Source organism: Harpegnathos saltator, unplaced genomic scaffold, assembly GCF_003227715.2.
Source record: "Harpegnathos saltator strain DR-91 unplaced genomic scaffold, Hsal_v8.6 scaffold358, whole genome shotgun sequence".
In the NCBI taxonomy this organism is placed as follows: Eukaryota; Metazoa; Arthropoda; class Insecta; order Hymenoptera; family Formicidae; genus Harpegnathos; species Harpegnathos saltator.
Window position 1 is genome coordinate 16,857 of NW_020230159.1, and position 139,163 is coordinate 156,019.

The 139,163-nt window shown below is 35.7% G+C and overlaps 4 protein-coding genes and 2 pseudogenes across 11 annotated transcripts; 3 read left to right on the forward strand and 3 right to left on the reverse strand.

Moving 5' to 3' along the window:
* Positions 1–26,700: 26,700 nt before the first annotated feature.
* On the forward strand, positions 26,701–72,342 carry apolpp (retinoid- and fatty-acid binding glycoprotein apolipophorin). The gene is made up of 26 exons (XM_011146204.3): positions 26,701–26,882; positions 34,733–34,759; positions 35,363–35,547; positions 36,860–37,042; positions 38,043–42,584; positions 43,854–44,360; positions 45,020–45,206; positions 46,507–46,723; positions 48,866–49,158; positions 51,944–52,138; positions 52,633–52,859; positions 53,450–53,942; positions 55,205–55,389; positions 55,474–55,694; positions 56,827–57,400; positions 57,499–57,740; positions 62,474–62,717; positions 63,319–63,558; positions 65,495–65,634; positions 65,817–65,971; positions 67,806–67,989; positions 68,335–68,470; positions 68,592–68,780; positions 69,983–70,228; positions 71,329–71,535; positions 71,966–72,342. Exons 1-26 carry the CDS (start codon positions 26,813–26,815, stop codon positions 71,993–71,995), a joined length of 10,119 nt encoding a protein of 3,372 aa, XP_011144506.2. The 5' UTR covers positions 26,701–26,812; the 3' UTR covers positions 71,996–72,342.
* Positions 72,343–73,978: 1,636 nt separating this feature from the next.
* LOC105186172 (BTB/POZ domain-containing protein 7) lies at positions 73,979–107,904 on the reverse strand. Of its 5 annotated transcripts, none has more exons than XM_011146212.3 (11): positions 107,303–107,903; positions 106,266–106,523; positions 105,387–105,769; positions 104,633–105,183; positions 104,382–104,545; positions 103,811–104,195; positions 103,589–103,741; positions 103,361–103,517; positions 101,683–101,861; positions 77,124–77,339; positions 73,979–76,465 (listed from the first exon to the last, which is right to left on the reverse strand). In XM_011146212.3, exons 2-11 carry the CDS (start codon positions 106,502–106,504, stop codon positions 76,178–76,180), a joined length of 2,715 nt encoding a protein of 904 aa, XP_011144514.1. In that variant the 5' UTR covers positions 106,505–106,523; positions 107,303–107,903; the 3' UTR covers positions 73,979–76,177. The 5 variants fall into 5 exon arrangements, with proteins under 5 accessions (XP_011144514.1, XP_025156122.1, XP_019698367.1 ...); XM_019842808.2 differs by having other exon boundaries at positions 76,178–76,465; positions 105,387–105,751; XM_025300336.1 differs by lacking the exon at positions 107,303–107,903 and adding an exon at positions 107,115–107,287 and having other exon boundaries at positions 76,178–76,465.
* LOC105186171 (uncharacterized) lies at positions 82,239–101,376 on the forward strand. 4 transcript variants are annotated; one of them, XM_025300338.1, is made up of 4 exons: positions 82,241–82,538; positions 95,074–95,165; positions 99,071–99,192; positions 99,350–101,375. In XM_025300338.1, coding segments are annotated over exons 3-4 (1,257 nt in total). In that variant the 5' UTR covers positions 82,241–82,538; positions 95,074–95,165; positions 99,071–99,190; the 3' UTR covers positions 100,605–101,375. The 4 variants fall into 4 exon arrangements, with proteins under 4 accessions (XP_025156124.1, XP_025156123.1, XP_011144508.1 ...); XM_011146206.3 differs by lacking the exon at positions 95,074–95,165; XM_019842810.2 differs by lacking the exon at positions 82,241–82,538 and having other exon boundaries at positions 95,073–95,165.
* Positions 107,905–108,877: 973 nt separating the features above from the next.
* LOC105186173 (dehydrogenase/reductase SDR family member 4) lies at positions 108,878–110,741 on the reverse strand. The gene is made up of 5 exons (XM_011146216.3): positions 110,396–110,741; positions 109,981–110,158; positions 109,555–109,779; positions 109,294–109,428; positions 108,878–109,148 (listed from the first exon to the last, which is right to left on the reverse strand). Exons 1-5 carry the CDS (start codon positions 110,506–110,508, stop codon positions 108,978–108,980), a joined length of 822 nt encoding a protein of 273 aa, XP_011144518.1. The 5' UTR covers positions 110,509–110,741; the 3' UTR covers positions 108,878–108,977.
* Positions 110,742–111,386: 645 nt separating this feature from the next.
* On the forward strand, positions 111,387–113,269 carry LOC112588956 (putative nuclease HARBI1; annotated as a pseudogene).
* Positions 113,270–135,366: 22,097 nt separating this feature from the next.
* LOC112588955 (peptidyl-prolyl cis-trans isomerase-like) lies at positions 135,367–138,985 on the reverse strand (annotated as a pseudogene).
* Positions 138,986–139,163: the final 178 nt, after the last annotated feature.

The following is a 139,163-nucleotide window of genomic DNA, read 5'->3' on the forward strand; positions in this document are numbered from 1 at the left end:
TATTCCATTTACGTATAGAGTGAAGCAATATGTTTTTTTATTCTAAAAAATACTACTGATAATTATGTTTATCATAGAGCATGTGTGTATTCAGGAGACACTTTGCGAAATACATTTTTACACGTAGAATATTGGGAGACTCATCCATTGAAATATTAGAATAGTAGATATTTGGAATAAATGCAACAGTTTTTATGCGCTTAAGCGAAACTTTAACGAAGCTATATAAGATTAAATTTTTTTATTGTGTCATTAAATAACTGCATGAGCACAAGGTACTTAATTAGATACTAACAAAAAGTTTATGCCTTTATTCAATAATTGTAATTCTGTTTTAAAAACTCTTGTTTAAAATTTTTTCCAGACTTACCATTTTTAGAGTCTTTATGAAAGTATAACTTTACCATACGCAGTATGTTTTTTATACATCAGCAACATATATAATTTTACCTGTAACGGAAACATAATCTAAAAAAGTTTGCATTAATGGCATACTAGAAGGAGCATATTCTAGGGCCACTGTACTTACGGCGTTCCAAAATTGACAAGCAAATGACTGCCCACGGAAAAGAGGACTGATGAATGATACTGAATGTCCACCGCCTTTAGGTTAAGTAGTCGCCTCGGTCTGAGCTTCATAATTAAAACAACTCGCAACAAGAGATATTAGTCTTCATATAAGTTTAATGTATAACAACGTGGCCTAGATACAGATTATTTGACTCTTTATGTATGAGAGAGATTGCAAAGAAACAACTGAGTGAAAATGTCGAAAAAAAAAGAGACAGAATGTGAAGGAGTGATTTAAGTACAAGAAATATCGAATGTCAGAACAAATGGCTATCTGAAATGAAAAGATCAAGCCTCAGAGCTTCAAGGTGTCTTCTCGCAGCAAAAGCTGAGAGAGTACCGTGTTAGATAGACCGAGAAATATTAAACGATTGGGCGTCAAAGAATTGTCAGGGAGGAATGTAAAGCTATTCAATAGATACCTTCCAAAGTGGTTCGTTTTAGAATTTCAAATCGTCCCTTTTATTATTGTTATGCCAAATAACGGAGAACATATTTGGAACATCTGTTACATAAATGTAAATGACCGCAGTAACTAATATTGCCTTACTATTTCCTTAAGTATTTTCCACATACCAACATTGCACTCATATAAAAAAATGTTATCCTAACAAAAGTTGCTGGTTGTTTTAACAATAGAATAATACTACGTAATATATAGGTTCCACTTAAAAAAAAAACAATAACCATCGAATGATTAGAAAAACGCCATTCCAAATAACAAAATTGATAACCTATTCTCTTTTCCTTTCCGACAATTATGGCATGTGTTTAGCCTTTTTAATATCTTTTCATAGTTTCACTTCGCCCGCAGATATTTTAGCTGCAAAGTTTCAAATCAACACCCTGTAATAATAGGAGTTACACATTCTTTAAAAACAATGTCCCACCCAAAATCTTCAGTATATGAAAAGTTTCAAGGAAAATGATCCCTTGACATAAAAAGTTGTGGATATTTAAGGTGAGCTATCTATGCATGATGCCATTAGCTTATGATCTTGACCTTGACCTCTCATTTTCCAAGGTCAATAATAAGGTCAACTTGCATCTTTTTTTTCTTCTCTGTTTTTATAAAGAAATTTGCTGTAGAAGCGTCAAACCAAAGCTATCTTCCTCGATCTTTATGCTTAAAAGAAGGTTTAGGAAGAATACAAAAAGGTAGGCCGTCTTGATTCTTTATGTGCTGAGCTCCCAAAAACAAAATGAGACGCCTGTGATACGGCAAAGCCTTGCGTGTCGCGATTTAAACAACAGGACTTTTCCTTTTCTAAGAATTGTAAACTGGGGATGAAAAGTGGATAATTGTAACTTTCAAAAGACGTAATCTCAGTTGTTACATATATCTGGTTGTCTCTCCTATGTCGATAAGCCCTACTAGCAAATACTGCTAAAAGCTTGAACATTTCAACGTACAAAAAATATTGCATGGATAATTTTGGTGAGAGATTTAAAATAGGTTGTTTCTCTATAAAATGAATTGCTCAAATATACCCTACGCGTGATTAACGTATTTTACTTGTTCTCTGAAAGCTCGTTATACCCAGCAACAGATTGATTAAGTTATTCTTATAGTGACATGAAACAATTGAACGCAAAGATTTTTTAACCGTTGTCAGGATGAGAGAACCCTCAGGGCAGTGTGAATGATATACATTTCTTGTTTCGGCACGAATATACAACACGTAAACCACTTTACACTGGATAGAAAGCTCCCAGTTTGGGACTTTAATCAATTTCTTGGTCTATTGGGAAATTGTGCCTCTGGCCTATACAGATCAGAGGCTTAATATACTCAGACAGACCTGCGCTTACTCCTTGAAGTAATCATCTTCTCTTGATTGAGCTCGTCTTTTTAATTGCATTTAGTATTTCCTTAACTAAAATACAGAGTTATATCACATTTTCGTAATATTCTCACCAAGTAGAGGGCGTCCCACAAGAGAAATTCATATTTGAGTTTTAATTTATTTATATATTAATACCGAACATCTGTTTTACTACTTGAACATCGTGGAAATAATCTGCCACGATCAATAAACTCAGCAGCGGAAAAGATTAAGGGTAAAAGGTTGAATGGGGGCGGACAAAATTGAATTGGAAACCTATTAATCGAGAATAGTATTATTTTTATTCGTATACAAGATATCGATAGACATAAAATTAGAAAATTGAAAGAAAAGGAACCATAAGAGTACACACTTATTCTTTATTCATTCCACGAGATACAAAATAATTAGCAGATAATCAAGATAGTCATACAGAATTTTTCATGAGCTTATATTTTTATTAATTAAAGAAAAAATAATTAATGTATTCTTAGTAACTATATTGGCCTTATTGTTTTCAATATACATAAAAAAATGAATAACAATGCACTCTAATCACACAAAAGGATAGAAATAAATTTTTAATACAAATGATTACTCTAGAAATATAAAACACAGTATTATATATAAAGAGTATTTCAAGAGTATCTAAAATTATTAGCTTATTAATACTTCCCACATATATATTAAACATATATCTTTTATATTATTTACGTATTAAATGTTATGAACAAATTTCTTAATAAACAAAATTATACAATACACAACGTATAATCTCTATTAGATGACCGTAATGCATATCTCCATAGGGTTTAAAACACATAAATAATAAGTCCAAGTTAGTCTCTGCCCAAAAACGAGGTAAATAGATTCGAAAAATACATTCGGAGAGTAATAACTGATCGTGCTATTAAGAGTTAAAGAAATTAACTATGACCCTGTCGTATTTAGGAGGCAAATAGAGAAGTCAGGTCAAGCGCACACACATTAAATGCTTAATCTCTTATCATTGGTCGAGTATATCATATTATCTAAAATAATTAACATGGTAGATTGTTTACAAACAGGTAGAGGACTTTTTTATTCAATAGAATAATTTGAGCTCACTAAACAAATATTTTAGCTCATACCTACAACTTCTGAAAAATGTGATCGAAAATAAATTATTTGTCATTGAAACGTCAGTATCTCCAGATTATAACTATCTAATTCCTGTTATAGTACCTTTCAAGCGTATACCTTTAGTACCTTTTAGATAGCTTATTGCATCATCGATTTGATCATTGCAGTAACTGGAGTAGATTGGTATGTTTCATAAGTAGCGAGGTGGGACTACAAGGTTAGTCATTATGTTTTAGGTACTTTGAAACTATAATATATTTTAAAAAAAACTAATGAAGGCTATCTACGATAACTTATGAGCTTATCAAAATTGGACTAGACGCGATGAATTGAATTTGATATCGATAATATGAGTAATTAAAACTTTTTGACTAGCTCGTAGTATTAAATCTTTTATTCTCGATATACTCAATGATACATGATATAATTACAAAAAGACTCTCTAATAAAATATCATTTATTTAGGTATGCGGTCACACTCCATTGATAGGGGAGAGTATTGAGAAAGTATATTAGCCCTTTATATTCAAATTTCTACATTACTATTTGAGTGTAATAACGATAGTGCAGTTTTCTAGACTTAATTCGATGGATTTTTGGTGTAAATTTTTTAAGTGGAAACCCAAATGAGCATAAATGTTTATACACTAAACTGTTTATAGTATTTATTAATCGTGATTAAAAAACAACAACAACTTTTGAGTAGGTCATAAAACACTTTTTATTTTTATATGAGCATTCAAAGTATATGAGGAATAAAACACCTCATATTAAGGAAATTGTAAAATTAAAAATGTAAAAATAAATATTAATATATTTTATTGGTTATGATAATTCGCCCGAATTTAATGAAGTATATATAAATAAATATAATTGATAAATATAGTATTTATTAGCGAAATATTTATACACCCAACCTTATAATATATATGTCTTGATCTTAGAATATATTAGTCGACAGTATTTATTAATCTTCATAGATGTGTCTCGCTGTTTATTATGTTATCTTAACATAAGTAAGATTTAAACGCACTGTTATATTATTATACTATATGTATTCTATGTATTTTCATGTTTGCTGGATTGCGTACAGAAATTTCCGTTTAATTAGACACTATAAACTTTTTATACTAATAATATTCTTCATAAATATGAGATAATGTTCAAATGTTATTACTTAATTCTAATGTTTACTACCATAACTATATAGAATCATAATCGACAGTCCAATTACTGAACGCCAATGTTAGAATTTGTAATATCATAAAGATTATAGAAATCTTCAAAAGTATTATGTCTTAATCATTGAACAGTATAAGTATAAAAATTATTCAAATTTATTCATAAATCAAAAAGGTTTTCCTTATGTTCTTACTATAATTTTTGGCAATGTATTGAATCTAGTCCCATAGAAATATTTGTTTTGCTAGATGGAATAATTTTTTTCATTGAAGGCAAGAATGCATTTTTGAAACTTATATAAAAAGTTATAGACAACTTTTCAGTCCACGATCGTACATAAAAGAAGATTAAATAAATAAAAACGTATGGGATAATATTTGTAATTTTAAAAAAAATAAATATAATAAAACTATTTTCCCAATTAGAATAGTAATTTCATTATTCAGACTCAGCGGTTGTTGATATATGTGTAGAAGTCTGTGATTGCATATAGTCATAATTACTTTTTGCTATTGATATCAAGTCTTTTTAACATCAGAAAGAGGATTTTGTGTCTTAGCCTTTCCATTTTATGTTTTTCCATTTTATATTTTTTATTGTATTTAAGCATCTTTATAAGAGATATTTTAATGAAAATTTTGTTGATATTAATTTTGAATAAACATTTAAACACTCTAACAATATTTTTCTATTCGATTAATATATTTTTTTGCTCGTTTTTTCATTGTCTGAAATTAAAAATTGGTCTACGAAAAATACTATAGATATAAATTCTAAATTATATATTATGTTACGTCCACGTAACTTTAAACAATATTTAAATTCAATCATAAAATCAATTCGACAATAACGTTTAGACCGGATATTTTGGCCAATTGATCCTCAGTCTAGACGTAATAAATACAACACCGAATGCTTCTTCATCGGAGAAGATATAAAAGAACAATGGGTAGATAACAAATATCATAACCATGATTATTGATTATCACTCTTATATCATGGAAAACATCCTTCCCCTACTACTAAAAAGGTGGTAAGAACTCGCGCGGGGGTATCTCACCACCTGCCTATAAAAAGCGACGCGCAGACCAGTGGGCATGGATTGATTCATTGATTCGGTTGTCGTTCATTCATTCAGAAAGATTCATTCCATACCATTCATTCACTTACACATTCTTGTATTTCATGACTATAACACACATAAAAAACATTCTTAAAACGCTGATCTATTGACTCTCAATTGTAAAAGGTAACAATTAAAGATTTGATACTTAAATATTTGTCTCCTCAGATTAAATCCTAAAGATCCTTCTTCGTTCCGAGTTAAAACATAATTCACACAAACCAGTCCGTCCCGGGGTAAATTAGTTAAATCTATTGACCTCAAAAAGGACTAACTTACATACATTCACGTTTCACGTCGTGACACATATATTGGTGACAGCGGTGGGATAGTCAAAGGATTGTGTGAAAAGAAAGTGAGTGATAGTGACTAAGAACAATAAATGCCAAACCTGACACGAAGTCCTCCACCAGAACCTAGTAGTGGAGCAGGAGACCAAGGCAACATGCAAGCTAACATGGATGTCAACGAATTAATGAGAACCTTAACTGAACAACAAAGAGCGATCGAGCGTTTGCAACAACAGCAAATTGGAAATCAGGGAATGGGACTCTTGGCGGAAGGTAATCTGATTCATTTCTCAATAAGAGACGCGCTCGAAGCTGTGCCTACCTATGATGGAGGAAATATACCGTTCGTATATTTTGTCGAGGGATGCGAAGAAGCTTTAAGTATGATTGCACCAACTCAAGAAAATATTTTAATACGAGCAGTAAGAAATAAATTAAAAGGAGATGCACATCGATCAATACTCGGCCGAACGTTTAACAATATGCGCGAATTAATAGAATTTTTAAGAGCTAAATATGGTCCCAGAGAAACAGTTTATGAAGCCCAGGGACGTTTAGCTTATGTATATCAGAAAAAAGATGAACAAGTAACTACGTATGCAAACCGTGTTCGGGAATTAGGAAAAAGAATATTAGATGCACAAAAGAGAGAAATTGGAAATATCAGTGCTGAATTTCAAAATTCAATTGAAGCACATTTGAAAACAAGCTTTTTAAGAGGACTAAATAAAGAGTTAACCATATCTGGAGAAGGAACATTTGACGAAATAGAAAGCCGAGCAATAGACGCGGAAAAAGAACTTGAAACCATAAACATGATTCGTCGAGTGTGTTAGCTGAGAATAACACACAGAGGCATGCTTCGTCGCGATATATAGGCGCAACAGAGATATGTCAATACTGTCGAAAACGGGGTCATACAGCTGATCGATGTAGAGAAATACAAAGAAATCAAGAAAGGCTTTCTGGAAACAATAATCGAAATTATACAAATGTCGGACAAGAATCACGAAACTCTCAACCCAACTCAAGATATTCAAATTTTCCTCAAAACTCACAACCAAGATATCCAAATTTCCTTCAAAACCTTCAACCAAGACATACAAATTTTTCCCAAAACCCTCAACCAAGACATCCAAATCCTCTTCAAAACACTGGTTCTTATCAAAGAAACAATTATTTTAATCAGCCTTCAACTTCCGCTGCACAATTAAATCAATCAAATTCAATTATATGTAATTATTGCAAAAAATTTGGTCATAAAATTGAAGAATGTCGGAAAAAAGAATATAATAATAGAATTAATCAAAATCAAAATCAATTTTATCAATTTAATCAGGGAAACCAATATCCTCCCGAAAGGACTGGGGCAATTTCGGGAAGAACGAATACGCGCCCCTCACGAGTAATTACCGCAGAGGAAACTACGCAAAATTTAGAACAGTAAATTTGGCAAAGGTAGAAGAAGTACCAACAGTAAAACTAGCAGGCACACACTTAAAGGGGGACTTAAAGTTTCTTGTAGACAGTGGATCAGGGCCGAACTTAATTAAACAAAGTTGCTTAGAATCAGACATCTGGGTAAATAGGAATAAAATTCTAAAACTGAGTGGAATTACGACACATCACGTGACCACCTTAGGGCTGGCACTGATAGATATCTTAGGATGTCCAGTCTCTTTTCATTTAGTGGAAGATAACTTTCCTATACCGCAGGATGGGATCTTAGGATCAGACTTTTTTAAGCAATTCCAAGTTAATGTCAATTATCAAGAAAATCGTCTAGAATGGGACAACATTGTTATACCATTTGAGCCCAAAGAAGATCTAGAAGAAACTTTAACAATTCCTGCAAGATCAATTTCTCAAATTCATATAAACATTGCTAATCCTGATTTAAAAGAAGGATATGTACCACAACTAACTGTAAGCAAAGGAATTTATTTAGGTAATGCCCTAGTTACAGTTCAAAACGGGAAAGCATATCTGAAAGCCATAAATACTACAGAAGAAGATCACAAAATATATGTACCAACAATAAAAGTGTGTGAATTCGAAACAAAAAATAATCAAACTCAAGAATCAGAATTACACTCAATCTTAGAGACAAAAAGAAATTCAATTCCTAACTCAGATGAAAATATAAACTCTTGCTACTATATACAACATGACACTAGAAAAGGCAAAATAATTGAATTACTAAATCTAAAACATCTAAATAACGAAGAGCGAGAACACATTGAAAATTTAATTGAAAAGGGTGCCGATTGTTTTCATCTACCCGGAGAAAAGCTAGAACATACAAATGCATTACAACATTGAATAGTAACCACAGACGAAGCACCAATAAATACAAGACAATATCGATTTCCAGTAATCCAAAAGGAAGAAATAAATAAACAAGTTGATGAACTTTTAAGTCAAGAAATAATTAAACCATCTAATTCACCATATAATACGCCAGTGTGGATAGTACCTAAAAGGGCAGGCGCGGACGGTCATAAACGCTGGAGAATGGTGTTAGATTTCCGTAAACTAAACGACAAGACGATAGGCGACGCATATCCTCTTCCAAACATAACAGAGATACTTGACCAATTAGGAGGAGCAAAATATTTTTCGGTATTTGACCTTGCTTCAGGCTTTCACCAAATACGAATGCATCCAAATGATAGTCATAAAACTGCTTTTTCGACCCCACATGGTCATTACGAGTTTGATAGAATGCCTTTTGAACTTAAAAATGCACCTGCAACTTTTCAACGACTAATGGATATAATACTTAGCGGAATGCAGGGAAATGAAATTTTTGTATATTTAGATGACATAGTATTATATTCAAGCTCATTAACAGAATATGCAATAAAATTTAAAAAATTAATCGACCAACTACGAAAGGCAAATTTGAAATTACAACCAGACAAATGTGAATTTCTACGAAAAGAAGTAACTTATTTAGGACATATAATTGGAGAAGAAGGGGTTCGCCCAGACCCAACAAAAGTGGAAGCCGTTAAAAACTTTCCAGTTCCACAAAATGTCAAAAATATTAAACAATTTCTTAGTCTAGCTGGGTATTATCGAAGATTTATAGAAGGATTTTCAAAAATCGCTAAACCATTAACCAATTTGTTAGAAAAAGAAGTTGAATACAAATAGAAAGAAAAGGAACAAAATTCATTTGAATTATTAAAAAACGCTCTTTGTCAAGAACCAGTATTGCAATATCCTAATTTTACCAAACCCTTCCTTTTAACAACAGATGCGTCAGGAACAGCAATAGGTGCGGTCTTAAGTCAGGGACAAATAGGAAAAGATCGACCAATAAGCTATGCCTCACGAGTATTAAATGACGCAGAGAAAAATTATTCAACAATAGAAAAAGAACTATTAGCAATTATATATGCTGTGCAACATTTTCGACCTTATCTTTACGGAAAAAATTCATTTTGGTAACTGATCATAAACCATTGACTTGGTTAAATAAAGTAAAAGACCCAAGTTCACGTTTAATAAGATGGAGAATTAAATTAGCTGAATATAATTATGAAATAATATATAAACCAGGAAAAGTCAATTTAAATGCTGACGCTCTATCCCGGAATCCTCCCAGACCTGTTTATCCTATGAATCCTATGTACGATGAAATACAAGAATGTTCATCTGACGAAGAATCAAGGCAAAGAAATGCAAATCCAAGACCACTGAAAAATTCACCACGGACAGGCTCAATGATTGAGGAACCAGAACCTGAGATGAAACATATGACAACACGTAACTCAGAAAAATCAGAAGGAGAAAGCTTTCCATTTACAAAAAGGGAATTAAACGAACCACCATTCACAAGACATATAGTTTAGGCAGAAATACATAATAATGAAACAGACAATCAGGAACAATTAAATAATCAAATAGAGCCTTTAATTTCAGAAGAATATTTTAATCAGAATACAGAATACAGAAACTTCAGAAATAAACGAGGAACCAGCAGAACAAAATAATGACTTAAATAATCCAAATTTTTCCCATTTGACAACAGACATACCACAAAATCTTTTATAAATACTTGACAATTTAATAAGATATCAAGATGATCAATTTAAGTCAGATAAACCAGATTCAACAATTGAGAAAGAAACAATTAATCAAGACCAGTTTGAGGAATATAATAGTAAAAAAGAAGAAGATGATGAAGACGAAGAAGAAAGCAACGATGATGAACAAGAAAATAATGAACAAGACATCGATAAAACGTTTAATGAATTAGGCTGCGAAACAGATGAATTAATTAATAACCAAATATTTACACGGACTCAAAAACAAAATATCATTAATAGTCGTGATCAAATATTTATGAGAAAAGATAATTATTTATATTTCTTAACGGTAGACGGAGAACCTTGTGATCAAGGAGCTAAAGAACTCCGATCTCAAAATTTAATTCTATAAATAAGGAAAACAAAACCCGGAGATTTAATTATAAATAAAAGGGGAAATAAAATACATTTAATATTCATATATAAAAATAATGTTCAGGAAAAAATAACTGATGAAATATTACAAAATTTATCAATTAAATTACGAGAAGCTATAACGAAAAATTCTATAAAAATAATAAATATTATCAAAAACATCACAATTGAATAACTATAAATGGGAACAAATTTTTAATGAAATTCGAAAAGCAATAATTGGATTTTCAATTAAACTAATTATTTGTCATGGACTAGTCAAAATTCCTGAAATGAAAAGGAAAAAGATATAATTGAAGAAGCTCATTCATCAACAATAGGAGGACATAAAGGAGTAACAAAGACTTATAACAGAATTAGACAAAATTTTTATTGGGAAAATCTCAAATTGGAAATTCAAAATTACATCAAAGAATGTTTACAATGTCAAATCAAAAAGTTAGTCCGAGTAAAAACAAAACAACCAATGACAATAACAGACACACCATATTCATCATTTGAAAAAATATCAATGGATATAGTTGGACCGTTACCTGAAACCACCCAAGGAAATCTTTATATCCTAACAGTCCAAGATCATTTAACAAAATTTTCCCTTGCTATTCCTTTAAAATCTATGTCTGCAACGAATGTGGTGAATGCATTATTAAAAAATTTCATTTGTATCTTTGGTGCTCCTAAAGCTGTATTAACGGATCAAGGAAGTAATTTCATGAGTAATTTAATGAAGAGATTTGCAAAAAAATTTAGAATTAAACAATACAGAACTACAGCATTTTATCCACAAGCAAATGGAGCTTTAGAAAGATCACATTTAGTATTAATTGAATATTTGAGACAATATGTAGATAAATTCACAGAATGGGACGAATTATTAGAATACGGTATATTTTCATATAACACAAGTAAACATGAATCAACTGGATATACTCCATATGAGTTGGTGTTTGGAAAAATTGCCAGACAACCATCCAGTGAAGTCAATAATGATCAAGAAGAAGAAAAAACATATGATGATTATTTAAGCAAATTAATAACAAATATTCATGATCTTCAAGAATTGGCAAGAGAATGTTTAATAGCTTCAAAATTTAAATCAAAAAGATATTACGATCAAAAATTAAATCCACAAGAATTTCAAATTAATGACCAAGTTTTTCTCTTATGTGAACCAAAACGAGGAAAACTTGGAGATCAATATTCCGGACCCCACATGATAATAGATATTTTACCCAACGGTAATATTAAACTTCTATTTAAAGGAAAATCAAGAATTGTCCATCCAAACAAAATCAGGAAGTCTAGAATTATGACTAAGTAGCAATAGGGAGGTTGGACTTGTACCGCGCAACATCTGCAACCTCCCAGCTCGAAAGTAAATAAATATAATATTAACATAGAAGTAACATAAGAAAATAAGTATATATAATATATATAATATAATAAATATATATAATAGATATATAAGAATTAATAAAATTGTATTTTGTAGATGAAAATCGTAATTTTCTTGACAGTGATTATCTGCGTACAAGAAATGGATACTTTAACTGGATACGACTGCGGATCACCCAATTTAAATGTCACTGCGTTATCACTAATAGACATAGAAGAATGTAATATTCCATTAACTGAACCACAGATAGATAACACATACATACAATTACTTCAACTTTCAAGATTTGATACTATAAAAGTGATACAATGTAAAATATTAATATCAGGAACTATATATTATTGCGGAATGCATTCCCATATCTCTACAGTAACAAATTCACAAGCAACATGTATAACGGAAACATCTTTTGACCAATGTAAAAATATGCATGAGACTGGAACATTAATTTGGGACTCTAACCATATTATAAATGGATTAAAACAAAATCATACTATTTCACGTTCGATAACTTTTGCTGGATCAGTAACTACAGATGGACAATGTTTTGGTGCACAATATTCAGATAATTATGGAACTTGGCAAAACGTGATAGTACAAGGAACAATAATAATAACTTTACAATCATATAATGCACCAATAAATCTTGAAACCAACCAAATCCATTTAAATTCTGGAACAAAATGTCAATATTCGGACAAAAGATGTTCAGATATTGAAGGAAAAAGTAATTTTTGGGAAAGCATACCACATGATTTCTGTAAATTTAATCATTATGATTTATTATATGAAGGCAAGGCGGAAAAAATTATGGATCCTGTAAATGAAAAATTAACAATTGTATATTCGTTATCTACAGAAGATGTGACATTTGCCTTGACAAAAACGGGTGAAGAGGTTCTTTGCGGATATAACTTAATTAAAACGGAACATCCAAAATTATTAATTCTTGAAACTAAAAAGGGAGATTCATTTGCTCAAAAAAGACGAAAAATCATCGAAAACGTTGACATGTTTGCTTATATAAATTCAAAATTTGTTTATGTGGAAAAACATATACGCACACAAATTAAATACTTATACAGAGACATACTCCAACAACGTTGCAATCTGGAACAACAAATAATCAAGAACGCACTCAGCATAGCGATACATTCACCTGACGAATTCGCTTACCAATTCATGAAAGGGCCTGGTTATATGGCAACAATATCAGGAGAAGCAGTATACATAATTAAATGCACCCCAGTGGAAGTAACCATCCGACATACCGATAAATGTTATCGGTATTTTATTATCAGTTACCAGTATTTAAAGGAAACGAAATATATTTTATGGCTCCAAGAACACATATCCTACTACAAACAGGAACACAAATCACGTGCAATAAAATAATACCACCATTATACTTTTTAACTGACGCATGGTACCGAATTTCACCAACTCCAGAACTGGCAGTACCACCAACCAAAATTAAACCTATGACACAACCAACGTGGCAATATAAAAATCCTGGATCTTTGGCGATAAGCGGAATTTATAGTAGTAAAGATTTAGAAAACTTAAGGGATTATATCATGTTCCCAGCTGAAAAAGGAGGAATTTTAAACACAATGGCACGAGGAGTTCAAGGCAAACAAACCGAACAACAAGGCATCTCTCTATCACACCTGTTGGACGAAGCAACAATAAGAAAAATTGTTAGCAGTACTTGGGAAAAAATCTGGGGAGCATTTATCATTTTTGGAAACGCCAGCGCAGGAATAATCGGACTCTACTTCTGCCTACGAGCAATCAAATTAATAATTGACACAGTTATTCATGGATATGCTATTCACTCAATCTATGGATGGTCAATATATTTAATTGGAGCAATTTGGGACTCAGTAACAAATCTACTACTGCATCTTGGTAAGCGAATTGTACCACGAGAAGAAAATAGACCATCATTAGAAAAACAAAATGAGGAAAATTCTGGATCAAATGAAATTCCTTCAGAACAATCAAACAAGAGACATTTAACAGTGGCACAAACACAAACACCTAGTACAAATACTAGCATCAATATACAACCTATAAACACAGAAAATACAAATGATAATTTACAAAATGTTAGCATGCAAGAAACAATCCGCAACGAACCCTCTTGCTCTAATATATCCTAGGCTATAAAAAAAAATAGAGAGAGAGAGAAATCTTAAATTAACTTAAATAAAGTTTAGAATTCAAAGGATAAAACGAAAGCATGTTATCACGTGTAAGGGTACTTTTCATTCTGGTATCACATAGCCAAAACATAAACCCTCCAGTCACAGTCAATCGGTTCCTCTCAGTCAACACTCGACAGCCCAAGCAGTCGCTAGCAGCAAAAAGACAGCACTAACAGTTAAAACAGTTAAAACAGTTAAAACAGTTAAAAAAGTTAAAACAGTTAAAACTATTTCGTGTAAAGGAAACAGAAACTTTAATCCAAGTAAGTAAAACATTTTAAACATACTCACATTATAGTATGCACGCGTTCCTTTTTTTTTTCTTCCAAAATTAGTTAAATTAAATTTACAATTTCACAAACATTAGATTATGAAGATCCCATCTGGACAAGAAAATAAGGATTTCAATGAATATTATGGGCCTATTGATAGGATCCTACCAATCGAACATATTGACACATATGCTCTATTAATAGCTAGCATATGTATTAAACAACTCAATAATGAAGCAAAAGTATACATATACAAGGAACACCCGAAAACAAAACTGTGTGAGGAATGCTATAATCAACTAGGACAACCAGAACATTACAAATTACTAGAAACGAAACATACCCTACACGTTGTGGCATTATTAGACAGAACAATAGCTTATAAATGCCATAAGTGCAAAAAAACAATTATGAGACAAAACAGTGCCGCCAGACACGCGAATGTATTGAAGAATTTGTATTAGATCCCGATATATTAGCATTAGAAGGCGAGATACAAGTATATAAAAGATATTAAAAAAAAAAAAAAAAAATAAGTGAATGGATCAAATAAATTTAATTTTCAAATGCATCAAATAATTTTAATTTTCACCAAATAATTTTAATTTTCAATCATTTTCATTCATTGCGCTCATACGAGGTTTCATTGTTATCGATCATTTTCATTCATTGCGCTCATACGTGATTTCATTGTTAACTCACCACGCATGACTTAAGGGGGAAGGTGTTACGTCCACGTAACTTTAAACAATATTTAACTTTAAACAATATAAATTCAATCATAAAATCAATTCGACAATAACGTTTAGACCGGATATTTTGGCCAATTGATCCTCAGTCTAGACGTAATAAATACAACACCGAATGCTTCTTCATCGGAGAAGATATAAAGAACAATGGGTAGATAACAAATATCATAACCATGATTATTGATTATCACTCTTATATCATGGAAAACATCCTTCCCCTACTACTAAAAAGGTGGTAAGAACTCGCGCGGGGGTATCTCACCACCTGCCTATAAAAAGCGACGCGCAGACCAGTGGGCATGGATTGATTCATTGATTCGGTTGTCGTTCATTCATTCAGAAAGATTCATTCCATACCATTCATTCACTTACACATTCTTGTATTTCATGACTATAACACACATAAAAAACATTCTTAAAACGCTGATCTATTGACTCTCAATTGTAAAAGGTAACAATTAAAGATTTGATACTTAAATATTTGTCTTCTCAGATTAAATCCTAAAGATCCTTCTTCGTTCCGAGTTAAAACATAATTCACACAAACCAGTCCGTCCCGGGGTAAATTAGTTAAATCTATTGACCTCTATTGAAAAAGGACTAACTTACATACATTCACGTTTCACGTCGTGACAATTAATTAAAAAATTATAAACATAAATATAAGAAAATAGAAATGAGGTTACAAAAAGTAAAGTTAAAGTTTATAGACAGATATGAATGAGATATTAATAATTTTATTTATTTTCAGGTATCAAATATTTTCGCTAATAAATATATATTTTTTCAATGATATTTTTATAATTACTTCATTAATGGCAATTTATGCATACAATAAATATATTAATATTTATTTTATCATTTTAATTACAACAATGTGTAATTCTTTTGATATAGTTTTGATATAGTAATATATCATGTATATATATTAGATGCTTGGAAAACTTCATATTATTATTTAAGATACTGAAGCCATTTTTATTTGTTAATAATAATAAAATGACATAATATTTTAATAAAAAGAAAATATTAGCCGTTGCTATCGACAATTTTATGCCATTTTTCAAGCAATAGATTGACTCTCGTACCAATAAAAATGACGCATCTTTTCAATCAAGTACTGCGTTAATCTGAATTAATGAAAATGAGATAGAGCGATGTCTAGAAAATATGCTAGTTGTGACAAGATTTCTCAATCTAACTCGTTTCTTTATCGTCGCAATAGCAACATGTAACCTAACGTTATCATGAGGAAGGATGACTTTTTGTCTACTCGCAATTATTTAATGGAGTTTTCCTCTCATGGTTTGGTTCAAACATCTCATGACTAGCGTTGTTGACTAGAGATCTTCTATGACTGTCTGTTTTGATGATGATGACTCATAGCAAAGCACTACTTCTTAGTTCCATCAAATATAAAAGAATCTTATAACCGTAAATACAGAGTTTTGCTCTGGATGTCCATAGTTCGAAATCAATCCATGACTTTTTGTGTCTAGGATTGTCAAAATAGATCTACTTTTCATTATCTGTAATTATTTGTCACAAAGAAACTTTTTTTTTCTGAAAAACAATAAAAGACAGATGTTTCGCGATTGCGTTTATTCTGCAGACTGTCCTGCAAGTTCTTTTAATATTTGGACTCTTTTAATATTAGGTGTACAAATTAGTTCGGTCCGTTTTCAAAAGACGGTTCCGGCTGTTATGAATGGTTCATAGTGACTGCCGATTTTGGCGATTTCAAAGAGGTTAGACATCTGCCAATAATATTCAGTTTATATCGCTTTGAGTTTCATACAAAAACCTTGCTTTTTACAGTGTTGAAAATGTCGAATTTTGTATTAACCAAGCAACATTTGCGGCAGGTTTTAATTTTCTGCTTTAATTGGAAGAAAAGTGCAGCTGAAGCCCATCGAATGCTTGTTAAAGTTTATGGTGACGCTGCTCCAACTGATAAATCATGTAGGGAGTGGTTTCGACGTTTCAAGGATGGAGATTTCAGCATCGAAGACAAGCCTCGCTCTGGACAGCTAAAAACGTTCGAGGACAAAGAATTAGAGGCATTACTCGAAGAAGATCAGAGTCAAACGCAAGAGGAGCTTGCAGACTCATTGGGAGTGACTCAACAAGCCGTTTCCGTACGATTGAGAGACATAGGAATTATTCAATAACAAGGAAATTGGCTGCCTTATGAACTGAAACCGAGAGACGTTGAAAGGCATTCTTCATGACAACGCTCGGTCTCATGTCGCAAAAGTCGTAAAAAAATATTTAGAAACGCTCAAATGGGATGTTTTACCGCACCCGCATTATTCTCCGGACATTGCTCCTACTGATTAATGGTTGTTCCGAAGGATGCAGCACGATTTGGCAGGTCACCGGTTCACTTCTTTCGCAGATATCGAAAATTGGCTCTAAACTTGGATCACCTCAAAAGACGAGTCATTTTTTCGAGATGGAATTCGAAAATTGCCTGAGAAATGAGAGAAAGTAGTAGCCAGCGATGGAAAATATTTTAGTTGATCTGTTCATTCATTTTGTTTTGAAATAAATACATCTTTTAACACAAAAAAACGGACCGAACTAATTTGTACTCCCAATATTTTAATATTTGGATTTTTCGTTGAGCAATACTTATAATTCTTTCTTCATCTCATTTAGACGACTAGAATGTGACTTATTTATATCATAATTACTAGTTTCAAATCTTTTAAACTTCATACAGACAGTAGCGGACGTAATATTCTCTCCATAAGTCTCATAAATCAATTTTTTAGTTATTGCAGCAACTTCATCTCGATTAAAGTACTAAAGTATGCAGTGATCAAGGTGAACTTTATTTGCTTCCATCCAATCGTGTTAAAGATAATGTTTTCGTTCGAAGTTATGAATTCAACTGTTAATTCTGATCAAGTACAGCCAACATTTAAAAACTAAAAAATAAGTAAGAAAAAATTAGTTTAAAAACTAAAAAATAAGTCAAAGAAAAACAATTACTAAGGTGCTACTACAGCCATCTATTTATAACCTTATAAACTTTTGCAAGCATCTGATAGTTAGATAGCAATCTCACAGATATTCTCATTTATGTTATTAAGTTAAAAGGAAAGTAATATCGTATTTTTAACTCAAAAGCTTTAGCTTATTGATATTTAAAAACAACTTCAATCAATAATGTAACGGCCGTTATTTTCTATATATATTTTATAATATATTATATTTTATATATTTTATAATTCTTTACCCTTTTTCTTTTTCAGGCAGCTGCATAATTCTTCGCACATAGAACTCGAGCATTTTCTCAGCGAGAAACTGCTGAGAGTGATTTTTGCAGTCCTCCAAAGAAGTAAACGCCTTACCATTAAGGAAGTTCTTCAAGGACTAGAACAAGTAGTAATCAGAAGGAGCAATATCTGGTGATGTCAGATATGCGATAAAACATCCCAGCCGAGTTGCAATATTTTGCTCCGAGTGATAATAAATGAGACCTGGCGTAGTCCTGATAGAATAAAATATCCTTTCTACTAATCAGTTCTGGACACTTCTTTGCAATGGTTCCTTCCATTGTTCAATTCTTCAATTGAGCATAGTTTTCCCGAATTAAGCCGAACGTTTTTTGAAAAAAAACTTATAATAAACACGACACCTTTTTCGATTCCGACAAATACACAGCATGACCTTCGCTGGATAAAGTTTAGACTTTAGAGTCTAAGATCAATAGCTTTTCTAAGCGCTTTCCCCGAGATTATTTGCGCATCTCGTTGTTATAGATAATCCATCGCCTGTTATTATTTATTTAAGAAATAAATCATTTTTATGGCGTTTAAACAACGAGTCGCAGATGGAAATACGTTCAAATAAATTTTTTTTTAAACAAATCATACATCATCAAGACATCAAGACTACTTATACCCAAGTAGCCAAACCTGCGCGAGCAAATTTTGAGCACAGTTTGCTATTAATTTTTGATGGCAGATAGGTAACAAATTTTATGTAGGATCTGTGTTATCAAATTCTATTGCCAAACTGCCCCCAAATATTCAACAGAGCTTGCTGCCCGGCTACTTGCAGCAAATTTGCAGCAAGTTACCCAGCAGCAGGTTTTGACGCCAAAACACGAGTTAAATGCGAACACAGATGGCTATGGTTTTGGTATAGATTTTTAATCGAATTTGCTGCAAATTTGCGCGCAAGTTGCGGTCAATTTGCTTACTGAGTATATCTCAGCTTATGCAAATACTCAATGACGTTTATATGTGATAAATAAAGTATCTCTGCAACCTCTCGTGTGTACCGCTGATTATTTTCGATTGAACTCTTGATTTTGTTGTTGTCATGAGCGACTGCCGATTAACCAAAATGTTTATCTTTAAGTGTCGTATCACCAGCACGAAACTTCGCAAACTAACTAGCATATGCGTTCGATTATGGCATCCTCTCCACATACAGCACATATATTTTTGTTTGCGCCGCGTTTTTCTCTTTTCAGAAGTAAAACAACATCAAACAACGAAAATATAACTTGTTTTGTTTCATTTTTCTCTCAATCTCAGATAAACACAAATGCTTCTATATATTTCTACAACTAAATAACGCTTAGAGATATCAGCTGTTACACAATAGCATTTATGCATCTAGATTGTGTGAATAATTTCTTTATATATATATATACATATACTTTATATATATATACATATACATATATATATATATGTATATGTATATATGTACGAATATATATATACATGTGTGTGTGTGTTAAAATATGAGAGAATTTCATTTTCTGATATTGGATTGGAAGGATGAGAAATCCTTTCAATCTAATACTAGAAAACGGAATTCTCTCATATTTTAACATTATCTATCATCTAACGTTGATATTTCTATAATTTAAAAAACATAATATAATTATTTATAAATAACGATATGCAATAAAGAGAAGGAAAAGCAAAAAATATATTTGTAATTTGTGTATAGTACTATTTTGTAATAATATTTACTTATGAAATCCAGTCTGCAAATAATAAGTTAAAGAGAGAATGAAAGAGTTAAATTGCTTGCCATTACTATTACACTCGCTTAGCATACAGCAGTGAAATTAAAAGTACACCACTGTAGTGGTTCTGTGTGCTCTTATTTACTACCACCTTATTAACAGCGAAAAAATTTATCTGCACACGGTTACATTTTTAAACACTCGCATTGGTATTCAACTCGCGTTGGTGCACGCGCGGAACATATGCGTCTATTTAACAAGTGCTAACAGAGTCTATTTGAGAAACCTTTCTCGTAGACCATATCGTACTTTTCCTATTTTTTTCTTACATAAATATGTTAAACTTACAAAGAGATTGTTATGACTGTTTACCGCCGATTTGATTCCCTTAAAATATGTTAACAGAAATTTAAGCGATATATTATTTTATACAAACTCGCATATAACATTTTAAGGAAAATAAAATAACTTCTCAAACTTATCAAAGGTCTATTTAAAATCTAACATATATAATTCCGAGTACATATTCTTAAAACTATTATATAAGATAATATAAGACAATATAAGATAAAAACTTTTTATTATAAAACTTTTTATAATAAGCAGTGCACTTTTTACAATTGTACATTCAAATTTTACAATAATTTAGGTTCTTTTCAAAATATTCTTTTCTTATTGCAAAATTTTCTTATTCCTATTATTTCTGCACAAAAAATGGGTGTCAATAAGACCGTTTTTGGACCCTCTTCGATTGGCTTGATACTGTAAAAAATTATTATTGTTGACGTATCTCATAACTCTTTGAAACCCTTTTTTCGATCGGTCGATTAGAATCAAAGATAGAATAGTTTGAAGATTCTCGATTTGCCACACTTTAATTCAGAATTCGTCATATTTCTCTAAGTTATTAATTAATTTCGGCCATCAAACTTTTTCAAAAACTATGCATACGTATGATGTTGAATATATGTAAAAATCATTGACCTAGCCCATTAAACTGACTTTGAAAATGTTTTCGTTCGAATAAGACCAGTAACATGGTTTTCGCGTACTTATTTTATGTTTCTGGGAATCGAAAACAGCTTTTCTATTCCGAAATCTTTATAGGCGTGATATATAATATACAAAAAGGCATTTCTGCATCATCAATTCATACGCAATGGACATGATATCTCAAGATGTGATTTTCACAAAAGATAAACAGAATTAACACTTCAGAATGATAGATAGAGCAGTAGCAACAGGATACAAATCAGTTTTATTAATCGTAGCATATTCTTTTTTTGATGTTTGTAAAACTACATATAGTCATGTATATATAATAGTAGAGTAAGTGGGGTGTAGTGTAGATTGCCTCCTCGTGATACATCCTGGGTAATGTTAAGTAACCGATAGATGTATATATATAGAGCGATATATAACACTCCCTATATTCATATTCACATAATTCTTCCTCATACATGTTCGCAAAATACCATTCTGAAGTATTAATTCCATTTATCTTTTGTGAAAATCACATCTTGAAATATCATGTCTATGAATGTCTAGCGTATGAATTGATAATGCAGAAATGCTCTTCTATATATTAAATATCACGTCTATAAGGATTGCGGAATAGAAAAGCTACTTGTAATTCAGAAACATAATGAAAGTATGCAAAAACCATGTTATTGGTTTTATTTAAACGAGGACATTTTCAAGGTCAGTCTAATGAGTTAGGTCAATGACTTTTACATATATTTAACATCATACATATGCATAGTTTTTGAAAAAGTTTGATGACCGAAATTGATTAATATCTTAAAAAAATATGACGAGTTCTGAATTAAACTGTAGCAAATCGAGAATCTTCAAATTGCTCTATCTTCGATTCTAATTGACCGATCGAAAAACGGGTTTCAGGTTTCAGAGGGTTGTGAGATACGTCAACAGTAATAATTTCTTACAGTATCAAGCCAATCGAAGAAGACCCAAAAACGGCCTTATTGACACCCATCCTTTTTGAATGTCTCCAAATTTTATATTATATAATATTCTTTATTGTGAATAAATATAGTCAAGTTATATATTGTTAATTAAGACTGGTTTATATCGAAAATATAGCAGCAATAATGTAAAAAGAAGCTAATAATGGAAATATTTTTAACATCACATATTCTCCTCAAAAATCAATTTACCAAATATTTCTAACAAAATATATTTTTAATAACGTGAATGTTTTAACACAAATGTTAACGACAAATAAAAAAACCATAAAAATCTGTTTACATCAGTGATAAAACTAATAACATATATTTTTAGCAGTGTTATACAAAATAATAAAATTTAAACTGCTAATATCAATGTTATTAACAGAAATATTCTCAAATGTTGATAATAAGTTTAACGTTTAATAATATTGTTGTTAACAAAAAGAATGCTATAGGTAAGTTTTACAATTTTCAAAAATGGCACTAGAAACATATATGCTGTCCTACATGTGTGCTTGACCATGAAGACCCTCTGTTACCGGGCAAATAATAAACGATCAATTTATCCAGCAAGTAACGCCACTGCTATTAACATTGCTGCCAACGCGTATTTAGTTCAATGTTCTGCTAATAATATTTACTTTCAATATCCTTTGACCTAAATTGCTAAATGATGGGTTACAAAAATAATATTATTCAGACAGTGTTGGAGTGACGAAGTTATTTTTTAATATGTCACCAAAATTATTATCTTTTATCAATAACAATATTCTATAAAAAACTAGAAACAAATGCTATTACAGATTTCTTCTAAAATAAACAGGTTGATAACGAAATGTTAACTTATTTTAATAATTCGTCGGAAGCAATTATTTTTAACAATTTTAAGTAGTTTAATCAATTGTAAATAACATTGTTACAAACACACCGGTATAAACTAACCTCTCCTTAGAATAAAATTTTCTACAACTATATGATACATTATTTTGGATAACATAAACAATTTGTTTTTCATAAAATAAGTGAAATTAATGAATATAGATAGACAAGATGTGGCTGACTTTTAATTAAGGTTGGATCAGCGCCAGGCCCAGCGCACAATTTTAATAACGTGTATTAGTTTCAGTACGAGCTGCTATACGGAAAGTCATATATATCTGAAGAAACTACAACGGGAAACTGCTCGAAATGTCATAATATCCCTCTTACCACTAATTAGATTTGCTGCTCGTACGCTCCGCCCAAATATTTATATATCGATATATGTCAACTCGATGCCCCTCAAATATGCTACTGAATGACAACAGACTTGGAAATAGAACCTGTATGTAATAAATAACTTGATGTGCAAATTACTTTATATGTTAACGTTATCGTGTTGTTTTATGAACATATAGTTTCACTTGTGAAGAATAACAGTGACGTTATAAATAACTCTATGACATAATTCCAATTTATTTAACTTTACCCTAAACATGAAGTGCAATTTACGCTAATATAAATAAGAAACATAAATCACTACACTTTGACTGTCGAAAACATATTGCCTTTATACATTTCTCTAAACAACAGTAAAACAGCAACAAGAAAAACCTTATTTGTTACAACATAGTTCCAAACGATCAATCTTTCAAGTTGCAGATCGTATGAATGTTACACATTTTTATTTTGCTATGTAACTGAATTTGGTATCGTAGGTACTCGATAGTGCAAACTACCTACATTGTTACATGTTCGTATTTCGATTATTACAGAACAATATATACGGTTTATAAGATCATTGCGAGCATAAACACAGAGAAAAAATTGTCTGTATCATATATAGTCAATCACAACAATTAATTGTCCGAGAAGTCGTAATTTCGAAATGATGAAAAATGAAATATTTAAGTTCTAACTTTTCCTACCGTAAAACTATTGAAAACATCTTTTTTGTATATTTCATTGTCCGAGAAGTCGTAATTTCGAAATGATGAAAAATGAAATATTTAAGTTCCAACTTTTCCTACCGTAAAACTATTGAAAACATCTTTTTTGTATATTTCATTGTCCGAGAAGTCGTAATTTCGAAATGATGAAAAATGAAATATTTAAGTTCCAACTTTTCCTACCGTAAAACTATTGAAAACATCTTTTTTGTATATTTCATAATTTCGACGATATTCGCTTAGAATTATATACGCTGGATATTCTTTGAAGGTTTATATTTCACGTTTTAAAGGCTTTTATATTTTTATTAGACATGTATAAAGAAATATTTGTTTCTTAAATTGTTCTATTTAATAACATATTGTATTTGAAGGAATAAAAAGTCGGACAGTTGTGGCAGTTTCCTTGTTAATCTAATAACGCTTAAAAGAAATTTTCCGCACGTATAAGATACCAATGAAAAATTGTCGTAAGAAATTGTTTCGCCACACATGTGCGGTGCTGATAACAAACTTCATGCTAAGAGAGAATAAAAAATATTTCACGTTAGTGTGTTCAAGACTTGCTAAAAAATGTTTAAGTTTTGGATCATAATTAGTAAAACATCTGAGAGCCATGAATCCAAGGGGTCAAACTAATTTTGAAAGAATTGTTGAAAGAAAACTACGTCTGCACTTTGCGATAACTCTAGTCTCCCTTATCGTTATACTTGTTGCTTCTTCCTTATCTTTTCTCGCGATAACGCAGTCACACTACTTCGACAATTCTGTATCATGAAATGTACAGGATGTTGCACTTCTTGCTGATATAATCTCTTGCAACTGTAGTTTTAAATATTTTTACAGATAATTATATATGTATTAATATTAAACGATAATTATAGAACGAAATGGCAGAATTTTCGTGGTCGCCACGAGCGGATAATCGATATCTATTATTTTTAACGACGGACATATATGAGGAATGTCGGCGACTCTCTTACGTATTCAGAACTCTCGAAAAGTATCTCTATAATTAAATATAATCGTCGGAGCAGTTTCAAAGCATCCTTTCGGATCGACACGCCTCGTGGAAAAATTGAAGATTTTGTGCGTATATACGCACATATACATCCTTTATATAAAATTTAAAGCGATAATGGTATAAAATTTATGTAAACTTTAAAGCAATAATATAAAAAACTAATATTGATTTCAGTTGCCAATTATTCAAGACATTTACGTTTAGAATGATATAAAGGTGGACTTATTTTTACTCAATTTTATTATAGTTGCTCTTGTCTTCTCTCTTTCTCTTTTTCTCACTCTTTTTTTTCTTTCTCTTTTCTCTTTTCTCTCTCCCTTTCTCTCTCTCTCTCTCTCTCTCTCTCTCTCTCTCCTTTCTTTCTTCTTTTCTCTATCTGCCTCTCTCTTCCTTTCGCAACATGTACAACTTTTAAAAGATTAGACTATCGTAACTCTAACGTTATAAAATGATATTCGTAAAAGCTGTTTGTCATATATACATATCTTAAATGTGCTGATCAAGTCGAATCAATCGCCAAAAGTTCATGTGTGTAAGTGTAGATAGATAGGAAAATCAGTAAAAATTGGATTTAGATGTAAACTAGTGCAAGAAGTTGTTTCTTTTTGATAACGTCCCAAGATGGATTTATTTATCTCATCCTTCGAATGACGGATGAACTGACGATCATCAAAGAATATATTATATAATATTTGCGAGATATGTTAAAAGAAAGAATTCTTTAGCTGAATTCTAATATATGGACCGAGTAAAATTCACTTTAAGCAGCGACCACAAAAGTGACTATTTGATTGTTGCTGTGTCGGGAAAGACTAAAACAAGAATTAGATATGAAATATGCTTGTAATATCGATTGACAAAAAAAAAAAGAAAAAAACTTCTATTGAAGTACGAAGAAAGAAGCGCATAGCATCCGCCTTGTTATTTGTCTCCTGTGCAACGACAAACACCTCCGTTTTATTTTCCTTTTTCTCCCGTACTACGCAATGCGTAAAACCCGCAAAAATTGGATTACCCCATCCTCAATGGATGTGGTAAAATGCAAGTGGTGGCGATAACCGTTAATCAATAACTGATTAATTATCGGTGATTCAATTAAGGCGTATAAGCAAGATAATGATATATACGCCGTTGACGGCGCGCCGGCAGGAAACAGGTCGTGCTGGATTCGGCGATAAATATCCCACCCTTCGCGGAGGAAGCTGAGCTGGTAGCGATTGGGGGTCGTGTGGTGGTCCATCCTACGTCCGCCCGGGGGATTGAAGACGGCGCACGGCTGACGGACATTTTTGTCGTGTTTGCTGAAACCTAGTAGCCGATAAGAAGGAAAGAAAATTTGTTGATAACGACACTTTGACCGGTCCCTATGTTTCTCTTTCTTTCTTTTTTTTTTCCTCGGACGAGAAATCACGGAACGTCCGTGCGCGCTTTCGAACTTTATCTCCTTCGGTCTCTGACGATGACGGGGCTGCGGACCTCTATCGATATACGTTGCATGAGTGCGGCTGATACGCACAGGAAAGATCCGTAGCGCGTAGTGGGGAGCGATGAGAGCATAAAAGCACGCACGAAGAAAAGCTCGGACGCTCTTGTGTTCGCCCGTGGCCGTCGATCGTGTCACATCGTGTCACACTGCGCTTGATTGTGCGAGAGTGCTAAGTAGTTCGGGGAGAGAAGACGCCATGGGGCTCGCGAGTGCGGCCGTCACCGCCGCCTGTCTCCTCCTGTTCCTGGCGACCGACGCCTCAGGGAGTAAGTAGAGCGAAGTGTGCGACCTTCGTTTCCTCTTCGCGACTCTTTCCCTCAAAGATATTTCGCGTTTCGTCCTTCGATCTTGTCCCCCATCCCCCTGCCGCTCCACCCCGAGAGAGTAGAACTATCGCCGCACACTTCGACTTCCTCGCTGATCAAGCTTGCTTGCGTGAAAGCCATTCGCATTGAAACGGTTTTACCTCGACACGTCTCTCTTCGTTCTCCAGGATTATGCTCCGGAGATGCGAAAAGCGTGTCGAAGCGGTCTTTCCTATTCGAGCGGTTCCAGTGATCCTATTGATATATTCCGTCAATGAAAAATATCAAGTCTTTATCTTTAATATTGCATTTTCCGCATCTGCGTGCGTCAGCGCGGAGAAGGAACTAGATCGAAAAATATTCCAAGATTCGGAAATGGAAGGAAGAGAAGACGTGTTCTTTTTAATTCAAATTTATTCAACAGCGACATTGGCTATTACGAATCCCGCGGAAGTATTGCTTTTAAATAAAAATATTCGAGTTGCTTCGATAGAAATGGAATGAAAAAGATCATACTGATATTTGTGGATGCAGTACGACGAATTCCTTCGTCAATAATTTGTATAAACAATCTTAATCAACATTAGTTTATTCTCGTTTGGATATTATGCATATTATTTCATAATTATGATTCCCATTAAAGCTCAATATTGTGCCGAGAAGGGGCAAAAGTTTCTTGGTTATTACATATCTTTGATCTTTTTGTCGATAAAAATTTAGTTAAAAGAGTATTTTATTTGACATCACTTTGAACATTTTCTCTCTCTCTCTCTCTCTCTCTCTCTTTCTCTCTTCCTCTCTCTCTCTCTTTCATTCTCTCTCTTGCCGAAAGATATGTTGATGCGCGTGGGTGATTTTCGTAAATTTTGCTCCCACGCAACACTATGGCAATGTCGACTAAAGTCCCGCAGTTTCCGAAAAACTACGATCTACATTCTTGAAAATAGACTAAGCGTGCGTCTTCTCTCCGTCGGACGTTAAATTCTTGATGCCGTAGAAAGAGCTGATAAAATTACATCTGATCGCGTCTCGGCTCCCAAGAGCGAATCGCGTTCCCCTGGTCTCCTCGAGAAGACCGGATGACTTCGATAAGTCTCAATTTTTGTATCGCATTGAAGATTAATAAACAGCAAGCTGATAGAAAAGGTCAACGCGCTTCGGGCGCGGTCAGGTTCGAATATCATAAGGTTACTCGTGTCAAGGATAGAGATTACCGAATCGCGCGTGTGTCGAAATTAGCGACACTTTCGCACAGCCGACAGATCCGCAGTATTCTATCGGCCGTCGTCACGTCGGTCACATCGAATGCGAATAAAAGAGAAAAAGAAGAGACCGAAAAACCGTCTCTTTTTCTCTCGGTGCTACAATTATGTCGCGACTTATGAAAGCACGTCTCCGATACCGTCAGGCTTCATTCGATCTCGCCCGCGATAGTCGCGGAAAACATGTTGATTTTCTACACGAGCACTTTGCTCTCTTTGCCGCCTTTTGCTCCCGCGGCGACGGCGACTCGCTCGTTGATACGGTCTCGTCCGTATTTGTAACCTGTTATTTTCCATTCTATGTTACATTAGAGGTTTTACTCTATCGTCCGTGCGCACGCGATTAATTCGTCCGCTTCGACCGCGATTGGCATGCGTCTATTTCTCGATTTTACGTCGGACGGATTTGACGTGCGTGAAACCTTTCAGCGACCGTCAAACGCGTCTGTCTTTCTCTTTTTTTAAGAAATTAAACTTTCTTCTTCTTTAAAAGAAATTAAAAAAAAAAGGAAAAAGAGTTTGATATACTGACTCACAACGTGCAGGCGCAATTACGGTTACGATATTTTCTTAAAAAACGAGTAACATGCAGGAATGATATAAAATATCTCAAAAATGAATTTTGAGCCTAAATCAGTACATTGGTAAATACTAAATAATTTTCTTTTATAAAGATATTTATAAAGAAATTTATTTTTATAAAGAAGTTTTTTATAAGGAAAATTAAGTTGAGAAGTAACGTGCTGTTCGCAACACTGTTTGTTACAAGTTGCGTTATGTAACGACATTATTTCGTTTTTCTGTTTACGATGAAAATAATGCGGACCCAGTTTTTTTCTTTACACCGGATTAGTTATCCAGACGAGTATAACGGCATTGTGATAAGAAATTACGGATTTTTCGTCGTGTAAACTGACAACTTATTCTTAAAAAAGACTTGCCCAGTCTTCGAGATAAAGTTGATAGCTCACATTACTCGCTTCATCCGACATACCTCGACCTCGTGTCGCTGGATGTGTGCTGCGATGTCGACATCTACATCGATTATCGGCAATCGACATGCATTGAGTCGCGGACGTTATTGTGTACCAAATATAATTACATAGCTCGTTCCGAATGTTGTGCCGCGATTACGATTATTCTTCCACACGTCTGTGGCTCGTGATAAAAAAATTGCATATTTTTCTTAGTGATATTAGCGATATATATTGTATCTTATTAATTATAATTATAATTACGGATCTCCTGCTCCCAAGCGATACGGCAAAAATCCTCGTAGCGCAATATTGCCGATAGCGCATTATCGCGCGCGTGCTTCCATATTTTTCCTTTCGTCCGGCGTTTCGTATACACTATTGCATTTAATCGTGAATATTTTAACGGATTAACGCACCAATATGCGGTAACGACTATGCGATAATTCCGCGATATATTTTCAGAATTCTCGTAGGAAACCACGAAGCACACAAAACAGCCAACTAAAATAATAACTCCGCTCATGAATGCGGAAATAAATTTCGAAATCTTTTATTAAATAGGATTATAAAAATTCGAACAAGAAAAGCGCCTCCAAAAATATGTCCTCTCTTCCGCCCTCCGTTTTCTCCTTTTCCCTCCCTCCCTCTCATTGGTATTTTTTCTTCGCTGTCGAGTGAATTATCGATGAAAAGAAATATCAAATAAATAGAAAACTATCTCGATATAAGCTGAAGTGCTCGCAACATCGCGGCACGTAATCGCGTTTTCAAGTAACCAAGGGAAGCGATTAACGAGGTTCACGTAGGCGACGGTCAGCGAGATTCAATGAGCGAGTTTTCGCGACGATTTTCTTGCGCGTTCTTGCGCGAAGTAACGAATGAACGGTTAAAAGAGTCCGCATTATGTCGCATCGGTGCTCGGAACGAGGTCCGTATCATTGAAACGATTACAGGTCCCCCGTGTTTGACCGGACATTTGGTAAATTGATCCGACGTCCCTACATCCCAGTAAAATAGATCCGATCTGACCGTTGCGTCGTAACGAATGTTCTTTCACTGTGCGCACGTTTTACAAGTACGCAAAAGGGAGAGCGTAGATACAAAAAGAAGAAAAACGACAGGGGCCGCGGAGGGCGGGGAGGCGTTTCTCGTGGCGGCGACTCGCCGAGAAGCGAAATGCGCATCGAGAGAATGCCGCTTCGATTGCGACGGGTCGATTTTTTCTTCATTGACGATACGTTTCTGCAATTGCCCCGGTTATACCACCTGCACGTAGCTGCAGAAGCACCGGAAAGCGTAGACAATGCGGACGGCGAGGACACCGGAGACTCCTTTTTTTTCTTTTTTTGTATAAATCTCTTTAAACGCAACATTTCACTGCAAGCCATTCAAACCGTTCAATGCGCAGACAGTGCGCTAAAATCCCACGATAAATAATTACAATGGCCTGCGCGCGCGCGAGAAATAAAAGCGACCCGCCGGCGCGTGTTAAAAATACGAGCGGAAAAATATGGGATCATCGCGGAGAGAGATCGACGTTTAAATGCGACGCGAAATAACGCGGGAAAGATACGGCGTGTCCGCGCGCGTGAAATATGAAAGTGATGATGTGCCTCGCCGTGTTCGTTATGAATTTGCATAATGCATACGTTAAGTAATACAACGAGACCGGAGCAACCCTAATCATGCTGCGCACGTCAGGGAACGAACAACGACAGAAATTATGCTCGCGACTGCTGGATCGTCGTGAAATTCCAACGATACCTATAACTTCCATCTGATGCAGTTTATTAATAATAGGATTTAATAAAATTGTTTGTGAGAAATTTGACAGATTATTTTTATAAAAAAAGAATTTTTTCATAAAATTCCGTGAAGTGTAACATTTGGTATTCCTGGCGATTTGAGTCGATCTCTTATTGGGGAGATTTTAGATAAACATTACCTCTTCTTTTTTAAAGCTTTTTTATGGATAGCAGGCTCGGGGAATAACTCGTTGCTTGTAACGTCACCGCCGTGGAATAATGATAACAATATCGCACATTTGTATTTTTGTGGATTAACAAAGTTTAACGGTAACAGGCTTAATCGTTACCTTTATCGTGACTTTTGTATATGAAGGGAGCAGCAACAAAACGTAAATAAAAGATTCGTGAAACTCGATGAGGAAAGTAATGGAAATTGTGAGGAGATTCGTTATTACGTTGTATAAGACGATAACGGTAACGAGTTACATTTCATAATGAGCGGCGGCAGCGGGCTCTTTGTTTCAATGAGTAACGAATTATTTGGACAAAAAATGTCGAACTTGCAATCCCGTTTATAACGAACAAGGAGTCTCGCGGAAACTGAAACTCCATCGAGGTGAAGTCTGCCTGAATTTCAGCAAGAAATCTCTTCCTTCCGCATCTGACGTGTTCAACTGACGAAACGCCATTGTCGTTCAGAGAAATAGTCGATTTGAGTTTGATCGAAGAGTTGCTTGAATTTTTCGCAACACCTTGTCTCGTGGACCGAGCCACGTCTAAGAAGGCAACAAAGAGGGCGAGGTTGCGAACTCGACGACGCAAGTTTAAAGGAATGAATTGCTTCGTCGTGTTTGTCATGCTGATGAGCGAAACGCCGAAATTCCGGGTACGGAATTTATCCGGCGATAACAAAAGGAGTCACGACGAGAATATTTCGACAAAGCTGTAGATTGCCGCTGAGCAGTCGACGTGACGGCGGCGATTAGGGAAAGGAAATTGATCGTCACAGGTTCGCGATGCTGTCGCAGAGAGAAACAATGTATACACCAGAACCGCGTTGAATAGATTCGCTCTTCTTCCGATCTATCCTCGAGAGATCCTCTCGCTACCTCCTCACTCTTTCCCTCTCTCTCTTTTTCTTACGCGCGCGCGCCCGTCATTCTTTATTCCTTTGTTATCCCCTTATCCCTCCATTGAGAAGGTACTGCCTCCCTTCTCTCCTCCTTCCCCTTTTTCTCTTCTCTTACACCTCATCCATCTTTTTTCTCCTCATTCATTCGAACGTCGCTCCGTTATCTCGCCCTCTCTATTCTTTTTACGTCGCCGGCGCTCAAATAAAGTGCCTCGTCTCCGTGTATTCTCGGCCACCGCGTACTCTCGTCTTTGACACTACTTTTTTTTCCTTCCAGGAAAAAAAAACAGATAATTTCTCTGTCTCATTCGCGAATGGAAAAGTCGGCTCGGCTCCTCTCACAGATAATCACAGAGATTTCCTGTGACGATTCGCTGTACACGCGCGTACGCCTTGTTAATTTTTACAACTGTGTGAGGAGGAGCATTCAGGCAGACTTTTAGATGACTTTTACAGAATTCAAATTTTTTTAATTAGAATTAGAGTTTTTCGAACTGGAATTTTTTTCCTAAGTGTCAAAACTGATAAAAAATATGAGACCTTTCTGTCTTTACGAATTATAAAAGTTCAATAAATGCGTGTCGTGAAGATTATCTTTCATGAGGTTTCTATGGCGTAAGTGCGATTGCACTGAATGAAAATCGGCTAATTGTCGTGTGTTTCTCGCATTCCAGCGCAATTTGCTGGGGGTTTACTTTGGCTTCGAGTTTCGCTACTTGCTCTCTTCAAGAGAAAATAATTTCCGCCGCGTTCAATCGGCCACAGTCGATTGACCTCGTTGTCGAGCAAATAATTACGTAACTTGATATACGTGCAAAATACATATATTAACAGCTGCTTGTTTTTTCCTTTTTTATCGTATTAATCTTCCTGGTAATATTGAATAACACCAAATCGTTCGTAATTGGTAACTGATTTATAATCTACCATTAAAACGAGGTGTTTATAATTTTATCTTCTTCTTACGTACTGATTAGCGGCGATATAAGTTTTTACATCCGCGAGAAAGAAGTCAAGCGTGATTTCGACTTCGCCTTGCAAAATCGCACAAAATTCGAAGAACAAAAAACTTGAAGATAAAAATGCAAGAGTATTTTAAGAATAACTGGAGCAACTGATGCAACAGAAAGTAAAATTAACGACTGCACAAATATATTGGCGTAACTTAATTTCGTATAATTCCTTGTTTGTTTTAACAGTTGGAACATTTTTCAAAAGTTTAATATATTTCTTACACTGAACGTCTGTGATACTTTCATTTATATATAAATACTGATGCTTAGAACATTGATAGTTTTTATTTATTTATTTATTTATTTAAATACCAATATGCTTACCAAACGATATATTAAATATATTTTTTATATCGTAAGATTGACGTTAATATTTGAAATATAAACTTCCGTCGCGATGTCTAATAATATACGTTCTGCTTGATATGATTGATCAAAAGACCGCTTCATATTTATCACTAAACTGAGCTTCTGTGCGAATTAAGCAAAATTGCGCAATTAATAAGTTATTTTGATGAACCAAGTTTCATCCGCAGTGCGTTAACTAACTTTTATTTCTTCATAAAATTATATAATCCATGTTTCGTCAAAACATTTTTTACCACATTTAAGATTTCTTCATGCGCTCTGTGATTTCACTGATTAGGTTTATTTTTCATCGTATCTTCCACGTATTTTTCCGCGATTACGGATTCTGTTGTCGACGCTATTTTACCGAATACAAGCGAGATAAAGTAAAATTTATGGTCAGAAGTAAAAGCCTGCTGTCGCCGACCGTCGACAAATATTAATATTAAATATATTCGGTACTTTCATAATTATTTGAATAATTAAAAAAAGTAACTACACATCAATGATTAAGTACTTTGCCAATCTCTTGCTCTTGTTCTCACTCTCTCTTCCTTCCTGTAACATTTCATAATTTAGATATAATATTAAATATAGAATTAAATCGGAGACGGAGGTTAAATGTGTAATAAACAGCGAGGAAAAATTATGAAAATTTTTATATAATTGTTTCCTTGTATAGTTTGATGCATGCAAATGTAAGATTGTCTTTATTCTTTATATGTAAAAATCATTTGGTTTTTTCTGATATAATTCTGAAAAAGTCCCATTGTCCGTATCAATTTAAACGTTAAAAAAGGATGAAATTGTTGCGGGGGGGAACCGTTTAATTATCAGTTTTGTGAGTATCAAGTCACTGTCGAACAGAAATGAAAGTTCCATGGTCCAGGGGTCATGAGAGTCACGATTAACGCCATCGTTATCAGTGCGCGACCTTAGGACATCGAGTTCACTTCAATGTATAAATATATTTTTTCTCACAATAATCATCATCGAGCATAATAGATTACGACTGGTCGTCTCTTTCTTCACTCGGTGAATTCGCCCGCGTTATCGATACAATCCAAAGATTAAATTAGCAAATTAAGAAAGTATGCACAAAAATATCCATAAGATATTATATAAGCTCTAAGTATAAAATTCTATCATATAAAGAATAAATTCTAACCACCTCACGTTGTATTAACAATTAATAATTAATAGTGGATATTGATAACGGAGTATCTTTGAAAAATTATGTTACATGTGTGTCATAAAAATTTAATTTTATATAGAATTTCAGGCTTGATTTTGCAGTTCGATCTTATATTTGACTCTGTTTTTGCTTACAGGTAAATGTACAGTCGGTTGCCATGGAAGTAAGTATTAATATTATTAATATTATTATATATTATAATTAATACACATTTTTTTCTTTAAACTCATATGTTCGCTGTTTCAATCTCAATTACAATTTTTATTAAAAATTATGTTCATCGTTGAAAAATCATGAATCATCATTTCTTAATACGTTAAGTAAAATTATCTGAAACGTGAAGATTCGCGTTAAAGTACACTAATTTTTATATTCATATATGAACAAAAATATTCCATCAATATTTCGTACAAGTTATTTTAACTACTCATTCACATGCTTTTACGATTTTTATTATTTTTATGTCAAATTTTAGTCGGAACAACAAACAATAAATATAAGAAAAATAAATAAATGTAAAAAGAGAATGTGCGAATATTAATTAATTAATCTACATTTCTTATTTATCCGCAAGCAATACACAACCAATAAGCTGATTTTGTTTAAAATTTGGAGTAAAAACTCCTTAAGATATAAAATTAACATTTTTATTTTTTACTGTGTGAGAGAAAAATCGAGATATTCGTTGGACTCGATTTAATTTCCTCGTAATCTCGTCCTACTGATTGAACTTTTACTTTATCTTCGTACGTACGATCTACTCTAGTGCATGGAGGTAAAGCCTACCAAGAGGGACACACATACGTTTACGATTTGGAGGGCACATCCGTAACGTCAGTCCCCGAAGCTCAGAATGAGGCTAGCTTGAAACTGAAAGGTACCGTTGAATTGACCGTGAAGCCTGACTGCATTCGGCAGATCCGATTGAAGGGCGTGCAAATCAACGGAGCCGTAAGTACATGAACATCTATCCGTCACATATATTATTGCGAACGTGTACATTTATAATAAAATCGCTGTATGAGAGTTATAAAAGAATGCAGGGAAAAAATAGGAAAATACGTTAAAGTGAAAAAACGATACACGAGATTTCAATTTTTCGATGCCTTAATCATTATATATTGATTTTCATGGATTATTTCAAAGCTCAACTAAGACGTTTAGACGGTCAAAATTACGGCACATACATATAAGTTTCATGACACGCACATTTGTCAGCCAAAGTTTTTAGCTCCCACTTGGCAACATATTTAATTCATCGGGTTATTTGCGCTTTATGTATAAATTAACGAGACTCGATGAAATTACGGTATACAGGATGTTCGAGATGTTTTGAAAACGAAAAATTGTGAAGATTAATTAAATGAATTTGAAAAGAAAAATCAAGTACCATTTTGCAAAAATCGCAATAGTTATTAAATTATTAATGATTGAAAATGAACGTATTTAGAGGCTTTTTTAATTGATAACTTGAAAATTTGTACACTTATTTGCAAAATGGTACTTGACTTTTATTCTCAATTTGATCTGATTATCTTCAAAATTTTTCGTTTCGAAAAGGTCCCGGACACCTTGTATATTTACAGCAGTATGAATGTATCAAGGAAACAAAAGAATCGTCAACTCAAAATTTCCCCCAACCACTATGAAAAAGCTTGCAATTAAATATGTCTCTCGAGCGAAATTAATGAACGCTAGTTCACGTCGTTCACATCTCGTATTGTCGAAATGTACAAAATATTCGTTCGGTAGACTTTATTCAATTGTTTAATAAAAAAATACTCATTCGTAAACGATAGATTAACGTTTGTTTCATATATGTAACCAAGGTTGGGAAAATTATTTTTCGAAAATTTCAATATCTAATATGTATTCTACATTGCATAGGACAACGACAAAATTAATAATCGCGATCATTACCGTTGCCCAAACATATAATTATTGAAAATTATGCGTGATTTATTTACAAATAATTACAAATGCATAATTGATGACATGTATTATATATTTACATGTGTATTATAAATTATAAATATGCGTTTACGTCCATATAACGCATAATTCACTTATTTATATACTTGTGTGTATAAAATATAATTATTATTATAAATGACATTATAAATGAATGTTACTGCGCTATTGTTACCTAACTATTGTTACCTAACTATTGTTAATTAATTATTATTACCTAACGACAAGGGGGATGAAAGTGCATCATAGGGGCTACTCGTGTGTAACAATATTCTCATCCTTTTCTTTTCAGCCGCTCTCGCTGCCAGATGTGGAACAGTACGCGTTGCAATTCAATTACCATGACGGCCACATTGATACAGAGGTGTGCGCCGAGGCCGGTGACTCGCAAGCGTCTCTCAACATCAAGAGAGCAGTCAGTTCCTTGTTCCAGACGGCCGTCTTTCAAGAGTCTGGCTCTACGAGCCATCACGAGGTACACGTCGCACTAGTATAACTGTCTCTCTCCCATTAAAGAGCTACATACACTCTGAAGGGTCAAAAAATCGATTTTTCAATTTTTACATTTTTTAAATCTATGATGTTTCTAAAATGTTTCCCTAAAGTTAAAGATATATTGAAATGACTGAGATACAGCCATCTTTGTGTAAGCGCGCAAAGCACGCGTTTGTATGTTTTCTTGCGGCAGGTAGCGTATTACGTACGAGCGTGTGCCTCTACAAAAACGGCACGACTAGAGCAAAAACTAAATAAAGCGGCTGATAAGCTGAGTACTGAGGGTTTACTTTATGGTCCAGGAATCAATGATTCCGTTTAAGATAAACAATTTTATTGTTCACTCGTTTTAAACCTTACTTAAAACTTTAGACGCATTTTTCTCAAAACCATGCTTTGAAAACTGGTACCAAGGATTTCTCAAATACTACTGAACCGACTTTGTCTTTGAGGTTTAACATGTCTATTGAACATACTGAAACGTAGATAGTATTGTAGGGATTTTTTTGTTTATACTTTTGTTCGCTTGTAATTGTAATATTAATATTGTAAAAAAGTAGGCTTTAAAATTCAAATATGTGCCATTTTGTTTAGAAGCAAAATGTGTGAAAACAGTGCTACGATGCTAGCTGCGTTTTTTAATGTACTTTAAGAAAATATATGACTTTTTGCATTCCGATACGTTTTATAACTGTTTTTTCCGGTACCAATTTCCAAGTCGACGCATGATGCCTAGAATTCTAGCTCTTATACTGTAGCTATTTTGAAAGAATATAAAGCATAAAAAATTGGAAAATAATCTACAATGTTGATATTCTTTAATAAAAAAAAACAGCAAGTTAAAAGAACTTCACGTTTACGAGAAAAAAATGGTGAAAAACAGCCTTTTTTCAGAGCCATAGTGTATGTATTTATTAAACATTTGTCCTATTGCATATAGCACGGTGATACGCGTGTCACATGGCAAACCTCTTCCTCAGGTCGACGTGTTCGGTGGCTGTCCAACCGACTTTACCTTCCACAAGGACGGTGACTCCTTGATCGTGCAAAAGGAGAGGAATCTGGCCCGCTGCAGCTATCGCGAGCATATCCGGCAAGGTCCCGTGTCCGCGATCTACGATCTCAGTTCGGACATTCAGTCTGCGCCGTTGCTGTCATCACACCAAAAAATCGAGCAACGCTTCAAACGCGGCATTCTGAACAAGGCGAGCTCCGTCGAGACTTACCAGCTGAAACCGTTCAGCAACGGCAACATCGGCGCGAAGACAGTGATACAGACGACGCTGACGCTGAAGAGCGAGAAGGGCGACAATCCGAAGGCCCCGGTCAGTCAGCCGAAGTCTCTGATCTTCGATGCACCACACCCCATCATCAAGTCGTCGGTCGATAGCATCGCCGCGGCCTTGAAGGCCGCCAGCGCCGAGGAGGTCGACACGATACAGGAGCACGCCGCGGAGAAGTTTGCCGAGCTCATCCGAGTGCTCAGTACCAGCAACAAGAACGACATTCTCACGATCTACCAGAAGGTGAGAAACGGCGCCGGCTTTGACAAAGTTCAGGACAAGAAGATCTTATTGGACGCACTCTTCCGCACCGGGACCGGTGAGGCCGCCGAGGTGGGCATGGATTTACTGAAAAGCCATGAACTCAACGACATGCAGACGCTCGTGTTCTACGCGAGTCTCGCCCTCGTCAATCACGTGCATTTGCCATCGGTGACTGCGGTTACGTCCCTCTTGGAACAGCCGGATTTGCCACGTCTCGGCTACCTCGGAGTTGGTCAGGTGATTGGCAAGTATTGTCAAGAGCATACGTGTGAGAACGTGGCCGAGGTGAAGCAGGCGATTCACAAGATTCGCGAGAAGGTTGGCAACGGCAAGGCGAAAACGCGGGAACAGGAGAATCTGGTAGTCTCGGCCTTGAAGGCCTTGGGCAATACCAAATATCTCGACGACGCCACTCTCGTGAAACTGGCCAATATCGCCGAGGATAAGAACGTTCGCAACCGCGTCAGGGTGGCCGCGATTGAAACTCTGCCCACACGATGCAGTATGAAGTGGAAGAACACACTTCTCAAGGTCATGGCTGATCGCGACGAGGACAGCGAAATCAGGATCAATGCGTACTTGTCTATGGTCAGGTGCCCTTGTCAACACTTTGCTAGCGCTGTCAAGGACATGCTGGATAAGGAGGAAGTCAACCAAGTCGGCTCCTTCATCCAGAGTCACCTGCGTAACTTGCGAGCCTCCGCCGATCCGAACAAAGACGCGGCCAAGCACCATCTCAGTAAGATCAAATCGCACAACAAATTCCCAGAGGACTTCCGCAAGTTCTCCTTCAACAACGAGTTATCGTACGATATGGACAACTTCGGAGTCGGTTCCGCCATGGAGAGCAACGTTATTTATAGTCAGAACAGCTTCGTGCCGCGATCAGTGAGTTTGAATCTAACCACCGAGCTTTTCGGCCGAAGCTTCAACTTTTTGGAGATAAATACGCGTATGGAGAATCTCGACAGATTGATCGAGCACTACTTCGGGCCAAAAGGTCGCTTCATGCAAGACGACGTAGACGAAATGGTGGAGAAAGGTGTGCACGACACGACGAACGTCGTGAACTACATCCAGGAGAAGACGAACAAGTTGCGCGGCAAACGTGAGATTAAACAAGGCGAGCTCGACAAATTCGCGAAGGGCGTGAAGTTAAGGAACAACGAGGTGGACCAACAGCTCGACCTAGACCTCTCCGTCAAACTGTTTGGTGTCGAGATGTACTATTTGACTCAGAACGGACACTCTGAGGAATTTACAATAAATAAGATCATCGACAAGATATTCGAGAAGCTCGATGTGGGAATGAATAAGTTGAAGAAATTCGACGAAAAGTTGAAGCATCACATACAGCTTATGGACACGGAGCTCGTCTATCCAACGAATCTCGGTGCACCTTTGACACTCAATCTGCTCGGCACCAGCGTGATGCTCTTCAAGCAATACGGCAATATAGACATCCCGGCAATCATGGAGAATCCGAATAATGCCAACTTTAACTTCGGCTTCGAGCCGAGTGCCTCCGTGCGAGTGGCCGGCACTATGGCGGTGAAAGCGTTCGACGTAGAGTCCGGCATGAAGGTAGTCAGTACAATGCACACTAACATGGCGACTGATTTCAAAGTGAAGATATTGGATGGCAAAGGTATCGACCTTGTCATCGGTGCGCCTAAGCCTAAAGAGCAAATTATACTCGTAAGCAGCGAAATTCTCATGAGTTCCGGTCAAAAGGGCAATGTATACGAGGCTGCCAAGTTTAACAAGGGCAAGGTATACGAAGACTGCTTCGATCAAGCCGCCGGTATTATTGGTATATCTTTTTGCGGCCATGTGGAATTCCCGCATGACAATATTGAAGCGATGCAAAAGCGTGCTCTCTTCCCATTAAATGGTCCGGCTAAACTCAGCATTACCAACAGCCAGGACTTCCGCTATTATCATTTTAAGGTCTTTTATGATTGTAAGACACCCAAAACTCGGTCCTTTGAATTAATAATGGAAACGCCTAACACCAAAACCAACAGACGCATATCTTTAACTGCCGAGGCTGGTCTAGAACCTAACAAGTACGCTAAAGTGACTTTAGATTCTCCCTTCAAAAAGATGTCCGCCGAGGCGGTGCTGAAAGATACTTCCGAGGAGCATTCGCTTATGATCAAAATGAATAATGATCAACAAGAATATTACGGTCGCGTCGGTCTCTTAGCCAGCGGTCCCAAATACAAGCCTATCTTAGAGTACAAGATGCCGGAGCACATCGAGAAACTGTCCGGAGTTAAAACAGCTGCTACTCAACAATACAACGTCGACGGCTTCGTGGAGTTGGTCGAGCAAGACGGTGGCAAGAAGTATATGTTCGACAGAGTGGCCCTGATGGCGAACGGTCACAAAATCGTTGGCATCAACGGCTACATCCTGTCCACAAAGACAACCGGCGCTCTAGACATGAGTGTCAGCTACGGTGAGGAGTCAGTCGCACTGAAGATGGACGCTAAGAAACTCGGAGAACAGCACTTCTCGCTTGGTCTGTCGGCGGTACCGTCGAGAGATCCCAATATTGGTTTCGATCTCGAGTACGAATACCGTGCAAATCCATACGAGATGGAGAACAACCTGGTCTTCGTTCACGGGCCGGATCTCAAGTCCGAAGTGAATCGTCTCACTATCAAAGAATACATAATCTTCGATGTCAAACAAAAGGACTTCGAGTTGGGAGGTTACAGCAAGATTTCATACCCGGCTTTGAAGTTGATACTCGACGTGAACGGCAAGATTAAGCCCAATTCGATCGAAAGTGACATCGATATTACTTACGACAAGTTCAAGTTCGGTACGGAACTGTCGGCCAAGCGGAACATGGTCAATATGGGTGATTATGAGGTCGAGTTCGAGGCTGAGTTGTTGCAAAATAGCTTGAAGTTGGAATCCAAGCGTACGATTGTCGATCCGCACAAGAGCAAATACAAGAACTGCATCGAGTTGAAGCCGGGCGGCAAGTACGAATCCGAGGTGGTCGTTACATGCAACAACAACGAGAACAAGGTGGATTTCGAAGTGGACGGTAACCTGAATCTGAATGGCAAGAAAGTTAAGGCTGTCGCTGCATTAGTCACTGAGCCGGCGAACATCAATTCCCGGGCGGTTATTTCCCTCAACGACGTCAAATATGTGAACTTCCAACTAAAATTACAAAAGGGCACAAACTCACATGGCAATTTGATCTTGTTCTTGAAGAACTACCTGAACGTCGTAGGCGAGATGTCAATGCAGGGTGATAAGGGTAACGCTCATCTCGACATCGATCTACCAAAAATCAACCGAAAGATCAAAGGTACGGGAGATCTTACCATAGCTGGCACGGTGCACACCGGGCATTTCGAACTATTGCTTGATGCGAAGGATCCGAGCAAAGTCATCAAATTGTCCACCGTGACCGACCTAAAGAAGAATACTATTGATTCAAAGAACATGCTCGATATGTTGAATCATAAGATCGAGCTGAATGGCAAGGGCAAGTTCGAAGGCACACTTAAGGAGGGCGAACTGATCGCTGACGTGGACATCACCCTGCCAAACGGCCGTTACTTGGTCTATAAGGTTAAGCGCACTTCCGACAAGAAGGAGGATGACAAATACGATATTCATGTGAACAGCTTGTTCGAGGATCACAAAACCAAAGGAGGCGAAATGGCCAAGGTGACATACGTCGCCGACGCCCAAGACGTAAACTTTGAGAAGTATACTTACCGCGGCAATGGCAAAATGCAAATTACTGATTACAGTGGTAACACCAAGGAATTGGAATTTTATTCCAAAAATCTGCCTAACATTGACGGCTATAAGGAATTGTATGAAATTATGTTAAAAATAACAGGTTCGCATCCATACAGTGTGGAATATAAGGCCAGCGAGCATGAAAGCGGCGAGATGTCGGAGTACGTTGCCGTTTCCTTGAGCAAGTTCCACTTAAAGGTACGTGGAAGTTACTTTTTGTTTTAGAGGAGTGTGCTAAAAAAAAAGATTGGCCAAAACAATTTAAATCGAGTCGGTAGAATATTCATGTTTATTCAATTTCTTGTTTCAACGACACAAGGTCGAAATTTAGTTCAATGGGACTATCTTAAAAATAAATTGACACATTTTATCTTATTTGATCTTATTGATTGATTATTATTGTGTTTATAGTCTAGTTTATTTATCTTCCCACTAAAGGCAATTATTCTTGTTATATAGTTGGATCACCATTTTGATAGTTTTTTTTACCATTAGTTACATTTTGTAATTTAGATTTCTATGTTGGGTTGTTGATTTTTGTCCTATCTTAGATTTTATTGCAATTTGTGTAATCCTAAGACTTGTTCCCTTTTAACCTGTTTTTTTTCAATATGTATGTACATGTACAGGATATAACATCAACATACACGTCAGTATAACGGGTTGCTTGCCCCTATTTGGACGATAATGTAGATAATGAGAGGTTGTCGAAAAAGTCACTCGTTGACTTTGTTAATAATGATATTTGAACTGTACTCCTGTAATTATGACAAGTACAACTAACTTTGCACCGTGATCGTTATGACAAGCTCGTTCTACAACATAGTTTCGCATAAGTTTATACTGAATAAGTTTCTAGTCAATTCAAATTGTTGCAGAAGCGATTTTTTGTAGAAATATGGATGAAATACAGTATATAAGACTTTTAAATATTTCTGTATTGTTCTTTCTAATCTGCAATTTCTATCGAACTTTTCAACATAAGAAAGCAATTAAGAAATTGTGCAAAATCAGAAAATATGTTGTATTATTTATCTCTTTAACTATAACTCTTATTTATTTTGCTTAATTCCGTAATAGTGATTTCTCAGTTTTACTTTTTTAAACATCTTTTTTAACTCAATGAGGCTCGATTCCTGTCGATAAGCGATCGATAAACTATAATAACGATCACGGTACAAAGTTAGTGCATTTGTCATAATTGGGAGCACTGCAAATATCATTATCAACAAAATCAACGAGTGACTTTCTCGGCAATCTCTGCATTATCAGCTGAATAGGGGCACGCAACCCATCATACTGACTTGTTTGTTGATGTATGTGAAATATATTATTACACATTGTTTAGTATCCTATATTATCTATAACTTATTTATTTTTTATTTAATATTATTTATTTTTATTATTTGTTATCCAATTATTTCTATTTGATATTATTTATCATACAGTAATATGTTGTTTGCGCAGAGTTCCGCCAACTATGTACCCGGTGATGAAAACGAAAAGCCTTGCATATTGAACGGCAACCTAGAATTGGTACTGCCGTCCGAGAAATTGCGTAACCTCAAACTAGATTTCAAATCCAGCCTGCTGAATCAGCCTGAGAAACATCACATCGATGCGAAATTGGTCTCTGATCTCACTTACAACGATGACAAGTCTATCAAGTTCGAGGGTTTCTCCAAGAGTAATGGAATCAGGGCTTCCGATCATCCCCACGACGGAGAACTGAAGATCGTACTGACTATCCACAAACAGCCGCCAATCGTTATTCACGATACTTTCAGTTACGAGCCCAACGACGAGAAAATGAAGATAACCCGTAAAATGATTACCAATTTTGACAACAAGGAGACAGTTATCACTATCGACTCCTTTATATGTAATCGTGACTTTTCGTCCATTCATCTGATCGGCAAGGCCACCACTCCGTATGAGAACATGCACAATGTCGACTTCTCTCTGAACCACGAGGTAACGTTCGCAACGTCACGAGTTAATGCTAATTGTCGTTACTTATTTTTAATGTTAATTGTCTTTCAAGTTTGTTTCCGCTATGTCCTTTTGGAGTTGTAACAAAATTATTATGGAATTAGCGAGAATTATACAAACTTTACTCGAATCGCGTCCAACTCTCATTGGTTCGTTGGTCCTTAAAACTACGATCGTTTTTAACATATTAGGTAAAAAAACGTAATAAATTAAACGTAAACGTTAAAATATATTAAATGATATGATTTAAGACGGCAAGAGACGTGTATAAAGAAAGCTTTAGCCAATTGCACGCTTATGCGTGTAAAAATAGCACGCTCGGATGTACAATGTATTTACAAAATTTTCCGTGATTTTGTTAATTTCGAGCATCGGCTGACCGAGTCGTATACAAATATTCTCTCTGATAGAGGAAGGCTAACCTTATCAAATCTCCCCTTCCTCTATCATTTTTTTATTTGTGACATCATTTATAGCATAGTTGACTATAGTGTAGTGTAGTTAATAGTATAATTTGAGAATGTATTCTTTTAAAGTTTATCAACGACAATGAAATACTTAAATTAAGTTAAAATAATGTCGTTAATTCGCGCTACATCTACCAATCAGGTAGTTAATATTCGCTTTATGTATTTCTGAAGAGATCGAAAGATGGAAGCTTTAGAAAGACCGACGCGGCCATCACCGCCGACAATACCAAGTACACGGCCAAGAGTGAGATTCAAGACGGCAACATATCTCCCATGATCCATATTATTTTGACATGCCCGAATGGAAAGACCGAATTACTATCCAAATTCGAGAAACTCAGCGAACACGAATATACAGGTAACCTTAATCGCGGAGTAGAAATGTAACTAATCTGAATCGAAAGCTAGTAGCTAACGGGCTAAATTAAATCTTTTAGCTCATTATTAACTCGTTACTAGTTCATTCATTAAAATATAGAATCACTTTTACAATGTCGCTTAGCTATTATACATCAGATACAGTCAAATAGATAGCGCAAATCTAATTGAAATATATAACCTAGCCGCCACAAACATTTTAAAATTAGATAGCAAATCGAAATTGAGGTTACGTTATTTCATAAAAATTTTAAGAAAGTAGAAGCAAGCGTTACATTACTGGCTGGCAACTACTTGTGATTTTCCATATTCTATAATTGTAATTTATTTTATTTTATTTATTTCACTATGAGCTAACTTATTTATTTAGCTACTGGAAAAAGTGAACGTTTTCACACAACATGCATGTCTGAAAGACATTTTAAAGATGTCCAAGAGACATCTAAAGAAATAGGTCGTCTTTTGGATGTCTTGAGATATCTTTGAAAAATGTGCGTTGCGCGGGTTATATTATTGATCCCCTGATAGAGATGTTAGATACAAATTTATTATCTCGTGGTTAGATCCTCACAAGGTTCAATTTTTAGTAGGGTTGTCTTTCATTTCGTCTCTCTCTCTCTCTCTCTCTCTCTCTCTCTCTCTCTCTCTCTCTCTCTCTCTCTCTCTTTTTCTCTCGCTCTAATTTGTTAATAAAGATCGGGTTTTCAATGAAATAAAATAGACATGAAGGTGAACAGTGTTTGCTTTTATCTAGATAAAATCAAATAAATAGTCATCCAGACCCATACAGCATACAGAGTTAAAGAAACGTTGCTGCAGTGTTGAAACAGTATTGCAATATTGCAACAAAGTTACAGCAATATTGTTGCAACTTATGTGCTATATAAGGAGGTTCCAGCATCAACTGACTCTTTCAGCTAGATGATATCAATATGTATTATTTTTATTTGCATCTTAAATTGAAACAACCTCATTTTTAAAAAATTATTTAAAAACACATTCACAGATAATTTAATCTATATCGCGGCGCGCACTCTGCAAATGTGTGAAATATTGAAATATTTCCTTTTATGTCGTAGATATTTGCATAGACATTTGCGTTAGTATAGTACATATCAGACAGTATTGAAAACTGAAATTGCATTGGAATTCATCTATAATCAGAACAAAATGTTTAGAAGAATTTATACATTTCATCTTATCTTTATCCAGCTGCTTTTCAAGTCAGTTAAGCACATAATAATGGTCTTGATTAAGTTTGTGTACCATTTGTTTCTCAGGTGAATTGAAGATCGACACACCGAAGGGCTTCGCTGTCGCAGACGGGCATGCGAAATTGGATAGCATTGACAATTTCGACATCAATGTTAACTTCGACAGCGACAAAATCAAGCACCGCAAGATTAGCGCCAAAATCGCTAACGGGGCTACTGCCAAGACCGGCAAGAGAATCCTCATCACCGTCAGCAGCGATGGTAAAAACATTGTAACCGGAAGGTAAGGATCAATTATAAAAAACGATATGTGTTCAAACGACATGTTCCTCACGCGTCTCAACGTCATGATATTTAGTCTCTTCGTGAGTTGCTCCCTTTCGCCACGTACAGTTGAAGGGTTAAAGGTTTCAATACCTTTTATGGATGTAATTTCGAAAAGGTCCAACCTCCAATTTTCATGGAATTTGGTGAAATTGTTCTAAATAACATATCCAAAAGGTTCTTGACGCAACTGAACCTGAGATTAACTTTGATATTACTAAATTAATAAATTTATTAATTTCCAAACTTATACACATGAATATTGCGGAAGAGTAATAATCTCGACTTTATAACATGTTGCGGAAAGAAACATATATCAAAGCACTGTCATATATATAATAAATCAAATGGAAAACATTATTTTTTACCTAACCAGATCTAACCAAACCTAACCAAACCAAACCTCCAAACCTAACCAAACTTTACCCTATCTCTAACCCTTAACAACATTATTTTTACCGAGATCATTCATAATCGTAACAAATCATGTGGTGAAAGTAGTTGTCTAGCTTCTTTTACGAAATTTGGAAGTTTTTAGATGGAACTTGCAAGAATCAGCAACAACTTATTTGTATCTATTAATATGAATATATCTACTAAATCTTCGTCTTATTAAATAGATGAATCTCCCAACAAACACAATATTACATGTAACGTGCATGTTAGTTGTAATTTCCTACTCAACAATATAACTGTTATACAACACATGTGTTATATAACAGTTATATTGTTGAGTAGGAAATTACAACTAACATGCACGTTACATGCAATATTGTGTTTGCTGGGTCTATGATATACTAACATACATACTGAAAAGATTAGCGAGGCCTTGACGCAAGATATGAAATACATAACATAAAAACAGTATATATTTGACGAGATATAGATTTCGTTTTTATTATTTGCATGTTACCTTCTGATTCCTTTTCGTCCCCCGGAACCTCCGTCAGCCGTTTGCGAAGATTTCGCTTCGCCATGGAAAGCGACGATCTTTGCAGATAGAAAAGTTGTTTGTCTTTCAAAAACGAGTAGATGAAGCATAGTTTCATCGAAATCAGAAGGCAAAGAAACTGTATAATTACCACAAAAAAAGCCATTATTGTAGCAGTATCATAGTTAATTTTCAGCTGCGCTAAAAAACCGGATATGTTATTTTGGGAATATCTAGAACGATTTCATCAAATTTCATAAAAATCAGAGGTTAAACTTTTTCGGAACTATAGCCTTTTTCTTTCAAATCAGGAAGCAATTTGCCTCGACACAGACATATCGCGGGAAAGAAACTCGCGCGATAACTGACGCAATAATTCAATACGACCGCAATTAGATTATCGTTGAAGAATGATTGACGATCACTCGATGGAACAATAATGGACACTTAAGTGCGAAAGAAAAGGGATGGATCCGCAATTGGAACGCGGGTGTGTCTGCTTGATTCGCTGCAACATATATCCTCAGCTTACATTCATGGTTTCGTACGTTCCATCGCTTTGTCATATGGTCGATATTCCCATCGTAATGCAGAACGACGCTTCCTAACTAATAGCGATACATGGACATGGCTTTCGCGCGTACATAAAAGAAGTAAAAGATCGATCGCCTACGCGACGACAAAACAAAGAGTAAAGATGTTCTCCTGTAATTAACGAAAGGGCACGAGGTTATTTTTAAAGGAGATCAGAGAAAGATATACGGAGCAGGTGCCTTCTCCTCTGTTCGCTATTTCACTTCGCCGTGTAATTTCATCGATTTGACCGCTAAAATTAATTCCAACGGTCCTCACGTACACATTTTCACCGTGGTGGCGGTCCTTTTATCGCCACCACGTTGAGATCCGTCATGAAAAGTCGGAAAATGAATCAGAAAAGTCATCGATCACGCCAGCCGTCGTTGTAAAAAGCCGCGATAAGCGCCGTCCAACGCAGGAGGTAAATGTCTCGACGTATTGCAGATCGATCGAAATGAAAAAGGTCGAAATGAAAAGGTCAACAAAGAGAAAGTAAAGGGAGACACGTGTATTTGCGCGATTGGCGATCGGCTCATTTCACGCTCGCCGATGCTCGAAATACGTCTGAGATGTAAGATTACGATTCTTCCGCAGCACGAGCTACAAACGACGCGACGAGGCCGGCAAGATCATCGTCGAAGGCAACGGCAATCTGAAGATAGGCGAGAACACGAGGAGCTCTTCCTTCAAGTACACCCATCAGCGATTGACTCGCGAGAAGGACGGTGAGGCTGGCGTGGTGATGGTCCTCAACGCCAAATTCGACCCGGTCGCGATCGTGGGCGATTTCAAGTTCTCGAACAAGGAAATCCTCGTCTCCAACAGTTACTGCGAGCAGAGCAAGGACTGCGCTCACTTTAAACTCCAATCGAGCTACGACACCGACCGTAAGTCTCGATTTATCTTTCAAGATTGGTCACGTGCTTTCTGCGCTGACATTCGCGCAACGGAAATTGCTCATGTACGTCCGACTATCTGAGAACGAGTCCAGCCCGAATAAAATTCCCTGATAAATTCTAACTTCGTGTGCTTTCCTGCTGCTTACAGGACACTTGCACTTGTTTGCTTTAAGATGTTTTGCCTTTCCGTTGAATGTGGTCGACTTTTAAACGTTGAAGGTCTCGGGTCAACGAAGATTCAATTTATTTTTTTATGCGTGTAACTTTGCTCATTGCTTGTTGCTGCAGAAGAAAAGTAGCTTGGGATTATCTTAAATAGCGTATATTAAATATTTGCACCTTGCAAACCTTAAGATGTCTAGAAGAGAAGGATTCATAGTTAATGAAGATCAAATGTGTCCTCCTGCGGCTTTTACGCAGACTTGCACTTAGTGATATTCTCTCTTTTGTCGTTCCCGTTGACTGTGAAGATCGAACCACAAAACATTCAGTTTACGTTTTTACGCGTCATATCTTGTCTTTGTACATTTCGCATTTCCAGATAATATTAATATGATCCGTACTTTCTCGACACCCGATATACTTTCACGATCCTTTGTGTGTTATCATAAAAAAAGATCACTCGAAGATTGTACTAGATAATTTATATCGAGTATCTTTGCCTGCCGCAAATGTTAAAGTAAGGAAGAGTGTTTATAGTTAATGAAAATCAAACGATTCGTTGTTCCGGGGCCTACATAATTGAAATTTACAGCAATGGAATTATATTAAAGACACGTTCCGCAAATAAGAGAACGACGGGGGTATTGGCGGTTCCTGGTAACACACCGCCTCGATAATACGGCCGGCTTGCGTGTCGAGCCGACCCTTTGTTAAAACACGCTTCGCGCAGCACAAGAGAAGCCTGAATTCGTAAAAATAAAGGAGGCACGCCGCGCTCTTCGCGCGGGAACCCCCGTCATAAAAACGCGTGGAGATACCGAAACACACGATCGCGCGACGACGATGTATCGTTCCCCGTCTCTCCCAGGAAATCATCCTTATCGCGTCGTACACGCTTCCGTCCGTCCACCTTCGTATACATTATAAGGGGCTCGCCGCCCCTTTCTGAATAATTAAGAGAGAACTCCCTCCGTGGGTCCGCCAGGCCGACGCGGACGTCGAGATGTCTGAGACGTCGTCCCGCGACACGACGCGACACGACGCGACGCGACGCACGCACGACGATATTTCGCATGAATGCGCAATACGTCGCAATATCCCGCGTACGCGCGTACGTAACGGGGTATCTCGCCGCGCCGTGGTGAGGGCGAAACTCAGGGTGAGACGGGAAGAAGGAGAAGGTCTGCTGCTTGCTACCTGGCCGCTCTCGAAGGCGTTTTGTGGTCCTACTCCTATAGATCATCCGGTCGATAGCATTCTATTCTCGCGTGATCTGCACCTAATTCGTGCCTCGCCTCAGTTATTAATAGAGGCACCCTGGAATCGCACTCTCACACGGTTGCGCCGTTGCATGGCGTAGAGTGCAACGGCGCGTCGCTGCATTAACTCGCCGGTGCGCTGGTTTTCCTTCTTTGCTTTTTTGCCTGCCTTCCTTTCCTTTTTCTTCGTTTCTTCTTCTTCTTCTTTTTCTTCCTCTACTTTTTTTCCTTTCCCTATTTCTCTTCTTCTCTCCCTCCCTCCCTCTCTTTTGTACTCTTGAAAAAGTGAGAGAGAGGTAGAGAGAGAAAGAGAGAGAGAGAGAGAGAGAGAGAGAGAGAGAGAGAGAGAGAAAGAGGAAGAGGGTGTTGACAAACGCGAGATCGCGTCGCGAGAACGCCGCGATGCGAAAAGACAGGCGTGACCGGCGGCGCGTACACCTGCAAAGCGATATAAGAAAAAAATAAGTTGCGCCGTTGCTGAATGACGTCACGCCGCAAGGGCGTGTGCTCCGCTGACGTACGCATCTTAATCCTTTCTAGCGCCGCGCAATGACGTATAGCACGATAAAGTTTACTTTGCCTCTTTTTTTCCTTTCTTTCCCTCACCCTTCCTCCTCCATCAATCCCTCTTTCTCTTCCTCTCTCTCTCTCTCTCTCTCTCTCTCTCTCTCTCACACTTCCTCTCTCGTTCTGCCTCTATCTCTCCTCTCTCTCTCCCTCGGGATCAATTCGTTCGTTTTGGCTGAAGCTGAACCTCGAGTTGTTTTTTCACGGGAAATAAAATTCTCGCGATTTAAGACGAGCTCGAGGGTCGAGCTCAGGACGTAACGTAGTCGCGTAATCGCAGACGAGAGTTTAACGAGCTTCCGACGTGTAACGTTAACGGTCACGATCTCTTTACGATCCTCCCCGGCGGCTGTTAAAGAAATACTCAAACGAGCGTTCCGATCGAAGCAACGATTTTATCCCTGATTAATTTTATCGGCCGGAATGTCATCGCGCTTCTCGGCTGCTTTCGACGAGATCCGATTACACAACTCAAGATCGACGATGACTTTATAATCTGCTATTCCCGCAACAAATTGTACGGTTATTACTGTGCGATCTCTATTGATATAGCGTGTTAGCAAACAGTCGGGTTTAAAGTCGCGGATAAATATCGAACATCAGCAACGCGAAAACCTGTTTCAATAGATGCTTTAATTTGGGAATGGTAATCAACGATAAAGAATTATTTCTCCCTTTCCTTCTACTACCTCATCTTTCCTCCATTCCTTCAGTATGTTTGGTTTTTCATGCAAGACAATTATCTTTTCCCTTGTTCATACATGTTTGCCCTAAATCGTTTGCAGATAAGAATTATCTGAAGCATCAGCTAACGGTGGAAGTAGACCTGAAGAAATTCAACGTGCCGGTGGAATTTGGACTGAAGACGAACACAGAATGCAATGAGCATTTGCTCGATCATTCCGTCAACTTGTATCTGCATTCGTCGAAAGACAAGTCTGAATACACCTACCGCGTGTACGATCATCCTAAGGAAAGCGGTACGGTAGCTTTACTTATTCTTTACATCAAAAAGAGAAATCATATATGGAACATTTGAAAAATATTTATACTTCACAAATATAAGTATATAAAAAAGATATAAATATTAAACTGCGCATTTTGAGTACTTCTATTTAAATTTTTATTCCATTAAATTTGATAATTGATATAAAAATGGAATTCCATGTTTGATTCCATAAAAGTACATCGACTTTGTCCTAAGAACAATTTGCGCTAAAAAAATGAAAATTTATGTTAAAAAATGCTATTCCACAAATTTTTTGCCCAATTTTCGAGTCGAGGTCTGAGGTAAAAATTTTATTCCCAATTTCGTATGATAGTGAAATAATTTGTTTTGGAAATAATTTGTTTAGAATATAAAATTGGGTATACTCACTCCCCTAATCGCAATTTAAGCTGCGGAAAGGCTCTGGAAAAATTTCTATACGGACTCGATAGGGCGAAAAAGTAACAATCGCGCTCTTTTTCACAGGTATTGTTTTAACATTGCCCACTCGTGAACTGGCTCTTATTGCTGTATATGATGTGCCGAAAACAAAACAAAGCGGAACGTACAAAATGGAAATAGCCCTTTATATGGACAGAAAGAACAAACCGACCGAAAAGACCGCTCTTATCGCGACTGGTGATGCCAACGTCGACCAGAAGAGCCTGTCCGTCAATGGAGAGATGAAATTTGTGTACCCGTCACAACCGAAGGTATGTATCCATATCATGTACATGTCTAAATGATGTCTTAAAGTTACCTTAATTTGTCTCAATATTTTCTGGTTATTGGGTATTCAAAAAAAATGCACACATTTTCCCCAATTCAGTAATTCTTAAAGCCGTTACAATATTATGAAAACCACGTCCGAATAAACGCACAGACTCCTTCTGAAAAAACATTCGCGATTTTACTCCCAATCTTCGCGCGAATAAGGTCGTAGGGTTCTAAAATAAAACTGGAAAGAGAACACCTCCCGGTAAAGCCGTTACCTTACCTTCGATTTTCTCGCAATCTAGCGGGAACATCGAGTTTCGCCGAGCGGCTCGACGGCTATAAAAAAGGGAAAGGAAAGAGAGAGAGGGGGGAGGGGGGCAGAGCAGAGAGAGAAAGAGCAGACGAGTATATGTTCTCGTTGATCTGCTTTTCCGCACATTAAATTCGTACTTCGTCCTTACGTCGCATATTGCGAAGTTATTTGTTTAAATTTTAATTTTGCTTGAATAAATGACTCGAATAACTCCTGGCGTCAGACACGTCAGACTTCAAGATCCGTGATAACACAGGCTGATATTTGTCACAGGACATGACGGTGAAGGGTAGGCTGCACCATGGCGGCGAGCACTTGCTGGACGTAAACGTAGATATCGACGTGTTCAGCAAGAAAACGCAGAAAATCACCATAGTGGCGAAAGTGCACGAACAGCAAATCGATTCAGGCTACAATATTACCAGTTTATTCGAGATGACCAGCCGTGGGCAGCATCTGAAAGTCGATCTGAAGTCGCACGTGGCACTGACGAAATACAAGGTCAGTTTCGGTAGTTTCTTATCGTACCTGGACCGACATCAGAAACCAAAGAGCGTGGGCGTCCTGTTCTTCGCGGATTCCACGGAGTTATATCTTCTGGCGACCGCGCCCAACAAGGAGGTCATCAGAGTCGACGCGAAACTCCAGTTACAGAAGGACTTGCAGAAGTTCGACGCCGAGGTTGCTGTAGCCGGTAACAAGCCTATCGTGGTGAACTTCGAGGTGCACGATCGGAATACTTTCAAGTATTTGGAGTATCAGCAAGGTAGGTAATTCTCGAGATTCTGGGAAAGTTATTTCTTACGAGTAAATCTCCGCCTTCCAGAAGTGATGCTATTTGATATATACGGAGCTTCGGTGTAACTCCATGTTTGAAGCTGAAGTTTGAAGTTTCGGACAATTTGATTTCCGAATCTTCGAACTCTGTTTGAAACATCAAAGCTCTAATTTTTTCTTTTTTTTCGGAGAGTGTAACAAAATTCTATGCGATTAGCATCTTTCGAATATTTGAATGTTCGAATATTCACATTTTGAAATCTCGTTATTCAAATATAACAGCTATAACATATAACATTCAATATAAAAAAGCATTAAAAAGATTCAGTGTAATGTGCGACTCTATGATTACTGGTTAAACATTGAAGAGAAAGAAGGTAACTTGTAGTTACAGTTATTGGTTTTAGAAGAATAATTGGTTGCCGTTATCATAACTTATGAAGAAATGAACAAAAATAAAGAAAATTATTTTATAATTTCCGGTTTATAAATAATACATTTTTATAATAAATAAAGTAACTTTCTTTCTCGTCATATGTTGATATGTATGCTTTCCTACTATTACCTAGTGAAACTAAAAAAACGATTTGTTAACATTATTTATTTTGAAGAATAAGTCATCATTGTTATCGTTATTCAAAAAGTAAAAGATCATTACGATTTTCGTTATTTTCTTCACCGAATTTTTTGATATCTTCTTTCTTTACAATTTGCGTTTTACACAATTTGCTGCCGCCTATTCCATTAATAATTAGGAAAGAGTAACACACATGTTACAAATAATATATTATTTTTCAAACTTGGTCCTGTTGACTATTATCCTGTGGGAAAATTATACATTTTTCTGATTAAGTGGAGTTATTGAGAAATTTTCAGAGTTTAAATCATCAATAACATTAGATGAATTATTCAAACAAGTTATAGATTTAAAAAACCAATAAAACTTTACGCAAGAGATGTCGCCCGTGAAACTCATTAAATCGAATGGAACAAGGTCTGGGATATCACCCCCAAAGATCAATCAAATGTTTGTCATTCCGATGGAAAAAATAATGCGCAAATCAGTCATACGAATCCGTTTTTATGACAAACGTCAAATAATTTGAATAAATCAAATGACAATAAAGATGCAAGTGTGAATCGGATATACATAGCGCACAAATTAAAGAAAATATAAATCAGATAACGAATTATATTTGCAAAACTCTAGAAGCTGTACGAATTTGTAGTAATCTCGCGACAATCTCTCAGATAATCCCAACACGAAGATAACCGCTGACGGACGCCTCGTGCTCGGACAGTTGGCCGAGATTCACGCTAACTCTTTCAAGGATGGTGAGAAGAAGGAACTGTTCCACGGATTGATCCATCTCGACGAAGGAAAGTTCCTGAGGCCTGACTTCGGCTATAACAAGGACAACATTGCTTATACAATGGTGAGTATGACCGTTGTCGCGCTGTCACGACCCCGATATTCGCAGTGTTCAGTTTTTCGGTTCACCGACGATGATATAATTTAGGAACGTGTACGACACCAAAACGCCGAGATGTTAAATCACCTCAAGGCTATTGGCGATGAAATCGACAATGAAATACAAGAAGAACTGAAAGACTTCACCAAACAGTTGAAGAACGCCAAACCGAACATGGATGGTCTTCGAGATTATTACAAACAGGAATTGACTAAATTACAGAACGAGCTCAACGCTGACCAGACCATGAAAGACATCCAGGCCGCCTTGTATGAACTTAATAATAACATCATTTAACATTGCATATATAGAATATATCCTATTTCCATCGATTTGTATTTTTTCTAACAGTAGATTCTCTTGAATCTTCAAATTATTCTCTTTGAATAATTCGCGCAGATAGTTTTCTCTTTTTGTATATGTATACAAGTGAAAATCCTGAGATGTGAGGGGAGAAGGGGGAGAAAAATCGCTTTTGAGAAGTGTTCAATTTTTAATATTTTACATTGTTAGAATTAAGTCCCAAGATTAACATTTTATTAAGATAAGGGTTCTCTCTCTCTCTCTCTCTCTCTCTCTCTCTCTCTCTCTCTCTCGCTCTCTCTCTCTCGCTCTCTCTCTCTCTCTCGCTCTCTCCTCTCTCTCGCTCTCTCTCTCTCGCTCTCTCTCTCGCTCTCTCTCTCTCGCTCTCTCTCTCTCTCTCTCTCTCTCTCTCGCCTCTCTCTCTCCTCTCTCTCTCGCTCTCTCTCTCTCGCTCTCTCTCTCTCGCTCTCTCTCTCTCTCTCTCTCTCTCTCTCTCTCTCGCTCTCTCTCTCTCGCTCTCTCTCTCTCGCTCTCTCTCTCTCTCGCTCTCTCTCTCTCGCTCTCTCTCTCTCGCTCTCTCTCTCTCGCTCTCTCTCTCTCGCTCTCTCTCTCTCGCTCTCTCTCGCTCTCTCTCTCTCTCCTCTCTCTCTCTCTCTCCTCTCTCTCTCTCTCTCTCTCTCTCTCTCTCTCTCTCTCTTCTCTCTCTCTCTCTCTCTCTCTCTCTCTCTCTCTCTCTCTCTCTCTCTCTCTCTCTCTCTCTATATCTCTCTCTCTCTATCTCTCTACCAACCTGAAACTATCTAAAGACGTAATTTTAATATTTATTTTTTTTCAATCATTTGTACAATTCAAAGATTATTATCGCATCGATATTTTCAATAAGGAAAATTTGACTTTAAATTGGCCAACAAATTTATTATCAAATTATGACACGGTAGAAATGGGACATATATTTACATACACTTACGAGCACATATAATATCGCGTTTACATACAAGTAATAACGATCATACACGCGATACATCGTACTGATATTTTTGTGCGCTGAAATTAAAGTATTCGTCGGCCTGTTGTGTGCTATCGATCGTATTCTTCTAGGGACAAGCACTTTGGATCTATCATCTCCGCTGTAGCGGACAGAATGAAGCAAATAACCACACAATTAGAGAATCTGTGTAAGCAATACCAGGACCTAATTTCCAAGCTAAAAGAGGCGTTTGAGACTGTTTTCCCGCAATTCATGAAACTGTATAAGGAAATGGTCCATGGTTTTGAGAATATTTTCGAGAGTACCGTCAAAATCCTGAGCACCTATCTTCATGTAGTGCTCGATATGATTAACGACTACCAGGAGGAATTTAAAGAATTAGCTATTATGATGTCAGAGCTCCTGCAGGATATCGCCAAAATCGTGTTTAAGGCCGTCAGCCAAATCAAGAAGGACGTCGATGAGTTTGTCGTATTGCTGATCGATCAGGTAAAAGCGTTGCCGATCTACGAGATCGTTAAGGAAAAGTACCAGGAGATCCTTAAATTCCAAATACCGGAAACCATAATGACCTCCATCGAAGATGTTTGCAACACCATAAAGACTACGATGCCGACCGACGAACTTCGGCAGCTGCTCGATGCTATTCAACAGTATATCTCAAAACACGCCAAGCGTGAAAAGGTATAGGTCTCTAAATGGCCTGTAATATACGCCATTTCTCGTTACAATTTATAAGTAAAGTTACTTAAACGGCAAAATATATTTGTCTCGCGTGACAGGTTGATGATCCCGCTGAGGTCAGGAAAATTTACAACCTCTTGGTCGACGCACTCCAATCCATCGTGAAACTTTTGGAATCGGAAATCCACACGAATAATCTGTACAACTTGCTGGAAACTGAATTTCCCTTCAATATTGGCATGATGAAATTGCCAGAGATTACTGCGCTAAGAGTATCTCTCCTCAATCTGCTACGCAGCAACGAATTACCAACGCTCAAAGATATATATTATACGTACAGGTATTTGAAATACGTCCTTATTTGTTCAACTTCGCTCATTTCCTCTTATTATCTTTTTTTTTTATTACAACATATATATATTCGTTTTGTTTTATGTTTTTGTCCTAAGAATTAAAATTTGTGATTAACAATTGATTAATTACTAAGGTTGTGAAAGTCATTTTTTACAAGTTACTTGTTGCTTATTCTGAAAAAAATAACTCGTTCTACCGCAGCCGTTATTCAAAAGATAACGAGTCGTTGCAATTTCCATTATTTTTCTCGCCAAGTTTTGATAACCTTTCCACTTTTTCGCGCGATTTACTATTACCATTCTATATGAATGTTCCTTATTGTATATATGCAAAACAATGATAACAATTATTATCGTTTTACACAGGAAATTATTATTTTATTACCGTTGTTGCAAATAATGAATAAAAATAACGCCGTTATCAAATCGTTGCTGAAAACATATGACTCGGGTAAAAAATGAATAAGACTGTAAAAAAGACCTGATTAATTTTCCTTAAGATTAATCAGGCTCTAATATGCATAAATGATCCCTAAGAGGTTTATATAATAAATATTTTATGAGGGTCTTATAAGGAAATATTAGCGGAGTTTTATAAAGAAATATTATTGGGGCCTTGTAAGGAAATATAGTCAGCCGCTAGAAATTAATACATATAATATATATAATCATGGATCTGTTCTTTTTATCTAAAGAAAAACTCTTAGGAAAAATTACTTTAAAATGTTTAAATTAACTTAAAGTTACTTATAGTTAACTATAAATCACTTACAGTTAACTATAACTAATTTTAAGTTAATTTGAAAATTTTAAGTAAGGGAGCAAACTATATATATATATATATACATACACGTCATAGTTTTGCACCTGTTCGCCATACAGCATACTTTCGGGGCATTTTCTCGTTCAATATTATAGTAAATGTGAAAGAGACAGGCTTCCCCACCGATTTACCTGAAACTTTGAAATATTACGTATTTTATTGAGCTAAACACAAATCTGAAAGTAAAATAAGAGTTATGAAGTGATAGTTTTGAAGTTAAAAAATCTATCATACCGACGATATGCAGCAACATGAATATGATCCGTAGCCATATGTACATGTGAAAAACGTAAGTTTGAAACGCACGTATATATTAAATCTTCGCCTTACATACAAAGTCCAAGATTATTATAATTAGATTGGGACTAAAACTATAAATCACTTACATACATAAAAATACAATATACAGGGTGTTCCGTAAGTCGAGGTCAATCGCTCGAGAGATGAATGAGGAACCACAAACAAGAAGGAAAGTTGATACAAACATAGGTCCAAAAATGCGTTGTTTTCGAATTATAGCCATTTTTATGTTAAAATTTGAAATTGCTTTGCTTTCGAATTTTTTTTGTTCTGGAATTTCGATGGTTTTTATGAGTTTCAAAACACAACTAAAGTCAAATAAAAGTTGCGGGCTGCTTTAGCACTACCCAGGATGCACCGCGTGGAGGTACAGCTCGCTTAGTATCCCTTGGCAGAGATCAGGACTCCACAGTTCGTCACTCCTGTGGTATTTAGTGACTCCAAACCCTCTCTGTCGTGTATGTGTGTGTGTGTGTGTGTGTGTGTGTGTGTGTGTGTGTGTGTGTGTGTGTGTGTGTGAGTGAACGTAAAAATTATATGAGGTGTTCGAAAACAAAGCTTGTACAATAACACTGTGGTATTTACCACAGGAGTGACGAACTGTGAGGTCCTGATTTCTGCCAAGGGATGCTATACCTCCACGCGGTGCATCCTGGGTAGTACTAAAGCAGCCCGCAACTTTTATTTGACTTTAGTTGTGTTTTGAAACTCATAAAAACCATCGAAATTCCAGAACCAAAAAAATTCGAAAGCAAAGCAATTTCAAATTTTAACATAAAAATGGCTATAACTCGAAAACAACGCATTTTTGAACCTATGTTTGTATCAACTTTCCTTCTTATTTGTGGTTCCTCATTCATCTCTCGAGCGGTTGACCTCGACTTACGGAACACCCTGTATACATGCACGTAGTAACGTGAGATGTTTACCTCGCGCAGGGACTTTGGTAATTTATTCAGGATGTTATTTTAATATACTTCCTAAGTAACATTCGAGAGGTTTTAACCATCGTTCATTGCTTATTAAAAAGTTATTAAAAAAAGAAATTTCACAGATAAAGCCTATTTTTTCACAGAGTACATTAAATATACATTACACGCACAATGTACATTAAGAAATGTTAAACAGTACATCTGAACGAGAGAAGAGTGAAACCTCTTCCCAAAAAAATCTAATCTAACCTAGCTTATTGCATCTTTATATGTTGTTCGACGTTGTTGAAAAGATCTCTTTAAAACTCATAACACCTAATCATATGTAAAGATATGAGTTAAGTTAAGCTAAGTGACCTCAAGGACCTCAAGGAAACTTTTTCAAGAACTTTTTTCAAGAACGTCTAATAATATATAAAGATGCAATAAGTTAGGTTAGATTAGGTTTTTTTGGGGAAGAGGTCAGAGAAGGAGCAAAGCTTCTCTTCCGCTCATATATACTGTTTAACCGTTTTTAATGTACATTGTGTCAAAAATAGGCTCTACCTATGAAACTTCTTTTTTTAATAATTCTTTAATAAACAATGAGCAATGGTTAAACCTCTTGCTCATATGACAATCATGTTCATGTTGCTGCATATTGTCAGTATGACAGATTTCCTAATTTCAGAACCATCACTTTTCAGCACTTCATAACTTTTATTTCACTTTTCACTTTCAGATTTGTGTTTGCCGCATTAAAATATGCGATATTCCAAAGTTTCAGGCAAATCGATGAGGGAGCCTGTTTTCTTCACATTTGCCAATATTATTATACTTTATACACTCTTCATTCTTTTTATTTCTCTATCTTCTCTAACCTTTCTCCGATAAACTGATTGGATTCTGAGGTTATGGTCAATTTGCACAGGCGCGAGAAGACAGAGACAATGAATATGCACTTCCTGCTTTATCTCACTCCCATTATTCATAGGCGTCATGTTCTCATATAGGGAAAAGAGGTTCATGGTCTGTTTATTCATACTATGTTTATGGTAGCAATGCACTCACATAAATCGCAAGGGATTTTTCTATGATCGGTGTATAGAACGTATGCGTATCAATCGTATCACCTCACGTGGAAGACAATGGCTGCGTTTAGTAGAACAAAATGATCAGTGAGCGCTTAGGCCCGGTTCCACAACTTACTATAAACGAAGTTTAACTCGTTAACCCTAGTTTAGACGAAAAATTGCGTTCCACAACTGCCTTAAACCATGGTTAACGTTGATTTCTCATAGTTAAAGTTAAATCCAAAACTTCGGGCGTTTAATGAATTTAAACGAAGTTTAATACTGCAGCACCATTAATTTGAGAAACAAATTTATGACTATCTCACTTTTGGAGTTCAGTTGACAAATATTTTGAACGTTTGAACGTCAAAGAGATATGGCTTTAGAATACATATTATCTTCATCTGAAGATGAAGATTTTGAAAACTTAATTTATCGACGGACAAGAAATATAAGAATAAGATGACCATCATATTTGAAAGAATTTGATAATGTCGATTTTCATGCACGATTTAGATTATCAAAAGAATCTGTTATTGCAGTTCTAGCAGAAATCGAGCATAAAATTTCTCATAAAACAGAACAGTAAGTATATAAATTTAATTTAAAATATTGGGTTTTTTTGCTTCGACAGATTATATTCTAAACCAGAGTAGCAACTATATATAAAAGTCAATTATTATATGATAAATTCAACCAAATCAATAATATAAACTAATTGATTATTATTAACATTGGACTTCCACCCTTTTAATAAATTAATACTTATATACAAATACAGCAAATGTTAATGTTGGTTAGTGTTTACTTGATACGAAACAGATATTGTTCTCTACTAGATATCATAGCATCCAGCTTATTTCAATTTTCCCTCTTTTCACTTTTAGCAATAACCAATCATAGTCTACGTTTGAAAAGAAAGAGAAGTCTTTAACAGTTTCTTTATACAGACTATAGGTTTAAGTAAACTACAGGTAAAAACATCATGTGGAACGCGATATATGTAAGTTTAACTATACCGTTAAATGTAACATCAGTTCAGATAATCACGGTTTAAACTTGATTTTGTGGAACTGGGCCTTAGTGATTATTGTCTGTGATTGGAGCATTCTTTTAGATTCTTCATAGACCCAGAAGTATTTACCAATCAGGAGCGAGAATCACTAAGCGCTCACTGATCTCTTTGTTCTGCTGAACGCAGCCAATGAGTCTATTAAAAAACGTCACTTGGGTGCACTCACTGCGTTGAAATAAAAGAAATACAGAAGTGAGATAAAGAGAAAGAGAGAGCACTCGGATGATGTTCTCGAACGCTCTCCTGTAATTAATTCTCAAGTTGAGGGTAACATTGTATTTGCATTTTAATCTGAAGCAGCTGTTACACTAAAGCTTAGTAGAACAATAAGTTAAATGTGCAGTTTGATGAACAGACTACAGCACTCATATCAACATTCAAGTATGAGGGTTACACTCAAGTCGAGTGTTATTTTCAATTGGGTGTTCGAATTTATGCGTAAATTGAGTGTTATTTTGATTGTATTTTTGAGTTTTTTTCCGTAAGGGATAATTCTCAAGATGAGGACACTCACATTGCTTTCTATTTTGTCAAATAGGCCCAACGTAAATCCCGCAGACATAATACCTCCCTTCAGCAAGATTGGATTCGTTGTCGATGGTGGGCACTTCTTCACCTTCGACGGTAAATCCTTCAGCATGCCCGGCGACTGCAGCTACATTCTCGCCCAAGACATGTTGGATGGCAATTTCTCTGTCGTAGCGAACTTTAACAAAGGCAATCTGATTAGCGTGACTGTTACGGAGCCTAAAGAGAGCATCACGCTGAAGAACAATGGCGACGTAAGTTCATTTCTCCTATCTTCTAACCAATTTCCTATTGTATGTTGGCAAGTCGCTGAATGTATGTAACGTGAATCGTGAAATCGGGCCAGACGGCGGCGAGAGAGAAAGAGAGAGAGAGAGAGAGAGAGAGAGAGAGAGAGAGAGAGAGAGAGAGAGAGAGAGAGAGAGAGAAGGAAGAAGAAAGAAAAAAGATAGGAGAGGAACCGTAGATAGGACCCATAGCTCATACGGTATTCTATGTACGAGTCTTATAATGCAATCCCGTATCGAACTGTAACTCTGTAAGTTTACGAAGGGGCTTCAAACTTCGCTGACAAGTCAAACTCTATTATCCTCTCATTGCTTCCCTCATAGACAGACCGCGCGAACGAGGGAAGAATAAAAATCGCCTCTGTTCATTCTCCCCCAGCGCGTGAGCCTTCCTTATTACCGCGAACACAAAATTGCCCCTCGTTCCTTTGGCCTACTTGTCCGAACTACGTTTCACGCGCTACTCATTCTCATTTTGACGAAAAGATTGCCCTGCGTATCGCCGACACTTATTCGCGCAATTCTCGCTCATCTCATTACGTGTATCTTTCTTTCTCTTCTTTTTCAGATCTTGGTGAATAACAAGCCAGCCGAATATCCAGCTAAAACGAAGAACCTGCACGCATACATTATCCCGATGGAGATCGTTAAAATCGATTCTAAATACGGGGTGCTTTTGACATGCAATTATAAAATGCCGATGGCCTGTTCGCTCGTTGTGTCCGGCTTCTATCACGGAAGATTACGCGGTCTCCTCGGCGACGGTAACCACGAGTGCTACGACGACTACACGTTGCCGTCTGGAAAGGTAAGCTTATGCTATCGTCAAACCGATTGAATCTCATATAGAACCAACAAACGGTCTCTTCCCGATGCAGGCTGTTCGGCATTCGGCAATTATCAAGTTATACAGGGTGTCCCGAAATTGTTGTTCAATTTTCAGTGGTATATTCTGAAACTTAATTGGAATCGAAAATCCTAATATGAAAATATTATGACATCTTCGAGTTGCAACCCAAGCAAATATATGTTCACGGGTCCTGCTTCATGGCAGTATGTTAAAATATAAATAAAATTGATCGATATATCTTCACGAGAGTAATGCTGTTAAATGCAAAAAAGGCAAGCACGATTTCGCTCAATTAAACGTTTACAACACGATTGTCACAAATATAAATAGTTTACTTGTATGTATTATATGTTACCTTAATACATAGTATCTGCCTAATCCTATTACTCTTGTCAGCGTGTAGTGATTCCTCTATTCTACTTTTATAATGTTCAGATTATACAAGTATATACAAGTAGAATAGAATATCACAATGACACCAAAATGACGAGAAAATGACTGAATCATGATGAAAAATAAATTTTCCTTATCATTTTATGACGATGTTTTATGATGATTTTCTATTCCGCCTGAGTTGGAGGAACTACGCTTTAGGTGAATTACGAAATATTCGAACACTTCTACTTCTCAGAAATTCTCATTATAATATAGTTACTCATTATAATATACTTAAATTATATTATATAATTATAATATAGTTCTCATTATAATATACTTAAATTATATATGTACAATAGTTTTTTTTATACAAGTATTTATAATAACGTATGATTATATATAACCGTACAAGAGACAAAATTGACATATAATTATATATAATTATTTTCTTTTGGATATAGCTGATAAAACTTTTTCGCGAATTGAATTTTAAGAAATAGATAACAAAATTATTTTCTCAGTTAACTTTAGATAAAGTATACTCGATTAAAGTGGAAAATCAAAGTTTAGTTATGAAGAAATGCAACATTAAAACTTAGAAAGTTGAATTGCCAATGATCTTTCCACATTATTTTCTATCAGAATTTTCGACTCCAATTTAACTTCTTCCATAATTCTAGAGGTGGAGGAATATATTCTTCATAAAAAATTTTAATTATGGAAATTATATATAAATTACAATTAGCTCATTCGAAATGATTTTTTTATAAAGAACTAAAATAATTCTTCCTTAGTCCACATTCTATCGAGAGATAAAGAAACGCGATTGATTAAAGGAAAATAGACTATTCGCAAGTTGCGCTTTATTAACGGAGATAAATAAGATAAGAAGCCGCCTTCGTATAATTTCATAATGACAAAGAAAGTCGAAATTGATCATGCGAACGCGTCGAAAGTTGAATTGAAGGTGTAAACACTTTATAAATATTTAACATAATCTGTTTTCAACTGAAAGCTCGTTCCTCATTTTCTTTGCCGTTGTGCTTCTATTTATAGAACTTCGCACGATACTATCGTGAGACTATAAATCATCTCCTCCTTTGTATGTGTTTTTGCTTTTGGTTTTATTCAAAAGTTCTCGCTCCGATCAATAAACAAATGTCGACGTGGAATGGTGCGCTTCTCTCGGAGGGATCGTGAAATCCCAAAGGGATCGGCGTTCTTTTGTTACGAGATGGATATCTGAGTCCAGTAGTTTGAAACTAGAACGACCGACGATATCCACTTTCCTTTCTTCTGCTCTTTCCTTTGTCCAACAAAAAAATTACATTTCAATACGCGAACTTTTTCTTCTGCCATCTGATAATCTTTAAATGAAATTAAGTGTTCCCTGTTTTTAACGATGAGACCGCGCGATGCGATCGCGCTGAAACGAGGAGACTTCGTGAGATAAGGATGGCGGGAAATTTATGTGTTTGCAATGATCTCTAAAACATCTTCTTCGCAATTGAAACAGATCACCGAGAGCGAAACTGAATTCGCCAACGGATACAAACTGAAGTCGGACTGTGCGGCTGTGAACGCGATCGATCATAAGACTCAGCAACGTAACCCAATCTGTACGGAATACTTTTCCGGAGAGAAGTCCACGCTAAAGTAAGCGCACATTTTCTCATCATCAAAAAGATACAATTATGTTACATTATTGTGTTATATTGTATTACGTGGCTAATAAGACAAACCATTATTTCCAATTGTCTCGAGCGGCACGAGAGTCCCGCTGCGTATGTTTTACTTGGAGACAGCGTGATAATTTATGTTTTTCCCTGACACTTTAGAAATTGCTTCAATTACCTCAAGCCAAATGCTTATCGAGATGCTTGTGACATCGCGGTCACGACGGATCCTCAAGCTCCTTGTCTAATCGCCACAATTTACAACGCTGCTTGTTATTATAAGCGGGTCCGTAGAGTCAGCATGCCGCCCACTTGCAGTAAGTTGAGTTGTTGACTTGTGCTATTGCGCTGCTCCTTTCCACCTACGGTGGTTCCACAGTACGGCATTATTAATGTGGTATTAATTCGAGAAAAGAGCAGCTGTTGCCAGTGACAAATTCATTTCGATCCTAAGATATTAATTTGGAGATATCAAATGTGCTTTCTCTACAATGAAAAGAAATAAAATAATCAACATAATTCTCCGGATTATACAGGGTGTCCGGAATCTTTTGGAAATGAGAAATTGTGAAGATAAATCAAACTGAGAAGAAAAGTCATGTACCATTTTGCAAAAATCGCAATAGTTACTAAGTTATTAATTATTGGAAATGACCACATTTCTTTTAATTGATAACTTGAAAATTTGCGTACTTATTTGCAAAATGGTAAAGAACTCTTTTGTTTACAATGACCTAATCTACACGTATACAGCTATCCCCTTTTAAATGAGCCAGGCAAAAATCTTATCGACCTTTGCAAATTTCAAAATCATTAAATTAACAAAAGTCAGGGCACTATTGTAACAATATATTCTCGAAACCAAATAGAATAAACAAGTCTAGTACCACTTTTTCTTCCGACAAATGGCGAGATATCGTAAGTTAAATATTGAAAGTTATCAAGTTTTCCTTAAATATCTTAGAAAATATTAGGCAAATAAAAAATGTTTCAGACAGAAGTTGTTCAAATTAATTGGTAGAACAAGATGACATAATAAAAAATTTCCATTTAAGAAAAGTAATGATCAGTGAATACCTCGAAAGTGGTAGCTGTAAACAAAATAATATAGTTGTTTTATGTCTCTTTTGAAACCATACAACTTTTGTCTGAAATGTTTCTTAGTATCTTTTATATTTTTCGAGATTTTTGCCTGACTCATTTAAAATGGGACATCCTGTATAATGGCTACTGTGCCTAGTGACAGATTTAAGATTCAGGATTTAAAGTTCAATATATTCATGTCTATCGCTAGATACAATAGCCGTCATATAATTGTAGATTAGGACATTTTAAATAAAAAAAGTCCTTTACCATTTTGCAAATAAGTACGCAAATGTTTAAATTATCAATTAAGAGAGTCTCTAAATATAATCGTTTTCAATCATTAATAACTTAATAACTATTGCGATTTTTACAAAATGGTACATGATTTTTTTTTCTCACTTTCATCTGATTATATCACACTTCAGAATTTTTCGTTTCCAAAAGATCCTGGATACTCTGTATATCGCACCAACTGCAATCAAGTTAAACGGAATAGAAGCCTAGTAAGAGTTAATTAATTAACAATCTGACAATTTCAGCTGAGAGATTTAATTAAAAGTAAAAAGTTCACTAAGTTAAAATGTAATATGATATAGTCTTTTAGTTGCTAAAAAAGAGTCTAGTCTTTTAATTGCTAAAAGAACTAATTGCAGAATACGAATAATCTTACCTTTTGGTGAAAGATTAAAGTAAATCCGACGATAAATGCGACTAATAATATGTTGTGACACTTTCATGATTATTTCATTGGATAAAGTTTCTGAAACATGTTTAATAGAAACAGATACAAGAAATAGAAACAGAAAATTAAGGGAAGAAAAATTAAAACAGCTGAGAAATTAAAACAGCTTAATATGTCAAATTGTAAAATTGTATTTATTTAATTCGACTTGAGTTGTTTTTCGGCTGATCTGTTTTTAATATAGTAGTCATAGATTTGGATTACGAAACATATGTTTCTTTGTCTTATATATTCTTTTTCTTAATAAACACGAATGGTTTTTAAAAGCTAGCTATGATTAGATTTACTTTAAAAGTAAAATTCGACGGTCTTTGATATTTTAGCGACTTGCAAAGTCGGCGAAAATACGATCAAGGCTGGTGTCAGCTTTAGTGTCAAGATTCCAAAGGATCAAGCCGACATTATCTTAGTAATCGAACAAGTGACACCGAATGAAAAAGTCTTCAAGGATTTGGTTCCGACATTGATCACTGATTTGAGAGAGGAACTGAAACAACATGGTATAACGTACGTATACCCTAATTTACTTAATAATAATACTGAACAAATTGGCCGTTCATCGAAAATATAATATTTCTGTGATTATCGAGTTTGAACTTTTATGTCATTTCCTCTTATTTTCGGCAACGGGCTTGCTGTTGCTTTGTTTTTGTGTACACTCGTGATTCTAATTTTTTCTGTAATTGTAATTGTAATTGTTCTTTCGCAACTAAATTAACACCACTCATAGTTTATAACAATAAAGTTGTCGTTGCCTGCATTCTCATAATATATCACGACGAATGTTACATGTACGTATGTTATTTCTTTACCGTGACACTTTCATCATTTTGATCATGTTTCGTTCAACAGTGATGTTCACATCGGTTTGATGGGATACAACGAAAATATGGAACCGCAATATTACACCGTCAACGGCGACCTCAACATTTCAGGCGATGTGAAGAACATGAAATTCGAGAAACCAGAGCCCATCATCAGTTTGGAGGTAAATTGTGTAAACGATATGTCATGATGCGTGATATCCAATAAGATCATCGTGGCAACGTCATTAAGCTTTATTATGAAGCTTCTCGGTAATACATGGCCATTTGTGCCTTTGCTCGCAGGAAGCGAAAAAAAGCAGCTTGGAGCAGAAACTGAAGTACATCGGCCAAAGGTTGGATGTGGAATTCGGCACACTCGCGTTGTCTGACGCCTACGCGGAAGCCATCCGCTATCCGTACAGACCTGGCGCGGCCAAGGCTGTCGTCGCAATTGTCTCCACTCCGTGTGAGAAGAGCCCGTTACCGTTATCTGTAAGAGTTCCCTTAATTACTATCGTCTCTGATGCGAACTCTTGGAATATTCGGAACGATGGTTGCCCGATTGTATGCAAGAGAAATGTATCAATTAGTGGTCTACTATAATATCGGGTCAGCTAAACGGTTCGGTCCATTTTCCTGCTTCCTTCGAAAGCGATAAACCAGCCATCTTCTATTCAATATATGTAAAAGTTGCAATGTTGGCGAAGAATTGTCGATCGACGATGACAAGTTGATAAATAATTTATTTTCATTAATCTTTTGCGAGATGAGTAGGGAATACTTCAAAGCTAAACAACTGCTGAAGACTGAGAATATAATTTGGACTGTAGCATGCCGCGATCAATGGAAAAAATTACTTTTTTAAAAAAATCGAAAGCAATGAATAAAAACAAATAAAATGTTATTTATCACTGTTGCTAAAATATGTAGATGAATATAGGTGCCTATCGCAACAGTTGATAACTGTCGTTTTTGTCAGGAATATAAGCTGAAGAAATTTGTAGAACGTACATAGACTTTCACACCGAGAACATTTCTCGAACGTATATAGTGTCCCATTTTAAATGAACAAGGCAAAAATTTCGAAGAGTATGAAAGATACTAAGAAATGTTTCGGACAAAAATTGTTCAAATTAATTGGTAGAAAAAGATAATATAATAAAAAATTGGGGTTTCCATTTAAGAAAAGTAACAATCAGTGAATATCTCGAAAGTGGCACCATCTATGAACAAAATGATATAATTGTTTTATATAACTTGAAACCTTATAACTTTTGTCTGAAACATTTTTCTCTAAAATGTCGCATTTACAAAAAAAAAATATCGGGTACTGGATGGTCTGAAACACCCTGTATATGCATCTACAACAGTTCGAGACAGTTAAAAGCGACAGCATAAAAATTCGGACCAAACTTTTTGACTCATGAAATGTCGCATAGCGACGTACTAATAAAATTCGATTGCCAATCCGAGAAAAATTAGTGGAAGAATAATAATTTATAGAAAAGATTCCCGTATTTTTATGTATAGCGATAATTGCATATCAAATCGCACGAAATTTCCTTTTCGCGGAAAAATATAATTATACTCTTATGTAATTATATGTAATTTTTTTTTATTGAGTTATCTCTGTCGCGATACGATAAGCTCGTTCATCTCAGCACAAAACTGATCTGACATTTCCGTTATTGCAGTTGCAGCAGCTGAGACTTTTAGAAGGACTGAAGATGTATCGAGATCTGGGTCTAACCTATTATAACGTTTACTATCCCGGCGACATTCACGTTTCCGGCAAAACGCAGAAAAACATCGTCGCTTACGACCAGGACAGCGTATATGTGTTAGCCGACAGTAAGAAGAAGCCGCTGACTGGAAACAGCGAGCTCAGAAATAACATGGTGATTCCTACCGAGGATGTATGTGCCGACTTTGCTATCATGGTGAGTTCGCGAAATGAAAGATCAATCAAATTTTTATTTAATTCGAGATGAAAATTGAATTCACGAAATCAATAGTCTCAAACATTCAAAATGTCTTAAAGCTCCTATTTCCTTGTCGCAGTCATCTTGACTTATGACGTCGAAAGCACAAAAATACATTCTAAAATTCCTGCAGAATATATTGAGATATAAACATATATTTATAAAATGACATTTATAATCGATTCAACAGATTTGCAAAATAATTTGAACATTTTCCGTTTGCTCTAATAATCAATAAATTGCCATACAATTATCATAACAGAATTATGGGAAAAGATGAATTAAGAAGAATATACGTGGTATAATCGTGCAATTTTATTTATTGATTCTTGCAACAAAAAAAGTATTCGGACTATTTTACTAATTTGTTCGATTGATTGCAAATGTTATTTCATATCTATCTTTTTGCTTCAAAAATTTTTAGAATATTTTACAGGAATTTTAGAGTATATTTTTTTGCTTCTGACATTATAAATTAAAATGGCGCGACGAGGGATATTTTACAGGAATTTTAGAGTATATTTTTTTGCTTCTGACATCATAAATTAAAATGGCGCGACGAGGGACAGAAATTTTAAAATAGTTTACAAGACATCTGGAACAAGTAAAATGTCCCGTATATGTCTCTATGATGTCCTTTTGACATTTGTGTTGTCTGAGTAATTTCCCGACAAAAGATAATACATAATTATATATAAATTTTTTATATAATCATATATGAATACACATAATTATAGTATATGCGTCCATACCGGAAAAAATGTACAAATACCATTAAAATAACCGCTTGTATTTCTTCTTTTTTCTTTTTTAATAGCGTTTTTTCAGTGTAATATATACATAACTTTATAAAGACAAAATTCATATATAATAATTTATATATAATTTATATATAATTATATGATTCTTTATTTAATCATATATATTTCTTGATGGGGTGAGGGGGGATGGTTGTTATTCATCGTTCCAAGTAACAACGAAACAACAACGATAACAATAATTTACTGAGAGAACACATCTGAAATTGTTATCTTTATGTCGGTACGATATTATTGCAGTCCGGCGGAGCGGCATTCAGCTCCACGAACTTGTTAGACGCTAAACCAAATCAGAAGAGACAGTTCGCCCAAGTTACCGCTAGAAGAATTGCCGAGAGCCTCACGAGCGTCGAAATCCAGCAGGATTGCGTGTGTGAGCAGTCTTTCACTCCCTCTGGACATTCTTGCTGTAAGATTGTGGGCCGCAGGGAGAAGGAACAACTCGCGGTGAGTTCCGGCTTCGGATTTTCAGGATTTCTCATCTGGCATGAGATACTGATTATCCTCCGTCGCGAGTATCGCTGTAATCGTTAATTTTTGCGAGTATCTGAAACGTCAAATTCCGAAGTTCGTTTTATTTGCCTTTTTATGAGATTACGTTAACGGTATATTTCCCCAAGTCTACCCTGAGTCGTCCGTGTCTAGCTAATCTGTCGTATTAATAACGATTTCAAATGATCACTGTATAAATTAGAAATTACATAAAATAATCTCTCTCTCTCTCTCTCTCTCTCTCTCTCTCTCTCTCTCTCTATATATATATATATATATATATATATATATGTATTTATGTATGTATATATATATATATATATGTGTGTGTGTATAAATTACAGAATTTAATAAAAATTATATTGTATAATAAATTATGTTGCAGAAACACACGAAAGGAGGCGTGAAAGGATGAGGAACTTCAGTACTGCGTATATTATTACTAAGTAATTTAGATATAATGTATTTGTTACTTCGTCAAAATATCACAAAAATCTTTGGATAGTGGCAATAAGCGATCTGATCGTGTCGTTTGTAGTATGCAGATATTTTTTATTTTTTCTCCTTCTTCACAGTGAAAAGAACGTCGAACGCGAGATCGCGTCTCGTCTGATAATTTCATATGTTCTAGATGTAATACGAGCGCATGCAAATTAATGCAATCCCGATAACTTGGTGTATACCATTTATCGATAATGCTTATAATGATATTATGTTCAACGAACTTTTTGCAAGGAAATAAACATTGAATTACCTACGTAATTGGAAATCTTCAACAATACCTCTCTTCCGTTTCTCATCGCTCCGATAAATTTTAATTATAAGCATAATTTGAAAATAACATTTGAACGACAAATGAGCCTTTTCGTCCTTATATACTTACTTCACAACCGTGAGACGAATTTGATTAGCTGGGGCAATCCTGAATGAAAAAAATATAAAAATTCGACGAATTAATAAGCTACAAACGAGAAACACGATGTATCCGTAATCTTCCGGATAACAATCTACACACGAATACATTGAATACTTTCTATCTATATCTCAAAAAATCATTAAATGAGAAAAAACTGAAGTCATTTTTTTCGGGTTAATATAGTTGTAGTAATTTCGTTTACCTGCGTCAAACACTGTACTTTTTCACGCGAGAACCCCGCTTGGTTATTTTTGGATAACACGGTTATTACAGAAATATGCACGAACGATAAGAGTTTTCATTTGGGCGACGCAAGTTTCCGCTGACTTTATACAGTAAATTACACTTTCCGGTCAATCTGCACGTAAACGTAATATCGTGACGTCAAAACCAAATACAAAATGAAGCTGTATCTTATTGAGAAATATTTTATGTTTCTAAGTATACATACTTGTGTACACTTTACTGATGTATTTCATACGATAAATGCGATGATAATGAATATTATACGAAAGATTAAATATTGTAATTTTTCCGAGTTTAATATTTATAGAAATAATAATAAATATTGCTGGAGGTGGAGAAAGAATAATGAGTTTTTTCCATTCCGAAATATTTATTAAACTTTATTTTTAAATATATATATTTATATGTACTTTTTTTTAATGCACACACTTATATACACATATGTGTACATGTATGCATACATAATATGTGTATATATGTATATACATAGCGAGCCATTTATATTATATATGAGTCATGAAAAAGATAAACTGTCCAGAATTTTCATTTTACAGTGGCAACTAAATATATATATATATATATATATATATACACACACACATACACATACAACATACACATATATATATATATATATACATATAAATTGTTGATTTACAAAGTATTTGGATACTTAAATACACACATACACATATGTATATGAATGCATGTATGTATATGTATATACACACGCGTGTATATATATGTAAATACACACATACACATATGTATATGTATGCGTGTATGTATATATATATTTGTATATATATATATATATAATTATCCTAATAATTTATAAATTAACAATTCTGAGGGGAAAAAGGTATACCAAGGTTCATGAATGGAAGTTATTTTAATCGTTTTTGCGACGCAGAAACTATACGAATGTCAAAATACTACTCTCGCGATATATCTCAGTCTATATAATATTAATCTATCTACGTGATAACTATCCTTTTATTCTGGTCTTAAAAGTTGGTCTAGTTGCATTAAATTATAACTTCGCCGATCGATCGTGGATTTACGAAGCATATTATCGCCGCTGATATTACATTTACTCGACGTGATCCGTAAATTCACGATCCGCTGTGTCTGCTTGACAGATGCGATAATTATACGGTCCGGAAGATAAGAAACAAGGCTAACATTTCTTCGAAAAGCAGAGACGAACGGTATCCGTAGCTTATAAATCTTATGACAGTGTTAATGATACTTCGTACAATAATACATTTTTTTTCCGAGACCCTGATCTGCAACAGAAGTTTATTATAAATTACAATGATCGAACTAATAACTTTCTCGAATAATATCACAATTAATGCCAGTCGCCGATAATACAACAGCGCCGACAACGCCAAATTTCGTCGTTTTATATATAGATATATTCTTCTTTAGTGAATTATGCAAAACAAATATAATATACAGACGTCAATTCACTTTTACACGAACGAAACTTGCGTCGATATTACGCAGGAGACAGCGATTTCAAGTACTGTACCTAACATAAGGACGGTAAAGGAATTCTTTGAGAATACATATTCTTTTAAAATGAGCTCTCTATCGAGTGTATCTTAGCAATAATTACATCCCATGTCGCGACACAGAGGAGTCTTATTAAATAAAGAATAGTTACTATCCGTCAATATTAATCTTACATCTCTGTACGTTTATGGTGATTAATTCCCGCCTGATCGTTGTTGTACCGACGAAAGTGAAAGCGGCGCATTTTCTACAGTTCGTTGCTCATATTATGCGCGATAAAATTCAAGCAAAGTCTGATATTTCATAACTTTCGCGAAACAGGCTATGTGCACGATGACCCGAAAGACTCGGACTTGAACACAGGTACTGTCCTCTCAATCTTAAATTTTCACTATCTCGAGATTACTGTCTTCAATTATTTGGCCCCGCCAAATTGAATTCAGATATTTGTTAAGTACTTTTTAAAAGTGAGTTAGGAATAAGATTCCACTGACCATTCGCATTCTTCGAACATCACTCGCCGGGCACTTCGAGCACCCGACTGTTCGCGATTCGAAAGCTGCGTCTTCAAACGGGGCCGATCGAATTGTTTTTCGTAATTTCAGATATAACTTCTAGGTCATCTTGTATATAGCACGTACAGTTTATGTTTGTATAATCTGTTTGTAGATATATTTCAATGAAGTCGCGCCGGCAAGGCCAGCAGCGATGTGTATACATTTAAATTCATGGAAAATTTTTTCTTAGAAAATTCTCATGCACCTGGGCACTCAGCGATAATTAATTAACCCATTAAATATCGCGGACGTCACGCACGCTTTTTACGACCTGAGGCGCTCCGGACGTCATCTCTGAGCGCGATATATGTTTTATCGATTAGATTTCTCTTGTATACTTACAGTCTTACTATAGCCCGTCATACATCGAAACTGCCCTAGAAGAGAAAGAGAGAAAAGGAGACAGGAGAGAGGAAAAATTAAAAAGTTCAGAACGGCAAAATGTCATCAAACGCTTCGCGGCTTGCTTCATTCCCGTAAGTTCGTCGCGCTTTCTCTCACGCAAGCGAGAAAGAACAAACCGTACGAATGTGCGATACTTTCACTTTCCGTCATGTATTTATGGAGCAGTATAATTATGTAAGATGGTAAACTGTGAACAAGGCGCGATTTATTCAATATTTCGTATATTGTTCCTTTGCTCTTTTTTTATTTTTTTTATACCTTCCACGTGACTTTCTTGCTTAAACAGTCTTGACACTTCTCAGCCGGAACAGTGCGAGTTACACCTTAATTTCCGCACATACACATGCATACGCGCACGACGCAAACACACATAAGTACACTCACATATACACATATCACGATTACATATTTATATGTATAAATCACAATCGCATTTCCTCCTTATTTTCTTTCCGTCTTTTCCTTCTCTTCTATCTCGTACACGATTGCACTTAGTCTCATCGTTACATCTACATAATATTGTACAGCGAAAAATCTCTGTTTTACACGAAAGAACGAGGCAAAATTCGCAAAATTCGCACCGTGCTCGCACGAGCGTGTGTCCCTTCCTCTTCCTTCCCTTCTTTCCTTTCTGTACGTTCGCAGTGCATAACTCCTAGATCCGCTAAGGTTACAAATGCATTTAAACCAAGTACTTTCTACACTCATAAAAGCTTGCTTTTAAATAAGGATGTACCTACAATTATCCGCCCATAATCAATTTGTACCAGCAATAACAAGATTTCATCGATAGGTGCTACGTAGCAGATACTATATAATAAGGGGCAGCGGGTAGATGACGACGGAAGAAGTAGCTTGGGAGGGAGGGACGGGCAGAGAGGAGACGGGGACGAGAGGGCAGAGGGAATCAGTAGTTGCCACGTTGTTCGCTTCCGCATATTGTATATAAATTTCAAATAAACCTCGGTAAGGCAGTGCCAGCACGATGATACACATACGGTGGTGGTGGCGGGCCGGAGAAATGTCTCTGATGCTGATGAGGCAGCGACGAGCGGTGCGCTTCGATGTTCCCGCTCGACGGGGAGACATGTGGCATTAGATGCGACGCCCCGTCACCGAGATCCAATTCCAATTCCTGCTCCTCTATTAACTGCAGGGCGCCGAAGGAGGCCGTCGCCATCGCTACGTCCGGCATTACGCCCGACAATTGGCCGTCGCTGCAGGAATTGCCCTCTTGTTGCTAGAATGAATCAAGCAGAGATATCTGTGGCCTATTCTTGCACAATCTGATTATCGAAAGCGTCGAATAATGAGGGAAATGCGCGCGCGCGCGCGCGCGTGTGTGCGCGTGTGTGTGTGTGTGTGTGTGTGAGAGAGAGAGAGAGGGGGGAAAAGAAAGAAAGAGAGAGGGCACGGGGAGAGAAAGGAAGAGAGAGATTTCATAGGAGATCATAAAGTAACGTTTCCGATGTAAAAACAAGAGGGGATTCGCATTACCGCGCGAAAGTGGAGATTACGTTGACGCGTAATAATTTAAATTGCGCCAATGGTTCGGATTGAATAAGCTCGGCTTGATGGTTCTCTATTGGTCTCCCTCTCATTTTCTCGCCCTCTCTATCAGAGTCCCACGCGCGACGGTACGAAAAGGAAATTTAATTAAGCTAGTTAGACCTGTGCACGAGAGATAGAGAAACAGAGAGAGAGAGAGAGAGAGAGAGAGAGAGAGAGAGAGAAAGAGAGAGAGAGAGAGAGAAAGAGAGAGAGAGAGAGAGAGAGAGAGAGAGAGAGAAAGAAAGAGAGAGAGAGAGAGAGACATTGGTACAACTAGACCTAAACGCAAAATTAAAGTTCCCCGCGCGGCGCGGTATTACGAGCGCGTGTGCATCGTCGTCTTTTACCTCAGCAAGAAGTCTGCAGCTCTCTCCCTCGGTCACTATAGCTGGAAGTTCATGCCTATGTGCGTAAGACGAAGTCGGCCGAGGAAATGTCATGTTCCTCCCGTAACACACTGGGGCGGTAGTTCTCACACGAATACCCATGCCAGGCGAGTCAATGTCCTCTATATCTGTCATCCTCTGCTCGTTTTGCTCTTTCATACTGTAAGACGCTGTGTTCTGAAATCGATACGCCGGCAATTTATCGCGCGGTCTTCTTAAATAAAAAATGCATTAAAAGCTCGAAGGGGAGTGATATGGCGATGTCACGGATTAGCAGAGGATATTCGTTTATGAGAAATGAGGGGTCCATAAGGGGTTGAGAGAAGGTTGAGAGAGGGGGAGAAGAGGATAACATTAATCGGCGATTACCGTGAATCAAGTGCCATACGAGTGAAACGGATTTAACGACATAAATGTAGAGAAGTGCGAGCGAAAATTGGAGCCAACCGTTGGGTCGGCGCGTCGCCGAGTGCAACAGAAAGGAATTGATAGAAATGAATCTCCATATCGGAGGATTCTCTCTTTCTCTCTCTCTCTCTCTCTCCCTCCCTCTCTCTCTCTCTCTCTCTCTCTCTCTCTCTCTCTCTTCCTCTTCCTTTCCGCTACCAAAATAGAACAAGCCGTGACCTAATTGACATGTGCCGCATGTGAAGGAGTATGTACGCGATTGAAGTGCGTGCGTGCGTGCGTGCGTGCATGCGTACATGCATGCATGCGTGCGTGTGTGTAAATCGCGTATGGTATACACAAGAAATTAGCAAAGCGATACAGATTTGTAAACGCGTACGCGATAAACTCGCAGCTGCGTCTCAGATGCTCTTGCCGTCGCAAAAATTTTTAGCATTGCCAAATTCCCTTTTTCTGCACCACGCTTGGAAAATTTGGTAAATCATTATCTCATTGTGACTTCGATATACGTAATTCTAATTTTATAACCTGAACGTTTTATCGCATTTTCGATATCAATCGTCACCCAGTCCTATTATAACGCCAAGAATATGAAATCATCGAGGTGTGTATAGCGGAACTTAAAATCCACACAATCCAACGATACTATCGACGTGTACATTACGTCGCTTGACAAATATCATAACAAGTAACGCGAGGTACATATGAGACAATATTTGCGCATTAAACAATAGGTAAATTTATCGCGAGATAGTAAAGAAAAGCGCTGAGCAAATTGCATTGAAGTAATATAGAGATAACGCCGATGTCATGGAAGAAGATCATAGATATATATCGCCAATTACAAATTTTAAACAAATGTAACGTGTTAAAAAATGTGAACAATATGTATATCGATATGTCTCGAAGGATCTAAAAAGGAAAAAATGTCGCAACATTTTCCAATGGACTTTTTTAAACAACATTTTCTAAATACAATCTCGTCTCTTCTCGATTTTTCGTCGGGTATCGATATAATATGATAAACGCATGTTTTTAAGTTTTAACGCATTTCGATAAAGCATACTTCACATGTGCACTTTATTGGCACGAGGTTCCTGAACAAAAGACTCAAGCGAAGCAGTGAAACACGACGAGTTTTCCGACGAGCAGTTCATCGATGCACAGAGCGATTCTTCGTTTTCCTTGTGGATTGATCTCGCATGATGAGTCATTCGAAAAATAATAAACAGCACAGCACACATTATAAATTGCTTTCAAATGACGAGATTTTCTGCGATATCATAGTATCGCTGTGATACGCGGAAAAGACTTCTTCTAATTGCAGGAAGTGTAGCAAATAGTCGCCAAAGTTTTCTTCGTGCGTACATAATGTCGTTGTTTTGTCAAGTCAGAAACATTACGTCACTGCACGCCGATCGGACAGCACTGAATGTAACACAACTGAACACAACTGAATAAATACAGCTTTAATGTGCGTGACAGTTTTAAGCCGTATATAGCGTTTTAGTAACGTGTAAATAAAATCTCGACTTTGCAAGGCAAGACTATATTTATTTATAAATAAATTTTTATTATATTTATATTATATTATAAATTTAAATATTTATATTATAAATTTATAAATATTTAAATAATAAATAAACATAAAAGCAACAAAGTACATTATAAAAAATTTAAGTAATAATTCGTAATATATTTAACGGACACTGTATAATGGAAAACTACAAAAGCCATAATTAAAAAAGAAGTAATTCACTCTGTACGTGTGTGTGTTCTTCTTTACAGGTTAGATTTTAAAATGTTTAAAAAAATATATGTAAAAATACTTCTTCTTTCGCGTTGTACACGTGAAAAGATATTGATCGTTGATCCACAAGTTCGTATGAACTTTTGAACAAAGTTGAAATGTATCTTATTCTTGTTAAAAACACAATTTCAATCAGCAATATATGCGCCATTTTATTCGGCAATTGTTTTGCCATTTTTCATGTAATTTCACAATTTCCCTCTTGTAAAACTTTGTGCTTTTCCAACGTTTTCCAAGCAAGTTTTTACATAATCTTTACATAATAATCAGAGAAGATAATGTCAGGCGTAGAAAAACATCCCATGAATAAGGCAAAACATCCCAAACTGACTATCAGCCAAACTGATAATTTTTGTCGGACCTGCGCATCAGGTCTTGCATTGTCATGGTAGAAGATAACAACTTTCCAACTGGTTAATTTGAGAAACGCTTTTCGGCAATTTCTACCTTCTACATGTCCAGTTGGACGCAATACTTGCGTCCACAATTCACACACAATTCAGAATGTATTTGGGCAAATACGATGCTTATGATGAATTTAAGATGAATTTGCAGATTTGTAAACTTACAGAATACTTGAAACGACATTACTTGAACATTTACTCAAATGCAATATATATTGAGTTGATCCATAAGCATTCGAGCAGCTAAATAAGGTCCGAGCAGTGTTTTGTTTAGTTAGCATCTGTATGTTGATATTGAAGAGTAGTTTCATACAATTCAATTGGCTATCATCTATATACATGCTTTGATAGCTAATATTTTAGAGCATATTTTGTAGTATAAATGTTTAATGAAGTACATTTATTTTTATTGCGGCTTGAAAATGGGAGGCAGTGATGCTTTTTCCCGATGCATTATGCTTTTTTACTTTCATAAAGGCAATAATGCCACAAGCACATAAAAAGATATGTATCGTATAAGAAGAGAATAAGTGGATGCACGCGCTAGAAATAGTTCGAGATTTCGTGCAGAAAGTGGAGAAATGAATGTCCAAGATGCTTCTTACTCTACTAAGCTGATAATGATGGATGTCCAACGAATAGTCATTTTAATCGATTCTGATTGACATATCACAATATTGCAATAAAGTTAAACCATTCAATTTAAATTCGTCAATCGTTTCAAAATGTTTAAATGGGAATGATAAAAAAGTTTCGACGTTTGATTGTCGCACCATATTTGACAGAACAAAATTTAATAAATTTTATATCCATCTGCGACTCACTTTATAGACGCAATGAAACAACAAATGGTGACGAGAGATGAAAATTGGATTTTTTTACAATAATGTTGAACGAAAATAATCGTAAAGTAAGCGAGATGAATCTCCATTATTTGCTTCTAAGCTTTACATTCAAGAAAATTGTTTTCTATTTGGTGAGATTGGAAGAGAATTGTGTCCGCAAGACCCCTGAAATTGAATTCGTTTCGTTCGAATCATGTCGGTCTGGCTGATCTTCTTTTACTACATCAAACCGTAGTGACGCAACATCGTCTGTATTTAATAATACATGCATGTCTGCATTTATTAATGCCACATGCTAGTATGCTATAGATCGCACGCATTTCATTCGATTGATAGTATCATAGTGCCGATTTCATGAGTCATCTGTTCGTCACTCCTCCCTTATACGATGATACGCGTATTATCAATGTGCGAACCTTACTTAACACGGTATGAAATATCAGTAATAGCATTAAGGTAATGTTTTAGTAAACATTACTCTGCGAAATTACATGAAATTACATCAACAACATTACTGAGGTCTCACAATAGAAGAATCGCAATGTTACACGTGGAATCTAGTACATCAGTAATAAAGAACGAAGATAACAGACCAGTAATAATTGTTGTAAATAGATTGAATGTCGCGAGCGGTTTAATTCTTTTAAATCACCGCCTCACATTATGTGTATATATCTTAGTTGTATATTCTGCGTGCGAACATATGCATGTACAACTCATTTCATCGAAAAGAATCCAACTTTACGACAAACTTGTGAAACATTCAGTTCTTATAACAGCGTAAAGCTTATGCAATATTCCTGGGGGCAAAATAAAAAAAAGAAAAAAAAATATTGCGCTCTCATTATCAGTTTTTATCACTTTTAGTTTTTTATTAGAAGTATTTTTCAGATTGTTATTGGAAATTTAAACTATGTTCACTATAATGTGCGGAAGTAACCGATTTTCTAATATCTCTTGTGCAATATTATGATATACATAGGCAACTTATTTATATAAATATGAAATAAAGACGACCGCTTAACATATCTTGTGACATATCTTGTGACGTGTATTTCATAAGAATCATGCGTTATACATATGCGATAGTGATTTTTTATTGTATTAGTAACAAGTATTATTGAAAGAAAAAATTGATTAGTCACAAATTTGCATGAGTATAAAAACCTGCGGATGATTTATATTATCGTTATGTTTGCTACAGTGAAATTACTCATAAAACGATCTTTCATAAAGAATAAAAAGAGAATTCGATCTCGCGACGTCAGAGTTCCAGTAAATTCACCTTTATCTCTCTCTTTTTTTCTGGATTGTCCAGAGAACATTATAACGAGGCAACGTCTCGACATCGAGAAAAGCCTTGTTCGTCGCGTCTCTTCGAAATCCTAATTTCACGGCGAGAAGAGCACTTCTGCGGACTCGTTTGCATCTCATTGTGTTGAAAGCAATGGCGCGCTTCGTTCATTGCAACAATGCGCGGCGCTAGGCATTATATATTGCTATTTTATCCTTCGTGGTATACATATATCCTCTCCCTCCTTACGGTGACTTATGTCTAATTCGACATCGCGTTTAAAGAGGCACAGATAAACATGAACACGAGCGCTGAAAAAGGGGGAGAATCAGTGGCAAAGTCAAAGAGCGACCGACGAGGTCTCCTCGCGACGTTAGTCGCGAGAATTCCGCTCTGTGCAACAACCACGCGGCGCACAGCACCGCACCGGTGCATAGAACAGTCATCGTGAAAAAGTTCGCCACGCCGCTCCGCGTACGTGCATTAGTTCGTTTGATCGGAACGTACGCGCGCGTTTCAAGACACGCGCGCAATCACTTCGGCTACGTGTCACGTCGCATCAGACGCGCTCACTTCCGATCACTCTTACAATTCTGCCGTAGGTGTTAAATAAAGGTAAATAATAATACAGCGACACAGCAGTGATCTTTTTGAGACACGCAAAAGTACACAAACGTTCGTCTCGGAGAAATAACTTTCCCATCGAGTCCGGTGTAATTCCATTAGCACGAAACTCAAAAGTATCAGTGGACAATTATCGATACACATAACAGTCGTTCGTTAACTTCGTTAACTTGAAAGCTACCGCGAACGAAATTCAAAAAATTCCGTCCTAGAAAATGAGTGGACTTTTACTCGCGCAGGCATCCAATTAAGAAATACAATACTTTTCTCTGATAAATTTCGCAACATATTTCGTATCGAATAAGAGAATGGATCTCCTGAGACTTATTGAAAAATAAATCTCCCTTTCCTATCGGATACGAAATGTGTGAATACCAAATTCGTCAAAGACGCAGTCTTTAATCAGTCGATTAAACTCTTTAGTCGGCGGTTTAAATGGGGGAAAAAAAAACATAACAAATTGTCACGATTGAGTAATTATTGACGTTTCAACGATAATTATTATGATTATGACAGAAAACGAAGTGATAGTTGCTGTAAATATTGATTCTCTGCTACACTCTTATCTAATAAATAAGAGCATAATAAAAATATTTGTTTTCTTGAATTCTTCGTGACAACTATGGCATCCAATATTTCATACACTGTCACTTCAACTCCTACTATAATCGGTTACCGCACAAAATCTACTAATAATAGCTTTCAATTATGACGATTTAACGAGCATATTTTTGGTCTGTTCTTTTTAGCTGCACTACTGAACTGGTGTAATAAGTTAAAGTGAGAAAAAATATAGTTATCTCATTCTAACTTATTGCATTAGTTCCGCAGTGCAGCTAAAAAGAACAAACCACTAGTCTAAACCATTTCGTACTTTTGAATATCACAGTTTTATAATTTATCTACATTACGATATTCGGTTGATGAATCAACGAAGCGCGGAAAACTTGCAACGTTTCTGTTGGGATGTGAACATTATCACTATCGCAGAGTCGTAAATGCTGAAATGTTCGTTTTGTTTGCGAACGTTTGCGATCGTACGTAGCAAGCTAATCATGAGACTCGGAACGTTAAGTAAGATATCAAAGCTTGCCAAAACCGAAGTGACCTCGGCTACAGATCTCGAACGGTCCCGTGTTATTCGCGTAGTGTCCGCAATTGAAGCACAATTGTGCAGAAGCCAGAAAATATATATAGGATATTTCTTATTATTACCTAATATTTTAAGAATTGTTTAAGAGAGAGAAAGGGAGAGAAAGGGAGAGAAAGAGAGAGAGAGAGAGAGAGAGAGAGAGAGAGAGAGAGAGAGAGAGAGATCATTTCATGAGAGAAGAAAAGTTTATATAAATACTTCTGAATATTTTTGAGAGATAAAAAGTATTTAAAATTATATAAAATTATCGATTTTTCTTAATAATTTCTGAATGGAAAAAAGATTTCTTTTTCAAATGCGAGTCAATGAATAAGCAAAGAATTACCTTTAATTTTAACCTATAATCACCGTTTTATAAAAAGTCAATAGCGTAGGTTAAAAATAAAGATATTCATTAGCTTGAGTTTGAGAAAGAAATCTCTTTTTTTAGGAGCTATTAGGCACAAAAACGATAATTTTATAGAGTTTTTAATAATACTCTAATAATTGCCTTGTAAAATATTGAATAGTACTTAAAAAACATCCTATATGTAGAATTATTAAACAAAACGTTTTAACAAATATTATGGAACTGGAATTCCACCAGTATGTTATCATTTCTAATTTAATTCTTTGTAATCTTTTACAGACATGTGTTGAAATATTCTGAACAAGATACTATTATCGTTTCAAACATGTTACGAATATACGAATATATTCGTTATCGGCTGTTTTTTTATAGCGCGCGTAGAAATACAACATTTTTCTGTATAACGTGTGAAACCTATTTCTGAAATTATTTTATATTATGTAGTAAATAGTAAGCACACTCACACTCACAAAACATCATATCTACAAAAGGTTAATTCAATGAAATATTGATTAGAATGGCCAATCTTTTTTAACGTTAAAGAAAAAGAAAATAAAAAAAATTTCTTTTTAACCTACAAAACAGATAAAATAGCGGGAATTTGTTAGATGCATGCATCTTATTTCGTTTATGTTGTTTTAAGAAACATTAATGTTCCTTCGTTTTTCGCCTTGTCCCCTCCCCCCTCTCTTTTTCTTATATATGCGATAGAAAAATTTTATATCACTATGAGTTTAACTTGCAAAAAGAAAAAGATAATAATGTTCTCCGAGGTTACATCGTCAAACTTAAAAAAGAAAAAAAACAAATTACTTTTGTACGGCTCGATATTATATTTAAGAATCCGCAAAAATAGTCCGCTCCTTAATCACTCTAATTAAGCTCTCGTCACGCATCCTCCAAGCGTCTCCGTGACAAAACGAAACACTCGTCTTCTGCGAAACATGTCCTTCGAAATAAACGCTGACACACTCGCGAGTTACGTAACGCGTCAAAATACCGACGTCATTTTCGTGACTTATTGATACATAATGTGTCAATTTAAGATGTAACGATTATGCCACTACTATTAGCATTTACTGTTGTTGCCAAAATGACCAGCAAACTTTAGATAACAATATCGCACAAACTGCAAACTACGAAACTGTGTCGCGATAATGGAAGTCGGCGACGAATACTCAGCAGCGTATACGAATAGTGAATAAGCATGATGATGAATCTTAACGCAAAACACGTTCCAAAGTTCATCCGCGAGTACGTGTGTCTGAGTGTTATCGAGTGTAAAATTCGCGCGTGTTGAGTTTGGTTGTTCGAACTGAACTGCAGAAACAAAAATGCGTTATCGGACGATACGAGCTTTTCTATTGCGATATTATATATTTTTTCATATATTTTAATATATTTTACGCCGATGTAGCTGATTCGTACTGAATGTACATAATTGATACGATGACTTCAATATCGGGTAAATACCGTAATAACCGATATTCCAATTCCACCGAGGAATTCCACCGAGAAATTCCAATAAAGTATATTAAATATGTCGTAATTGAACAGATGCCATACGTAAATGCGGGGGTTTCCTGATAGATCCGGCAAATAGCTTGAGAGCTCTTCAAACTGTTAGGCGAAAATTGGTATTATCAATATTCATCTTTCCTCCATGACATTAGCGTGTTATCAATTGACGTTGATTTGACGTGTTGGGAAATTAGAAAGACCAATTGAATGATGAACAAATTATAGTTGAATTGATAAATTAACGTAAGAATTTGAACTGTGCAACGTGGTCGAAAGATTAACAAAGTTGAAACGTAGCTGCGTGTATAATATAAATGTTCCTTTCAAATATAAAAAAAATTGATCTTACTGCATAATATATTAAAACAAAAAAAGATTATCAAAATTACAAAATTACAAAAAGAAAAAAGAAAAAAGAAACGATTCTATTGGATAGAGAATGTGTTATAAAACTCATCGAAAAAAATGTTGCAATTTTTAATCAGCCGACTATTTCACACGTGTTTGTTCTTCAGAAATGTTTCAAAGAACATTGCTGCATTACCTTAATAATTGGATTTAGAAGCCCGACAAAAAGAAACATACACACAAAAAATATATGCTATAGAAAGATTTCTATACGTGCGTGTGATATTTTCTGCTAAAGATTGCCCGCTATTTTTTATGTGAATTTTCGAAGGCATCTATCTTGTTTAATGAAAGAATTCTCCCATAACAGACATCCTTTCTGATTTACGATTGTAGAAGAAATACGAAAAGGATATTGTAATTGAATTAGTTGCTCATCGGATATGATTTTTTGACAATTGCCTTTACGTTACCAATGTTTGGAGTTCGTCATGCACTTTAGTGTCTTTGTAAAGAAACGCGACACTTTTACTGAAAGGATTCAGATAGTTCACTATGCACAACCTTGAAATTCAGTTTGTTTAATTCAATTCGAATAGTTGCGATTGATCCTCTTCCACGGTATACGCTGAATCTCGTTCTTTGTTTGCACTGTGTGCCGCCAAGGAAGTCGTGTGTCACATGCAAATTCCTTCCGGATACGATTTGAATTAAACGACATCTGCTTATTGTTGCGGCTGTGTCACTTCGATCGCATGATTATTTACGTAGGTGCAATGATGATGCAATAATGAAAACCATTAATGACAGAAGGTAAGCGATCGCGGAAAAATACCAAACGTTGCGTTTTTTTCTTCACCGATGATACCAGCGCGCTTTCAAAGATTAGTCTAACATTCTGCGAGTTATTTTCAAGAGAAGATCTCATCGTTGCCATCATCCGTCGCTCGGTGCAGGAGAACGTTATGCGCCTGTGATTGTACTCGGTAAATATATAAATATGCACGGGATCTATATCTGCCGATAAATAATTATTAATAGATGAAATATGCCGAGCTTATCTTTTTCTTAGCCCGTCCGTCCAGTCTTCTCACGTTTAATGCTATTTTTTCCGTACTATCATTCTAAATTTTAAAAATTTTTTATTTAATTCAGAGAAGCGCCAGAAAATATCAGAGAACGATCAACTTTGTACGTTATAATCTAAAAATAAAAAAAGGAAATTTGAAACTGAAGATAATTTTACCTTTAAGTCGATAAAGCACGCACTTGCATTTTTCTTTATTCATTGCAAACTTTTTCTCTGAACAAAATAATGTATCAAGTGTATCTTCAATTATATAAAATTCAGTTACATAAAGTTATATAAAAAGTTATATAAAAGTATATCTTCAATTATATAAAATTGAAGATGTAAGGCGTAAGTAAAAATCGAAGTTTCATTCCTCGTTTGTTTTAAGTTTAAGTAACAACTCTATCGGGATTTTAATGTCAAGGACAATTTATAGGGACACTTGTTTAATGATGGATATTATAAAAAAAAAAAAGGAACAGAAATGTCAAACTTTCTGCGTAGAATAAAGATCAATTTCTAAGATCGGCGATGAAGAATCGAATAGAATCACAGTAGAAAGTGTGAGAAATGGACCGAGACTAAGTCTTGCACAGCCGAAGTTAGCTTAGCGCGAATAACAGCGCGAGTGCGCCTGAGTAAATTGCTCCGATGCGACTTTCATACGATAAGAAATTAATGCGTGATCCAGCGTGGAATTGCTTCCGTACTGAGAATGTATCCGCATACGAATGAGGCAAAGGTGTGATTAACACTTACTAGCAAAAGATAATCGCTGAGAACGCAACATAGTTACAAGTGCGATTATATGATTATTGAGCTGCAGCATACATGCATACTATGTACATGAAAACGAGACAATTGTTTCTTGTCATTCGCGATATGTTTTTCCTTTTTCTCATCCATCTGTGTCATTTAAGTTCTCATACGTAGCAATCAGATATTTTGGTAATCAGTTAAATTGCGAATTGAAAAGCTTGGCGTTAAGCAGCAAATAGTAACAATTTGATATCAAGAAGTATTATCTTCATAGTACATTATGGTCATGAAAGTCGTTCCAAAAGAAAAAAAGAAAAAAGAAAAAAACGAAGAAAGAGGAGACGCGTTGATAACCTAACAATCTAGATATTCATCTAACTGATGTACTCCAATGATAATCAAACTAATAAACTCAAATGTGATTAAGCACTATCACAAATATCTTCATAATACGTTATTTTCATGAAAGTCATTCCTATACAAAAGAAAAAAGAGAAAAAGAAGGAGACGTTTTAATAACCTAGCAATCTAGATATTTATTTAACTGATAAACTCCAATCATAATCAAACTAATAAACTCGCGCGTGATTAAGCATTATCACATATACAATATATTGTATTCATGAATATCGACTATTTTCAACATTCGCGTTTTATTTTTGACGTCGATTCGATATAAATATTTCGAAAGAAGGATTGGTGTACTTGAAATATTGAATGTCCACTTATGAATGACTAACATCGGTTAAAATAAACATAATAAACCCGTAATGTTTACATTTTATATACATTTCATATACATTTTACGTTACTCGTTAATCCTAGGTATATCTTTAAACTTTCTTATCGCAATACACACACAAGAACTACAATTTGAACCCTCTCACCCATCCCATTTTGCACATTTCAACGATCTTGATGTGAGAATTCTGTGACGTACTTATTAAATTATTTACATAGATTTCCATATTGATTACAGTAAAATACCATTTCTCCTCATTTCAATTATCGGAAACGATCTATCTTTCTTATGTTGCAAATCTATCAATACGTATTTTAGGCGTATACCAATGAATATTTCTAATATTTCTAAGTCTAACATTTATTACTGGGCAAAATTTACTAATTTTTTATTTAATTGTTTATGTACACATATGCGTACACATTATCACTGATAATTATTCGATTAATTTGTGTTTCAACAAGGTTGAGAAATGATGAATTACTTGTGTACCACAATTTTCACTATTATCGTTAAGATTTTCTTTCTCAAAACAATTATTTATTTTATCGATTATTTACGTCATTATTTTATTCATTAGTGACGGTGGCGGTAATACAATTACATTTTTTTTTAATGACGAATAACGAATATAATCGATACTTTTTTTGTTACTTGGCATGCGTAAAATATATGTACAGTCAGTTACAGAATGATTTAGATTTTTCACATTTAGATTTTATGTTTAACCTTTTTAGGAAAATGTGCAAGCAAGAATAGCGTCATATTAAATAGTATAGTTTTGAAACCAAGTAATTTATTGCAATGATATTTGGTTTATATGAATCTTTAGACATTGAGGAACATATTTATGACAAAAAATCAAAATGTTATATCTTATATTTTTCAAACTTGTGGTAACATGTGAAATAGTCACCGATAGGCATTGCAGGTTCGTTGATATATGTTGTACAATAATAATTTTTTAGCGTCTTTCACCTGGTGTTCTTCTATTTAAGCAGACAATGCAGTCCCGTTTTCTTCCTCCCACACTGAGAATATGTAATTTATTGTTAAGTCTATTCTCTTTTTATGTAACACCGGCTGATATTTTTTACATATATCTTAGTATATACAGGGTGTCTCATTTTTAAAAATGCACCTTGATAATTCTTCAACGAAATATTTTCAGCAAAAATGTTTCGAACAAAAGTTGTACGATTTCAAAGGGGACATAAAACAACTATATTATTTTGTTTACAAATGGCACTTTCGAGACATTCATTTATTATTACTTTTCTTAAATGGAAATCCGAATTTTTTATTACACCGTCTTTTCCTACTAATTAATTTAAACAACTTTTACAAACACTTTATTTGCCTAATATTTTTTTAGATATTTAAGGAAAACTTAATAACTTTTTCAATATTTAACTCAGGATATCTCGCTAACTATTTGTCGGAAGAAAAAGTGGTACTAGACCTTTTTACTCTACTTGGCTTCAAGAATGTATTGTTACAATAATGCCCTGACTTTTGTTAACTTACTGAACTTTTGGAAATTTCAAAATCATCAAATTAACAAAAGTCAGGGCGCTATTGTAACAATATATTCTTGAGACCAAGTAGAACAAAAAAGTATAGTACCATTTTTTCTTTCGACAAATGGTTTGCGAGATATCATGAGTTAAATATTGAAAAAGTTATCAAGTTTTCCTTACATATCTCAAAAAATATTAGGCAAATGAAAAAATGTTTCAGACAAAAGTTGTTTAAATTAATTGGTAAAAAAGACGGTGTGATAAAAAATTGGGGTTTCCATTTAAGAAAAGTAATGATCAGTGAATATCTCGAAAGTGGTGCTATTTGTAAACAAAATAGTATAGTTGTTTTATGTCCCCCTTGAAATCAACTTTTATCCGAAACATTTTTGCTGAAAATACTTCGTTGAAGAAGCTTATTGAGGTATTTTTTTTTAATGGGACACCCTGTATATCATATTTTGATTCGATTTTTCGTGACATTTGAATGAAAACTTTAAGAAAACATATTTCTGAACGTATTTCTGAAAAATTTGCACTCGCATAAATTTATTTTGTACAACCACTAATAAAGTCTTTATGTCCCCTGAAAGTGATTTGCTAGACTTATGATGTCCCCTCAGAGGGAATATCTGAGTGCAAAAGGTTAAATTTTTTCTAATGATATTAGAAGATCACTCTAAGATGTTGCAATTGCGGATCACTGCTGAGTTTACGCAATAAACGATTTCTATCGTAAAAGAAACAAAACGTATATAAGAAATAATAAGAAATAAACGATATGTGAGATATTCGGCGTCATAACTACAACGAAAGATTTATGAGGTACATAAATATATTTATCTTCTGATTTTTTATCGAATAAGAATCAACAAAAAGCTGAGTAAATGCTTGTGAACAAATGGTTTGCAATTGCGACAAGTTGGAATATTCATAATTTTATTAGAAGAAGATATGTCAAAATCATTCTTCAACGGACTATATGTACTGAGAAAAAGACTTCTGTTGTCACAAGAAATGAACGTTTGCTAATTGTTTGATAATTATACGGGGGACAAATCAAACAGTTACTGCAACAAATAATTTTTCATTATTTATAATTTTAACAAATATACACTGTTAGAGATGCAACACATTTGTTCCCATTATAAAATTGTTGGTTGGAGCGATAAATCATAAGTAACAAATCATTTGTTATCACAATGGAATCATTTACCGTCCTATATTAATAAACCACATAACCATGCGGTTATTGGTATTTTGTTAATTCAACAAAACCTTTTTTCTGCGTGGAATAGATGGTAGCAGATCGCAAAAACAAGTCTTTAAAGTTCAATGAAGAAAAATAATGAAAATTATAACATCTCGTTATTTCTTGAATAACGAATTAATCTCAAATAAATAATTGTAAAACTTAGATTGAAGTCAAACAAAAATAAAAGACAATGAGAACTAGTCGGATCTAATGCGCATATGTTTATAAAGTATTATAAACGCGCAGACACAAATTATATTATCATAACGTTTAATCAACGTAACTATTTTAACGTAATTATTTTTAGTTGAAATAGATACAAATTATAAGTAACTATTGATCATGTAACAAACGCGTGTAATATGTAAAAAGAGGCTCTACTTAAATCAAACTTACTGACAAATGTGCAGATAGTTTTATTGTCTCTCATTTTTATACGGCAACAAGTTATTTTTCGAAATGAATAACGATATCATATGAATATTTTTCAAAATGAATAACGATAACAAACGACTTTCAAAAAGCAACTGCCGGTCCTGATTATACAGAGTGATTTGAAATTCTCGCACTTGGAGTACAAGACATGATATTTTATGCTAAAACAAACAACTTTTTCCTTAAGTAAAATTGCGTCCAATAAGTAATTTTTGCAGAAGGGCGTGTTAAAGTTAACGAATAACCGCTCTTGTCTGTGTAGCATTCAAGGTCGGCGCGCACACCTCACTCGCGTGTACCTAGTCAGTGATTAATATTCATAAGTAATGTCTTTTAAGACGCTCATATGGCTTTGTTATGATTAATTTACGACACCTTAAAATTGTACTTAAGACAATCTTAAATAATAAGAATCAACTACGAACAATGTCGAGATTTGACTTTCTTCCGTATTATATTGCTTAAATAATGGAAAGTTAATAAAATAAGTACTGTCTTTATATTTCTTACGTAATAAATGAATAAAAAATTGCACAATATCATCTGAAAATAAAAATAAATGTAAATAGTAATATGCTTTGCGAGTTGTGAAATCCCGATATTGTTTATAATAGATTATTATTTAAGATTGTCTTAAGTACAGTCTTAAGATGTCGTAAACTAATCACAACAGAGTGTCTTAAAAGGCATTACTTATGAATACTAATCACTGACTAGGTACACGCGAGTATGAAGTGCGCGCGCCGACCCTGAGTGCTACACAGACAAGAGCGGTTATTCGTTAACTTTAATACGCTCTCCTGCAAAAACTACTCGGCTACGCGGACGCAATTTTGCTAAATAAAAAAGTTGTTTGTTTTAGCATAAAATATCATGTCCTGTACTCCGAATGTGGGAATTTTGGATCACCCTGTATTTGATGATGAGATTGGAAAAACTAATAAAGTAGGTCTGGTAAATGTTAAAACTTTACTGAAACTCGGTGTATCTGCGATATTTGAGTGCAACGGTAGCCGGCCGCAGTATCGAATCGATATTACATCAAATTTAAATGTCCCAATTGCGACGATTTCTGAAAATAAAATCGGTCCATTACCAGAAATAAAACGATCTGCCCGTCCAATGTTGGTGCTCGTAAGTATGTCACCGGTCGTCAGTCACGGAGTTACTCGGGCAATTATACAGGTCAGAAAGTTAATTGGATGCCTCAATATGACGAGTCACTGTAACGAGTTTCTTAAACAAACAATTGTCTCTCGATAATTGCTGTCTTCTATTTCGTTTCCTCGTTATTATCGATCAATTAAAACAATAGAACATTGTCTCCGTAGATGAGGAAGAAAAACAAGCAAATATTATTTTAAAAAGTCGGAAACACGATGGCAGAGGCTCTGTCCGACCGATCGCGTAAAAGATCGCGTAGCGACACGGAAGCAACGGTCATGGACGAACTCGTTTACATCGTTCGTCGTCGTTTCTGCAACTAATTTATCTTAACGTTCAAAGGCCCTCGCATCGTCGATGCGCACTATAAATAGATCTTGTTGCGTCTCTTTGGCCTCGTTAATAGCCACGATTTGTTAAAAGGCACGATTACGTTTTTACTCGATATTCGTTTACGTCCATAGTAAGTACGGATAATGACGTTCCTAATTTCTGAGGAATGCGCAAGTTAGTTAGTAAACGCCGCATTATCGGTTTCATTCTATACAGGCTGATACCTGAGAAGGTGGCCAAACCATATTCTACTCTTCCTAAGAATGAAAAAAGTTCATATGAACATAAGTCCGGAAACTCTTCTTTTCCGAGGATAAATATTTTTTGCCTATGATAGAGTATTGTAGGAATGTATGAAGTTTAATTAACATGCTTCGCATCGTCGAGATACACTTTTGTCGACAGCATATGTTGTAGCAATGAATACAAGAACTGCTACCAGTGGGTTATCAATCACGAGTAATTTTTTGTCAATGATATCTGCAACAGTGCATAACATTTCGAAGTGTCTGTGCTTTTCACAGATGGAATAAAATTTACACAAGACGCTATTGTAAATTTTCACAATCAACATCTGTGGACATATGAAAATCCGCATGCTGTTAATCAATCTCGACACCAACACCAATTTTCATGCAACGTGTGGGCTGGAATTATTGGAGACATGCTTATTGGACCAGTTTTTCTTCCATTTACACTCAACGGTAGAGATTATACGCAATTTTTGGAAACTGAACTTTCTACACTGTTACAAGATGTACCATTGGTAACACGCACTCGAATATGGTTTATGCATAATGGAGCTCCGGCCCATTTTAGTCGACCTACTAGAGAATATCTTAATTACACCAATTACACCAATCGGTGAATTGACAGAGGAGGACCAATTACCTGGCCTGTATGCTCTCCTAACTTGACTCCTTTAGATTTTTATTTGTGGGGACATCTTAAAACTTTAGTCCATGATAATAATTCTATTAATAGTCTGGAAAAAAAGGATTATTGCCGCATGTAACAAAATTCCGAATAGACTAGAAATTTTTCAACGTCTTCGATAGAACGTCTCTGCAACGTCGATGTAAAGGAAATCATTTCCAGCAATTTCTTCGAGTAAGCCTTAAACATTCCTACAATACTCAATCATAAACAAAAAAGTGTATCTCGGAAAGGAAATGTTTCATATAAACATTTGTTTATATGACTTTTTTCATCCTTAGGAAGAGTAGAAAGAGTGCCGAAGTTTGGCTAACCTTTTTCAAGGGGGGACGGTTGTTATAGATTTATGTTTTCATACTGTTTTTCATTCTTCCAATCGTCATTTATTGTTGGGTTTTCGAATGTCCTCTAAGTATTACTGCGAATAACGATAAGGAAAGCGGCCGGCTTATCTATAGTTGCATTTGCATAAGCGAGTCATGGTTGCGACGGCAAGCATACCGATAGTCGCAAATTAATCGACGCGCTCCTCGTTATAAAATAGAGAAGCTTAACGATGCAATGGCAGTTGATAGTGGATGCGATCCGCAAGTGCACGTTAAACGAGCAAAGTATACACTGTGAGTATGTATGTGTACGAATTCTCATATCAAAGATACTCGAGATAGCAGAACAACTGTACCAGATAACGATAAGGTGTCTTTTTCGAATGAAACGATGTCGCGACAGATTTTTTGCACATGACAATATTGCCAAGCTATAGGTGTGTATTATAAATAGTGATAAAACTGATAGGAAAGTAATTTCTTGTTTGCTTGTTAAGGTTATGCACAGCAGATGATGAACTTTGAAAATGTCGATAATATATAGGCAATTATGAAAACATTATATCGAGAAAATTAACGCAATCATGCTACTCTGTTCGTATTTCCTGTGCAGATACCCATATTTGTTGTACATATGCAGTACGCCTCGGAAGAATTGTCAACATTCTAAGAGATCATAGTATCGATCTTTGTAAACAAAAAAGTGTATGTATACGTGTGTCCATTGATTTGTAAAAGAGATACTCGAACGAATAGTTGCAATATTGTTAATAAAAAAAATGGATATTATATATCTTAAAATTTTTAACGTTTTCATCACATATTGAGTAATGTTCCAATTTATTTTTTAACGTACCTCCATTGTATAAAAGCATTTATGATTCCACGCTACCAATGATGTAAATCCTTAAGGGAATGTCATACTTTGAAACTTTACCGACAATATATTGATTTTTTCTACATAATGTATGTCATATTGATTGCACAGAATTAAAAATACATTTTCACAAAGAAAATATGTTTGAAGATGAATTTAAACATTGCTCAATACACGATGAAAGCAATAAAAATTTTGAAATTGAAATCTCAAACTGTCTGTTAATATAAAAATTTGTCTGATGTAAAAATTCTACAGTTTGCATACATTAGACATCTTTTTGTTTTGTTCGCGAGAATTTTGAAAAACACAACTGTCTACAACTGAATTTAGAAGTTTAAAATATAAGAAAAATTTTGAAAAATTTTGCAGAAAACTTCCTATAAATGCATGATTAGATTTTCCGTTAAATGTGATAAAATAGAATTATATTAAATACGCAAACTAGAAAAATAGCAAACTTATAAAGTTAAATTTTAAATGCAAAATAACGAATTCACGTGATAAAAATATTTGAATTTCATAAAGGTTAATATATATATATATATATGTGGCACAGGACTTTTTCGTTCCTTTCACTTAGCTCTATATCCCTACGGAGCCCGTGTACCAAAGTTCTGAGACACCCTGTATATATATTTAATGGAAAAGTTCCATATATGTACAAAAAAAGAAACTTTACTTATTTTTTAAAAACAATTATATATAAAATAATAAAATATTTTTTAATCAAAAATATTTTAATATACAAAAATATTTTATTTATTTTTATTTTTTTGGCTTAAATTTGGTTCATTGAAATAACATAATAATATGACACATCATTTTCATTCATAACAAAAATTTAATTTTCTTGAATAAAATCATGTTGTATAATGGAAACAAATATTACTATTTAATATTGTTTTTTCAAACTAATCGAACAATTCAAATGTATCGTATAAACCAACTATTTATAAATCTTTAGTTTAAAATCTAGAAGCAATTATAGTATCATATCAATATGCATTATAAATTGTTTTTCTGTTTTTCTTTTTTTACAATTTGTCAATAAATACAACATAATTACGTTTCTTAACGATATAAGTCATATCAAATTAAATATAAATCATATTAAAAGTACAAATTCTTGTTTAGTCATCATGTTTAAATATAAGTTATAATTACTATTAAATAGTTACGGCCATTTTTTTCAAAGATAAATTTTTTTCAAAGATAAGAAAATTATAAATCTTTTTCATACTTAACAATGAAAATAAGTCAAAAGCCAAATACTAATATTAATTAGTGTACATTAGTTTACATGAACTATACCAAAACAAATAAATTTTAAATTCAACTAATTTTTTTTATTAATAATTTGTCTTGTTTATTGTTTATTAACAATATTTTTAATTGTTTATTAACAGTAGAATTACCGATGATTTAACGTCGGTAATTCTAGTGCCGAATTAGCGTATATTTATTTTTATCAAAGTTATTAAAATGTAAATTAAGAAAAAAATTAATGTTATTATACTAGGTGCGCAACTAAGTTTCCGGGTTTCACACATGAATGGCGCTAACGACACATGTAGTCGACATACATGTCTGAAGTTGTGTTTTTTTTATAGCTTGGACATCTGTTAATAATAACCAGTCGTAATACCAACATATATCGCAACGCAAAAATATTTTTTCTAACAACGAAGATGTCGAGTTTTGTGCCAAATAAACAGCATTTGCGGGAAGCTTTGCTTTTCTGCTTTAACTTGAAAAAAAGTGCAGCTGAAGCACGTCGTTTGCTTGAGGAGGCCTACGGCGAACATACACCATCGAAAACTACCTGTGAAGATTGGTTTAAATGCTTCAAAAGTGGCGATTTCGACACTGAGGACAAGGAGCGCTCCGGAAGACCAAACAATTGAGGACGCCGATCTGCAAGCATTATTGGATGAAGATGATACGCAAACACAAGATCAACTTGCGGAGGCATTAAACATGACTCGCCAAGGTATTTCCAAACGTTTACCATTTGCCATGGAAAAAATTCAAAAGGAAGGAAAATGGGTGCCGTATGAGGTGACTGAGAAACAGATGGAAAATCGAAGAGCCACTTCCGAAATTTTGCTTTTGCGGCATGAAAGAAAGAGTTTCCTGCATCGAATTGTTACTGGTGATGAGAAGTGGATATATTTCGAGAATCCCAAACGCAAAAAATCATGGCTTTCACCTGGCGAAGCATCAACATTGACGGCATGGCCAAATCGCTTCGGAAAGAAGACAATGTTCTGCGTTTGGTGGGACCAGAAAGGAATCGTGTACTATGAGCTGCTGAAACCGGGCGAAACTGTAATGGGCATCGCTACCGACAACAACTGATCAATTTGAACCATGCATTGCTCGAAAAACAGCCAGAATGGGACACGAGACACGAACGAGTGATATTGCAGCACGACAACGCTCCGTGCCATCGCACTTCCATCGTCCAGGACACCATCGAAACGCTGAAATGGGATCTGCTACCGCACCCGCCAGACCTGGCCCCTTCTGATTATCACTTGTTCCGGTCGATGGCGCATGGCTTGTCTGGGCAACACTTGGCCAATTTCGAAGAAGTGCAAAATTGGTTGGATGAATGGTTTCGGTCCAAAGACGCGTCGTTTTATCATTGCGGTATTCATGTATTGCCAGAGAGATGGCAAAAATGTGTAGCTAGCGAGGGATGATACTTTGAATAAACCATTTTTTGTATTTCTCTTGAAATTTTCCATTTTTCATTGATCAAAAAAACCCGGAAACTTAGTTGCGCACCTAGTAGAAAGAAAATTATTAAATTATAAATTAAGAAAAAAGAATTAAAAAATAGACAAAGAAAAAGAGGCAAGAAAATGTCGCATATTCCTTTAATATTCTTTTAAGTTTTATTCCATGTCAATCAAAAATATAAAATGCAATAAAATTTAATAATTTTGATAAAGAAAAACAAAACATTCAAAAGCAATAATTTTGACTGCTTAGGTAGTCTTAATACTAAATTGAAAGAAAAATTATTTTCTATGTGCCTGGCAACATTTTATTTTTTTCTTACCTTTGAACAGCTTTCAGTTTAAAGTCTATATCCTGAATTCTTTTTTATTACTAAAAGTGATTCTAAAAGTAACTTAAAGCCAATCAGAAGGCTTATGTATAAGTCACTTTTACAGTTATTTTTAACGATAAAAGAGAATTCAGAATATAATAAACCCAAGACTCTTGGATTCTCCTGGGTCAGCAGTCATATTGAATCAGTCATAGTGATATCAGAGGCAAGAATGATTTGCAGAAAATTCTAGATATTTCCAAAGGAATAAAGATGTTTCTATGAAAGAATACTTCAGGTCGCTAGAGCACACTGGTGAAATGTTCCAAAAACTATATTTCTTCCTCAAAAATTAATCAACAACTGTAAAATGACTATATATAAAAGCATTCATGTAATATAAGGTTCACCATAACATGCTGTTAGTCATAAAGAATAATGTGCGTGCGCATGAAGTCATTTTAAAGCTGTTGATTGTCTACCAAAGAAGAAACAGTATGTTCGGAGCATTTTACAAGTATGCTTTAACAATCTGAAGTATTTTTTTTACACAAATATCCTTCTTATTTGAAAATAGCACGAACATTTTTTAACGTTTTCTCGCTTTTAATGTCATCAATCAAAAGTTCCGCGACGAGGGACCAGAAATTTTAACAGAAATTTCTATTTCAGCCTGAGCACTCTTCAACATATGTAATACACAAGGTATAAAATATACCCATCTTACGCAAGGAAAAGTTCAAGAAAATTCTAGTTTTTCTAAAACAACAAATTCTGTACAACAAATACGTAATGTATGTCTATGTTTTTTAACTTATTTTCTCTCTCTCTCTCTCTCTCTCTCTCTCTCTCTCTCTCTCGTTTGTTCATATATAAATATGATATATGATCAATTATATATATAGTAATTCTTTTTCTCGGAATAATAATCGTTATAAAATCTTGTCTTAGGACGAAAATGCCAACGTCAAATAACATGCTGCCGATACAAGATCTAGAGGTGTTGTTGAAGCAAACTTACGGTCCCGATTTTCAAATAAATAACATGAAATGGAAGCCATTAACTGACCCGGGAGAGAACTTCGGCAGCGTGATATTAGCTATCAATATCAATGCCCAACAGAACGACAAGAAAAGGACCTTGAACGTAGTTGTCAAACTGCCGCCGAGATCGGCATATTTATTGGATTTATTCGACAGCCCGTTAACTTTCAAGAAGGAATTGACTTTTTACAGCGCCGTGGCACCGGAGTTTTTGAAGTTACAGGACGAAAGTGGGATTCCCCGGGAGGAACTGAGCGTCATTGTGCCCCAATTTGTGGCCGGTAGATTGGGCTTGAAAGATCCGCAATGTTTCGACGAGCAAGCGGCCATTATTCTAGAGAATCTGAAGGATCAAGATTACACCATGCAAGATCGCATTGTCGGACTGGATAAGATACACATGGACTTCGCTATCGGTCATCTAGCCAAATTGCACGCTATAACGATCGGCTTAAAACTGAAGAAACCCGAGTTATTCCAAAAAACGGTGCTACCCGTTCTGAATTATTCCTCGAATGAGGATGCGATGAATGGCGTGATAGACATGGTGACAAAAACGCACGAGGATTACAAGAAAATGCCAGAAGCGGAATCTTATCTGGACAGGATCGAGAAGACGATCAAACACGGATTCCACTATTCCACGGATTCCATGGTCGAAACAGCGGAAGAACCTTGGGGGACGCTGGTACACAACGACTTCTGGGTGAACAATATGCTATTCAAATATAACGAGTCAGGCAAACCGATTAACATGAAGATAGTGGATTTCCAATTAACAGCATATGACTACGGCGTAAAAGATCTTATATTTTTCCTCATATCGAGTTCTCAGGAAGAAGTAATGGATGATCATCTTGACGATATGATTGATTTGTATTATAACTCCTTCATTGACTACCTGAAATTGTTGAACGTGGATATAGGATTGTTTCCCAAAAGTAAATTTATAGAGCATTTAAACCAGAGTGCGCCTAAAAAATTCAACCAATGCATAATGATGGTGCAGGTGATACAGGCGGCACGTGGCTCGGTCACGGAAACATCCACATTAAATGGAGATAAGGACATTTTCACGGGTGGTATTGATGACGTGAATTACAAGCGGAAACTGCTGCACATTTTGTTCACGTTCGATCGAAAAGGGTGGTTCGTGAATTGATTGATAGAAAAGTTTATTTATATAATAAAATCAGCCCTATCGTAAAGATTGTCTAGTGCAAAATAAATGCTACCATATCCACCAAATCGTTAACAGTAAAAAATTAAAAGATAGCTCTTCAAATGAGATCAAGTTTACAATATTACATACAAGTATACGGGTGACAATATTACAAGACAATATTAGATGATAAGGATTGCAACTAGCAATACACAGATACGATCGCTAAGTCAGTAGTTCCTAGGATCAGTTTTAGTGATAGAAATACTAATATAATATATTAATATAAAAATAATGCAATTCTATTTTCACACGACGCTAAAAATGTGGCCAATAATCGCCGCATTTTTGAAGGCATCTCATTATACATGAGCAATCTTTATTATATAGATTTATAGATTTAGATGCATTATATGTATATATTGCTGTATAGTGTCAGCAATGAAGAAGTCTAATCACTTTTTAATTTTATAAGTTCTAGAACGGGTGAAAATTATCTGATCATTTTGATTTTTGTTTATTCCAAAGCAAGTCGACAAAAATGTGCAGCAATGTGCTTTTTGCCCCCAACTATATGCGCAAATAGCTTTGCTTTCATCTAATTTACCAAATCTAGCACATACAAACACAAACACACACATATACATATATATACATTATCGACTTTGACTTTTAATACTTTAAAATATTTACGTTGATTATGCTCTTCTAGATTATTAGTAAACATAATAAGTTCTGTGTATTAAGTATTGTAAATTATAAAGAAATATTTCATGTATGCTTATTAATAAAAATGCTTGTAAAAAAATATTATATCTAAGAGTATATAACGAAATAGTATAACGATGTATAACAAAATAGTAAATATTTACACATATAAATATAAATGTTTACACATATGTGTATGTGTAACCGTACGTTAGATATAATTCCGTGCAAATTCCTGAGAAACACATTCTATTTTAATTTTAATACGTTAGCACGCACACGTTACCGGTGTTATTATTAACGTTATAAATTACCTTAAACTACCCGTAAAATTAGAAGCACATGCTAGGAAGCAGTAACATATACTCACTTCCAGAAGATCGGCTACAGTATCAGGTAGATTAAACTCCCTGACAACACGCAGTCGCACTTGCCGATTAATTTCATGTCGCGAAGAAAGCGGCAAGCTTATCGCCCGTTGACAGCTGGGTGACTGCCTCAATTTTTGCTCCCGTTTCAGCATCAAGGCCATCGTTGCAGAATCTGGTACTGTATATGCATACGGTAACGTATTAATTTACTTCTTATATTACTATTATTTAAAGTCTCTGACGATTTCGTTTTTTGTTGACTTCTAATTTATAATTTGATATACAAGGGATGCCATTTAGAAGGACGTCATTTGGAAATTTTATTGGTGGAATATTGATTTTTTTCTCAGCAAAGTTTACATCATATTGATTGCACAGAATAATTAAATCTTTTTATACGATGAAAATATGTCCAAAAGTAAAGTAAATTGCAGTATTATAATATATGATAAAGATGATAAAAATTTTCAAATTAACATTAAAAATTGCCAGCGTAAATATTTGCCTGATACAAAAATGTTGTAGCTGATACATATTAAATGTGTTTGTTCTATTATAAAAAATTCAAAAAACTGCTATACCCAAATCTGTATATATATATATATACACAGGGTGTCCCATTTTAATCCGACCGGCTGAATAAAATTCGAGGATATTTTCCAGAAAAAAATGTCAGACAAATGTTGTTCAGTTCTAAGAAGGACATTCGATGCCATCAACAATTTTGACCTCGGGTGAAGGGTTCAAGGTCATTCAAGGTCAACTTTTTTTTCTTAAATGGGAACCCCTATTTTTCACATCGGCAATCGATTCTACATAAAAAACTTGAAACTTTTGTCTGAAGCATTTTTTTTATAACGTAAACTAATTTCACTTATTCAGCCTCCAAAATTGAAATTTTCAAACTTTCTGAATTTTTTACTCGAGAATGGTGGGGTTTGGGGGGAAATTGCAGAAGACAAAAAGTTCTTGGAATGCTGCAAGGAATTCACTCGAATTTTCGCATAGTTCGGCCCTTTTCAGGGCCAATGATGTGTAAAATCCCATCGGCGATCTCCACGTGGTGCACATCGGGTGATGCTAATGCCGAAGGTACTGGACATGATGAGATAAAAGATTTTTTCCAAACATTGGCGGAAAAAAGTGCAAGATCAACTATGCGAAAATTCTAGTGAATTCCTTGCAGCATTCCAAGAACTTTTTGTCTTCTGCAATTTCCCCCCAAACTCCACTATTCTCGAGTAAAAAATTTAGAAAGTTTGAAAATTTCAATTTTGGAGGCTGAATAAGTGAAATTAGTTTGCGTTATAAAAAAAATGCTTCAGACAAAAGTTTCATTTTTTTTTTACGAATTTTTTTTTTAGAATCGATTGCCGATGTGAAAAATAGGGGTTCCCATTTAAGAAAAAAAAGTTGACCTTGAATGGCCTTAAACTCTTCACTCGAGGTCAAAATTGTTGATGGCATCAAATGTCCCCCTTAGAACTAAACAACATTTGTCTGACATTTTTTTCTGGAAAATATCATCCTCGAATTTTATTCAGCCGGCCAGATTAAAATGGGACACCCTGTATATATATCATTACTACATTATTGATATTTCTGGAATTTGTTATCCACTTTGGCATTCCCTCAAGGACATTTAATAATCTTGCGCTATAATTTGAGTTATAGTACCTGGAAATGCTGCAGCAAGAACATCAACACCGGCGGTACCCATGGCTCTTGGTTTCTCCTCAACCATATACAGCGCGTCTGGTATATCCGCTACATATCGCGGTCTTCGCAGTCTTACTAAATCGGCTTCTTGAACCATCTGTTCCTCTACCAAAGACTGATAGACAAAAATATTTCATCAACATCGATAAGTATGATTTCTGATTTTGAGGAAAGTCACATTGTTACCTTAATCTCTTCGTAGTACGGCATGAATAACCTTGGCCTCACGAAGAATCCGTTTTTCTTTCCACCTCTTATCCACGCATTCATCCGCAAATTATCTCTTTCATCGCCTATCATGTGGCTTGGGGGGGTAGAAACCAAACCTCTCCTGATGGCCTGAAGTGTTAATTTGAAGTATTAGAAACTTTAAGTAATTAAAAATAACATCTTAAGGAAAACACATACTTGGGCCAATGCTTCGCTATTCGGTGGCAATATATGATCTATTCGGACAAGAGGTAGAAGTTCACTGAGTATCTCTCGCAATTCAATATCGCTGAGATCTCTTTTCTTGATGCCCTTCCTCGTCACGGAGTGCACAGTGTGGCTAAGTAAATTGGGTTCCCGATCTTCCATTCGACGTACTAATTCGTGTTCGCCCCATTTGAGTACTGCCTGCAGTACCTCAAGTTCACTCGCTTGTAAAAAATGACTCTGTAAAACATTTGCTAAATGAGCGTGATCTAATTGATGGAGGATTGAGGACGAAGCGATCGGTTGAAATTCCTCTCTTAAATAATGCAACGCTTGTCTGTGCACCCATGCTGATCCGTGAGGTTGACTACCCCATCTGCACAATAAAATATAACTTTTAATATGGCAGGATCGATTTCCGATTTTAAACTAAAGGAAAAGTAGGCGCAATGCAATCTTTTGTTATGGATTCTTGCCATGAATATCGTCTTGCATATTGCAGAGCATATTCTAAAATGCACTCAAGATCCATGAAAGATTTACAAATAATCAAAAGATTTACTTGAGAACGGTTGGTAGCGACTCCAAGGTGAGACACTCCAAGATAATATCCTCGCAACCCTGCGATAATATATCAAGCTCGAGAAACCGTCCAATCTGGTACAATTCCATTGCTTCTTCTAAAGGACTCGGCCGCATTCGACCTGTATGCGTTAGAGCTTGAACCTAAAAATTGAAACAAATAACAAAAGTTGAATCACATAGAGAAAGAAATATTCTCCCTCCTTTCTCTGGTAATGCCAAAACACTTACCTCACCCAGACTACCAGCACTGTTTCCACAACCACTTGTTCTCGTTATTAACGATAAGTCAACAGTATCTAAATATACAGCATGTAGTAAGACTCTGGCGTATCGTTTAGGTATTACACTTTCATCCAACACTATTCTAGTAGGTATGTGAAGCGCTCTTTCCGTGTGATCCTCGCCTGATCTAGTCCGTCTTTGTATTAAATTCCTGAAGAAAGGTGATCGCGCGGAAAGTATCGCTTTGTGGCACGGCAGTTCCAGTTTTGGACGAAATCCGTATTCAGAACTACCACTATCTGGTCTTTGATAATCACCGTCTGAGGTGAATATGAGAGCGGCGTCCGCGTTTTCGCCGGATTCGAGCAAATATCTGAGATCATGTTCTAGCGGATTTGGAGTTCCAAATTCCTCCCCAAGTCGTCGCAACAGGTTCGTTTCTAATGTTGCGTCGTGCGGACAAATGTCACCGGTGTAAAGATACCGCAGCAACGCTGAGAACATCGGCACTTCGAGATGTGGAGTCCTTAACTCCAAACATATCCTAGCACCGTATCCTGCAATTTTTTAATGAAGGAAATGTCAAACTGTTCGATGTAAAATCATAATTTTCTTTTTGGGAAGAAATAAATTCAAAATAGGAAGTAAATATAAATGCATAAAAATTTGCAAGTACTTTGAATCTTCTATAATAGATACAACAGGAAAAACAAGAAACTTTATTCCTGAATTAAAATTTATTCAAATAATGGATACATACCAGGGCAGCCTCCTAACAAATCTCTAAAATATGGACATCTGGCAGAAAGCACAGCCCTATGAACGGGAAAACACGCTCCTCTATATACAAGATCAACATCAGAGCAATGCTTGTGATCATACAGCATCGACAAGTCCTGCTTAAAAGTGGCAGCTGGTGGTCTAGCTAATTCAGCTTGAACATGAAGATCTTTCAACGCAGCCAGTGCCTCATATTCCTCTAACAAGGCTGTTGCTTCCAAATGACTCCATGTATACACCAAATCTCTAATAATTCTACCATGATCACATGCTTTAGAAGAACGGCGTCTTCTAATGAATTTCTTGCGTAATGTCGCAAATCCTGTCATCTTCTTTTTCTTCTCTCTATACATAAATAAACAACTATAAAAAGTTTAATGTGTGGTCGAATCAATAACTTGTATCTTTGAATATAATCATTTTTCTTATATACATGTTTTAAAATACTACATTTACATTAATTATATTAATCAAATTATATATTATTTATATATATCTACTTTTTCATATACTTTGATATTTCTGCCTTTATATTACTATGAAATTTAACATATATAATATACACAAACATATATTAATATAAACAGATATTTCTATTATATTTAGGAAGTTTAACCTCATATATACTCTTTAGATAATATCTCAATCATTCACAATTTTTAAATAATAAACCATAAGCATATTGAGTATATAACTTAAATATAAGCAAAAATAAACAATAAAGCCTTTGAATGTATTAAATTATAAGAAACTTATATACAATATTTTCACAAATATAAAGAGATATATGAGAATCAAATGGTAACACATTATGTTATAAATTCAGTATTACAAATTATATAGAACATTGATAATGTACCTAACTGCAATGCCATGTTGATCTGGGCTGCTTGATGCTGAGAGTCTAGCTGCTTGGACCGAATCTCCACCTATACTGGTGACACTTGATGATGCAGAAGCACCCATTCTATGTATCATGTGAGAGGCATCTCCACGCTGTCTTCTCATAAACCAGGAATCCCTTTCGTCGGTACTATCTATACTTCTTACACGTCTGCGTTTTAACACACACGGTGTCAAGATACGCAGTACATTCATTGCTTACCCAGACGACAGCCTAAAATAAATTAATATACATGTATATATTTTATTCAATCTTATGTAATATATCTGATAATAATTTGTATATGCATATTGTTTTGATGCTCATTATGAAGATATATGTATTTAAGATATAATAAAGAAATATAAAACTAAATGAGTAATCTATAATTAATAAAAAAATTTGTTTATTTGTGAAATAAGAAATATATTTCTTTTACTTGTAATTTTTTAAATATCTCAATTATGTAACAACTAATATGTATATAAGTTCTTTTTAAGACACTATAATCATCAGTTTTTATAGATATAAAATTATAGGCCATCTCACTATCATTAAATATTTATTCTAGAATCAAGATTTAAGAGCGATACTATAAAAATGGATGTACTGATAACTATCGCAGATAAGGAATCCCCACGAATTTCCTGGAAGACCCAGATACGAGAAGCAAGAGTTTGAAAAAATCTCCGCGATGAAAGATCAACATTACGATACGCGATTCCCTCATAAGGACGAGGGCATTCTCAAGAGTCGAGCGCGACCGAGCGGCAAGCAACGAGTGAAACGGGCATGCTACATAATAGTCAACGATACGTGACGTACCAGCAGGTTTACTTATCTTGGCGTTCGCGGCAAGATGAAAAAATAGGAAATCATTCTGCGAGTATGAGCGAGCGCGCGCATGAACGCAGGGCGATAATGAGCGCGATACACAAACCAACAGTCTCTAACGATGACCGGATCGCACTCGTCTACGGCAAGCACAGCGTATACACTACAACGTCGTTTACCTGGGTTTCTCTGAGACTGAAGTCCTTCATCCATATTACTCGCAGTCGCGCACGACACTTCTCCGTTTTAACCGACACGAACGATTATCATAAAGCACGACGGCCATGTTTATACATGAAGAGCGTAGCTGTGCGTGCCTGTCTACCTGCGTGCGTGCGTGTAAATAAAAGCGAAAGGATCGGCGCCCGTGACGACCACGACGCCGAAGATGACCGAAAGCTCGTTCGCTCGCTCGCTCGATCGACCGAGTCGATCGCGCGACGAACGTTTCACGTTGAACGCGATGTCAAACGATGACGACGACGACGGGACGGCGGTCGTGTCGTTCGACGGCCGTCGTTACATGCTTGATCGCAACGTCCGTTCGTAAACAACGCTGAGCAGTTTATCATCTCGGGGAGTGATTCGCAGCCGTTCATAGCGGCTCAACGTGATGGCGGAAACGGTTTGTAAAAAACGCAACGCGACGATAAACTCGACGCGGCGAACATATCGAAATGAACTCTCGTGTTTATGTTCGCGACATTCGCGAGATAAGAGGATATTGTTTAGGATCCGACAGGCACGTCCAGCGACGATCTCACGAGCTCGGTGATATTCGGCTAAGACGGAGCTACGTACCAATCGCACATCGCTTTCCAGTGACACCGCGATGCTATTGGATCACTGTGTAGTGCTGTCTTCTTGCAAGCGCAACCAGTGAGATAAATGTTAGCACCCGCGACATTTAAATGTATAATTAGTTATGTAATATACTTATTTGGAATTTACAAAAATGGAGTAATTAATATTCGCGAGACGAGTGTTTAAAATATTTCGCATAAGTCTTAAGATAACCACGGATGAAGATCAAGAATTATTTTTGTCGATTACATAAATATTTAACGAGTTGTATCGTTGAGCAACGAAATAATATATTAACGATTGAACAATTTTCTGTAGTTAAAAATGTTCTTTAAATGTATTATCTGTCTTTAAATGTATTATTGAATAAATTTATCCATTTCCTACAATGTTAGGAGAGCAAAAATCAAAATCTGTCAAATGTCAATAATTTTAATTTCATTTAATTTCATTTTTATTTATTTTTTATTATTAAAAGGATTATTTCTGTACCTTATATTGAAATAGTTCTTTATTGACTAACTTTACTTGAACATAAAATAATAGTTCCATTAGTTGTAATTTCATTCCATATTCATTAATCAAATTAAATATTCATTAATTAAAAACTTTGAAAATAAAATCTCTCAACTTATTGTTGAGATAAAATGAAAAATCAATTTACATAGTAGAATTCAATGGCAAATCATAGACGTAGATATAAAAAATATATGCTATAAGGTAAAATATTTATGTTAACAATATCAATGGCAAATTTATTGAATATTGGAATGATAGAATTATAATATTTTATAAACCATATACTTCAACTAAATTTTATTTCTTCCCAAATTCTTATGTATAATTATTTGAGTTCAACTGAGATATGTCCACTTAAAAATTGAAAACAGAATCTTCCCAAAACTTTATATAAAAGTGTTATAAAAGTAATGTAAAATATAGTATTGACAAAGATAACAATTATTATATATCACAGTACATACATGCGTTACTGTCAAAGAAGTGACAATATAATATAAATATATAAATTTTATATTATAAAAAAAATGTTTAAAGTCTGGATTTCATTCCACCAGATACAACTATGACTTCACCAGTAACATAAGATGCATCATCACTCGCCAAAAATGCAGCTGTACCTCCGATTTCGTCTGGTTGCCCTATTCTTCGCATACTAATTTGTGATATAGCAACTTCATGTGCTTCTTCCATTTCATGCATCTGAGAATTAAAACAATTTATAGAATATTACATAAAATGCATATAAAATATTAGATAGAATATTATCTTTCTTCAACAAAATGAAAGCTGATGTGTTAAAAATAATACTAATCTTAAAATAAAAAAAAAATTTATAGATAAATACCGCCCGTGAAAATTTAGTTTTTATCAATCCTGGCGCAATGCAATTCACACGAATCCCATCAGGTGCAAGTTCTTCTGCAGTAGCTTTACATAATGCAAGTAAAGCAGTTTTACTGATAGAATATACACCCAGCAACTGAAAAAAAGCAGGGAGGATGAGAAAGATGGTTGTATTGACATTAAAATTTATATATCACATAGCTAAAATGTTCCAACAGAAAAAAATTATCAAATCAAACAAAAATCTTTTATAATAACTCACATTAAAAGGTTGATATCCTGCAATTGAAGATATAATAATAATAGATGGTGATTTACTTTGCTTAAGTAATGGCAAGGATTCCTTCATAAGTAAATACGTGCTTTTTACATTGATATCAAAAATTTTGTCCCAGACCTCTTCTGTAGTATCTAGTACTGTTCCAACTGATGGATTAACAGCTGCATTCGATACTAAAATATCTAAACCTCCAAAATCCGCTACAGTCTATAATTTTTCATATTACTCATGTTATAATAAAATATATTAGTAATTTAGATAGAAAATAATACAGACTTCCATTAAAAAATATATTGTGCAAGAAATATTTAAATTCTTGAGAAATAAAACAAAATTACTATATTTATCATAATACTTATTAATTACCATATTTATAATTACTATAATTAACATATATATGTATCTTACTTTCTCAAATAACTTTTTCCTATCTTCTGTTTTCCCTACATGGCAGATGGTACCTGCAACTTCTAATCCTTCAGATTGGAGTTTTTCCACTGTATTTTTTACATTCAATTCCTTACGACTGCTAATCATTACTTTAGCACCTTCCTGTGCTAAACGTCTTGCTATGGACAAACCAATGCTGTAAAAAGATAAAACAATATAAATACAATAAAGTATGATGTATATAATCTTCAGATTGACAAATAAATATATTTCTTGAAATGAAAAGCCAGATATGATACAAAGAAAGTGGGAGGGGTTTATATTACTTGATAATATGTTTTGTTTTATATTTTTAAGTAAAACTTGTTTAAAGTCAACAAAAAGTTATGCAAATCGTAGAAAAATATAAGATAATAATTTTGTTTCAATTTACCCATCTGTTGATGCTGTCACGATTGCGACTTTTCCTTCTAATCGGTTGCAGTTTATCAAACTAGTTACATTAGTACTAAATTTACGGACACCTTGTTTAATTGTATGCAACATCGTGAAAACTGTGAAGTGAACTGCTTATAACTATTCACAGTAACAGATTGTTGCGGTTAACTTTGGACTTTAATACACAAGCCACGATATATATTCAAATTATATAATCCTGTTTTTCAATCATTATACACTCATGACGCAGCATTTAAGTCTATTTGCAGTTCAGTTCTGTTCAGTTCATAAACATATGTGGTCTGTTCTTTTCAGCTGCACTGCGGAACTAGCAATAAGTTAAAATGAGACAACTATATTTTTTCTCACTTTAACTTATTGCACCAGTTCAGTAGTGCAGCTGAAAAGAACAGACCAATGGTCTGTTCTTTGTAGCTGCACTGTTGAACTGGTGCGATAAGTTAAAGTGAGACAAATATAGGTTTTCTCACTCTAGCTTATTGCACCAGTTCAGCAGTGCAGCTACAAAGAACAGACCAATAGTATATTTAGACTGCACGTTCTCCCAAATTTCAAGAGTGGGGGTATAACTCTCGTAGAAAAGGAAGCAATGGGTGCATTCAGTACTACCAGAGAGAAGCCTGAGAGCGGGCATGGCTGCATTTACAGCGTTATCAGAGAGAAACCTGAGAGCGGCCATCAGCGAAGGTTCAGAAATTTTTTTGAATTCGACGCGCCCCCTGAGAAAATAGACGTCAACTACGTTGACACGCCCCCTGAGAAAATAGATGTCAACTACGTCGATGTCGCTCGGTAACGAGGTTTGTCTGTAATAGTTTGGTTCATATCTGAGCTACTACACAGAATATAGTAAAATTTATATATATCATCAGGAGGAATCATCCCAGCAAACACAATATTACATATAGGGTGCATTCGGGAAGCACGCTATTACGCAACAAACGCTAACGCTGATAGATGCGTTCGGAGAGACTATAATCAGCTTACGTTTTTGAGCTGCTCGAACGTTACTTGAATGAATTTATCGTTACAATATAGCTAATGTTGGTGCAAATATGGATAACCAAAAAATAAAAAAATTATTAAGTCTTTTACTCTTTGTTCTGAATGAATTAATAGAGTCTTCATCATCTGATGACGAAGAGTTGGATGTACTCATTAATTTAAAAGTAGGACGTCGGAAGAAACTGCCAAGACTACAAAATTATGTGGAAGAGGTGATACCTAGGTGGAAAGATCAAGAATTTAAGTCGCATTTTAGGTAATGATAAATTATCTTTAATTAATTTTCAAAGTTCTATACATACATCATAGAATGGTGAACATCTTTCACATTATGTATTTATTTATGATAGCTCAGTAAATACTGCAGCAAAGTAAATGCAATATGTATTTTATTACATTTACATTGTTAAGTGAGAAATTATAACATAAATGTAATGTAATGTAATTTTTCAATAACGTCATTTGAAATTTCAACAAAAAGTGTTTAGTATAGTGATATTCGGTATTTATTGGAAAGAAATTAGCTACATTTTTCTATTAGCATATTCGACTAGACTTGGGTTCACCCATGCTGGGTTAAATAAACCCAGCTTATTGGTCGAACATGTACTGTATAGTATAGTATACGTTCGACTAATAAGGCCCAGTTCTACAACTTGCTTTAAACAGAGTTTAAAGCAAGTTGTGGAACTGGGCCTAAGTTGAGTTTATGTAACCCAGCATGGGTTAACCCAGATCCAGTCGAATACGCTGTATGTCTGTACTAATTTTAGTTCTACACACTTCTTATCTAGAATATCCAGAGACACTTTTGAGTTTGTACTCTTGATAATTGCCCCAAAACTTAAGAGAAAGTATCCAGGGTTAAGCTAAGACTCCATGCATGCGGTGAGCTGCGGCAAATACTGCGGTGACCAATCAGGAGGGAGGCGCAAATCCGGTTGCGGCAAGCTCCGGCATGCGTCTGTCTCCTGATTGGTCACCGCAGCCGTTTGCCGGAGCTCACCGCATGCATGGAGTCTTAGCTTTAAGGAATGATCTCCCCAGAGAAACAATTTTTTATTGCTATTTGGCGAATGGCTACACCAGATTCTTACAGGTTAGTACATTATATCTAATAATAAGACCTACTCAAGGTAATGTTGCATTTTTCATTCATAATTTTTTTAATCCTAGATCAATATGTGAAAAGTTTGATGTGAGTCGATCAACAGCCTTATTAACAACACGTCGAGTTACCAAGATACTTGCAGATTTAGCACCAGTATTAATTAAAGGGCCAACAGGCAACGCTATCCAAGAAGTTTGGACAGGATTTAAAGTAATTAGTTCCTTCCCTAAAGTCATAGGAGCTATCGATGGTACTCACATCAATATCCCATCTCCACATATACATCCAGAAGCCTATGTTAATCAGAAAGGTCACCATTCCATTCAGCTACAAGTTTGTAATGTGTACTTAATATATTAGATGGAAGAATTTATCCTCCACACTATATTGTATATATTGAATATATCGTACTTAATATTCTTCCAGAGGATCTGTGATCACAAAGCTCGTTTCACGCACTGCTATATTGGACATGCAGGTTCTGTGCATGATCAACGCGTTTTTCATCAGTCAGAAATTCAAGATGCATTGGGTAACCTAGAAAAATTTCCTGATAATTCCCATTTACTTGGTGATGCTGCATATAAAATTCATGATAATTTAATGGTTCCATATCGTGATAATGGTCATTTGACTGAACGACAAAAAAATTATAATTTCTGCCATTCTTCAGCACGAATCGCCATTGAAAGAGCATTTGGTACCTTGAAAGGTCGATTTAGAAGTTTATTACACAACCTATCCATGAATCGGACTGACTTAATTGCTCATTATATACTTGCTTGTTGTGTCATGCATAATATTTATATACTAAGAAATGATGATTTTGACATTGTTTTATTAAATAATGACGTAGATAATGATATTCCTCGTCAAGTTGCTGCAGATGATACAACAGGTGTTCTGAAAAGAGACTTAATTAGCCAAAGACTTCCAATAAGACTCATATAAATCTTAAAACAGTTCTAATTGTGCTAGGAATGCAATATATTTTTTATTTTAAAGAAGTTTACAAGTTATTATCTTTTATACTTTTGTAACATAGATATAAACTAATATGTACATGTTTAATAAAATAAAGATAGTATAACATATAAAAGAATTCTTTATTTATTTTTATAATAGTATTATATTTAAAAATTGCCATTTTCGTGTTACTTCTAAAATAATAAGTACATCCTCTTCGTTATTAATTCATTTAGGACAAAAAGTAAAAGAATAAAATGAAAGATACATTTTGTTATTGATATTAGTTTTATAATAATTTATAATTAATTTTTAACACATACAATTACTCCCCTCGACAGAATAAACATAAAATACTTTGTATTGTCTTGAGGTACAATAAAAATAAAAGCAAATTATATACACTCAAACGCAAAAAACCCGGTACGCTAAAAATTTGGGAAAAAATTACAAAATTTCAAATGATCATAACTTGGTAAATAATGAAGATAGAAATATGCGCAGAAATGCAAAATGAAGCTTGAAACGTCCTCTTTAAGAATATCTGAATGGCAATTATGTTCGGCCATTTTTTTCAAAATGGCGGATGATAAAGTGAGAGGATGCAAAATTGATAATCAAAGGTCCGTGTTTGCGATGGTGCATGGTGTGCATCAGGTATCGCAGCGTAATGGGACCAAATGTACATGAAAGTATAGAGTGTTATCTTTAAAATGCTACTTTACCGAGCTCGATGTGATCATTTTTCACTGAGTTGTTCCAAATTTTGCTAAAAATGCGGTTTTCTTGTTAAATTTGCATAATTCAGTGAATAAGTATCGCATCAAGCTCTATAACGAAGTATTTTAAAGAAAACATTCTATACTTTTAGGTACTTTTCGTCCCATTGAGCTGCGACACTTACTTTGCTCCATGCGCCGTCGCACGCTCGAACCTTTTTTTAGCAACTTTTCATGTTCTCCTTTTTATCACCCGCCATTTTGAAAAAATATCGTTGCGCACAATTTCGATAGATCTTTCGAAAAGTACGGTTTCAAAGCTTTCAAACCGTTTTTGAAATTTGCTGCTAGGATATTTAGGTGTCGAGATATTCAATTTCGAATTTGCAACAAATGTCGATTCAGCGAGGCTTAAGGGGCTAAGAAGCTCTGCAGTTCGTTTGGCTCTTTCATAATTTCAATAGCCGCGTTCATTATTCTCTATACAATAATTTACACAATTTTGCGAATTGGAAATTTAATTTTTATCAAAAGTTATCATTCTTTACCCTTCAGTTACGCATGATCACTGTGGTATACACTTTAATTCGCGAAGCTGTCCCTAGCTCTCTATCTTCTCCGTACGATTGGCCATTATGGTACACAGCTTGAATATGCTGTTCAGGATCGCGCCTGAGTTCGCGGTGACCCGGCGCGCGGGATGCCGAGTCGCTGGACGCCACCTGAACGTCGAAATTCCCTGGCGCTCCTAGTCCACGGAGCCGCCGCGACGCGGCGATCTGGGTTGTCGCGCGCACGAGCCCCTCGGCTCGCACGCGAGTTCGAGCTGCCCAGGGCATATAAGAGTGCCCGCGGAGACGATCAGAGATTGCCTTCGTACAGCTTTTGGCCTTCGTACGGTCCACCGCCGATAGTGGCACTATCTCTTGTACGCTGGACTTCGCGAGTTTGTCAGTACGCCGGGCTTATGTTCTGGATTGACTGAGATTCTGTCGGTACGCCGGGCTTTAACGCCTGGCTTGACTGGATTTTTCTTAACCGTTTGAGTCCCAAGCAGCGCGATCACGCTGTTCAGATTTTATGTCGAGAAAACCCAGTACATTTCGATCATTGTGGACAACTGACGGTGCGTTACCGATTGTCGAAGTCGCGCGCTCAGATTTATTGAAGCAAGTATATCACACCGATCCTTTTAATGTAAATAGTACATTTTATAATAGGTAGAATAATACTATAATAATGCAATAATACATTACAAAATAAAAATTTTTATTTCATTGTTATCTTCTCAATAATTTTTATCGAACAAAACTTGAAATATTTATAAATTTACAGTACGCATATGTAATAATACAGATGTATTTTATAAAATAACGAATTACAAATTAACAATATTTTTGTGTTATGAACAAATAATTTAAATGGAGAGTAACAATTATAATTTGTAACATCGGTGTTTAACAAAACATGTTGGATGGATTCCTTTTGCTTCGTTGCTCCGTTGCTTCGTCTAATCATTTTGAAACACACAATTATTAACAATGAGAAACACTTACGCAAGAATACGTCCGATCGCTTTGCAAACTACAATAAATGTGACAGAGCGATGAGAAAAAGACGAGAATCGCGTTACCTAACAAATACAAGAAGCGGTATTGGTCCGATTGGGATTCATCGATGTAAAATAAACAAAGCGCTATCGCGCTGCTTGGTATTTCTCGACCTAAAATAAAACAAGCGCTATCGCGCTGTTTGGGTCTTTTCATACTCATTTATAGATAGCGCGGTTGCGCTGTTTGGGATTCTTCGACAGTGTTTTTTCAATACCCCCTGGGGCTCAAACGGTTAAATGTATGTGCCAAGACAATAAACAAAGACAAACAATTTTCCTTTTCCGAACGTGTTCACTCCGATAAGCGCTGCCTCGTGCGACTTTTCTTTTTCCGTGATCTTTTCCTTTCGAGGCGCGTTGCTTCGTGCAACTTCATCAATTTAAACTTCATCAATTTAATATGACCGATTTATTGTTTCAAATTCGTTAAGAGACAGACATCGAACATCTGTTCAAATTAGTAACAATTTAAGGGATGTCCGCAACATTAATGTATCCGTTAACACCGTTCAGAGAAGATTAAAGGAACAAAATCTGCTTTCGCGCAGGCCAGCAGCTGTACCTTTGCTTAAATGTCACCATCGCGTAGCTCGACTCAATTTTGCAGTTGAGCATAGAGACTGGACTTACGCAGACTGGAGCAAAGTACTCTTTAGCGATGAATCTCGTTTTTGTGTCTATTCTCCAGATGGACGAGAACGAGTTTATCGTCGCGGTGGAGAACGATTTGCAGACTGTACGGTAAGTGAGAGGCATAGCTACAATGGAGGCTCTGTAATGATTTGGGCAGGAATTTCAGCTAATGCTCATACAGATCTGCACTTTTTTGACAAGAATATGAACGCAGATGTATACGTGGAAGACATACTCATTCCGTATGTTGTTCCGTACGCACCCTTCATCGGAGAGAACTTCTTGTTTATGCAAGACAATGCTCGACCACACACTGCGAGAAGAGTGCTTGATTTCTTCGATGAAGTTGGCATAAATCGACTCGATTGGCCAGCAAATAGTCCAGATTTAAATCCAATCGAACACTTATGGGACAACCTCGGCAGGAAAGTACGAAATCACGTACCTGCTCCTCAGCAACTGTGAATAATTCTCGAAAACGAATGGAATACAATTACGCAGGATGAAATTAAAAGACTAATAAGGAGTATGCCTGATCGTATGAATGAGGAAATAGCGCACGAGGCAGTCATACCCACTATTAGTACACACACACCACACACACAGCAGAGAGGGTTTGGAGTCATTAATTACTGGAGTGACGAACTGCGGGGTCCTTATCTCTGCTGTAACACCACACACACACACACACACACACACACACACACACCACAAGGAGGGTGTGAAATCTTGAAATACTGTGGAGCTGACGAACCACGGGGTCCTTATCCTTGTGGTATACAAACACATACACACACACTACATACAATAGGACTTTTCCTACCAGTAAAACTCCATGCGGTTTATATTGGGACGACTTACAACCATAATTTGAGCTAATGATAGCGGTATCTTAAAACGCAATTCATCTTTATTATGTAATATCGATTACGCAAAATGAAGAACCTAAATTGAATTTTATTTTCATTTCCCTGGCTTTCAAAATAATAAATGCAAATCATTGAATATATTGTGCTGGTTATGTAAATTATTATATAGAGAAACATGAACACAGCTATTGAAATTATGAAAGAGCCAAACGAACCGCAGAGCTTCTTAGCCCCTTAAGCCTCGCTGAATCGACATTTGTTGCAAATTCGAAATTGAATATCTCGACACCTAAATATCCTAGCAGCAAATTTCAAAAACGGTTTGAAAGCTTTGAAACCGTACTTTTCGAAAGATCTATCGAAATTGTGCGCAACGATATTTTTTCAAAATGGCGGGTGATAAAAAGGAGAACATGAAAAGTTGCTAAAAAAAGGTTCGAGCGTGCGACGGCGCATGGAGCAAAGTAAGTGTCGCAGCTCAATGGGACGAAAAGTACCTAAAAGTATAGAATGTTTTCTTTAAAATACTTCGTTATAGAGCTTGATGCGATACTTATTCACTGAATTATGCAAATTTAACAAGAAAACCGCATTTTTAGCAAAATTTGGAACAACTCAGTGAAAAATGATCACATCGAGCTCGGTAAAGTAGCATTTTAAAGATAACACTCTATACTTTCATGTACATTTGGTCCCATTACGCTGCGATACCTGATGCACACCATGCACCATCGCAAACACGGACCTTTGATTATCAATTTTGCATCCTCTCACTTTATCATCCGCCATTTTGAAAAAAATGGCCGAACATAATTGCCATTCAGATATTCTTAAAGAGGACGTTTCAAGCTTCATTTTGCATTTCTGCGCATATTTCTATCTTCATTATTTACCAAGTTATGATCATTTGAAATTTTGTAATTTTTTCCCAAATTTTTAGCGTACCGGGTTTTTTGCGTTTGAGTGTATATGTAATATTGTTGGTTACACATAAAGAACTAATATCACCAACCCTGCTTAACTTAATCGGTCGACCAAGCATTAATATTAATTAATTATTCCCTTCAACAAAATAAAAATGAAATACTTTGTATTGTCTTGAGGTACAATAAAAATAAAAACAAGTTACATATATGTAACACTGTATAAGTAATACTAAGTATAATGTAATATTTAGTTATACATAAAGAACTAATATCACTAACTCTGGTTAACTTTTTCAATCGACCAAGCAGCAAAATTAATGAACCAATTTATTTTTCTGATCAATATGATTGATTAATTTTATTATAATAGACTAATTAAGTTAACTGAATGTAGTAATTCTGTTCCACATAACTTTCATCAGAAATATTTACCAAACATTTTAATTGTTCCAACATAGAAAGAAAAATCTTATTTTATATATCAGTGTTCTTAACATTAAGTATCACTTATGCATATAACCATTATTCAATTTATCACAGATGTACACAGGAACTTATTAATCTCTTGCTATTATAACTGTTATTTGTACGGTTTTCACAACTTTATGCATTGTGTCTATGACCATGTTTACGCAACAACTTTATCTAACTAATTAACTATATTATAAAAATATGTATGTATAGGCATAAAGTTGAAAATCGTCAAAATAATTCAAATTACAATGGGAAGACATTAGTGAATACTTATGTGTATAAACTTAATATTAATTATTAATATTAAAAAATGAAGCAAATTTTAAGAATATGTTTAAAATATTAAGGAAGACAGAACGCAGTATAATAGATGTACCAGTTACTATACTATATTTTACAAAACTAAATAAAATATTAATTGTACTAAAAAGTAAACAAGAAAATAAATGCTACATGTTTTATCAAAAACAAAGGAAACAATCTTATAATTTGTACTACAACTTCGTTTTATCTTTGTTGCATGTAAATTAAAATAAAAACATTTATAATTTGTCTAAAATTTTACCCATGAATTCTAGCATTTGCTTTTTAAAGTCCATGTTTTCTTTGTGCTTCTGATCACTGTTGTTCTCAGCCAATTTCCGACTTTGTAAAATTGATTCAGCAATGTTTGATGTACTTTCTTGTGCCTTGCGCTTCCGAGAATTTGAATAGCTAAATTTTTATTACTTGAGTTTGCATTGTTACATATATTTGCATTTGATAAGTTAGATTCTCTATTAGATCTAGAATTAGAACACATACTGCTTGAAGAGGCTATTGCTGGAGGCGACATAAAAAGTCGTTCACCAAGCAAAGATTCCATGACTTCCATATAAGGCCATGTTCTAAGATTATTCCCTGATTTGCTATTGTGATCTTTTATAGATTTATAAGTTCGTTCCATTCCGTGAAATTTTGAAAGACATTGAGGTTCAGTGACATTATAGCCTTTAACAGATAATGCTGATGCAATATTATTCCATACTTTTTTCTGGGACATTTTACCCGATACAATGTTATTTTCTTACAGCCGATACTTTTCTACCAGCAATATAATTGCCGCATGAGACCATTTAAACATTGATTCATTATTATCCTCAGAATTGGAAGACTCCATTGAAAGACTTGCTGCATCAAAATCTGAATCTTGTGATTTTGCTCTTTTTAGAAGATAAGTAGCAAATATCATATCTAAAAGAATAACAAATAATATCTAATATATTAAAGGGGACATAAATCAATCACATTCTTTTATTATAATCTAATTTATTAATTTCCATTATATCAACTGATCTATCTTCTATACTTGGATAATTATTAGCATATAGAATACTTATATAACCTCTGTCATCATAATTACCATTTTCTGCACGCGCTACATCATTTGGCGATACTTTTATTGTGTATGTCACGTCGTTTTCATCTAAAAGATGAATTTCGATATTTTCAGATATTTGACTAAGTGGTTGAGCCATTGTGAATACAGTTTCTCACAGTTTAATAAATTGTCTTTATTTGATTTTTGATGCAATTGGTTTGTTCTTTCTGGTTGCACTGTTGTAATTGGTTGAAAGAACAGCAATTAAAAAGAACAGATCATAGACTAACACTTTAAAGCACAATCGAACGTTCGAGGAGAGAATAAGCGCCAATTAGCGCTAATAGCATTTGCTGCCCTACTTCGAAAATGATAGCAAAAAATTGCGCGAATAATGACGTCACGCTGCTTTGAGAGTGATGTCATTATCGATTTTATAGCGCCACAAAGCGTCTCCTCGAACGGTTTTAGATACTTATTGTGCGAATAGCGTGCTGCCCGAACGCACCCATAATGTGCATGTTAGTTGTAATTTCCTATTCAACAATATAACTGTTATATAACATAAATGTTATATAATAGTTATGAACTAAGATCTTTATCAGTTTTCTTTCAGTATGTATAACAGTCAAGATATGATGAGCAAAATAATTATTCGATAGATTGTAAATAAGATTATCGAATTTGAAATACCGTATACAAAAAAGTCATTTTCACAATCATGAATAATGCTTTTAAGGAAATATCATAAATGATAACAATATATAAGAAAAATAATATAAAAACTAATGCACGTTACATGTAATATTGTGTTTGCTGGAATATTTCACGCACTGCGTGAATTATTTCGCGTAATTAGGAAAGGAAATTATTTGGGAACTTTGGATATAAGAACCCAGTAAACACAGTTACGTAACAGTTATATTGTCGTAATGTAACGGAATGTAACACATAATATAACGTGTACGTTATAGCAATATACATGTTAGTTATAATTTCCCACTCATAGAAAGTTGCAGTTACATAACAGAAATATCACATGTTACTAAAATATTATATAACTGTAATATTATTGTTATGTAAAAAAGTTTACTCCTAATTTTCTCGCGTCTTGCATCCGTCGATAGCTTCGATTCTAAGCGGCACCCTTTCATGTGTTAACCATGCTAGACTTTGCTTAACCTAATAGTCGAATGACACGCAGTTATCCCAATGACTCCAACGATGTTCTTGTGACTTGTGTTTATATAATGTGTCCTTACAGCATTCACAGAACATTATAACCTTTCATGTCAAAAATTAAAAAACGTAACAACATTCGATATGCGACGAATATCAGTATAGGCTATGTTTCAAAATTACTGGTAATGGAGTATTATAATGATTAACATAAAAAATAGTTTGAAACAAATTCAAGGAAGTCTAAATAAAAAATTTTAATTACTAAATCTAAAGACACTTTTGAAAAATATTATTTCAAATCCTGTCTTTTATCAACATGGTCTTTTTCAATGAAATACAGTTTTTATTTCTAAAAATAATATTATAAAAATATATTTTAATGAAACAACTCAAAATCGAACAAGTAAGAATATTAAACCTAAATAAATTTTTTGTATGTGAGTTTTGTATAATATACAAACGTTCTTAAATGTTTAAATAGTATAAGTGCGGATATCTCCACGAAAATAGGAATATTGTGTCCACATGAAATCCATGTGGTTTTGTGGATTTCATGTGAATGCGTTCCATGTGGATTCCACGTGGATTCGATGTGCTTTTTTGTGGGGATATACATATCAGTATGCATATAATATATGCATATAAAATATGCATTATAAACGTCAATATAAATAGGTAATATGGTCTGCTTAAGCGCGATGAAGGCATTAAAAATATATAGAACTACAAAATAACATAGAAAAACAGAACTACAAAATAAAGCATCTACAAAAAAGCGGAACGGAATTTCTGATTGATTAGCTTTCCACTATTTCTTTTATTTGTTACTGTTCCGCTTTGCTATTTCTTTCTCTATCGGAATGCACCCTTATTCGCAATAGAAAGCATTTGCAGCTTTTAATGGATTGCATGAATAGTTGTTTTGTATAACATCAATGTAATATGAACGTAATTACTGTTATATAACGTGTTCCATTACTGTTATATTATTATTATTATTATGTTATCTCTAGCTTATAACAAAACAGTATAACAAATATATAACACAATTATATTACAACTATGAAACCAAATTATATAACTTCAATATGACTAGAGTATGACATATGTTATATTACATGTTACTCCTATGTTATATAACAGTTATATTCTGTGTTTGCTGGGAAATGAATAAATGAAATGGTTTCTTTTTATTTTTATATTTTCAATTTTTTATTTTCTTTTGTGTGTGTGTGTGTGTGTGTGTGTGTGTGTGTGTGTGTGTGTTGTTACTGTGTCACATATATATTAATGTTGGGCATTCCTCTGCCTCTTCTTCTCCATTCTCCTCTTGCTCTTCTTCTTCCTCTCCATTCTCCTCATCTTCTTCCTGCATCTTCGCTTCCACCTCTTCCTCTTCCTCTCCCTGTCCCTCTTCCTCTTCCTTCCCCAGTCCCTCTTCCTCTTCCTCTTGCTCTTCCTAAAACAGCTATTACTGCTGTTTGTATAATATTTTGTAACGCTTCAGCCTGTAACAATAAGATAATATTAAAATATGAAGTAAAGAGTTAAATAAGAAGTTACAATTTAATATAATGTACTCAATAAACATACATCTCTAAAAGACGTCTAAAAGCTTTCTTTAAGACAATTTTTAGACTTGTTTGTGTAAAAAATGTCTTAAAGAAATCTTTTAGACGTCTTTTAGACATGTATGTTTACTGGGTATTGATTAGCGTCTAGGCCCAGTTCCACAACTTCTAGTTAACTTAACCAGCTGGTTATTTCACTAGACTTGACCAACTGCATTTGACGTTAAGAATTAATCAGAATTAAACAATTACTATTGGCATTTAATCAGTAGTTAAAGTTATACAGAGGTTGTGGAACTGGGTTTTAGACATACAGGGTGTCCGGAATGTGATCATTAATATTTTGTGTACTGGTAGATTGGGTGTAGCCGAGAAAAAAAGTCATGTACCATAATGTCAAGTTGGCAATAGTTATCGAGTTATTAATTGAAACATGTGAGCCAACGAGCGCGTAGAGAGCGCTGGGCGGCCGCTTCTTGTCGCTTGCGCTCGCTTGCTCGCTCCTCGTCGCGCGCGCACGCCTCTTGTCGCTTACGGTTGTCTCTCGCCGCGCGAGGTAAGCCATCTTCTTATACACAGAGCCCGTCCTGTCGCATTCTCGTGCGCTCATTCGTTTACACATTTTAATTAATTACGGAATAAATATTGAAAAAATTGTAAAATGGCACAGGACTTTTTTAATTGTTTTAACGTTCTACCAGTACACAAAATATTAATGATCACATTCCGGACACCCTGTATATACGTAGGTAGTCTGAAAAGTTCTCGACTTGACACATACATAGCATTAGAAACTGTCAAACTATAATTGTATTGGAAAGTGGCATCCCTGATATAACCCATGTAAAATTTTATTCGATCTGTCAAGTCATTCGAGTAGTAGCACCAGTTGAAAAAGCTTTGTGCAAGATGGGTGCCGCATTTGCTAACAATTGACCAAAAATGCATTCGAATGCGTATTTCTCAAGCATGTTTGGCACGTTTTAAGCAAAATAAAATGGATTTCAAGCGTCGTTTCATAACTGTTGATGAAACTTGAATCACTATACACCAGAGCGAAAAGAACCTTCCGGCATCATATTTTAATGATGGTATTGAATTATTGGATAAATGTTGGAATAAATGTATTGAAGTTTTAGGAGATTATATTGAAAAATAAAATATATTTCACGGTAAAAAAAATTTTCTTTCATTGTTACGCCGAGAACTTTTCAGACGGCCCTCGTAGATTTTTATACTTACTGTTAACATTATTGGCTCGATCGCCGTCGTGGCCATCGCTGCCGTCGTCGATGTCGCCCCAGTAATTTTTTCAGACACCACCATTGTGGCCGTCGTGGCTGTCGCGGGCGTCGTGATCGTTGTGGCGGTCGTCGTCGTCATCGTATTAAGCTCGATCTGAAATAATTCATGAAACATATTTTTTATAAAAAAGCATTTATAATATATATACAGGGTGCACGATTTATCTGAAGACATTGAAATATCTCGAGAACTATGCATTGGATAAAAAAAGTGATTAATGAAAGTTGTTAGTTTCGAAGGGGGACATCCAATGATACCAAACTCGACCTCCCACCCCACCCCTTGGGGGTGGGGGTTGGGGGCAACTTTGAAATCTTAAATGGAAACCCCCATTTTTTATTGCAGATACGGATTCTACGCCACAAAATACGTAAATTTTGTCCGAAACTTTTTTTTGATTCGTGATGGATGGCGCTGTAATCGCAAAAAATTATATTTTCCGCAATTCTCCAGAAATGATCATTGGATTGAGAAATAAAAAATACCTGTTCAATATTTTTAAAAAACATAATAAAAGTTATTCCCCCCCATCCTCTCGGGGTAGGGTGGATGGTAACGTTCAAATCTCAAATGGGAACCCGAATCGAAGAGGGAACTGCTCGACGCGCCACTGTGGGTGTATGGCGAACTGCGGCTTATTATAAAAGGCAGTGCAAAATTTCGAACACTTACTCTAATTAATTGAATAGTGAGAGGCAAGGGGACTCACATTAAAAAAGCACCCCGATCTGCAAGAGGCAAGGGGACTCACATTAAAAAAGCACCCGAAGGGAACATAAAACTACTACGTCCTCGTCGTTGTTCCTGTGTAACGTTAAAAGTAGTTTCTCGGAAAAATTCAACACTATCTATCACGAATGAAAAAAATTGTTTCAATAAAAATTTCACGTACAATCTAATTCTGCAATGAAAAATGTGGGTCCCCATTTGAGATTTGAACGTTATCACCCACCCTACCCCGAGAGGATGGGGGAGGCAATAACTTTTATTATGTTCTTTAAAAATATTGAACAGGTATTTTTTATTTCTCAATCCAATGATCATTTCTAGAGAATTGCGGAAAATATAATTTTTCGCAATTACAGCGCCATCTATCACGAATAAAAAAAAAAGTTTCGGACAAAATTTACGTATTTTGTGGCGTAGAATCCGTATCTGCAATAAAAAATGGGAGTGTCCATTTAAGATTTCAAAGTTGCCCCCAACCCCCACCCCCAGGGGGTGGGGTGGGAGGTCGAGTTTGGTATTATTGGATGTCCCCCTTCGAGACTAACAACTTTCATCAACCACTTTTTTTTATCCAATGCATAGTTCTCGAGATATTTCAATGTCTTCAGATAAATCGTGCACCCTGGTATATACCAGGTATGTCGGTAATTACTTTCTGGTTTTTGTAACAGATGTCACTAGCCATAAGTATGCAATGTTATGATTTGATACATATGTCATTTTATTTTACTGACATTAACCTCAAAACTACACAAGTTACGTTCCGCCAAAATAACAGCGTTATAGATTAATAATTTTTTGAAAATGTCGAGTTTTGTGCCTGAAAACGTGCATTTGCGGCACGCATTACTTTTCTTGTTTAATCAAAAGAAAAAAGCCGCTGAAAGTTATCGTTTGCTGGTAGAGACTTACGGTGAGCATGCTCTAACCATAAGAACATGTGAAACGGTGGTTTCGACAATTCAAATGTGGTGATTTCAACGTTCAAGACAAAAAACGTCCTGGTAGGCCGAAAACGTTTGAAGATGCGGAATTGCAGGAGTTATTGGATGAAGACCCAACACAAACTCAAAAACAATTGGCAGAAAAGTTGAATGTGAGCCGAGTAGCAATTTGTGAACGATTACAAGCGATGGGAAAGATCCAAAAGATGGGAAGATGGGTGCCATGAATTGAATAACAGGCAATTGGAAAATCGAAAAATCTTCAATGAAATGCTGCTTCAAAGGTATGAAAGGAAGTAATTTCTGCATCGAATAGTAACGGGTGATGAAAAATGGATTTATTTCGAAAATCCCAAACGAAAAAAATCATGGTTATCACCTGGCGAAGGCGGCCCATCGACTGCAAGGCTAAATCGCTTTGGTCGCAAGACTATGCTCTGTATCTGATGGGACCAGGTTGGTGTCGTATATTATGAACTGTTGAAACCTGGAAAAACAGTTAATACTGATCGCTACCAACAACAAATGATCAATTTGAACTGTGCATTGATCGAAAAACGTCCACAATACGCTCAAAGACATGATAAGGTGATTTTGCAGCATGACAACGCGCCGTCTCATACAGCAAAACCAGTCAAAGAAGTGTTGAAATCACTTGGATGGGAAGTTTTATCGCACTCGCCGTACTCTCCAGACCTGGCTCCATCTGACTACCACCTTTTCGCATCGATGGGGCACGCTCTTGCAGAGCAGTACTTCGCCGATTTCGAAGAAGTTAAAAAATGGCTCGATGAATGGTTTAGCTCAAAGGAGAAACAGTTCTTTTAGAATGGCATCCATAAATTGCCTGAGAGATGGGCAAAATGTATAGAATCAAATGGCCAATACTTTGAATAAATATATTTTAACTATCCATTGTAAATAACGTGTTTTCTTCAGCGAAAAAACCGGAAAGAAATTACCGACACACCTGGTATGCACACATATAAACAGAGAATTCGATAAGTCGTGAAGCAGCAGCCATGTACAAATAGATTGTGTAAAACAGAAATGATATATTATAGCTAAAATCACGAAATATAAAAAGAACAGAGAAAGTTTTTATTTATTGTATCGATCGCGAACGAGAATACCGCGCGAACGACGATCAAGGAACTGATATCTGATTTATATATATATATAAATATATGGTAATAAGATATATAAATATAGATATATAAATATATGGTAATAAGATGATATTTTTTGTACCCGAAATTACTTTCCCAAGATATTCCAGCGTTACGTTATTATTTATTTATACTCCAGCAGCGTTTTTTAGCGTAGTTGTGTTCGTGTGCGTGTGTTGCATTTAAAGGCGCGTAACGTACGTGTGCATACACGCCCTTACACACACACACGCGCGCGCGCGCGCGCACACACACACACACACACACGCACACGCACACGCACACGCACACGCACACGCACACGCACACGCACACGCACACGCACACGCACGTGTCATACGCCACAGAGAGAATCTTAGGACATATACTTAAATATTTTTCAGTCTTCAGGCACAACTCTCGATGCTGCTACAGCTAGTGGAGAGGGGACGAGGAAAGGGAAACAGAGGAACTAACAAAGACGATAGGGTTGGCAGAGGCGGCAGAGGAGGCAGAGGCGGAAGAAGCGGAAAAGGCGGATATATTGTTATATTAGGTGTACAACTTTGCTTCCGCCGTTTTCCTATAGATGGCTTTAGCGGTAAGTAGTGGTCGAAATAAATAGATCATAGACATCATGCAATCAACTTGGGCATCTGTCAACATAACATAATTTTCTACTTCAGTATGAAGAAATCTGCGGCTGAGGCTCATCGAATGCTCTCAAATATTTATAGTGAGGCCGCTATTAATGAAAGTACGTGTCGTGAGTGGTTTCAACGCTTCAATAACGGTGATTTTCACGTCGAAGACCGGCATAGCGGTGGAAGAAAGAAGGTTTTCGAAGGTTTTCGAAGGTTTTCGAAGGCAGAATTGGAAGCATTACTTAATGAAAACTCGTGTCAAAGTCAAGAAGAATTGGCACGATCATTGGGAGTGACTCAACAAACAATTTCAAAACGCCTCAAAGACATGGGAATGATTCAGAAGCAAGGAAATTGGGTGACGTACGAGTTGAAACCAAGAGATGTTGAACGGTGTTTGTTTGCTTGTGAACAGTTGCTGGAAAGGCAAAGACGGAAGGGATTTCTGCGTCGCATTGTGACTGGGGACAAAAAATGAGTTCATTACGATAACCCCAAGCGCAGAAAATCATGGGCATATCCCGGCCATGCTTCCACGTCGACGGCCAAACCGAATATTCACGACTCCAAGATCATGCTCTGTATTTGGTGGGACCAGCTCGGCGTAGTGTATTATGAGCTGTTAAAACCGACTGAAACAATCACAGGCGATCGTTATCGAACGCAATTAATGCGTTTGAGCCGAGCATTGAAAGACAAATGGCCGCAATACAACGAGAGACACGATAAAGTGATTTTGCAGCATGACAATGCTCGACCTCATGTTGCGAAAGTGGTCAAAACATACTTGAAAACGTTGAAATGGGAAGTCCTACCCCACCCGCCGCACAGTGTGCCGAAAGCCCCGAAAAGTGGCCAAAATTAATTATGGCTGAACCAGGAAGGTTAGCCAAAAACTGATAATTGGAAATAGAACCGTAGCATGAGGAGTCATTTTTCCCGTAAAAAGGAAGTTGCAAAAATCAATGTTGCAATGAATTGTTATAAACAAATAACTAAATAATGACTGTAGAACAAAACTGATTACGCTACTCGATTCTACGGGAAAAAATACGAAAGTAACATAATAGCGTAATAACTAAATAATATTGACATATTGTTTAAATAAATAACACGTATATTTTTGTTTCTATATTTTTGTATTATTTTATGATATATAGTTATTCATCATACAATAAAACTGTATCTTCCAAAGTTGGAGCTGCTAACAATTCAAGAACTTCTGTAGGAAAAGGATCAGCTTTTTTAACAGAAGTTTGTTTAAAGGACGAAATGACAGGGTCTGAGGAAAGCAAAAGTCTTTTAAATAAATCCTCGTTCGTCGCGATTCTCGACATTTTTCGGGTATGATATTCTCTTATATCTCTACAATCCTTATTCCTAGTTTCTTGAGCTTCCTCAGAAAGAAGACCAATCGGTAAAATACATGCTGATATTATGCTAGCCCCATGTACAAGTAATTTATGTACAGAAGCGGGCATAAAGTACCAGCTATACAAACGGACTTATAGTTGAGCTGTCTCGGAACAATAGGTACCAAATTTCTGCTCATCTATAGCAAAACCAGAGGATATTGTTCTTAAAATTACGGCAAATCTATTAATTAGAGTTTCATCAACTCCACTAATTTCGCTAGATAATTTAGAATTAACAAAGAACCTGCAAGCCGTATTGCCGTCATTTGTTGTCCCGCTGCCCTGCTTTGGAACGTCAATGGTTAATCCCATTTTATTTTTAAAATCTTCTTGAACAATCTTTTTTCTCTCTTTCAGTTTACATTTATCGCTTTCGGTCTTCACTTGCCATTGTTTTATTTCTATTCGATATGAGATATGGAGAAGACATTCGAAACATCTTATCCAACAATGGAGAGGGGAAACACCAAATTGTAAGGTTTTATCATCCAATGGGCGAGTGTTAATAATGTCTAATTTATTCATGTCTTTTGGAGTAGCTCCACATACGTGACATGTAGCAGTAGACTTTCCTGTAAGAGCACTCCACACTTTTCCGTCAGCCATAGTTAGACTCAAGCGGCACTTTACTGTAATCTTCACAGGATCGGTTATAATAACCGGTGTTAATGCAGAAATACAAGATTCAATATAATTTCTCTCTTTTATTATTACGGTATTTGTTTCTTTCATAAATTGTAGGCGTATCGGTCTACAAAAACGTTTGGAAGAAGGTTGTTTGTTTCTCCATAAAATAAGTAACTGACCATCAGCGGATAATGTTTGCAATTGCAAAGGCACAAGCCATGTAACAAACAGAGAAGTGTCAGAAGATTCTTTATTTTCAGAAAACTTTTGTTTATATAACGACTGACCTGAACTGCCATCAAAACCCCATTTCAAAAGCAATTCTGCTTTTTGTAGTAATGTGGGATTTATTGAGTCTAACACAAGTTGAGAAACATTAACAAGCCGGGAAACGGTATGATCTAGTAAAGACTGCAATTGTACTTGTGCGGATGTCTCTGTAATAACAATGTTCTCTGGATAACAGAGAGTTTTTGCATTCAATATTTTGTGATAATTGGGATAAATATCAGCACCTCTCTCTTTGGCACCGATACGTAATGTTTTATATTGGTCAACTGAAAATCGGCAGTTAATAATCAGAGCAAGAGCTTCCTCCTCTGTGTAGGGATGGACAACAGGAGCTTTTGAGACGGACTTATTGGATATACTTTCTAATATCAAGTTTGCTACTCTTTCATTCCCTTCTTTCCGCAGGCTCGTACATGTTGCAACAGCTAATATATTAGACGAGTGCAAAGCTGATAGGTCTGAAGATTTTTTTCTCTTCGTGCGATCACTACTCTCTTCATAAGAGAGTTTTGGACGACCACGTTTCGTAATATTGTTTTCAACATTTTGGTATTTTTGCAAAGATAGAATAGAAGGTGGAAGATTAAATTCTTTTTCGAGCCACGTTTTATTTTTTAATAAAAATTCATCGAAATTTGTACGATATTTAGATTGTTTTTCTTTAAATCTTGATACGAATGAAGTGACATACTTTTGTAAATCTCTTTTTATTTTAGGAGAACATTGTTCCAATTTCATTATTTCTAAAATGTATTTTTGTAAATAATTATTATATTCAGTTTGACGAAGTTCTCGGACAGCTTCAACAAGCTGTTTATTAGTAAAAGATGTCATTATTAAAAAGACAAGTATTCAATATTATTGAAAAAACGTATGTTTGTATATTTTATCGTATACCAAACCTCGATCACCATGACTCACCGGCATGAAGAGCCGCATAAGAGTACAACCTCTCAGAGATGGATCGTGAAGACGATCGCTACTAAGTTGTTTAAAGAGGGCTGTGAAAACGGCCGCGATATTAAGTCTCATCAAGGAGACTTAGCGCAAAATCGCATGTATGCGATATCACAAAACTACGACTATAACGGAAGTCGCGACCGTATCCTTTTGTACGAGCGACTTATGACGGATGCCGTTACCGCTGCACACTTGTCGGCGGGCAGAAGTCGGAATAAAGTCGAGACAGCGACCGCCTCCTCTTAAGTACTATACGTATACGATTATAGTGAAAAGAAAATAGTCTGACTCTAATTGTACACGTGCGTAGTGTTCCTTTGACATTATAACCATAGAAATCAATTGGAGAACTTTTATAAAAAATGCGATTACTGGAAGCCGGATGGCTCGAGGAAAGCTGGACGGTTGGGATGCAGGAGCGTTGGAATGCAGGAGTGCACTAGGAGGCTGGAGTGCTCGAGGATGGCTGGTGGTTGAGATCGCAGAAACGCAGGAGCGCGGATGTGCTGACGCGCAGGGACACAGGAACGCAGGATGTGCAGACGCACAGGAATACAAGAACGCAGGATGTGCAGATGCGCAGGAACACAGGAAAGAAGGATGTGCAGACGCGCAGGAACACAGAAACACAGGATGACAGCCAGAGGCCGGGCCTCCCGAGGAAAACCAGTCGGCAGGAACGCAGGCAAACCTTGAAAACATTCACAAATTCGACAACCCATCCAAGCACAAATCACTTTTCTTATCACGACACCAAACTTTGCATACGAACCTGGAGAAAAGAAGCGAAAAAATGAAGGAGCTCGTTGTTGATTGCGAGAGTCGTTCCTCACAACCGAACTGCTTTTCTTTTCTTTCTTCTTCTTTTTTTTTCTTGCCGCCATCCATTCCCAAACAATACGCAACTCGATTTTAACGTCGAGAAAACGTCGCCGCGGTGCGGCGAGTGCCATGTATTAACGCGCGGAAGCTCGTGAGTGAAATCGCGAGCGAGGAAGCGCGGACGCGAGGAAAATAGCACTATACGCGCTACACCCATTACCCATAAGGATTCCCATTTCTACCTAGGGGGAGATTTCTGTCACGGTAATGTTATAAAATAGTTTATAAAATAGTTTATATATATAAAAACAAAGCAACAAAAAATATTTATTTTATATAACCTTTACCTTTTATATTTATAATTTTCATATTTATATTTTTTATTGTTATTAGTTTTTTATATTTATATTGTTTATGTTGTTTATCAATTTATGATTTGTTTATTTTACGTTAAAAACTACAATTTTCCCCGTAAATGTTCACGGTAAACATTTTTTGTCATATACGTAACATATATGTTAAATGTTATGTACAGAGATGGTTCTGCTACATATATAAGCTTTGTTGCGTTTCAGATATGTAACAAAAGTCAGATATATAGCAGAAACATCTCTGTGTATAACATTAAACATATATGTTACATATTCGACATAAAATGTTTACTAGGTTGCATTATTAAACAGTTGTTATCGCGTTCGAAATAAATAAAAGTTTAAAGTTTGTGGTTAATTGTTAGTTTGTTTGCCAACGTCATAAATTTAACTAGAGTAAATTATTTTGGTCGACAATTTAATTTTGATATGAATCGGTATTATCTACAACTGAGAGGATTTGACCGTAAGCGTATAAAGTATGGACCGCTGCTCATAAAATTTATCATATCTTTGTAACCGCTGGATACCGCTGTTTCTACTTCTGTATAAACATTAATAAACATCCTACCTTTGTTTTAACAAAAGTACAACGTTGTGGCAGATCGTGAATTTTTTGTATGCCACGAAATAGATGATAGACAGTATATAAAATATAACTTCTTTACATTTAATTGTTATGTGATATATATAAGACATTCTAATATTATTTTCCTTGTAAATGAAAGTAAACGGATCAGATATTAAACAGGAAAAGTCATTTTGATCATGGAAACTTTTTCGAAGCAAAATCAGGTATATCATTCTGAGGATTATAATCGTGCTATTTCTTACATCTCAATATATATAACTTTCATTCTACATATCTTCGTTATACAGTCGAATTCCGACATACTTTAACTACAATTGATTAATTTGGACCTTCTCGAAAATATACTGTAAAGGAGAACCAAAAATTACGATTTTCATTTTTTTCTATTTTGGCCACGTTTAACGACTTTCGGCACACTGTGCGCCGTATTCTCCAGACGTTGCTCCCTCTGACTATCACTTGTTTCGATCAATGGCACACGGCCTGGTTGACCAGCACTTCCGGTCTTAGGTAATTATGCAGAATAGGTATTTTTTCGAATTTTGAGATTTTTTTGTTGCTATTGTGGTAAAAATTTTGGTAATTATGCAGAATAGGTACTTTTTCGAATTTTGAGATTTTTTTGTTGCTATTGTGGTAAAAATTTTTGTTGTGACTCCAAAAGTAATAATGAATCGGGGAAGCCCGAAAAATATGCAACCTACATATTTTTTTTAACAATTTGTGGTAAACTTGTCAAAAGGCTACAGCACCTCCAATTTCGATGAAAATAGCTAATATATGTTTTAATGGTAAATATGGGTGTAAGATTGTATTAGCCTGCTACTTAGTGATTAGGAGGAGTACAGTCGTTTATTATCTTTATATTGCTTTATTATTTACACTATTTACAATAACGTTCGCGGTATGCGAGGTGTGGCTGCGTTAAAGTCACCAAGATAGGCCCGTAGCGCGGGAGTTCCGGCAAATGCTCCTGGTCGCTCGAGTCACTCCAACGTTGTGTATGTCCTGTCGAAGTTCCTGGCGAGGTACTCCCCTATGCACTCGGGCCGGAGGAGTTGTCTGCGTAGCGGCGTTCGCTACTTTGCGTCCCCACAGGCTAGGCGGTAAACTCCGTAGTTTAGGAGAGGTTTTGCCGCCGCTTGAGACGCTGGTCTCCCGTCACCAAATAACGCGCCGGTGGACGAGTGAGTGCTCGCTCGGGCAGGTCGATCGGTCCTAATCGCCAGGTACGAAGGCTGACTTCGCTGCGAGGTTCGGAGTAGTCCCCTCCTGAGTTGGTCGACGTCTCCGCGTAGTCCGTGCGACGAGGTGATCTTGCGGCGGCGGCTGGCTTGGCGGATACGACTGCCACTCGGGTTGCTGCTGCTGCTGGCGCTCGGGCATCCGCCGTGCGTGTTGCTGCGTTTGGGGCTCTGACGACCGCTGCTGCTGCTAAGCTGTCAAGCGGGCGCTTACTCGCTCGCTGTGGCCCCGTTGCCTGAGCTATCGGGAGGCGAGGTCCGGCTAATGGCAGTGTGGTGACTGACCGGGGTGACCATCCTATAACAGTCCTGCGGAGCGGTGTAGTCGGCGGCAACGGCCGGGTCGCTTCCGCAGCATGTGCTCTCACAAAAATAGCTTGCTCTTCTCAAGAAGGCAAAGCTAGCGTATTCGCTAAAATTCCAAGCGATCGTCTCGAGTATCTCTCGAGCGCTGGAAATGGAATGGTGATCCTGCTCGCCGTAGTGCTCCTTATATCGTTATCCTTGCTGATTATTGAAATCGCGAATCGTGTCTTCGTCCGACACCTATCGTCTGATCCTTGCGGTACGTGAGCTAATCACGCGCACTGTGTGTGTGACACGGTAGACTTGTGTGCCGTGGCGTGTGCTGGGGTGCGCGTTATCACGCGCGTCTGCCGTCTCCTGCGTACTTCGCAGGGATTAACGGGTGGGGCTTAACGGGTGAAACTCGCTTCACGTGGAAAGTCGCAATAAGTCGCAAACTCACATGTGCCTTTCCATATGAAGCGAGTTTCACCTGTTGACCCTCGAGGGGGGTGCGGGTGGGGGGCCGAAACCCCCCCTGCACGTCCCCTTCGGTGTGTGTGTGTATGTACATATGCTTGGTAAATATGTTGGTTGCATACTTTTCGGGCTCCCCCGATTCATTATTACTTTTGGAGTCACAACAAAAATTTTTACCACAATAGCAACAAAAAAATCTCAAAATTCGAAAAAGTACCTATTCTGCATAATTACCCTTTCTAGTATTGGCGTTAAAAACTCGAGACGAAACGTATGTAGTACATTATTGTTTGGTTACATCGTAAGATTATAAGAATAATTATTAAGCGTTTCAATTAATTTTAAAGATTGATGATGAATAAATTACTTCCAAAGATAAGTCTGGTATTTACCATGGAATCCATTTACTGTTGGAAAAATGGAAAAACATACGTGTTGTAGCACACACATAAGCGGTAGAAAATATTTTATTTGAAAAAAATTAAATAAAAAATAATAATAATCCATTCATCGTCAACTCTCAAAATTAACTATAAAAATACATATGTAATGAACATGAGAAAGAAATTACTATATCATAAACAAAAAATTTTATTAAAAAATATAAAAACTTTTCAAGATCATACGATTTATTAGAAAATATTTTATATACATAAATAACTATATTAATTCTCCACAAGCAGTTATAACAATTTTTTGCATTGGTGTGCCTGCTTTTGTACCACATTTTTCAACCTTTTTGACCACGTCTAATCCACTAAGGACATGCCCAAAAACAACATGTTTTCCGTCCAACCAATCCGTTCGGGCTGTACACAGAAAAAATTGTGATCCATTTGTATTTGGGCCAGAGTTGGCCATTGACAGTGTACCTGGACCTGTGTGTTTGAGTTCAAAATTTTCGTCATCAAATTTGTTGCCATAAATTGATTTACCACCTGTACCATTGTGATTTGTAAAATCACCTCCTTGGCACATCTATCATATTATCATAAGTTAAGGATTTTATTTTATTGCTCATCTTGAAATTAAATATAAAAACAAGTAAAACTACTTTTAAAATGTCTTTGAAAATTTGATCTAATAACAAATATTTAAAAGCAAGCCACAGCTATTTTACTAAATTTTCTTCATATTAAATGTGCGATATTGTAAAAGTTTTCACACAATAAAAGTACTTATTTATTATTTTAATATCCTCTTAATACATCCATAATGCTTAATTTTTGTATTTCTTATTGAACGACGCGACATGAGGATATTTGACTAATGCTTAAAAGGAAATATATGGAAGTGTCCATCTCCGATTTTGATGAGTTTGAAATATATTGTAATATAATATAATCAAAATAAAAGGATACATATTTCTTTTATATTAGGTTGTTCGGAAAGTTCGTTTTAAATTTTCTATATAAATTCAGGACATAATATTCTATTCAGAGTAACTTTATTGAAGCAAATATATATCGTTTTGTTCAATGACCTTGGCTCATCTCTTATGTAGTGATGCCCTTGCTCCGGAATGAAGGTTACTGGCGAAAAATTGATCGAGGTGAATATTTAGGGCTTCCGAAAACTTGAATTTTTTGTTCCGAAGAAAATTTTTCACAGAGAGAAATAGATAGTAGCCAATCATATACAGGGTGTTTGATAGCTGATCATGCAGACGAAAGTTGGAGATAGATTGGGTGTAGCCGAAAAGAAAAGTCATGTACCATAATGTCAAATTGGCAATAGTTACCGAGTTATTAATTAAAACATGTGAGCCAACGAGCGCGTAGAGAGCGGAGGGCAGCCGCAGTAAGCACGTAGACATTTGATACAGGCGGAGTCAGCGAGTTGCGGTGTAGGCAAGCGCGCGCGGCGAGGGGCAACGTAAGCGACAAGAGGCGATCGCGCGCGACGAGGAGCGAGCGAGCGAGCTTTTTCTTTATAGCTTTTTCCTTATAGCTCACTCGCTCCTTGTCGTTCGCGCTCGCTCGCTCTTCGTCGCACTCGCTCGCCTCTTGTCGCTTGCGCTCGCTCGCTCCTCGTCGTTCGCGCTCGCTCACTCCTCGTCGCGCGCGTTCGCCTCTTGTTTACGTTGCCCCTCGCCGCGCACGCTCGCCTATCGCCACTCGCTGACTCCGCCTGTATCAAATGTCTACGTGCTTACTGCGGCCGCCCTCCGCTCTCTACGCACCCGTTGGCTCACATGTTTTAATTCATAACTCGGTAACTATTGCCAATTTGATATTATAGTACATGACTTTTCTTCTCGGCTACACCCAATCGATCTCCAACTTTCGTCTGCATGATCAGCTATCAAACACCCTGTATAATGTCATTTTCAGACATGTGAACTTTTTGAAAAATAGGGTGAAAATATCTCTTTATATCTGTAACGCTATCCATAGTCATCTACTTTGCTCGATATGTACACGTAACATCTTTTCGAAATTTTTCATAGTTCTCTCCCAAGAAATTCTTATATTACTATTTATATATAGTATGTATACTTCCACATTATGCCTATTCATGATTTGAGTTGCGTAAACGTGACTCTGACAATATAATTTCTTGCACTTTATATCTCACATGACAGTTCTAATTACGATGTGGTTTATTATTAAGAATCTTGAAACGTTTTTTAAAGTTTGTATCTATCTCTTATGCGCTTTTGACGATGCATGTTTCGAAAAAGATACTGATTTTTTCCGAAGGAATACTTCACCTCCTACAAAACCAATTCGGCACGTATAAAAAAGTACGTATTCTTTGTTTTGGTCTAAATTATAATATACTTGAAATTCATCAAAATCGAAAGAAGACACTTCCATGTGCGTGTGTTTCTTTGTTAATAAAAAGCTTTTTAATTAAAGAAATAATTCCTGAATATTCGCTATAGTCATATTGGATAGTGAGTCAGAAGCAAGAAATGACACACTGAAAATTTTCACGTGTCATTTCCAGATAAAAGGATGTTTATATGAAAGAATATTTTTAGGGGCCGCTAGAACATATACAGGGTGAGGGGTTATAAGTTTACAACCCGAAGTGTGAGGGTAGATTGGGTTAAGATAAACAAAAGTCCTATACCGTTTTACGAGATTCGCAATAATTATCGAATTATTAATGACAGAAATCTGAGGAATGGGAGCGCTCCGACATAGATGATTGGAGAAGCGTTGCAGCTACTCAGGCTACAGCGCGGCCCACCAACTAAGCAACTGTTGGCGGCGTGCGGCGAGACGTAGGTCCGACGAGATAAAACAACGAATAGCGGCGTATTGTCTTTCCCCTTGCCTTGCACCGGCAACAGTTGCTGGATCGACTGGACCGCGCTGCGGCCTAAGTAGCTGCAATGCTTCTCCAATTATCTATGCCGGCGCGCTCCCACTCCTCATATTTCTGTCATTAATAACTCGATAATTATTGCGAATCTCGCAAAACGGTATAGGACTTTATGTTTGTCTTAACCCAATCTACCTTCACACTTCGGGTTGTAAACTTATAACCCCCCACCCTGTATATGCTAATCATTTCATATGACCAATTTCATGTTATATTCATTATAGTCATTTTACGACTGTTTGATTGACTTTCAAGGGAGAAGCATTTTATATTTATATAAATATGTTAATGAATGACATACTTACATATATATCTATGTAAGTATATGCACAAGTATGTCTTGAAACTTGAAGTATTCTTTCGATAATAAATATATTTCTATCAGAAAAAGGTATGCAAAAACTTTGAGCATATATTTTCTTGCTTCTGATGCTATCAATCAAGAGTACCATGGCGAGATCATGTCTTAAAGGTAAGTCTTAAAGGTAATCTTAAAGGTAAAGGAAAGATAAAGGTAAAGATAAAGATGATTGACAGATTCAATAATATTGTGTGTATATGTGTATGTATGAAGAAGGATACAAAATCTGGAATAATTCTGTGAAAGGTGCTACCCTGATATCCGTATCCTTTCTCATGTGTGCATAGAGCCCGAAAATTCTCTGCAGTTTTTGGCACAATGTCTGCTCGTAACATCATGATAATTCTACCTACTTCTTGCTTCCCTATACTTATGTCGAAATAAACTTGCGGATTCTGTTTGTTTTCTTCTGAGTCTGTGTAACATCATTTGTCTTTGTATTATCATCATTTTTCAAAGTTTCACCTGCATGTTCTTGTAACCAAGCATCATCTGGCCCAAACTGGTTTTTGATGAACCTTCTTTTATCTTTTGAGGCTTAGCAATATTCACCCTTATTGTTCGACCAAACAATTCTGAATCATTCTGTAAATCAATATAAAAATATTTCTGATAAATTACATACACACAAATAAGATATTATGTTGATTTACCATTTTATATTTATTAAATTCCAAAGATTAAACAAATATAAGTATTTGTCAATAAACTTCAGGTAATCTACTTTTAGCAAAGTTAATTAATAAATATATACTTATATATG

Coding starts and splice junctions, on each gene's coding strand:
- apolpp (XM_011146204.3), top strand. CDS start 26,813: ATGGGGCTCGCGAGTGCGGCCGTCACCGCCGCCTGTCTCCTCCTGTTC. Junction 65,972..67,805: donor CAGCATGCCGCCCACTTGCA/GTAAGTTGAGTT, acceptor TTGATATTTTAG/CGACTTGCAAAGTCGGCGAA. Junction 68,471..68,591: donor AGCCCATCATCAGTTTGGAG/GTAAATTGTGTA, acceptor CTTTGCTCGCAG/GAAGCGAAAAAAAGCAGCTT.
- LOC105186172 (XM_011146212.3), bottom strand. CDS start 106,504: ATGAATGTACTGCGTATCTTGACACCGTGTGTGTTAAAACGCAGACGT. Junction 105,184..105,386: donor TTTGTTAGGAGGCTGCCCTG/GTATGTATCCAT, acceptor AAAAAATTGCAG/GATACGGTGCTAGGATATGT. Junction 103,742..103,810: donor ATAGCGAAGCATTGGCCCAA/GTATGTGTTTTC, acceptor TTAACACTTCAG/GCCATCAGGAGAGGTTTGGT.
- LOC105186173 (XM_011146216.3), bottom strand. CDS start 110,508: ATGTTGCATACAATTAAACAAGGTGTCCGTAAATTTAGTACTAATGTA. Junction 109,429..109,554: donor CAGGATATCAACCTTTTAAT/GTGAGTTATTAT, acceptor GCTTTTTTTCAG/TTGCTGGGTGTATATTCTAT. Junction 109,149..109,293: donor AAACTAAATTTTCACGGGCG/GTATTTATCTAT, acceptor TTTAATTCTCAG/ATGCATGAAATGGAAGAAGC.